We start from the raw sequence: 136,939 nt of genomic DNA on the forward strand, positions 1-136,939 counted from the left end.
ATTCTTAAATTCTCTCTCCTTGAGTTTTATGTCAGTTGTTTATATACCTACCTACACACACACTCACACATACACACACACGAGTATATATGTGTCTATCAGATAGCTTACATTTTCTTAAAATTTTTCAGTCTTTTGATTTCCTGATATTTCATGGAGTCATTGATATTTTTGTTTGGTCAATTCTAATTTTCAAAGAGTATATTACTTGGGTGAGGTTTAACAATTTCTGTTCTAAACTTTTTATTTTCCTTCCAATCCTTTCCTCCAGAACTTTTACTTCATTTTTTACCTCTTGTTTCATTTCTTCCAGGTAATCATGTAGTCCTTGCGGAAAATTCATTTGTCTTTCTTTAAGCATCTACTTGCAGTTGTTATGGAATTACTCAATTACTCTCTTCCTCTAGGTCAGATTTCTGAGTGTTTGGGGATCTATAAACATTCTTTACTGTGGTTATTGCCTTTTATTTTTTCAAATTTTCCAGCTTGGTTCCTGAATTGGGCCTTTATGCTAGGGCCAGACTCTTTCCCTTGATTTAATTTTGGGTGTGATGGTCAGCCTTGCTTGGTCTTGATCTGTGTCTCCTGAGCTATTATTCTGATCTCCACTTCCTGAGGTATACCTATGCTGAGTAATGACAGCTGTTAGTCCCCATAGATCTTTAAGGTACAGAATTTTGCATTCTCAGGGCCTCCTGCGATATCTTGGACAGAGTATTAGATATCTTGGAGCTCCTGGGCCTCCAGTGTCTCACTCTGAGTGTTGCTGTTCCCAGCTGCTTTCAAGAATTAATGCTGTGTGTTACAATTACTCTCCAGCTTTCTCCTGAGAGCCTTCCACTCTTGCTGCCTTTGGAGCCTTGAAGACTTCAAGTGTCATTGGTCCATTTCTAGTCTGGTCTTGCTAGGAAGCTTCCATCTTGTTTTCCTCTGCTAGCACCAACTTATCTGGCAGTCCCCCTTTCTTATGGGTTTCATAGTTTCTCGTTGGATTTCTTGATCATTATTCAGTCTAGGGCTAGGTTTTTGCTGGAGTAGGGATGTGGGAGCTGTTATTCCCGCCTCTGTTCAAACAGCCATCTTGTTCAGAAGTCTTCTATTCCATTTTTAAATTACAACCTGCTACCAACTTGCCTTTACATCTTCATTTTATATTACTCCACTTTCCATACTGCATAGCTAAGATAAACAGACCTTCTTTTTGAAAATGAGTTTTTATTGGTGTATTTTGGTTTTTTACATCACTGATTTCCCCCAATATCTCCCCTATCCGTGTGAGTTTGTGTGTGTGTGTGTTTGTGTGTGTACACTTATGTGTTTGCATGTTGTGCTTTCCCAAACAGCCAGGGTCTGTTTTTCATTTTGTATTTATATCTTCAGCTCCTTACACATAATAGGCACTTAATAAATGTTTGTTGTATTGGGTTGAATTAGGAATAATAATCTAGTATAATCTGCTCCCAGGATTGTTGTGGCTTAAGTCCTATTTTTGAGAAATAAAATACAGCAGGACTGGGAGGCTAAATAGAAATGCCAAAGAAAGGTATCCCTTTGCGAGAATTTTACTTTCAATTTAGGAAACTGAGTTGTAAAGCCAGAGAAGGGAAAGGTAAAGAGCAATTGCATATTCAAATGATATGCCGAAAGAAGAACAAAAAGATAGAGCACCAAGGGATGGCTCTGGACTTATAGGACCAGGGTTCAAATCCCAACTCGGCTACAACTCTGGCCTTGGACAGGTCAACTCACCTATTTTGGCTTCAGTTTCCTCACCTGTACAATGGAGTCTATGCCAGGTGGTTTATACTAAAAATATAAAATAAATTGTGCTGAGTCAGGAACCTGCCGTCAGGAAAACCTGAGTTCTTATCTAGCCTCAGACGCTTACGAGGACCTGTATGACCTGTATGCAAGTCGCTTGACAGACGAGGAAAGTAATAATCCCCTGTTCCCAGGGTTGTTGTGAGGATCAAAATTGATAAAAACTGTAAAGCGATTAGCACGGTGCCTAACACATGGCAGGAGCTATATAAATGTTGGCAAATATATTATTATTGTTGCTAGCTCTAATGCCTCGTTATTATTTCCAGCTCTAGCTTTTCACTATCATCGTCACCATCATTTTTTATTATCATCATTATTATTAATTTCCAGGTCTAAATGCCCAGGACCTACAATACTCACCCTGGCGGTGGGAGGAACCTCTGAGCAGGCTCGTCGGGCACCTTTCCAGAGGTCTCAGAATCCCCACCCCCAGGAAGGGTCCGCCGCTTCCCCATTGGTGCCTCAGGCATTTCCTGTTGCCAAAGACACGCGACTTCTCGAAGTTCCCGCCCCCCCCCCCCGTTCTGTTCCTTAGCAACTGGCGAAAGAGTCGCTTCCACCTTAGCAACGAGTGAGGCCCTACCATGGCGGAAGAGGAGGAGGAGAACATCGCCCCGCCGGAGAAAATCATCAGGAGTCAGCTGGTGTTTCTGAACCTGCTGGACACATACAGCAGCAGCAATATCGGGAAGGTGAGCGGCGGGGGGCAGCCTGGGCCCCTGCCCCCACCCGCGGCCCCCCAGAACCGCGTACCGCCCCCACCCAGCCCCCGGCCCCAAACCTGCTAGAAAACCCACGGCGACATACGCAATGTCGGGGGCGGGGGAGGGCGCGGGGAGTCACAGACAACGAATGAGAAACCCGCCCCCAAAATCTAATCGAATGATGTGGGGGGCGGGGTAGTGTTTCCAGGGCTTTGCCGGAGGGGTCATGGCAGCTCCTGCCAAGGTGGTTGTAAAGATTCCCCCTGCTGACCCATCACACACCACCGCCCCAAGGCCGGCCTCGGTGGACACTTATCGCCAGCGGCTTGGCCCTGCTGAAAATGAATTCTTTGACTACAGTAGCCCAATATATGAAAAGATTTTGGTTAATGGCGCTCAGTCCTGGGCAAATCCTCCCTCCTCCCTCTCCTTTGGCGGGAATGAAATTCCATAAAGGGGCAGAAGATACTAGCAATCACAGGAGATTATCCCGCAAGCGTTCGCTTCCTGGTTAGTCCTCTAAATGTGAAGTCATTGCCGGTCACCACAAACTGACCCTCGGTGAAGGCTTCCAGGGCTTTGAGCTGATCGTCTGTGGGGCATTTAGGGAAGGGCATGAAGAGGAGTCATACGGAATAAGAAGCCATGAGATCTGTCAAGCCTGGAAGTACTTAGTGTATGAGGCACCAGTTGAACCCACAAATCCCTGGCTTCGGGACCAACTGTCTGTTCACGATGCCGCATAGTACATTTAAAGAAATTTAAAGAAATTAATCAGTGCTTTTTTTTTTTTTTTTTTTTTTTTTTTAATCAGTGCTTTTTGAAATGAATTGTACTCTCCCGGGCTCTGTAGGACACACAAAGTTTAGATGAGCTATGACCCTGTGCCATGTGCCATGGAGCTTACAGCTTAGTACAGAGGGATAATATACAAAAAAGTAAATACATGAAAAGTGCAGGGAAAATGCAGTGACAATTCCAAGAGAGGAAAGGTCATTACTACCTAAGAGATCATACTCAGTAAACTCCAAAGGCCCCCTATCCCCTCCAGGACCAAATACAGGATCTTCTGTTTGGCATTCACACCTGTTCCAGAACTCCCTTACCCCAGCTCACCTCCACACACTTTTCCATACAACCTAGGTACTCTTTGATCAAGTGAAAATCGCCTTGCTGTTCTATGCACAAATTTTCTCAAGTTGTCTCTAAAGCCTGGAATGCTGTCCTTCCTCATCTCTACCTCCTGGCTTCCTTCAAGTTCCACCTTCTTCAGGAAGTTTTTTCCCACCTCCTTTTAATTCTCGTGACTTCCCTCTGTTAATTATTTCTTATTTATCCTATATGTAGCTTGTTGGTACATATTTGTTTCCTTGCTGTCTCTCCCATTAGATTGTGAGGTCCTTGAGGGTAGGGCCAGTGTTTTGCCTTTCTTTGTATCCCCAGCTTTTGGCACAGTGTCTGGAACACAGCAGGTTCTTAATAAATGTTTATTGATTGACTGACTGTGAATTAGCTCCTTGTCATCAAGTCTCATCTTTTTTTCCCTCTCTTTGACTTTTCTGTAGCATTTAGCATCATGGAACCACCTCCTCCTTCATACTCTCTCTTCCCTTACATTTTTGGCATATGTTTTTCTTCTTCTCTCCTGCTCCTTCTCTGTCTCCTTTGCCAGCTTAATGTCTTCCTTACACTTTTAAAAAATGTGTGTTCCGCACAGTTCTTGTTCTATGGCATTTTCTGTTCACTTTCCTTTAGTGACCTCATCTACTACTTTGGTTCCAATTATCACCTCTATGCAGATGATTCCTAAATCTGTATCTTCACTCCAAACCTTTCTTCATAGTTCTACTACTACTGGATAGCTTCTTGGATCACTCACCAAGAGACTTCAAACTCCGTAATTTATCGTATTCCCCCTCTGTACCTTCTGCCAACATCTTTGTCTTTCTTAATAGAGTAATCATTTTCCTGGTCATTCAAGCTTGAAATTTAATTTATTTGTGGTTCTTTCTTACTGTCAACTCAGTATCTTTCTCATTTGGCGCCTCTTCTCAACTCCCACAGAATACATCCTTAGTTCTCACCTAGCCTGTTAGTCTCCTATCTCCAGTCTATTCCCTCTCCAATGTCTCAATAATCTTTTTAATGAATCCATCTTTTCATATCACTTTTCTACTCAAAAACCTTCAGTGACTCCACATCATTTGCAAAATAAAGTTTCAAATCCTGACCTTGCAAGGCATTTAAGGCCCCCCTCAATTTCCCCATATCTTATCTAAGCATTATCCTTTATGTTCCCACACCCAAACTCTTCCCACAGCTCTAGACTCTTATTTCCAAATGCCTCTTTTAACCAAACTGTACTACTCTCTGTCTTTAGATCTTCTTCAGTCTTTTCTTATCTCCATGACTTTACTTGTATAGTCTTCTTGTTAGACTATGCCTGTCTGTTGAAGTCTCTTCCTTTCAAGTCCCAGCTAAGATACACCTTTTCCATGAAGCCTTTCCTCTTTAGCTGAAAGTGACATCTCCCTCTTCTAAATTTTTCACTTTGCCTGACTCTTCCTTTATTCTTGTCACATTCTACCTTATATTCATCCACATATGACTTACCCTCCTCTTGAGATTATAGAGTCCTTGAGGTAAGCTTTTGTATTCCTAACTCCTAGTGCATAATTTAATACTTAAGTGAACCCGTGATCTCGATGATGTGGATACTCCCTCCTTAACCAGGCAAATCCTTACCTCTCCACATCATCTCAGAAACAGCTGGTGTCCCACTTGATAGAGGGCTGGGCCTAGAATCTAGAAGAACTGAGTTCAAATCTAGCCTCAAATACTTGATAGCTGTGTGACCTAGGGCAGGTGACTTAACTCCTGTTTGCTTCAGTTTCTTATAAAATGCGGATAATAATAGCACTGATGTCTCCCAGAGTTGTCGTGAGGATCAGATGAGATAATATTTATAAACCAGCACTTAGCACAGTGCATACAGTAGGTGCTTTTAGCGCTGCTCCCTTCCCTCTTTTATTCCCGTCCCCGTTTCCCCTGTCATCTTACCTTGTGCAGCTTTCGTCCATATCACAGACAGTGTACTAGAGGGATTTCCCTAGGTCTGTTAATACTATATAGGTGCCAGATTTAGTACCCAGGTTGCCCATCTGTTGTTATTCCTTGCTGCTGATACATACATACATACAGATATCTTTCACACCACTTTCTTTTGGGGCATATAAGTCATCATTGGTAGTATGCTACAGTCTATTTATGTCTATCATATATCTTTCCATTGCCTTTTGGATTCATCACAATTTTCATTGAGGAAGCTCTTAATAGGCGTTTAGATAAATCTCCAAGATTTTTAGAGTTGAAAAGGTAATGGTAAGTAGTTATCAACATCCTCTCAACATCCTCGCCTTTTTAAAATAGAAATACTATCCATGATTTTTCTCAATACTCAGCATCTTCCTCTCTTTCAAATGTCTTTAGAATCTTTGTCTCAGTGCTCTCACAATTGTGCAAGCTCCTGAATGTGCTCCCTCTGTGTGTGCTTAGTCTGTTCCACCCTCTCTTATATTCATTTCCTCGTATGGTCAAGGATTAAGTTCAGACGTGGTGGTTCCATTGTCATCAATGAAGAAAACAGTTTGTAATGGAAATGCTATAAAGCCTATCCTATTTTTATCTGTTTGTTTTCCTGCCAGTTTCATCTTTAAATGCTGTGAAGATCATGGAATCACAGAATTTTAGAGGTGAAAGGGAGCTCAGCAGCCATCCAGTCCAACCCCTACCTGCCTAAAAAGGAACCTCCACATCTGCACACCTGACCATCTAGCCTCTCCTTAACGACCTCCAATGAGAAGGGACCAATTACCCCCACAGGCAGCCCGTTCTATTTGTGGATAGCCCTGATTGTCAGGAATTTTTCCTGATATCAAACCCAAATTTACCTTTTTGTTTTATTCTACCCATTGCTCCCAGTTTCCCTCTGGGATCAAGAAACCCAAGTTTAGTCACTTTTCCATGCCAGCCCTTCAGATGCTTGAACATAGTTATCATGTCTCCCCATCCTTTCTTCTCCAGGCTAACTTTCCCCTGTTCCTCCATCTCTTCCTCCTATGGTCTGGATTCAGAGTCTTTCTTCATTTTAGTTGCATTTGTCTTAGAAGCCTGCTAGCTTTTCAATGTCCTTCCCAACTGGTGGAGCTCACAGCTGAACAGATACAGGACGAGGAAGAGCAGAGTAGAACTATCACCTTATTCCAGGAAGCCGTGACTTTCTTAATGCAGCCCAAGATCACATTTACTCTTTTTGGCTGAGCTCTCTGGCCATTAAAAACCTCAGATCTTTTTCAGACAAATTGCTATCTGATCTTACCTCTTCCATCTAATACTTGTGAGGTTGATTTTTAAAATCTAAAATATAAGACTTTATATTTATTCCTGTTGAATTTCATCTTTTCTCAAAATTAGCCTAATGCTCTAGGCCAGTAGTATTCAAATTTTTTTTTTAATTGTGCACCTCTATCAGTAACAAATTCTTGAGTAAGAACGTCCAATATATGTATACCTACTTATTTTTAATTAATGCATGTACAGCTCTACTAATAATTATACATGTTATAAAATTTACACAGAAATAGATATTGAAGAAGGATGAGATAAAGATGAAATCACTATATGGAGGTTGAATTGGGGAGGGGTGATACTTGAAGCAAATGAAACAGTTACTGGAGTATTGCAATTATTTAGGAGACAGGTCATGAGGACCTGAGTTAAGGAAGTAGTTTTTTGAGTGGAAAGATGAAGCCCAATACAAGAGATGTTGAGAAGGGAGGGAGGTAGATAGAGTAAGCATTTTTTAGGTGCTTAATATGTACCTGCCGCTGTGCTAAGTTCTGGGGATACAAATACAAACAAATGATAGTTCCTGCTGGTGTTTTTATGGAGGAAGACAACACATAAAATAGAGCTGGAGAGCTGGATCGGGAAAAGGGGAGTCTGATGTGTGAGGAAGAGTAAGGAATCAAATGTAATGCCTGGAAGCTTATTGGTCTCTTTGACAGAAATGGGGAGTTTGGTAGAGGGGAGAGTTGGGGAGATGGAATAGATGAGTTCACTTTTAGATGTATTAGTTTGAGATGTGCCTGGGACATCCCATTTTAAATGTCTAGTAGACAACAAGCACTGCAAAGCAGATGAGCAAATATCTTATGAAATGCTGCTTTTGCAAAGAGAACCTGCTTGTCATCCTTCCATATAGCTGCAATGTCCTTGTGTCTTCTGGTTTTATTTATAGCATGAATATTAACGTTATTGTGGTTCAGTTCCTTCAATAGTATGGCAGTGTATTACTTGTGGGTGAGGGTCTCATGTTAAAAGAATATTAACAGTTAAATGAATGTTTATAGATGTATTCAAAACTAAGATTCTTAGCACTCTTCCTCTACTCCACCACTATGATCACAGTTGCTGAAGATGGCTGCACAGGACTGAGGGCTAATTTGTTTTATGGTTTGCATGGCCAAAGAATTCATCAGCTGGTAACAAGCCCACTGGTAGAGAGACTGCAGCCAGGCTCTTCCGTGGCAAGCAGGCAGTAGTCCCTTATTGGGCAGTACTCCAGCACTGTGTAGAGGCAAGGAGATTTGGTCTGGGGTTAGGATGCTTGGGCTGTAGGTCCAACTCAGCTGCTATCTAGCTGTGAAACCTATAGATCACACCACCTACCTCTCAGGTTTTCAGTTTCCTCTTCTACAAAAGGATGGGTTTGGACTGGATGACATCTAAAGTCCCTTCCACTTGTAAGATTTGAGAGAAGGGAGAAGTCAGGTGAAGCTAAAAATGTATTGTTAAATCCTGGTACAAGATAGACTCTGATAAGTGCAATAAAAAAGGTACAAATTAAGCTAATCATTTAACTTAGAATATCTAAAGTATCACAGTAACAGTACGTTCTATGTGAACCTGGGCAAATCACTTAACCTCTCAGCAAATCCAGTCAATCAACAGCTTTTATTAAATGCCTACCATGTGCCAAGACTGTAAATGGCAGATCAGCTGTTGACGTGCATCAAAGGTCCCACACTGATAAAATGCAAGTTCTCATCTCCATCACCCTCTTCCCTGTATGCCTCCCTCCAAAAAAAATCTATCTATCCATCTATCTATCTATCTGTCTGTCTGTCTATTTCTATCTATCCATCCATCTATCTATCTATCTGTCTATGTATCTATCTCTATCTATCCATCCATCTATCTATCTGTGTAGCTATGTCTCTCTATCTCTGTCTATCTCTATCTCTATGTATCTATCTATCTCTATTTCTGTCTGTCTATCTGTATATCTATCTCTTTGTCTCTATCTATCTCTACCTATCTATCTGTCTATCTATCTGTATCACAGGGGAGCAGGTCCTCTCTTTGAATTGCTGTTTGTACTTGGAATAGTTTCTGGTTTTCTTGTAGTACTTGTCTAACTGTATAGTTGGGGCATCACTTGAAGAAATAACAGAAGAAGAAGAAGAAGATGATGAAAGCAAATCAGCCGGCCTAGAAGCCTTAGCAACTAAACCAAAGGACGGCACTTATCAGATAGTAGGAACCCTTTCCAGTCCTGAATGCAAGCCTCCAGAATTTGCCTTGGAAACATACACAGTAAGTCTGGGCTATTTTGTCAAGGTTGGGGAAAAGGGAATATATTACTGTCCCTACGTACACCTTTACGATAGGCTGCTCTTCACTTTGCATGTTCTCTTGTTGCTAAAAGCAGGGGAAAGAAATCGGATCTATTTGGATTGTGGCTAATAAGCCATCTCCATTTTAAAGGTGAAGCAGTCACTATAAGTTTAATGATTAAACCATAGAAAAAAGGGCGTGTCATATCTGGGATTCAAACTCATAAATTCCTTGTCCTTTAGCCTGTGCTTTTAGTATAGTTTATTCTATGTTACTCAAGACTGGTATTTCCCAACTTATTAAAAACTTATTAAAACCTAAAAACTTATTTAAAAATTAAAAAATATAAAAATAAAGGATCTTGGAATTTCAAGAAATGAGACAGACCTATAGGAGGAATATTTGTAGGCAGGAAGTCTTTCCCAGCACACTTAAAATACACAACAGGCAATAACCCCCTCAGTCACTGCATAAGACTAGTATAAACTGCGACTGACAGTGTAGACAGTGTAGTGATACCCGCCTACATTAATGTAAAAGGCAAACAACTTTCAGAGTTTCGGAGCTCTGATCTACATAATAACCAGAAACCTGATGATGAAGCATGCCTCCTGCCTTGGGATAGAGGTGAGGGAATGAGGGGCAGAACAAGACACACAACTTCAGCACAGAAATCAGATTGCTTTGTTTGATTAGACTTACTTGTTACAAGGGAAGTCTTCAGTTGTATATAGATTTTAGTGGGAAGTGATGGAAAATAAAAGAAAGAAAAGAGCATCAATAAAGCATTTAAATACACAGAAGGAAAAATAGTTCAAAAGGGGGCACAAACTGGGAGATTTTGGGGTTACTGTGTTAAGCCTGATTTGCACATTTAAAAAGCTAACTACATAATAGAAGGTCATGGTTTTATACATAAGTCTCTTGATTATTATGTTCATATTTAAAATTTTTTTAAACAGGCAGTGTGTTATTATAAATAGCACTGAACTGTGAGTCAGGAGCCCATGGTTCTAGGCCCACCTCTGCTACTTTACTATTCAGGCTACAGTTTCCTCACCTGTAAAATGAGGGACTTAGATTAGACAATACCGCATAATAATGCTAGCCAGGACTGTGATGCCTCAGTTCTGATATTCAATTTGGCAACAATCCTTCCTCATTATTAGTAATTCTACTTAGTCCTTGCCTTCAAGAGTTTTCCACTGTCCAACTAAAACAATGGTTTTTGAACAGGTTTATTATTTTCCCTATATTCATATTTTCCATGAAAATAAGTAGCTGTTGTCTTCCATCCTTGGAAAAGATGTCATCCCCCTGAAGCAAGTGTTCTTTCCTCTGAGAGAGCTGCTTCTTTCCAAAGAGGATTTACCCGACGCACTAGCAGGCTTCTTCTGATTCTGTTAAACTTCTTTGCTTGCTGTTGTGTTGCTGGCCTCTTTACAGTCGTGTAAGCTCTCAGTAAAGCCTTCATCAAAAGACTTCATTAAAGACATAAAAAGATTTCATTAAAATTGACCAATAATTTAACAATTATATTGGGTTTTTATTACATTTCGTTAGGCGTATCATCTCTTCTGTTTCCATAATAAAGATTGTCTCTGTCTTCCATGTGCCCATTTTCAGAGGATTCTGGGAGTTCATGAAGGCTCTTAGTGATCTTACTTTCTTACATTTTACAGATGAGGAAACTGAGATTCAGCCAAATTAAGTAGTTAAGTGACTCGCTGAAGGGCATAAGGCTTGTGAGAGGGATAGCTAGGACTTAAACTCATATCCCCTTAATCCTCGCCTAGTACTCTTTCCACTTCTGTATGTTCTCTGCCTTTACTTAACCTTTTCATTCATGTTTCTTTGCCAAGTCACAAGTTCACTTAGGTATTTTTAATCTGGGGTCTGTAAGTTTATTTTAAAAAATATTTTGATTGCATTGCAATTTAATTGGTTTCCTTTGTAATCTTATATGTTTTTATGCATTTAAAAACATTATTAGGAGAAAGGGTCCACAGGTTTCACCATACTGCTAAAGAGGTCTGTTACGGGACACGTTAGAGCTGAGCCCTGTCCTCCTCAGACTTCCAGGCTCAGGGGCCTGCTGAGATAAACTCAGGGATTTGGGATGTGGGTGGAGCCAGGAGGAGGGGTCTCGCCTTTGTTGCCTCCCTGGCAATTCCAGGTCTTTGCCCGTGCCCGGACCTGCCTGACCTACCAGACCACGTGGAACTTCCGGCTCTCTGGCAGAGCATGTGGAACTTCCGGTTCTTTGCTGGACTGCCTGCCCGCAGGGAGCTTCCGGTAGCGAGGGAAGAGAAGGGGAGGAGAGTAGGCGGAGTCAGGGCGGTCCTAGGACCCAGGTGTATTAGCTTTACCTGTCTTTCACCCACGTAACCAAAGAGTGTACCTACGTCACTAAACGTATAAATGTGCTGCTTGCTGAAATAATAAACGGAGTCATTCACCATCTGTTCGGCTCCCTCCCCGTTCATTGTCAGCGAGATCAGGTCCTTTGCTTAGGCAGAGGCCTGGGGCTTGGGGGGAACCCCGAGCATAGTTACGAGGCTTCGGAAGCTCGCAACAGAGGTCCATGACACACAAAGAATTATGAACCCCTTACCTAGGTAATGCCTCTTATCCTCATGTTTTGACAGGCAAAATCCAACTGCGGGGACCATTTTAGGTACCTTTTTTTCCTGTTGGCTATTTCAGTATGGAAACAAAATTAAATAGCTAAAGACAAGAGTAAAATTGCAAGGGTAAAGCAGTGGAATTCATTGAGAATATTTTACATTTCCTTCATGTCCCCTGATAAAATTGCTTGATTATGTAGATTTTGAGCTGAAATGATCTGCCTTAATCTTCAGGGCAGTGGGGAAACATTTAGCTATCCCTCAGACTTATAGTGGGAGCAGGAAAAGAAAACCTGCTTTTAAAATTTGAATACAATAGCAACAAGTCCTTTAAAAATATTTTTAAATTCTGATGCCTTTTGCTTTTATATTGTATTTATTTCCAGATACACATATTTTCCTCTACACAGTAAGCTTTTCCTGTTACAATGGATTTCCCAGTTACAGAGATTTTTTTAAAAAATAGTCATCAAAGCCTACCAACATAACACACCAAACATATTTGATAGTATATGCAACATCCCATACCCCTTTTTCCCCACCCCAGTGAAAGGAGAGAGGTATCTTTCCTCATCTCTTCCCCTGGGCCAGGTTTGGACCTAATCACATAATATTCAGATTTTTTTTATTTGTTCTTTATACTTTGTTTTAGCCATCATATGTATTGTTTTCTTGATTCAATTTACTTCACTCTGTATCAATTCATATAAGTTTTCTTATGTTTCTCTGAATTCCTCATATTTCTCATTTCTTATAGCACTATCATAATCCATTATATTAATTTGTTCCAGTTGTTTAGGCATTGCACAACTGATGGGCATACACTTTGCTTCCCACAAAAAGTGCTACTGCGAATATGGTATATATGGTACTTTCTGTCTTTGGAATATATGCTCACCAAGAAGGCACCCTGGATGAAAAGTATATGTTCATTTTTAGTCCCTTTTTTCCTCTGCATAATTCCAAATTGTTTTCTAGACTCATTGGGCTATCCAACTCATTGGGCTTTACCAACAACGTATGAGAGGGACTAACTTCCTACAACCCCTCAACCACTGCGACTTTTCCATTTTTTTGGTTGTCTTTGTCAATTTGCTAATTGTGAGGTGAAATTTCAGAGTTTTTCAAAATTGTATTTCTTTCATTAGTTATTTGGATCAGTCTCATGGTTTCAGTTTGATTTTTTTTATTGTTCATATACTTTGACTACTTATCCATTGGGGAATGGCTCTTGTTGTTATATAGTCTCAGTGCAGTTTAAACTTAAAGCTTAATTGTATTAATTCCCTGAATATCTTAGATATCAGACCTTTATCAGAGATACTTAATACAAATAATTTCCACCTATTGGGAGTTTCCTTTGTCTTAACTACATTGAATTTTGTTCATGTAAAAGCTTTTAAATTTCACAAAATGAAATTATCTATTTTAATTTTTGTTGTCTTCTTTGTGTTATTCTCTATTTGGTTAAGAATTATATTCCTAGCTATAATTGTGAAAAGTATCTCCATCTATTTTCCTTCATTTAAAAAAACCAATTATATTTAGGTCACCTACCCATTTGGAACTTACTACTATGGTATATGTTGTATGATGTTGGACCAAACCTATTTTAGCCTCAAGTCCTTTTAAAGATATCTTAATACATTAATAGCAAAGAGAGTATTGTCTTATTATGGAAAGTATTTGGTATTATAGAAGAAGAATCCAAGCAATATAGACCACCCAATTAAAACAGAACAGCTTAATATACATTTTAGGCATTCTTGAATGAATTAGCAGAGGCTCCCAAAGTGGGCAGTACTGCCCCCTGGGAGGTCCTGGATTAATCTAGGGGGATGGTAGTATTCCCAGGTGCAATCGGGGAGCATTGAATAAAAATAAAGGGGTTGTGGAAGCATAAGGAAAGAAGAGAAGAAAAATTTGAAAAATTGTTCATACATTTTTCATCTATTGTATAACAAAGTTAAAGTTGTAGTGATTACATTATTTTCCAAATAAACACACAAAATGCAAGTTACAACCAATCAGTGGTCAAGTCTGCCAACAGGTCTTGAAAAGCAAGTGTCAGCAGGCGAGAACATCCTGCACTGTTGGGAAGTGCAGGATGCATTGGCAGGAATATGTACGTGTAATGACTTGTTTACAGTATGATGCTATATGGTTACATGACGCAATATTGCATCATCAAAATTTCAATGCAGGAAAAAAACCCACAAATTTATAATAACTTATTAAATTTAAGATGCATCATTAAAAAATTATATCTATTTTGTGAAATGAAAAGATTTTTAAAAAGTTAAAAGGTTAAAGAAAGTAGATTTCCAGTGGGGCGCTGAGTAATTTCTTTTTGAAAAGGAGGCAGTAGGCCAAATAAGTTTGGTAACCTCAACTTGAATCTGGCTAAAATAATGCTGAATAAATTTAGAAATAGTTTTAACTGACATGTATTTTCTTCCAGTATTTTCTAATGTCTTCCTTCTGAATCTGAATTTAAATACAACATAAAGAAGTCCACTTAAAATCAACTCCTATTTGTACTAAAAGCTATTTTGTTTTGTGTTAATTGCCTGAATTATTTTTGCTAAATTTTTGTCACATCAAAACAACATATGGTATTAATAGAAATATACTTTTAAGTAGAAATTTTTGTGGATATATTTCATATGGCCTTGTACTATAGTACTAATTTAGAAACCTTAATTTAACCTAAATATTTTATGGCTGCTCTGTTCACCGCTTGCTGCAAATGACTAACTGTCAGTTTGGGTCTCCTCCCTTCAGAACCTTTCCCGAGAAGAGCTGCTGTTGCACCTGCTTGAATGTGATGTTATCATTTATAACATCACAGAAAATATACCACAAGTTGATGAAGCTATGTGGGCTGTTTCTGGTCAGTGAAGTGTTTTATTTCATCAGTACTAACAAAAATCATGTATATTGTATTTGGTCTGGTAAGGGCTAAATCAGTATTGTGTAAATCAGGGTCATAAAAAGTAATCTGGATTATTCTAAAATTCTAAATTGAATACTCATTAAAGTATATCTTTGTATATGTACTTCACAAGGGCAGGAAGTTTTTGATCATCAAAACAAATATAAGATAAACCTTTAAAATTTGTTAGAAAATATAATTTTAGTAAATACTAAATTCAACAGGTTAATGTTTAGTACTTACCTGTGCTGCTCATTTAACCTTAAAAAACAGAATAGAATAAATGGTAAAAATTCACCGAAGAAAATAATTCCTTAAAAATTAGAGTTGTGCAGGTGGAAGCTAATGACTTCATGAGACATCATGAAACAAGAAAACAAAATCAAAAGAATGAAATGTAGAAGAAAATGTGAAATGTCTCATTGGAAAAACAACTGACCTGGAAAACAGATCCAGGAGAGATAATTTAAAAATTATTGGACTACCTGAAAGCCATGATCAAAAAAAAAGTCTAGACATCATCTTTCAAGAAATTCTTAAAGAAAACTTCCCAGGTTTCCCAGAACGAGAGGGTGAAATAGAAATTGAAAGGATCCACTGATCACTTCCTGAAAGAGATCCCAAAATGAAAACTCCCAGAATATTATTGCCAAATTCCAGAGCTCCCAAGTCAAGGAGGAAGTATTGCAAGCATCCAGAAAGAAACAATTCAAGTATTGTGGAGCCACAGTCAGAATAACACAAGATTTAGTAACTTCTACATTAAAGGATCACAGGGCTTGGAATATGATATTCTGGAGGACAAAGGAGCTAGGATTACAACCATGTACTCACCAAAACTGAGTATACTGTTTCAGGGGAAAAAAAATGAATATTTAATGAAATAGAGGATTTTCAAGCATTCCTGATGAAAAAATCCCAGCTGAATAGAAAATTTGACTTTCAAATTCAAGACTCAAGAGAAGCATAAAAACGTAAACAGGAAAGAGAAATCATAAGGGATTCAATAAGGTTAAACAGTTTACGTTCATATATGGAATGTTGCTAGTAAAATTTAACAAAAATGTAAACTGAGGCATATTTTTCCAAGGAAGATATAATTTTATTAAGAAGGGCATGCTACCTGCCAATAAAAGGGTCAGTGGCTGCCTCAGTTTCCAGCTAAAGACCCCAAGCAAAAAAAAGCTCTCCTTTTGTAGGTATTAGGTAGTACAGAACAAAGAACAGAGCAGGGTAGGCGACATTATGGAGTTGAGGGAAACATGATTGATTACATAGCTGAGGCATGAGGAACAATATTATTCATTGGAAGTGGCAGATGGGAGCTAGCAATTACCTCCCTTCTGTGACTAAGTGTTTCAACAATCCAGCTAGCAGCTTCTGTGGGGGTGTAAGATCCACCAACAACCAGCACCCAGAAAGCTGCCAACACAGGTCCTTTTGATCTTCTTTACTTAAGGAAAGCAACATTAAGGGGTTAACAATCTTACTTTAATCCAGCATACAAATAACATCCACTTAGTTCAGGGGAAAAAGCTAGCACCCTGAATTACAGACCAAATACAATTCGTAGTTGTCAACATCTGAGTCTCCAGCTGGGGAGCTCATTACAACAGCTGGCCCAGAGTCATGTGCCACTCTTGGTGTGGCTAAGAGCTCTGAGAGAGAATGCTAACCTCTGCGCTTATATATCCTGTTCAGGGCCCTCCTGGCCCTGACCTCACCCATGTTGGGTGTGGAGAAGTTCCCCACCCCCAATATCACATCAGATACAGATCAATGGCTCCCAATTGTCTCAGTGCTGAGAAATACAAAAACATCCCACTTTATCTGCCCTATTCAAACAAAGGCCAGAATCATTAAAGGTCAACAGCAAAAAGTCACACCTTAATTACTATTACACTAAGAAGTGTTTGTTGTTTGAGTCCACCTACAAGATAGTGGCCCAGAAATCCTTGAAAGATACCTGTAACAACAATGTGGCTAGCAGCTGCTGTAGGGATGTGAGACCCAATAAGAGCTGCCAGCACAAGTTCTTTGATCTGCTTTTCTAAGGAAAGCAACTTTAAGGGGTTAACAGTCAACATACATATATCATTCACTTAGTTCAAGGGGAAAAGCCAGCACCTGAACTACAGAACAAATATAAATAGAAATTACAAACAGAAAATATCAACAGATCAAGTGACACAAGTCAACAGACAGGCTTTGTCTGATCAAGACATTACATACGTAGTTACCAAAAAGAGAAGCACCAATATCTGGGTTTTCTTCAAAGCCAGGGGGCTCTTAATAATGGCTACCCAGAGTCTCAACGCCAATACTCTTTCAGTGAGTGAGAGCCCCAAACAAAATGCTAACCTTTGAGTTTATATGCCCTTCTTAGGACCAGAAGACTCCACACCTAATTGGCAAAAGGGTGTGGGCCTGGGGCTTTACATCTGGTTAGCCAAAGGGTGTGGCTTGGGACTTAGCAGCTAGCAAGACTTAATCAAAGGTACCCGATTACTTTAGCATTGTAAAAGAGAAAATGGTAAAAAAAAAAAAAAAAAAAGGCTCACCCTGCTTAACGTTACAATAACTTGGTGGAGTAAAGATATTAGGGCTAACTTCTTCATCCCCCAAAGTTAGCAGAATTCCTTGAGGCAAGAATAGAATAGTGATTAATTAGCAAGAGAACTAGATTTCTAAACTTAACTCATTATAGGCCAGCTGAATTATGAACTGAATTCACAGATGGAGAACCATGATTAAAGAAGTTAAGGATAAAATCAATTAGTTGGAAAAAAGTTACAGAATCATTTTTAATCTTCTCAGGAAGTTGATACTTGTAATTTCTAAGAACTTTATTATTAGGGCACTTAGAAGGAGTACACATAGACAGAGGGCCTGGATGTGAGTTGACTATGATAATATGTAAAAAAATAAAAGTAAGGGAGTGAGAAAGAGGGATGACTAATAATGGGATGATAACTAAAAAAAATAAAATTAAGAGGTAAGAAAAAGAGATGTACTGGGAGAAGAGGGAAGGGAAAGGTAGAATGGGGTAAATTATCTCACATAAAAGAGGTGTAAAAGAGCTTTTACAATGGAGGGGAAGATAGGGAGATGTGGGATAAAGCTTGAATCTTACTCTCATTGGAATTAGCTCAAAGGGGAAAAACATACACTCTTAGTTGGGTATAGAAATCTATATTAACAATTTGAGTATTGTGGAAACACAATCAGAATAACCCAAGATCTAGCAGCTTCTACATTAAGAGATCGAAGGGCTTTGAATACGATATTCCGGAGGTCAATGGAGCTAGGATTAAAACCTAGAATCACTTACCCAGCAAAACTGAGTATCATGCTCCAGGGCAAAATATGGATTTTCAATAAAATAGAGGACTTTCAAGCTTTCTCAGTGAAAAGACCAGAACTGAATAGAAAATTTGACTTTCAAACACAAGAATCAAGAGAAGCATGAAAAGGTAATCAAGAAACGGAAATTGCAAGGGACTTACTAAAGTTGAACTGTTTTGTTTACATTCCTACATGGAAAGATGATGTGTATGATTCATGAGACCTCAGTATTAGGGTAGTTGAAGGGAATATGCATATATATATATATATGTTTATGTATATATATAAGTGAATGTGTATGTATGTATGTATCTATGTGTATATGTATGCATGTGTATGTATGTGTATATATATATGTGTTTTGATATATATATATGTATATGTATATATATGTAAAAGAGAGAGAGCAGACACAGGGTGAGTTGAAGATGAAGGCAAGATATCTAAAAGAAATAAAATCAAATTAAGGGATGAGAGAGGAATATATTGAGAGAGGGAGATAGGGAGAGAGAGAATGGGGTAAATTATCTCGCATAAAAGTGGCAAGAAAAAGCAGTTCTGTAGGAAGAGAAGTCAGGTGAGGGGGAATGAATGAATCTCGCTCTCATCAGATTTGACCTGAGGAGGGAATACCATACATACTCAATTGGGTATCTTACCCCACAGGAAAAAAGGAGGAAGAAGATAAAAAAGGGGGGGATGATAGAAGGGAGGGCAGATGGGGGTGGAGGTAATCAAAAACAAACACTTTCAAAAGGGGACAGGGTCAAGGGAGAAAATTCAGTAAAGGGGGATAGGTTAGGAAGGAGCAAAATATAGTGAGTCTTTCACAGCATGAGTATTGTGGAAGGGTTGTACATAATGATACGCACGTGGCCTATGTTGAATTGCTTGACTTCTTAGGGAGGGTGGGTGGGAAGGGAAGAGGGGACAGAATTTGGAACTCAAAGTTTTAAAAACAGATGTTCAAAAACAAAAAAAAAATTTGCATGCAACTAGAAAATAAGATACACAGGCAATGGGGTGTAGAAATTTGTCTTGCCCTACAAGAAAGGCAGGGAAAAGGGGATGGGAGGGGAGTGGGGTGACAGAAGGGAGGGCTGATTGGGGAACAGGGCAACCAGAGTATACACCATCTTGGAGTGGGGGGGGAGGGTAGAAATGGGGAGAAAATTTGTAATTCAAACTCTTGTGAAAATCAATGCTGAAAACTAAATATATTAAATAAAAAAAAGACTAAAATAAAAAAAGAAATCTATCTTACCCTATAGAGCAGTAGTAGGAAGGGAAGGGGATGAGAGAATGGAGGAGAGGGGCTGATAGAAGGGAGGGTGGATTGAGGGAGGCAGTGGTTAAAAGCAAAGCACATTTGAGGAGGGACAGAGTGAAAGGAGAGAGAATGAGGAAATGAGGAAAATAGGATAGATGGAAATACACAGTAAATTGAAAATTGTTTTTTACAAGTTTCTCTGATAAAGGCTTCGTCTCTCAAATATATTAAGAACTGAGTCAAGTTATAAGAATACAAAGCAGTTCTCAACTGATAAATGGTAAAAGGATATGAACAGGCAGTTTTCAGACAAAGTAATCAAAGCTATCTATAGTTACATGAAAAACTTCTCTAAATCACTATTTATTAGAGAAATGCAAATTAAAAACTCTGAGGTACCACCTCACATCTGTCATTGGCTAATATGAAGACAAGGAAAATGATAAATGTTGGAGGGGGTGTGGGAAAACTGGGACACTAATGCAGTGTTGGTGGAGTTGTTAACTGATCCAACCACTCTGGAAAGCAATTTGAAACTATTTGCTCAAAGAGCTAAAAAACAGAACAAAACTATACATACTCTTTGACCCAGCAATGCCACTCCTAGGTCGGTATCCCAAAGAGGTACAAAAACATTGATAGCAGCTTTTGTGTGTGTGTGTGTGTGTGTGTGTGTGTGTGTGTGTGTGTGTGTGTGTGTGTGTGTTGGCAAAGAATTGGAAATTGAGGGGATAGCCATCAATTGGGGAATGGTTGAACCAGCTGTGGTATATGATTATGATGGAATACTATTGTGCTATAAGAAAATGACAAGCAGGATGCTTTCAGAAAAACCTGGGAAGAGTTACACGAAATGATGTAAAGTGAAATGAGCAAATGCAGAACAGTGTACACAGTAACAGCGATATTGTATGATGATCAACTGTGAATGAAAGCTATTCTCAGCAATTCAATGATCCAAGACAATTCTGAAGGACTAATGATGAAAAATGCTATCTACCTCCAGAGAAAGAACTGATGGAGTCCGAATGTGGATCAAAGCATACTTTTTTTAAACTTTATTTTTTTAAAAAATTTTGATCTGTTTTCTTTCACAACATGACTGATATGGAAATATATTTTGCGTGACTGTACATGTATAACCTATATCAGATTGCTTGCTTTCTCAATGAGGAGGGAGAAGAGGCAGAAAGGGAAAGAATTTGGAACTCAAAATGAATGTTAAAAATTGTTTTTACATGTAATTGAAAAAATATTTAAATAGAAATAGATCTGCAAATCATCTGCATAGAGATGGTAAATGATCCATAGGAGATTATAAGATCACAAAGTCATATAGTATAGAGGGAAAAGAGATGAGGGCCTAAGATACAGCCTTAGGGGATACCCATGGCTAATGGGTACAACTTGGTTGAAGATCTAGCAAAGATGACTTCGAAAAGGAGCATTAAGACAGGAGGAGAACCAGGAGGGAGGAGCATTGTAAAAACCTATAGAAGACACAGTAAGCAGGAGGAGAGGTTTATTGACAGTGTCTAAAGCTGCAAAGAGGTTAAAAAGGATGAGTCCTGAGAAAAGGCCATTAGACCAATGTTAACTTTGGAGGCAACAGTTTCAGTTGATTGATGAGGTTGGAAGCCAGACTGCAGAGTGTTAGAGAAAACAAAGTGGAGGCAGTGATTATAGATTGCCTTCTCAAGGACTTTAGCCATGAAAAAGAGGAGAAATATAGGATAATAGATAGTGGAAATGGATCGATCAAGTGAGGGTTTTTTAGGGATGAGCGAGACATTGGCATGTCTGAAAAGAGCAGGGAAGCAACCAGTAGACAGGAAGAGACTGAAGATTGGTAAGAGAGTAAGGATTATAATAGGGGCAATCTTCTAGAGAAGGCAGGATGGAATGAGATCATCGAATATGTAGGAGGGTTCTTCTTGCCTTGGCAAGAAGGGCTTCCTCTTCATGTAAAACAGATTGGACAACAGTTAACTACATAAAATGTGCTTATAGTAAAATGAACCATTTCTCCCCCCCCACCCCCATTTCTCTCGGCATTACAGCACTAAGTGAAGAAATAAGCCATTTTGAAAAACGAAAGATTTTTATCTTACTATCAACCATGATGACCTGGGCACGATCCAAACCCCTTGACCCTGTAAGTAACAAAGCTTCATTTTATCATCCATCTGTCCATTCCTCTTTTTATCTATGTATATGAGAGAAGCATAGAAAATGCTGTGAGATCTGAGCGTCAGAAATAACGTGCCAAATAGTTGTAACTACTTTGTGTGGAATTTTCTTGCACATATACTTATTTCACTGAAGTTCTTATTTATTTGGAACATTCTAAAGATAATTGTTGCCCAAATAGTCTCAGAGCCTAAATTACACTCGAGACATTAATGTACTTTTGAAAGCTTTCTTTAAAAATTTTCCAGGTTTTTAAAATAAACTTTGCTTCATTGAAGTATTAAATCACAGTAGGGATTTTCTTAAGCACTTGAAAGAATTTTCTTCAGTAATTTTTGAACCTGGATTGAATACAATGCATGAGATTGTAAGCTTTCTTATTGAATAAATAAAAGTACAGTGCTGCTTTTCCTATATTTCTTTGCTGGTATAGCTGTTTTATTCTCTTTTTGCACCCTAGTATATATTCAGTACATCACTTTGAACTTGTCTATGTATTTATTTTGTAAGTGTTTTCAATGCTCTTTTAAAGTGTATCTATCCTTTCCTCTCCATTTGACTAAAAATTCCTCAAGGATAGCCTCATGCTATCCTGTAACCTCCCATAGCCCATATTGAAATGTTTATCAAGCGCTCAAGAAATGGATTGGCTGGTTGCCTGGCTGAAGGAAACTAACCATCCTTGTTTTTAAAAGATTGATGTTTAGTATATCCTTTTCCATGCCATCCTTGGATCTATAGCATCTCCAAGGTTTTGTACTTTGAAGTTTCACTCTCCCCCAGAAATCTCCTATCACCTTCCCACACACTTTCGCACTAAACCTAAACTTTTCCTTCATCAAGATCTCTCATTCTTTGACCACACTATATCCTTCAAATTAATCTCCCTCATTCTAAATTACCTTGCCTCTGTACCTAATATTTACCCTATGGTCTTCCACATTAGTAGCTTGCTAGACACTACCCTAGAATTTCCTGTCCAAAAGGCCTCTAATTCCGAATAACCTTTCTATTACAATTCCTACTGAGCATCCCTGGAGAATATAACAAAATTAATCTTATTTCATCAACAAAATGATGATATAAAAACTCAACTGGGCCCAAACTACTGTGCAATATTCCTGACTTCCTCTTATTATCACAAGTAGTAAACATCAGAACTGAGATTTGAACTCGAGGCCCTTTTAATACAAATCTACTGCTCTCTCCACTATACCACAGACACACACACACACACACACACACACACACACACACACACACACACACACACACACACCCCTTTCAACAGAGCTTCCGTCAACTCCTTTCATTCCCCCAAATTTCTTTATGTCATCACACCTTCTCTATTATTTTCCTCATGTCTAAAATGAAAAGGTATCCCTATTCTCTACTAGTGTTAATCCCTCTGCCCAAGTCCTTGACCCCATCTGGCCTCCTACAGACTCATATTTCATCAATCATCTTCTCTCATATATTTTTCCTTCTCTACTATTTCCCTTCATTCTGTCTACAAATGTACTCAGGTCTTCTGAATTTGAAAAAAAAAAAAAGGTCTTCCTTTAACCTCATTCCAGTGCCATCTCATCTGTCACCCACCACGGACAATTTTTAGAAAAAGCATTTTATATCTAGTAATTCCACTTCCTAATTTTCCACCCTCACTTCAACCCTTTGTTATATGGCTTCCATCCTGACAGCGCTGTTGCCCTTTCAAATTCTATAGTGATCTCCCAATTGCAAAATCCAGTCCCCTTTTTAAAGTATTTGTCACAGTTGACCACATCTTCATACTGTTTACTGTGTCATCCTGTGGTTCCCGTTCCATCGAAGCTATTTTGGGGAGACAGAGATTGCCACTGAAGCACACCAGCCATGCCAAAAGCCTTTTGTTAAGGGAAAGCCCTTGGGGCTTTGTGCTGTCTCACTTTCATGTTTGTATCCTGGGGTCTAGCACACACTTAATAAATGCTTATTCATTCCTTCATTATTTTTTCCTCTTCCTTATCTATCGATTTCCTACCTATCTGTTAAAGCCGCACCTTTTGTACATCAGACCTCAACATTACTTTGTATGTCTCTAAATACTCTAAGAGTATTAGACTGTAAGCCCTATAAAAGCCAGGATTGTCTTCTATTTCACAAAAAACTTTTTCTCCCCCCAAACTATGCCACATTCTGTCCGTGCTTTTCCAAGCTGGCTACTCATCTAATTCCTCTTAATATAATAGACCAGGAAGGTTTGTCATAGTCATTGCTTTTCACTGCCACCACTCTCCTGTCTCTGCCACTGTCACTCTGCAGCCTCTACCCCTTTGAAATTTACTGTATCTGCCTAAATCAACCAGCCCAAATCCTTATTACTATCATCTGCCAGCTTCCAGGCCTCTCTCCTTCCTTTCTCAAGGAGTTCAGTATCCAACCTTCTTCAACACTTGTCCTCACATTTGGGACCTTAAATGTGCACGTCGATTTCCCCTCAATACCCCAGCCTCCCAATTCATCCGTCTCATTTGAATAATAATAGTGATAGCTAACATTTACGTAGCAATTTAAGGTTTGTAAGATGCTTTCCGTCTGTTCTCATTTTGTTCTCAGAAGAACTATGTAAGTTAAATGCTATTAATCTCCTCATTTTGTAGACAAGGAAATTGAGGCAGAGAGTTTAAGCAACTTCTGTAAGCTCTTGCTGTGTTGAGTGTCTGAGGCAGGATTGAAAATCAGGTTTTCCTGACTCAGTCCATTTCTTTACCAAGCGCTTTATTTATAACACCTAGCTACCTCTGGATACTTATGTGGTGCAGTGGATAAAGTGGATAGAGTTCCTGGAGTCAGGAAGATTCATCTTTCTGAATTCAAATCCAGCCTTAGACACTCATTAACTGTGTGACCCTGGGCAAGTCACTTAACCCTGTTTGCCTCAGTTTTTTTCATTTTTTGATGTTATTGCTAGTCCTTCATTTTTTAAGAGAACCAGTGACATCACGGGTGAGGTCTTGAGTTGCAAGTGAACTGGATTTAAGTGAGGTAGAGTTGCACAGAGCTGTCAACCTCATTCTGTCTTCCTGAGTCATCTAAGTCCAGTGGCAGGACAGAAGTCAAGAATGGCCCAGGATTCAGTGAATTATCTTGGTGTCTGTGATGTCTGGCACACTCTTGAGTGCTCCACAGCACCTGCTTCAGCCACCTTCATGGCCGTTGGAACAAATTGTTCTCATCTACCAATTCTTCTCGGGAAAGTTTTCACGTATTAGGGATAGACATCCCCCTAACTCACTGACAGGTGTGAGGCCTGTCAGTTACCCTCAACCTACTTTAACCCATCTGCCAGGGTGTGACCACTGCACATGGTACAGCTTCTTGGAGCCACAGGGGAGAGTTGGGTGAAAGGTGGACACCAAAGATGAGCAGCCCTGGAAAGGGCTCAGCAAGCCCTCGCACCAGAGGTGCTAGGCCTCCCTGAATACCCCATACACTCTTCTCATCTGTAAAACGAGCTGGAGAAGGAAATAGCAAACCACTCCAGTATCTTTGCCAAGAAAACCCCAAATGGGGTCACAAAGAGTCATACAGAACGGAAACAACTGAAAAACAACAAAAGCTACCACCTCTAGATACCTAATAATCTACATCTTCATTCCACTTAAGAGTACCTTAGATCTTACCTTAACCCTTAACTATGTGCCCTGCATGATAATGAGCTCCAAAATTCTCTTCATAATTCCCTGTCCTTCTATCTCTTCCTCTACCTCATATTTAAACATATTCTCCATTCTCCTTGTGACCTTCAACCTTTCCACCCCTCCTGCCTCTAGAAGAGAATGTAGGATAGTTTATATAACTCTAGCCTCACTTTCCACTTAATGCTATAATTAACTAGTTAAGCTATGTACTGTTCTCACCTCTTGCATACACTGCCCTCTCCTCTTCCTCCTACTCATGCTCTACCAGTCCTCAAACCTGGACGAGCCTTACCAGGCAGATGTCTTCTCCATTTCTAATCACAGGCTCCTGAGCACAAGCAGAAATTACACAATTGTGTCAACTACATCTACTCTAAAGTCATTTGTTCTAGTCACAGCTGGGCTCCCATTGTCATGTGGCCGTGCTAGGTGACACCGTGGGTAGAGTGCCAGGCCTGGAGTCAGGAAGACCTAAATGCAAATCTATCTCTGACACTTTGTAGCTGTGTGACTAGATGGACAAGTCACTTCACCTTGGCTCGCTGCAGTTTTTTCCCTCATCTGTAAAATGGGGATAATAATGGTGCCCCCCCCCCGGGTTGTTGTGAGGACTAAGCAGGGTGATCGTTGTACAGTGCTTGGCATGCGGTAAGGACTCTCCCTGTGGTAACTGCTGCCATCGTCATCGTCAGTATCTCGGTTGTGCTTCTTGAAGCAGCGTCGTGAACCTGCTCCCATCTCTCCAGTTCCCCGCTCTTTTAGAAGGTGACCTGATTTCCCGTTTAACTGAGAAAATTGAGACCATCAGCTGTGGTCTGTAATCTCCTTTGTCCTCTCTGCATCATCTCCCACACCCTTGCCTTTGCTACAGACTATGAGGAAAAGATGAGCCTTCTACTTGTTTGTTTTTCTTTGTATTGAATCCTCCTCCTCTAAGAGTTTTCCCTTCATTAGTTCTAGTGGGGTGTAGTAAATGGAGTACTAGACTTGGAGCCAAGAGGATTGGGTGAAAATTCCATAGCGTAGAAGGTTTTCCCTGGGAAAGTCACTCAGTCTCTCTCAATTTAAATTTCCTCATCTGAACTTGAGGACAATATCGGTAGTACCTACAACACAGGGTTGCTCTGTAATTTGCGGACCTTAATACAAATTTCATATAAATGTCATTTCTTACTGATATCCTCTCCCCCCTTTCTCTCTCTCTCTCTCTCTCTCTCTCTCTGTTTCTCTCTCTCTCTCTCTCTCTTTCTTTCTTTCTCTCTCATCTTAATTTTGGCCCTTTCTGCTAGCTTCTACTTTTCTATTGACTATAAATATGCCCAAGGAGCAGCTAGATGGCTCAGTAGATAGAGCACTGGGCCAGGCGTCAGGAAGATTCATCTTTCTGAGTTCAAATTTGGCCTCAGACACTTACTAGCTGTTTGATCCTGGTGTAATAGTAATTAAGGTGGGACTTTTTGCTCTTGACCTTTAATGATTCTGGCCTTTGTTTGAATGGGGCAGATAAAATGGGATGTTTTTGTATTTCTCAGCACTGAGGTAATTGGGAGCCATTGATTTGTATCTGATGTGGTATTAGGGGTGGGGAACTTCTCCACGCCCAGCCTGGGTGAGGTCTGGGCCCTCAGCGCCCTGAACAGGATATATAAGCGCAGAGGTTAGCCTTCTCCCTTGGAACTCTGAGCCACAGCAGGAGTGGCACGTGACTCTGGGCCAGGCATTGTGAGCTCCCCAGCTGAACACTCAGATGTTGATAATTACGAATTGTATTTGGTCTGTAATTCAGAGTGCTGGTTTTTTCCCCTGAACTAAGTGGATGTTATTTGTATGCTGGATTAAAGTAAGACTGTTAACCCCTTAATGTTGCTTTCCTTAGTAAAGCAGATGAAAAGGACCTGGGCTTGCAGCATTCTGTGAGCTGGTAGTTGTTGGCTTTACACCCCCACAGCAGCTGCTAGCTAGATTGTTGATACACCTGGGCAAGTCACTTCACCCTGTTTGCCTCAGTTTCTTTATCTCTAAAATGAGCTGGAGAAGGAAATGGCAAAACCTCTTCAATATCTTAGCCGACAAAACCCCGGATGGGGTCATGAAGTGTCAGACATTACTGAAATAACTGAACAACAAAAGGTTTACCCTTAAATTCTTAATCCTATGTCTCTGAAAATCTATATTTGAATATCTTGTTGGAATCTCAAACTGAACACATCCGAAAGGGAAATCGTTGTCTTCCCCTAACTCTCACTGCCTCCAAAATTATCTGTTTCCGTTGCGGACGTTACTGTCCTTTCATCACCCATTGTTGTAGAATTAATCATCTTGAAATTTTCCCTCCTTTACCCTTCCCCCAACCTCTGTAACTGCACTTTACCAATCTGGAAATTTGCTAAATCCTGTCAATTTTAGCTCCACAAAATCTCATTCTATTCCTTTCTCTCCCCTCACATGTTTATTATCCTAGTTCAGGCCCTTACATCACCTACCTGGCCTATTGTAATAATCTTCTAATTGGTTTTCCTATTTCCAGGCTCTCCCCCTCTCCAGTCTATTCACTACACAGGTACTTAAAATTAATTCTTTAATGCACAGATGAGTCCATGACACTCCCTTGCTCAGAAAGTATAAGTGACTCTCCATTGCCTTTGAAATAAAATACAACCTCTTCTACCGGCATCTAAGGTCTGCTACAATCTGACCCTAAGATAACTTTCCGACTTTATTTTCTATTATTCTCATTCTAGAATTCTATTACGAGCCAGAGTGGATGACTAGCCATGCCTCTAGTTGAACTCTATTCTCGTGCTCCCTGGAATTCTTTCCTGAAATGAGCTCCCTCCTCCTTTCTTCTTTTTAGAATCCTCCTCTTCCTTCCAGAATCAGCTTAGGTGCTACTTCTTCTATGAAGACTTTCCAGCCTCTCTCCCCATATATTTATTCATTTGAACTGACAAATAAAAGGGTAATTTAGGTATTATGAGGCTTTAATTCATTGTCCTATAGAGGTATTCTCTATTAATAAGCCCATCTTACTAAATTGAATACCAGAAGGAATTTTTTGTTAGAGTACTTTAACCTTGATTGCTTTTCGGCCAGTGGATGAAAACAGTGGCCCACCTAACCAAAATCGATAAGTAATCAATTATATCTTGTTTTGGAACATCATATAAGATTTTCCTTATTACAGATTTATATCCCCAATAATTTGACTAATATTCTAATTAGTTTGTATTTCCCTGAGAATGTATCAACTAACGTAATGGAAAGCTCCTCAAGAGCATGCTGCTTGCTGGCAAGGAGAAATCAGCAAGTAACTGACATTTTACCTCCAAGGACGGGGAACTCACTGCCTTTCTAGGCAGCCTAATTCCACTTTTGGATAGCTTTAGTTAAGAAGTTTCTTCTGAAAACTAAAACTAAATTACTAACTAAATATATATATATATATACATATATATATATATTTATATATATTTATTTAAAAAAGGAATTCTGACATCACACTGAGCCTAAATTGACCCCTATGCAACTTCTACCCATTGCTCCTGGCTTTCCCTATGGGGCAGAACAAAACAAGCCTAACCCGTTCTTCATATGACAGCCCTGGGGAGCAGAGAACTGACTGAATGTTTATCATTCCAGTAATATGAAGTAAGGAGATTTGGAAAAACCATTTACTGTGCAAGATGGTGTGCTAAGTACTGATTGATAAACACCATTCATCTAATGATAATATCTGTTGTAGTATATATGGTAACATAGTAGTATGCATAATAGTACAGTATAAAATAGTATATAGTAGTATAAAGTAGTGGTAATATCTATTAGAGTATATGTGGTAGTATAAAGGCAAAGCTCTGACTTGGCGTCGGAAGGCCTGAGGTCTAGTGCCGGGCCTGATCCTTAGCAGCTGTGTGACTTTGGCCATGTCACTACTTCTCTGAGACTTTAAGATGCTGATCATAACACTTGCATTTGCTCTCTTGTGGGTTAATCTGTTCTCTAATGCTGCCAGATCCTGACATCTGTTTTTAAAAACCATGACCAAATAAAGGCACACATTTGATTTCGAAGTGTTCCTATCGACATGTGATTTTTAGAAAATGGGAATAATGATTTTTATATGTACCAACATACAAAACATTATGAAACTCGTGACTTAATACCTCTATAGAATCGTGAATGTATTTATTAGAATTAGCTGAAGACTTATTAAGAATAGGATCTCAACTGTGAGTTGGAATGAAGCCTTTCCACTGTGCCTTCTAGAATGCCTTTTCCATAGGCAGCAAACTTCCCTTTATCCTAAATCTTTTCCTCTCCCACTCCTTCCATCTACTTAGTTATTCCTGAAATTTGGCTGCCCCAGATGCCGTCGCTCCCTACCCATCCTTTCCAGTACTAACCGCACTTCTCTCCTCTTCTGCTCACTGGTCAAGGAGGGGGGAGTTGTAATGCTCCTTGCTTCAGTAATGACTTCAGTATTTCATTGCCACTTTGAAGTTCTCTCCTGACCACCATCACTCAGTAACCTGTCTTCCTTTGCGGTTCATGCTATTCATCTCTACCACCCAATCAAAATGCTAGTATGTATTGTCTACACACCTCCCTGTCACTCCCCTCCTTTCCACAATGAGTTTGGTACCTGGCTCACAAAGTTTCTCTCCTCTTTAACTCCTGCCCACATACTAGGAGGCTTCAACATATATATTGACTTTCCCTCCAACTCCTCAACCACTCAGTTTCTCAGCCTACTCACTTCCCATGATGCATTCCTCCATGCCACCTCAGCTACCCACAAAGATGATCATACTGCCATAATCCAGAGTGTACTACCTCCATATTCAAGAATTCTGAAATCCCCTTATTTATCTGAAATTCCTTTATTCTCAGCCTCAGTCATTCCCACCACCCCCCACTTTTGCTCCTACTGCTCAAAAAGGTAGAGAAAATCATGCAGCCGTTCTAACCAGGTCCACTCCAGATTTAGTTTACATAACCTCAACTGGGCCTTCACTGCGGCTAGAAAATCCTACTAGACCTCCCTCTTCAACTCTCTGTCCCGCTCTCTACAGTAGCTCTTCCAAACCTTTTCATTCCTCAAACCTCCGATGGCTCTCCCTCCCTCTTCTTTCTTAGCTGCAATTCTTCCCTCATATTTTGCAGAAAAATGGAAGCCATTTGCTGTGAGTTCCCTCTTCTCCCCTTTTACTTATCTCCTGTCACTGAGGTGCCTTCTATCCCTTTCTCCTTCTTCACCCCTGCTCCACATGGTGAGGTGGCCTAACCCATCTACTTGCTCAAACAATCCTGTTGAATCCTGTCTCCTCCAGCAGATTGCCTCCTCTGTCATCCCCACTCTATCACTTTTTTTCTCTCTCTCTTTCTACTGGCTCCTTCCTTACTGCTTACAGACATTTCCATACCACCCTCATCCTCAAAATCTCTCACTTGATCCTTCCCTCCCCACTGTCGTCCCGTATCTCTTCTGTCTTTTGTGGCTGAACTCTTTGAAAAGGCCATCCACACTAGGTGACTCCACTTCCTCTCCTCTCACTCTCTTCTGAGCCCTTCACAGTCCAGCTTCTTACCATTTTACTGAGACTGCTCTCTCCCAAGTTGCTAATGAGCCGGGATTCATTGCCAAATACGATGGCCTTTTCTCAATCCTGCTTCTCCTTGACCTCTCTGTAGCCATTGACACTTGATCACCTTCTCCTCCTTGATACTCCCTTCTCTTTAGGTTTTCAGGACATCACTCTCCTGGTTCTCCTCCTACCTATCTGACCATTCCTTCTCAGTCTCCTTTGCTGGATCCTCCACCAGATCTCACCCTCTAAGCATAGGTGTCCCTCAGGGTTCTGTCGTGGTTCCTCTCCTCCCTCTGTACTTCTTCACTTGGAGATCTCATCAGCTCCCATGGATTTAAGTACCCTCTCTATGCTGGTGATTCTCAAATCTACCTATCCTGCCCCAACCTCTCTGCTGACCTAGTCTTATATTCCCAAATGCCTTTCAGACATCTCAAACTGGATGTCCAGTAGACATCTTAAACTAATCACATCCAAAACTGAACTCTTTATCTGTCCCTCTAAACCCTCCCCATTCCTGCCTTCCCTGTTACTGTAGAGGGCAGCACCATCCTCACGGTCCCTCAGGCTGACAGCCTAGCTGTCATCCTCAACTCCTTATTATCTCTCACCTCCTATATTCAGTCTGTTGTACATCTTTGTAACATCTCTCAAATATGCCTCCTTCTCTCCTCTAACACTGTTACCACTCTCGGTGCAGGACCTCACACCTAAACTATTACAGTAATTTGGGTTTGCCTGCCTCGGGTCTCCCCCCACTCCGGTCAGCCACAGAGTGGTTTTCCTAAAGCACAGGTCTAACCATGTCAACCACCCACCTATCCCTCAATAAACTCCAGGGGCTCCTGGATCAAATACAAAATCCTTTGTTGATATTCAAAGGCCTTCATAACCTAGTTTGCTCCTACCTTTTTCAGTCTTCTTCTCCACCACAGTGACACCTTTCTGTCAGCTGTATGCACTTTATCCAGTGACACTGGCCTCATTGCCATTCCATCTAACACTATGCTAACACTAAAATGCCTGTAGGCATTTTCTCTGGCTGTCCTCCATGCCTGGAACACTCTCCCTCTTCATCTCTGCCTACTGACTTCCCTGGCTTCCTTTAAGTCCCCACTAAAATCCCAGCTTTTACCAGAAGTCTTTTCCAACACTTCTTAATTCCAGTGCTTTCCCTCTCTTAATTACGTCCTGTTTGTCCTGGGTATAGTTTGCTTTGTGTGCACTTGTTTGCATCGGTTTTAATCTTCTTGAGGGCAGGAACTGTCTTTTGCCTCTTTTTTTTATCGCCAGTGCCACAGGGCCTGGCACTTAGTAGATGGGATAAGGTAATGAAGTGGTAGTCCTTGCTTGTTTGACAACTATCTGTTCACAGAAACTTAGACACAGGGTTATAGATTCAAGACCATCAGCCCTCCCATTTTATAGTTGAGGAGGAAACCGACTGAGACCTGGGGAAGTGAAGTGACTTTTCTCAAGATTTCAAGTCAGTGGCAGAGCCAGAATTCAAACCCAGCTCCTCTGACTCCAGATCCAGTGCTCTTTGCACTGCACTGTACTAATTTTAAGGACCAACCTTCCTGATTGTTTGAAAATTCCACATTTCCAAAAGAATTTGACTTTGAATTCACACTGGGGGGGACTAAGCCTGATCAAATAATAAGTGAAATATGACTAATATGCAGGGGAGATAATGAATGGTGGAGAAGGAATTTTACCTCCTAATTTAGAAATTTACATATGAGCCAGGGGCCAAGTCATAAATAAATAAAGGACTGAAGAAAGGAGAGGGGCTTGGAACATGCACTAACCCTCTCTTAATAGTTGATCCTTCCACTGAGTACCTGTATTAAATGCTTTTATCATAAAGCCTTTAAGTTCACTTCATTACCACATACCCTGACTAGAAGAGACACGATAAGGAAAGTTAGCATATCCATCTAACACTGACCCTACAAATTTGTGTGGCGAAGGAAAGAGCATAATTTTGCCATTTTAGAATTGTATTAAAATATAAATATGAAATACAAAATATTTATATAAAATACAAAATTTTATATAAACATTAAACAGTGTTTTATGTAAGCTTTAATATAAATGTGTTTTATTATACATGTAATAAAATGCATTTATAAAAATATATATTTTATTTAAAATACAAAAACATGACTAGATCTTTTTTAAGAAAATAAGATATTTTTAAGAATTTTAAAGTGAACAATAGATTTTAAAGCTTTGTGTGGGCTTAATAGGGCCCTATAGTGACCAATTAGGTCAGAAGAGTTGTATTTGAGAGAACAAACTTTGGACTAGAATCATTCAAAAAGTAGGTTTAAATCACAACTTTATTACTTTAATAGCTGTGTGACTTTAGGTAAGTCATTTAAAATGGGAATTATAATATTACCTTCCAGGGTTGTTTTAATAAAAGCAGTTTATAAACTATAAAGCATTAAATATAGCTATAAATATTTGGCATAGAAAATGTGTTTCTAATATACAAAATTTTTGTTTCACAGGACGATCTTGAAATTCCCTTTAGTGAAGAGGATTATCGTAGGAGAAAACCTCACCCTAATTTTTTAGACCATATAAATGCTGAAAAATTGGTTCTAAAAACTGGAAAAAGTGTAAGTCTTGAATCAAGAAGACTGTGGAGTGGAAGACAAGTTCTTTCTGGTTTAGGATTTAAGTCTTGTTAAATTTTTTCCCCTAACCTCCACTACTTTGTTTCAATCTTTTAAGTTTTTTGGTTTTGTTATTTCTTTATTCATTCACTCATTTATTTTATTTATTCATTTCTTTAATATGTTCCAAGTACTATGCTAATTGCTGGTGATCCAAATAGAAAAAGTGAGAGCACCTGCTTTCTGAGAGTTAATATTATTATTCAGGGAAACAACACTACACATATATACATGTACATATATGGATACACACAACACATATACATATGTACATGTGTACATACATGTACATACACATGCATATAGATATATGAGTTAAGCTACAGAGAGAAAAGAAAGGCCTGTTGGTCAGTGCAGCAACCAGGGTGATGACTTATGGGCATAAGTTGCCATGTGCACCTCTGTTCTGAGCCAGGCCTTACTTAAGACTCAGGACTAGAATGAGATAAGACACTTCTCGATCAGCTAACATTTAACAAAAGGAGGCTTACTTAGTAGGTAGGAGCTTGGAAAGGATACATTTCATAAGGATATGGCATTGATTCATTTGGACTCAGCTCCCCTACATCCTCATTTACCACAGTGACATGCCTAGTATAATTCTGGACAACCTCTCTGGACCTCAGTTTCCTCATCTTAAAAACAGCACCTACGTCACAGGAGTCATATAAGACTCAAATGAGATACTATATGTAAAATATTTTGTAAACCTTATAGCCCTATATATGTCAGCTATTTTAGTACTTTAACAAGGCAACATTCTGTCTGTGCAGAATACAGCATTGGGAAGGCAGTTGTTGCTTAGAAGGTCTCCCATTCATGCCTAGAAGGACATGTGACTAGGTTTGTTTTTTTTTTCCCCCCAAATAAAGTGAGAATGAAGCTGACAATTTTAGAATAGTAGTTAGAAGGTGACACCAAGTGGTATGAAGGGATACTACAAGTAATGAAATAAAACCTGTGGACTAGATTTAGGTAATTCAATAAAACTGATAAAACTTATTTTAAAAAATCACATCATGAACTCCTGTCTCAAGAAACAAACAAAAAAAACCCCAATCTTTTTTAACATCATTATTCTGCCAGTGGGGCTATATGACTACAAATCATGAAAGATCACAGTCTCTAAAGAAGCAGAATTTCAGGTGACCCAAAAGGCAATTGAGAAATGAAAGGATAAGTTGGCTACAGAATATTGTTCATGATGATTCACCCATAAGAAGTAATGTAGAAAATCATAAGATTATAAATCTACAACTGGAAGGGACCTCAGAAACCCTCTAATTCAACACCTTCCTTTTATCAATGAGGAAACTGAGATAGATCCAAGGAGGCCAAGTGACTTGCCCAAGGTCACACATATGTTAAGTGTCAGATGAGGGGTATGAACCCAAATTCCTCTCACCCCAGAGCCAGAGCTCTTTCCAAAATTCTATGCAGCCTCTAGGAAATGAACATTTAGGAAAGTAGGTAGATTTGTCATATGTTGAAAGTCTGAGTGTTGCACCAATATCCCTGTGATATCTAGAGGAAGCCCTCTGAGATATTTAGCCCTCTCCAGGAATTATAAGAAAATATTAATGAGTTGCAAAAGATGAAAAGGCATGAGTATATTGTGATCTTTGCCACATCCACGTCCATAAATCATGTATCTATTGAAATATTGAAGCATGTGACTCAATTGTCACTTAAAAAAGAACCCTTTTGTTACTCCTACTGAGTTGCCACTTAGAAGGGTTCACTGACTAAGGAGGTTTCCAGACTCTTGATTTCCTCACCAAGGCAACTGATTTATATTGAGTATACTTCTTTAAGAAATGGCAATAACCTTTGTACATGCCTGTTATTTTGTCCATTTCTTAGTCAGCAGCATAAATAGATTAGGTTGGAGTTTTCTCAGTTTTATGCCACGTCCCATTTTTTTTCCATCCCCTGACTTAGTATTAATTTTGGTCTCTGCTCTGATAAGTCAATAGCCTGGCTGTACATAGATAGCTAATTTTCAAATGATTCCAACAATGGTAGCTATTTGTTTCCAATCTTTCACAGATAAAATCAGTTTCATTTTGTTATTCAGAGCTCTTCTTATCTAGCACATTCCAACTTTCTTTTCTAAGTATATATTCATGATGTGTAATCACAGGGCTTCTGTGTAATCTGTAAGCCTTTGACATCTCTCATTCAAGTCGTGGATTCCAGTGTTGTTGGTTTTTCTTTTTCTTTTCTTTCTTTTTTTTTTTTTTTTGGTTATTCTTCCCATACCAGTCCTTATTTGGAAGTCACTGAGAATTTCACTTTTTTTGCTGATTTCATTTGAAGGATATTACTGAGTTTTTCATAGAATTTCTTTATATTCTCATTCTCTGCAACATTTGTTAATGCATAAGCTTCAGTAATTTGCATGGATCATTTTTGGTAAATTTTTATCATGAGCATAGCAGCAGGAAATTACCTTATGTACCATGTAAGATGTTTCTTTTTAGCTGTGAGTACATGATAAAACTAACTCCTCTCCGAGGACAGCCTTTGCACAGTCCTTCATTTAGTTGCAACTTCCTTTTGTTTTCTGGCTTTGTTTATCTTAGGAATGTCAAGATTGCTATAATCCAACTCCTCCAGCAGTATAGACCCACTATTGATCCCCGGAAAAGAATCTCGCATTTAGCATACCAAGAGCAAAGTTAATATTTACATGTGGTCTCTGCCACCGTCATTGAAGAATTGGAAAGTGGCCCATAGAGCGCCATGCTTCTCTTTGTTTCCTAAGTTGTCGCAGTCACAGAATTCACCATCAAGCGGGCAGTCTACCCACAGTAAGCCTCCCTGTACTTAGCTTGGCTGGCCCCTTTCGTTGAGGGGTGCCCAAAGGAAAATAGAGAGGTAATCAGGGGGTGCAGTAGATAGAGCACCGGACCTGGAGACAGGAAGGCCTGAGTTCAAATCCATCCTTCAACCCTCTGGACAAGCGACTTCACCTGCGTCTGCCTTAGTTTCTTCATCTGTAAAATGAAATAATAGTGGCCCCTAAGTCCCGGAGCTGCGAGATCTGTAAAACGCATCCGCAGCCTTGAAGCGCCGCAGAAATGATTGCTACTTATTATTATTATTATTGTTGTTGTTATCAAAGAGGGTCTCGGTGGGTGCGAGAGGGCTGCGGTGCATCATAAACAGAGGGCGACACGAGAAGCCGCACAAACATGTGATTGGAAGAGATCGTGGACCAGCTACTCAGTAGCAGCCGCCGTCCAGCCCGTGCGCTCCGCCGGCAGCCGTGCGGTGTCGGGATGTGTAGGAGGAGGCTGCTGTCACGCAGCCTGGCGCGCTCTAGGGAGGACTAACGGGGGAGCGCAGAGAAGACCTCACGATGTCGACGTGGCGGGAACCGCGCTAAAGTGTACGGATCGGGCTTCGGCCGGCGGTAGGTGACTGGCAAGGTGCTGCGGTAGTTGTGCTTGTAAACCCCTCCAACCTCAAAGCCTTAAAAATACTAGACAACTTCAATCCGAACTCCAGCTGACTTCATGCCTGCCACGGTGAACTCAAGCGTACAAACGTGTGATTCACTCTGGCTGTAAGGGTCTCCAATGTCAGCGACCCAGACTGAACTGCTCCCGGATCCACCCTGCAAAATATGCGAGTGTTGATTCTGTGTAGAAAGGGAAAGTAACTGAAAGTGATTGAAGACCGTAAAGATGCTCCCAGACTAGGGGAGAAAGAGCATCAGGACCGAGACAAAGTGGCCTGGTTGGGGCCAGTCCTTTCTATCTATAGATTAACCAAAATTGGGACCTCAACACCAATATAAAATAAAGAGGCTGAGGCTACGCACAACCCAAGCTTGGAGGTCTGTGCACAGCTGGAAGGAGCAGGGATTGAGATAAAAGTTACCCAAGGCCTCATGGATTAGGCACTGCTGTCAGCCACTAAATCTAGGCTGCAGAGATAGTCCTACGGTTTTTATTACACTTAGAGTGCAGACTTCTCAGTGTACGAAGGTCAGTGAGCCCAGATGTCTGTTTCAGCAATCTTACTTAGAATGTGAATGCCAGAGCAGTATGGAAACAATGGAGTTTTACAGAAGGCAGGAGGGGAAGTGTAATATCAATTAAGTTGGGTGTCTTTGATTGACTCTTACTAGGTGCTAAACCCCAGGCCCAAACCCCTGTCTACTAGGTGCGAAGCCTACGTGGGCATGAAGCCCTCAGGGTCCTAAGGGGAGTTGCTAAGACCAGAGCCAATAGTAGGAGCCTGAGTTCTGGTCACTCAGATGACATCTGATGACGGCTAAAGAGTGTATAAAAAGAGAGAACGCAGCTATTTGCTTGGGACTGTCACTCACTGGAAGAGTGGCGTGTGACTGGAAAAGACTCTGGGCAGCTGTGGTAACGAGCCCTCCAGCTCGTAAACCCTGGCAACTGTGCATTGAGATTTGAATCAGACAAGGTCTGGCTGTTGATGTTTGTAATTTGTATTAGCTCTGGAGTTCAGGGTGCTGGCTTTTTCCCCTAAACTAAGTGAATGATATTTGCATGCTGGATTAAAGTAAGATTGTTAACACCTTCACGTTACTTTCCTTAGTAAAGCAGATCAAAAGAACCTGTGCTTGCAGCTCTTGTTGGGCTTGTGTTGGTCTTTCACCCCCACAGCAGCTGCTAGCTGAATTGTTGAAACAGGAAGAAAAGGTTATAAACATGGGGAAGCAAGTAACTGAAGGGGAAGATAAGGATTTCTATGTCAGGAAAGTCAGAGAACTGGCTAGTCAAGACTAAAGCTGAAGTCTTATGTCCCAGCCTTGATGTTTGCAGACTTCAGTGGGTAGTATGACCTTCTAGTTTCCAGCAACAATATATGGAAATTTAGTATAGAGATTGGGGCAGTGTTTTCTTCATAAAGTGGCAGCAAGAAGCCTGAGCCAGAAATTCTTTTGTCAGAGGATCAAAAAGTAAAGGGAGAATGTAATGGAAAAAAAACTATGAAAGACCAAAAGATCCAAAGAAAGCCTTAATAAAAACCTCGTACAAGCAGATAAACTAGCAAACAGAAAGAAGAATGAGTAATGCCTCAGAGAGAAATTAAAGCATTTTACCATTTTAACAAGAAAGAAAATGAAATTAATTCCCAATGAAAGAATTCTGTGGATTCTCAAGAAATCATGGAATGATCTCTAGAGATTGCAGTAATCTCTTAATTACCAAATTTTATAGTCTTTTCTCAGTCCTCATCCTTCTTGATTTCTATTGCATTTGGCACTGTCCTTTCCTCTTGGATACTCTCTCCTTCTAGGTTTTCCATGATATTATTCTCTCCTGGTTTTCCTCCTACCTTTATGACTGCATCTTCTTAGTCTCCTCTGCTGGCTCATCATCCATATCATATCCTCTGTGGTAGGAGCAGTATCTGCTTCACTTACTTTTTAGGCAAGGCCAAGAACCCCAGCAATAGCAGCCCAACACCATCACTCCCAACTACCAGTCCTTATTCCAGCCTACCCCCACAGCCATCCTTCAAAAAAGCGACCCCTGTGGAGAAGGAGCCCACCATTTCCACCACCACCAATACCAATTATAGTCTGTGGGGCTGTCAGACTAACCTAGCAAAAGCAGCAAGGAACCTTGAAGGGGAGATGAAAAGTGGCATATAAGGGCAGGTTTTACTGCCACCACTTAAACCATCACCTTTCCTCAGATCCTGACAGAGAAAGTCCAGAACCCTGTACTCAAAGCCCCAGGAATAGGAGCATCCCAACTTTCCCCCAGGCCATCAGTCCTGCTTCTATAGCCATCACCCAGATGAACAACATGACATCAGAGCTCATAAGACCCCACCCTTACCTCTTTACCTTACTTCAACAAGTTTCATCCAGTTTCTGCCTATAGACTTCCAGTGATGGAGAACTACTTCCTGAGGTGGCTTATTTTACTTTTAGGAGCTCTAATTTTTTTTTTTTCATTTTAATGGTTTTTGCTTTTTGCATCGTTTTTATTTCCAAATATATCTTCTCTTCACTTCCCTACCCAGAGAGCCATTCCTTATAATATACCTCCATCTTGAAATTGCGTCTCCCAACCTACACTTGTACTTGCCAGGTTGGGTCCCCAAGGGATTACCTAAATTAAGACTGTAGGTAGCTACTTAAAACTACAGCTCATGATTCATGAAGCTCAGGCTTCCCATTTAGAATCATCTGGTCGATTCAGTTAGGGCTCATCAAAGGCATTTGCTCAACTAACAACAAAAACAGACATTAAAAAAAAATCCTCTCAATTTTCTTTGCCCACAATCAGGAGTGCCATCTATGGTAAATATCTACCATACCCCTGAGAGTGCACACACACTTAAAATTACATTGGTAGTGAGGCACAAATATAGAGTGCACAGTGTAGCCAAAGCAACTCACAACTCTTGGTATAGGCTCTCAAAGGCCTTTCACTATCTGAGTGAGCCACAAGGTCTTGTTGTCTGTTATTGTTGTTTGCCTTTAGTTCTAGAAGACCATGACATCAGGGAGGTGGTGCTGTGATATGCAAGTGAATTGGATTTAAGGGAGGGAGGGCTGTGCAAAGTCACCAGTCTCACTTTCTCCTCCAGAGCCATCTGGGTCCAGTGGCAAGATATAGTTCAGGATGACTGGAGATTGCCCTGGATGCAGTAGGAGACCTTGGCCTTTTTAAGATAAGGTCTTTAACAGGTCTCAGTTTGAGTGAGGTCACACCCATTCAGTGATTAAGGCTAAGTATGAAATGAGGCAGAGAATGGCCTCTTTTCACCTAGTCAAAAAAAATAAGTAAATCTGGGAGGGGAAGACCTTCAGGATTTCTGGCCAAAATAGAGACAGTTGCTATTTATATTCACTCTAAGCCCACCTGGACCCAAACAATGACCAAGTGGTCATCTCTACAGACTCTACAGCCATGATCCATAAATCTCATTGTCTCTATGTCGCACTTATACATAGTAGTTTATGTTTTCTACCCCTTTAGACTGTGAGCTCCTTGAGTGTCAGGAACTGGTTTTTTGCCTTTCTTTTATCCCCAGCAGTTAGTATAATTCCTGGCATATAGTAAGTGCTTAGTAAATGCTTCTTAACTTGCCATTTACATCCTGCAGATCTCCCAACGTCTGAAAGGGGCACACTCTTACAATGTCAAAAAAAGAAAAGCAGTTCAGCAAAACTAACCAACCCATGAGCTGAGTCTGGTAGTGGGTGCAGAGTTTCATACACGTAGCCCTACAACTTTTCAATCATGAGAGGTGCATTTTCTTATTCATTCTTTAGGGTTTGTTCGGGGTTAATTTAATTACAGTGATCAATTGTTGTAGTCGTGGTGGTTTTGCTCCATTTCTGTTATGGTAGTCATTGTTTATATTGTCTTCGTGCTTCTGCTTACTTCACTCTGCACTGGTTCATATGAGCATATGCATCTGAATTTTTCATGTCCATCATTTCTTACAATTCAGCAATATTGTGTTGCATTCATGTCCCACAGTCTGTGTAGATATCTCCCAAACTATTAACATCTACTTTGTTTCCATTTCCTTGACACCACATAAGTACTACAGATGGGATTGTTAAGACACTTTTTCTTTGCATCAAGCCTAAATCCATCTCTGCATCTTCTACCCAGAGTCCATCACTTAGCATTCAGCCCTTCAGTATTTGAAGACAGCTGTTAGGTTCTCTTGAAAACTCTTCTTTCTTCTCCCTAGACCTGTGACTTCATGGGAGTTTCAACAACTCACCTATAGCTTACTGTCTTAGAGAATTGCCTGGGATTATTGAGAGCTTGAGAGCCTTGCCCAGGGTTCTTATGGCCAGCATATATCAGAAGCAGGACTTGAACTCAAGTCTGCCTAACTAAGAGGCCAACTCTTATATTGCCAATGCGATGCCCACAGCAGCTACTATGAATATGCAGGTGAATTCTCAGGTTTGAATCGCAAGATTTAAGACTCTCTTCATTGAAGATGAAACCAAACACCAGGAAGCCACGTCCATCGTAGTAACAAAGAAATCTATACACATTATCAATGTAGGGGGCACCACCATCCCCAGGCCTTCCCTCTATCAGGCCTCCCCACCAACAAGCTCCTTTAAGCAAAATCACTCCCTCTCTCACCCACCCTAGCTGCTCGCTCTCTCTCTCTCTCCTCTCTCTCTCCAAGCTCCAACTCACTCCAAATTCCTGCTCCACCCTTCCAGCAAGTTCCTCCCACCACAGGCTCATGTGACTCAGGCTTCCATGTGACTCAAGCAAGTCACATAGGCCCATCAATGGGCAAGAAAGATCTTCCCATTCCATTAACAATACATTAACAATACTGTCGGCCCCAAGATCCTTTGTGTCTATTACATAGGTCAATAGGAGCTTAGGAACAACTAGTATCAACAGAACTGTACAGCAATATAACAAGGATAGTGCAAAATAAACACATAAAACTATATCTTAGGTTGGGACTTGAGCACAAGCGCCCCATTATTCCCCCTTCAGATGAATGGGGCCCAAAATCCCTTGGAGTAAGAGGCGAAGGTCTCTTTTTCCATAGCTACTTCCTGCTGAAACTGGATGTAGAGCTGTTCCTGCCCCAAGAGATCCCATTGGAGGGGTCAGTTCTTTAGCCGGCATCCAGAGCTTGGTCAATGCCAGGTCCAGGGTTGACATCCAGCTCAAGCAGTCAGGCATCTACAGGTAGAGGGCAAGTAATGGCAAGCAAAGTGAGACTTTTTGTTGTCTTTTGTTTTGGAGCGCTTCTCAGCACTAAAGCAATCAAGTGCCTTTGATTGAGTCTTGCCTTTGTTTGTAGGAAGGTCCGCAGCCTTTTGCTGATTAGGTCATGAGAGGTGTGAAACCCTCGGGCCCTGAAAAGGGGTATATATACTCTGAGGGTAGCCATTAAGCTAGAACTCTCAGAACTGCAGGAGGAGAGGTTTTGCTTGGGGGCACACTCATTGGAAGAGTTTTGGTGATTTGGCCAGACAAGACTCTGGGTAGCCGTTGGAGCCCCCGGCTTTGAAAACCCAGATGTTGGTGCTTCTCTCTCTGGTAACTGTGTATGTATTGCTATGGTCAGACGGAAGCCTGTCTGTTGATTTGTGTTATTTGTTCTGTTTATATAATTTCTGCTTGTGTTTTCTCTGAAGTTCAGGGTGCTGACTTTTCCACTTGAACTAAGGGAATGATATATGTATGTTTGATTAAAGTGAGATTGTAAACCCCTTGAAGTTGCTTTCCTTAGAAAAGCAGATCAAAGAATCTTTGCTAGCAGCCCTTCTGTGTGCTGGTGTTATTAGCCTTATACCTCCACAGCAGCTGCTAGTAACATTGTTGTTACAGGGCACCAAACCTGCAGAAAACAAATCTAGCGAACAAGTTGAACAGAAAAAAAGCCAAAAAGAATAAGGAGACAATAACCAAAAGCAGGGTAGATATAGGGTCAGCTGTGCTTCTGGAGTCCATGAACCCACTATCATAGCCTTATTCATGGTACCTTGTCTAAGTCAGTTTCACAGTAGTTGGTTTGCACATCATCTGCTTTGTTGCTGTTTTCTAATTTGCAGATTTGGAGTCATCATTCTGGCTGGAGATGTATTTTCTTTAATCTGAGCTTGGGCTTGGCCAATTTCCTATTTTCCCTGAAGATGTGAAAAACTTGGGCACAATAATTAAGGAGAATCTGTATGGGCAGTTCTTACCTCCCTATTCAGTCTAATATTAAGTCCCTTTTCTTGGTACTTTAGTTCATTAGTTAGAATAGCATCTATTCTTCCAAAATCTATTCCTGCTCTCAATAAAGCAATAAACAATTTTTTCCTTGTTAATCTATTATGACTTTGAATCCACTGGCTATTTGCTCTTCTCTCTTGAGGAAATTTATCTTTTTCCCCATTCTCCTAAGTCATTTAACTGTGAAATCTTATCCAGTACCTCCAAAAGAGGGTGTTCTGTTTCCCCAATTAATAGAGTCAGAATTAGGTGCTTATAAGCAGGAGGAGCCATCTTCACTATTATATTTCTATGAGAAACTGTTATGGGAGTACCTTGATATGCATCTGCATCTCCAATCATAATTGTTGTTTTCATTACCTCTTCCTTTGACTTTCTCAGGCTGTCTCTAAGCAAATACCAGGGTCTATCTCCACTAGGCCACATAGAGTCAGTGGGATATCGCTTGTTGCATCCCTCTGCAGCTAAAGGTAACAGATTAGTTCCATAGTTACCACCTTGCATATGGTAATCCCTAAAAGCTTGCTGAGTAAAAGGATTCTAACACCTATGAATTTCGAACAATCGACGAGTAGACACCTACTCTTCTGGCCACTTCATCACTGATTCTCACCATCCAAGATACTAACAATTCTCCTGTTTTGGGGGTGAATCGACTCACAATATCTGTGACCTCCTGCTGCGTAAAGTCCTCAATTACTTCCCTAAACACTGTGTGGCCCACCTGGTTCTCCTGCTTCCTTAGTATTGGACAAACATCTGCATTCCTAGAAGCTTCCTCATCTAACTTTGTTTATTTTCCTCCCACAAGTCTTCCTGCCAGGTGTTTGGGCCCCAGTCTTGATTGTGCCTGTGCAAGGGCTGCATACATCTTCCTCTTGTTAACTTTTCCCTTCTTTTTCTGAGCTAAATTCACAGCTGCTTTTTCTTCTACCACCTGAAACTTTCTAGCTTGACCTTCTAAAGGAAAGTTTGAATACTGTAGCATAGAAAGCTTCTCATTCAAATCAGCTAACTCCTTTTTCATCCGAACCTTTTCTTCTAGTAATTTGTCTCTGCTTTTACATAGGATACGATAACTTGTTAGCAAGGCCCAGCCTCTCCTCCACACTCTTGCCATTTCTTTCCCCGATTCTATTGGCATTCCTTGCAAACATCTTTCTGAATCCCTGGGTGCTCCCTTCTGTAGCCTCAGTTCCCGGTTTTCACAGAGTCCTGCGCTTTTAGCCCATCCATCCTGGGATATCCATCTCCTTCCCTAGAGCCGTCCTGTCTCCACGTAGAGGTTTTCTATCTTGCGATCCTGTTCATGACACCAAATATATGGCCAAGGCCATACCCACGCAGCTGCTGTGAATATGTAGGTGAATTCCCAGGTTTGAATCACAAGCTATGACAGACTCTCTTCATTGAAGACGAAACCAAAACATTTACTCGAACATCAGAAAGCCCAGAAATCTATACACATTATCAATGTAGGGGGCGCCACCATCCCCAGGCCTCCCCACCAACAAGCTCCCTTAGCCCCTAGCTGCTCTCTCTCTCTCTCTCCAAGCTCCAACTCACTCCAACTTCCTGCTCCACCCTTCCAGCAAGCTCCTCCCACCACAGGCTCATGTGACCCAGGCTTCCATGTGACTCAGGCAGGTCACATGGGCCTATCAAAGGGCAAGAAAGATCTTCCCATTCCATTAACAATACATTAACAATATACTCTCTATCCACTTCACCATTTCTAAGCCTTGTTTAGGCTAAACTTTTCTAGGTCTTTCAAACATTGCTTTTAAGTCATATTCTGCAGACTCTCCTTTTTCTGGATATCTCCCAGCTTATCTATGTCTTTCCTAAACTGATTCCCAGAACTGAACATAATACTTTAGGTCTGACCACATCAGACTGTAGCAAAGCTATTTCCTCCTTCATTTGAAAAATAAAGCTTCTCAATGCAAACTTTCCTATAAAAGCTATGGTAGAATTAACATTTGACACAAAGATTTCTTTCATTTTATTTAAGCAACCTGTGAGATATCTTTCATGGATTTCCCCCTTTTTTCCCTTGAGTTAATTAATGCCATTACTTACTAATTCTTTGGTTGTTGTATTTGTTTACTATTCTTGTGAGTGTTGTCTGTAGCATTTGCAAAGCAAATAATCTACCCACATTTGGTTGGGTTTTTTTTAATGTTTCAAATGTCTCTCTTTTATTGCACATTCTTTATTTTTTCATTTATGATTAGGCTCAGGTTTGCAGGGATGTCACTTTGGGTTGTATCTTGAGCCTCTTTGCTCTTCAGAACACATTCCATTCCCTTATGGCGAATGCAGAACACTCTTGTGTTATTCGAATTTCTTTTTCCTTTGTATTTGAAAGTCTTTCTCCTGGTCACTCAAAGAATTTGTTGTTTGTCATTGGAATTGTTCAGTTTAATCACTGTATATCTTGGAGTTTGTGGTATAGGTATGTTTGTTTTCTGCAGTCAATCTGTGGATACTTTCCATTAGCGCGCGCGTGCGTGTGTGTGTGTGTGTGTATGTGTGTGTGTGTTCAGAAATTCTGGGCAGTTTTCTCATTATTTTTTGCTTTATGGTATTCAAGGTTTTGGTTTGTTGTTGTTGGGTTTTTTTACTTTTTGTCTTCTGGGAGGCCTACGATCCTTAAGTTGTTTTGGCATATCCTGTCTTCAAGATCAATATGTTTTATTTACAGGTTTCATTTTTAATGCTATTTCTTTTGGCTTCTCTTATCCCAAATTATCCCTCCCTTCTGTATATTTGCATTCTCAATCAATTGTTCTCTTTTCCTTCTTTGGAAAGACATGCCACCATGAATTCATGGGTTTTTATTCTGCCGATCTCTGCTGTGCAAGGCATAAATTCTGTTTTTACAGTTCTTATTTCTTTTTTAAACCATTCAGGAACATCCTATTGTGATGCCATAATCTCTTGGATATCCACAGGGCCTTTGCCTTGTTGGATGCTAATCCATTTTCCTTTGTTTCACAGTATTAATTCAGAGATGTCTGGACTCATCTAGATGTCTTGGATGCCATCTTCCTTTCTGTTATTAATATCTCCCCTGTTGATTTATCTGTTTGTGCTGTTTTATTCCTTGTGAGATCTTTAGTAAGTTTCAGTCTTTTTTTCTTCATATTCCTCTATCACTCACTTTCTTTCTCCTTCTCCTTTGATAGTGGATCCTCTAAGGGCTAGACCTCATAGCTATCTCAGCCTCCTTCCACCCTGGAGAATTTACTTGTCACTGGCCTCAGTTCCTGCCCCAAGTGACTTCTGGAGAGACAGAACTGACCCCAACTGGAGGTAAAGTTTAATTTATTTAGCAGAAGAAAGCAGACAAGAAACACGCACATATGACACAAAGGTACAAGATTAATTCCTAGTATCTTATGGGATCTCCTTACTTGCTTTTACCTTAATGTTACTTTTTAGAACCTTCCTTCTATGTTCCTTCTAGACGTCTAAGCTGGATGAAGAATTTCCAGGGATGATGCTGAGGGCCTTGGACAAGATGACTTGCTAGGGCCCTTCTAACTTTAAGATTATCTTTTACCTATGAAAGATCCCCATATTTTGTCCATAGTCTCATCTCTGCTCCTCTTAATTCATCTCTGTAGCATCAAGCAACTCAATTCACTAAATATATCTTAAGTATACCTGCAATTTTCAAGGTACTGGGGATACAGCTGTGGTGCAAAAAAATGCAACATGTGGACAGATAGCGTAATTAGGAAAGAACCTTAATGGTACTGCGTAGAAGATGGCGGCTCAGCCGAGTCTTGAAGAAATATAAGGCTTCTGAGAGTCAAACTTAAGAACAGTGTGCCTTCCAGGAATGGGAAACAGCCTGGAAAAGATGGGATGTCTGGTTCAGAGAAGAGCTAGTAGTTTCTGTTTGGAATGTAGAGTGCTTGAAGGAGATTAATATGAGCTATGGTTGAAAAGATAATTTGAAACCATATTGTAGAAGGTCTTACATACCAGCCTGAGGAATCTGTGTTTTCTTCTTAAACAAGAAAGAATTACTGAAGTGTTCATTTTTGTTTTGGTTTTTAGCAGAGGAGTGCCAATGTCAGACTTGGACCTTAGAAATATTAATTTGGCATTTGTGTGAGGAATGGATAAAAGAGGAGGAGATAGTGGAAGCAGGATGACCAATTAGGAAGCCATTACAGTAACCTAGATGAGAGATGATAAAGGCCTGACCTAGACTTGGGGTCATACTTCTAGGAGAGAGGGAAATAGGTGAGAAAGATGGTGTAGAGGAGAAATGAACAAGAAGCAATAACTGATTGGGTATGGAGAATGAGCGGCAAAGAAGGGTCAAGGAAGTCAAAATTGCAGATATAGGTGACAGGGAAGATGATGGTGATCTAGGTAGACCTAAGAATATTAGGAAGATGGGTGGGTTTAGGGTAAGGGTAGTGAACCAAGGATTTTTCAGGGTAACAGGTTCCATTTTAGATATATTTAGTTTGAAGTGCCTATGACATTCAGGTGGAGAAGTCCAGCAGGCAGATGGCAATGCAGGCCTGGCATTCAGCAGGGAGATTAGTCCTTTTTTGAATTAAATTTTATTCTTTTAGTCAGCAAAAATCTGCTCTCCCCCCAATTAATGATGAAAAACAAAACCTTTACAACAAAAACAAACATGTATGATCAAGCACAACAAATTTATACATTGGTTACGTCTAAAAGAAGGATACACACATATATTTAGGTATATATGTGTCTTATGTACATACTTTTATACGTTTTATATATGTATGTATGTGAGGGCTTGTGGAAAATTATGGCAAAATTTGGTTGCCCAGAGAAGTTCATCAGCATAGTACGTCAGTTCCACGATGACATGCTTGCATGGGTTTTAGATAATGGACAATGCTCTAATACTTTCTAACTTTGGACTTTATTTTTCGGCTACGTTTTGTACTCTTCTGAAGGGAATGTCTGGGCTTATCATGTTGCTGTTTTCTTGGAGTATTAAGTATTACGTTATTAAAGACTCTCAGGCCAGTTAAAGCTGGGGACCTCCAAATTTTTAGTGCTCACAGTGTGGCCTGGTCTGAAGCAGAGTCTGATTTTTGCTTCCCTGTTCTGAGCTCTGCAGATTCCTGACCTGTGTTTAGGTCTGATTAATAGTAAACTGTCAGCCAGCTGAAAAGCTCTGCTGGTTCAGAGCGGCAGAAATGTAGGCTTCCCTTTGATCTGTGATTCCTGTCCTGGTTATTCGTCAGGCTTTAGATTGGGCTAGAAGCTGTAACTGAGACCCTATTTCTTTCCTGGGGTCTGAGCCATATAGTTGCTGTTTGCTTCTGAGCTTGTTCCTTGAATGGTACACAGGATAGGATCCATGACTGTTCCTCACCCTGGACTTTCATCACTAGACAGAGATCCCCTATTCTGTCCACTCTATATCTCTGACATGAAAGTAGATAGTGAGCTGCAGAACTGTCCGTTGGCACCTGTACCTGTAGCCTACATTAGTTTAGGCCTCTCTGTACTAGATTTAGGACCTCTTTTTGTCAGGGTACATAACATCTCCTTGACTGGGAGGCCTCACCAGTTTCTACAGACCTTCTTCCTATGAGACATGGGCCATAAAAATTACTCACTCTTTTTTTCTAGGATTTTCTGATAAGGATTCAGTCTGGGAGCATTTTCTAGATCTGTTTGGAGGAGTTTTTGGTGAGGACCTCACTGTACTTCTTGCCACCCCACCATCTTGGCTCTGCCTCTTGATATTAGGTCTTTATAGATAGATTTTGGAGATATCTGACTGGAGATGATCAGTGAACCTATGGTAAATTGATGAGAACATAGTGAAGAGAAGGAAAGACTAGGGGATTCCATTCTGCTGTACGTTGGTATCAAACTACCTGGAACTACAAAGGTAATCAATTTATCCTTGTCTTTCCCTGGAATCAAATGGTTAAGTTGTCATCATCTCATTATGCCACTAAAAGTGAAATCAGAACCCAAAGAACAACTCTTGTACCAACATGAGGTTTATTTAAAGTTATAGCACAGCTAGGCAGGTCCAGAAGTGATAGATCATATGACTTAGGGCTGGAAAGCCCTCTGAAAGACAACTTTCTCCCTTAATGGATGAGGAAATGGGAGCCCAAGATAGTTAAATGACCTGCCCAAGAGCACACAGGTAGCAAGTGGCAGTCTTAGGATTTAAACCTGGTGCTCTCACCTCAAATCCAGTGCTCTTTTCTGTGTGTCTTGCTGCTTCCTAATTGCAGCATCATCAAGAAAATCAGGATTAATGGTTATAGTTACTCCTGTAATATGTCTACTCACTGGTCACTAGACAAGGATCTCACATTTCGAGGCCCAACAGTTAATGTTTATAGATAGTTTCCACATTTTCGTTCTTTTTCTTCCATTCTTTCCTCATCACTGCAGAAGCCAAAGAAGGCCTTAGAAACTGAGGGTAATTTTGTATTTCCCTTTATTTCATGGCATGCAATGGCCAAAGAATTCTTCCCCTCCTTAATGGCCAGTGTACTACTGAAGTGCCTCCACTAGGTTGGCCCTTACTTAGCAAGCAGGTGTACCACACCAATGGAATTGTTATCCAGAGCCTTTCAAGCATAGTAAAATATGCCAGACCTTTTGCCTTTGAGAGTGCCAGGTAACCTCCGTGTCACAAGGAACCATAGGAGTCAAGTTTTGTGGAGGGCTAAGAGAATTGCCAGAAGATATCACCAGCCTACAATAACACTTGAGCAAAAACTCAGGGAAATTTTTCTGTAGAGGTTCCCAATGAAATAGGGTTTTATTGGGGAGGGGATTGTGCCCCACACATAACAGAAATTATTGGATGCTATGGTCTTCCATTAAGCCACTATGAGTGAAGAAAGATACTGGAACACTACTGTCTCCAGTGTGGCTCTAAAGCCTGTGATGAATGAGCGTAAAGATTTCCACAGCAATGGTAAACTCCCACGTCTGTCTGAGGTGGAAAGGTAGCATAACATAGGTTTTGTCCCTCTGTTCTTTATCCAAAAAATGCTCTGCTTCTGATGTGTGACCAGCAAGTTTCCCTTTTTTTCTTTACTTGTTGAATTTTTAATAGGTAAAGTTACAAGAAATTATGCTTCATAAAAAAACTATTAACTTAAAATGCAAATGGAAAAGGCTAAAAATTAACTATATTAATACAAATATTTCTTCTGCTAAGGAAAGGATTCTCCCAAAATGGGCATGATACTCCAAATTTTAGTATATAGTAAGTCATAAATGGATCCAATTCCAGGCAGGGACTTGGTCCCTTACTTAGCCTTATTTATATAGGTAGAAATTCAAGAAGTAATAACATCTTCAATCATGAACCAGATCACAGCAGTCACATAAATCACTGGCCAATAGGAAGGCTACCCAGGACATCGTCAGAGGGCCATCTACAAACAAGAGCATCTGTAGAAATTTTCCATTAATAGGGGATCGGTCTTCTATTTTAATCTCATACCAGGCTACCTCCTTGACGTTGGTGAATATGGAGTACTCTAAAATAGAGAGCCATATGGTAAGTGTATGCCTCATTTGAGTTTGACACTCAGTGGGTCATTGAACAGTTGCCTCTGTGGTGACATTTATAATGATCTTCACCTTGGCACCTTGTTTGGAAAAAGACATTCAAGTTTACAATTTCCTCTAATAAATAGAATGCACTTTTTTGTACTTAGACAATAGACAAGTAGAATCTTACATTCTCTACATTTCTTAATTAGTTGTGTGAAAGTGAATATGTGGTTTGTTGTAGAAAATTGTGTGTGAAAACTTAGGCATATTGGTTACTATTGCTAATGCCTTCTTGGTTGTCTCCTTTTGGAAATTATAGTCAGCTGTAATATTTTCCATATTTTTGGAATTTTATTTGAGAAATACCCCAGACTGCTTTTCAAATCTTGTCCCTTCCTGTATAGATTTCTTCTGTATGTGTTTGGTCAGGTGTGGATGCTCCTCCTGATATAATTTCCTGGGAAGGTTCCTCTTCCTCTCAACTTCTATAAGGTGCCTTTGAAAGATAGTAGACTCCAAATACAATCAACAGAGCTACAATTATCTAGCTTTTTAAAGTTTGCAAAGGAGGTGCTACTGTATTACTTTTTACGTAGCTTTAGAAATTTGGGGAGGGAACCAATTGGCCAAGAAGCACTGATCCATAGCTACATTAATAGCCCATTAGTGTGCCTGTCCTCTCTTATCTTATAAACAATTGTAATTTTCCTTTCCTTTCATGATCTTTGCCAGTTTGGTGAGTGTGAAGTAGAACCTTAAAGGCATTTTAATTTGCATTAATATTATTATTAATGATTTGGTGTATTTTTCACATGATATTAGTGGTATTCATTTCTTCTTTTAAGAACTGCTCATCAGTATCCTTTGACCATTTGTCTTTTGGGAAATGACTCTTGTTCTTATATATTTGTATCAATTCTCTATATATCTTAAATGTCAAATTTTTTATCACAGAAATTTGCTGCAAAGATTTTTCCCCACTTAACTGTTTCTCTTCTAATTCTTTTTTTTGTTTGTTTTTTTTTTTTTTTTGGCAAGGCAGTTGGGGTTAACTGACTTTCCCAAGGTCACACAGCTAATACATGTGTCCAGTGTCTGAGGCTGGATTTGAACTCAGGTCCTCCTGACTCCAGGACCAGTGCTCTACTCCCTGTGCCACCTAGCTGCCCCCTTCTCTTCTAATTCTAACAGCCTTGGTTTTGTTTGTATAAAACCTTTTCAATTTTATGTAATTAAAATTGTCTGTTTTATCACCTGTGATCTTCTCTGTCCCTTATTTGTTCAAAAACTCTTTTTCTGTCTATAATTGTGGGAGGTAAGTGGCTGTACTTTTAGCCTACCCATCCCTTGGCATACATTCAGCAACGTGGGGAGTCAGCTGTTATTTAAGAATGGGCAGCCTGCCCGGTACAGTTTCTCACTACTATCTTAGGGAATGGCCTTGGAGATGGCAACTGTTATTTTAGTGGCCTTGGAGATTGCTTCTCAGAGAATTCAGGAATTCAGACAGCAGGAAAAAAAAAACCAACTACTGAACTTTTAACAATCAAGCAGGAAGTTTACAAGAAGTTACAATGACCACACGCATACACACACGCACACACACACACGCGCGCGCGCACGCGCACACACACACACACACACACACACAACTATTAAATTTTTAACCATTTAGCAAGCAAACAGGTTATAGTATCCAATGTCAAAATCTCATCTTAAAATCTTCTCTATAGGGGTACGTTTCTATCTTGTAGTAACTGTATTTGTACATATATGATCAGAAATCATGGCTGACGTGAGTTACTGTCAGGGCTGTAATTTTCCCCACAATGAACATCTTTAGGGAGTGAAAGGTGGATAATGATCTAGCTAAATAGACAAAGAAACAATAAGGCAGGTAAGAGAAGAACCTGGAAGACAGTCCATTTACTCTGTTGGTGTTCTCGCAGTGTCAGGAGAAAGGGACAAAGACCCACAGCATGTTGAGTAGGCCACTTATGGTCACTTTATGAGAAGAAATGAATGAGAGTCACATGATGAATGAGCAGGCATAGTTGGGTTGAGATCTGTATCTCTATAGGCAATATCACCTCAGTGAGATCCCATGTCTTGTCATTTAACCTCCTGTTCAGGAGAGAATAGAGACCAGCTTTGAGAGCTGCATACACAACTGATTACCAGTCTAGATAAGAGACATCCCTTGTTTATTCCCATATGTATAATTAAGTTGAACTATTTTGTGTGATTAAGAATCTCATTTAGGAGATCTTCAATAATCTGGGACTTAATATAATTAAGAACATCATCTTTAAGTAGGAGTATCTATAAGGAATCCCTCTGAGCCTCAGATTTCAATTTGGCAAGTTTTACTAGATGACTTCTAAGATTCCTTCTAGCTCTCAAAAAAATGTTATGATCCCATAAGACTATTATAAATGATGCTTAAAAAAACCTTCAGGAATATTTTCATTTCCATAGGGAAATTTATTCATATCATTTATTGGTTTATTTAATCAAATTGACTTTTGCCTAAATTATTAATAAATTGTCCAGGTAGACTTATTACCTAATAGCTTTATATTGCCCCCTACACACTTACTTTCTTTTGAGTCGGTGCCCAAGCCTTCAAGTGGTTTACCCTTGTTGTTCCTTTAATTCAAATATAATGTCTTACTCACCTATGATCAATGTTTGGAATTTACTATAATTACTAAGTCAGTTTGAATAGATCAATATTGAAAGTAGATCATGTTAAATTTTTGAAATTTTCATCGAGTGCCTCTTTGTTAATAGTTGTGGGAGAATATACGTATCCTGAAAAATTAATGAAATTTTAAGAATTATCACCAAGTTGATACCTCAAAGAGATCAAAGAAAAATGAAAAAAGACCTAAATGTGCAAAAATATTTATAGCAGCTCTTTTCATAGTGACAAAGAATTGAAAACTGAGGGACAGTCCATTAATTGGGGACTGGTTGAATAAGCTATGGTATATGAAGTGATAGAATACTATTGTGCTACAGGAAATGATAGAAATGGTTTCAGAAAAACCTGGAAGGACTTATATGAACTGATTCAGAATGAAGTGAATGGACCTAAGAGAACAATTTATATAATAACAACTACATTGTAAAGACAAGCAACTTTGAAAGACTTAAGAACTCTGATCAACACAACAACCAACCACAATTCCAGAGGACTCATGATATGCTCCACCTCCAGATAAAGAAATGATGGATCTAAAATTACTACTGAAACATTTTTTTAACATGGCCAATGTAGGAATTTGTTTTGCTTTACTTAAACATATTTGTAAGAGTTTTGTTTTTCTTACTTTCTCAGTGTGGGAGAGGAGAAAGGATAGGTAGAAGGAAGAGAATGTGGACCTAAAAAAATTGAATTAAAAAAAGAATTATTCCCAAAGAACTTTGGAGGATTATATATTAATATATATATATTAATATATATGTTATATAGTTATGTAATAATCCATTTGGTTTCTGTTAGATGTATCACTCAGTAAATGAAAACTAAGTAATATTTTGCATTGTAAGTGAATCAATACTTCTTAAAATGTTTTTAAGTTTTGTTTTATTCAGTTCATGAGAAAAGATTCAATTCTATGTCGCATGTAGAAGGTTGGCTCCCAAGTGACTAAGTATTGAACTGGATTCCCATAATGCCTAAACTAGTACTTAGAAGTACTAAGTAAGTTAAGTACCACTAAAATTGCATGAATTATTTCCTTCACTGACTACAGCTATGCCAGTAATTACTGTTCATTAAATGTTCCTGATTTAATGATTGTGGAAACTAAGGTATGCAAAACATACATCATGAATTGATTGATATGCTGTGTGTACGCCTACACACTACTTTTCCTTCTTTTTATTTCTCCTCCTAGTACAAAAAATACTGCTCAAAGTCAGAAAACATGGATTCAAATTCCACTTCTGCCATTTACCAACTATGTAACTATACAAGTCATTTAACCATTCATCTCTTAAAAAGAGGATAATACTCATCTGTCTTAAAAGATTGCTGTCAGGATCAAATGAAATTGCGCGTGCAAAACACTTTGTAACCATATGCTTTGTTAATAAACATTATATACATGTCAGTTACTATTATTAACTTATTCCTTTTCTTCTTGTCTCTGTTCCCTTTCTGTAAGCATTATGTTAGTATACTTTATTCTTTCTTAATTCATAGGATTGTAGCCTAACAGAGTTGTGTAAGCCTCTGAAGTACTACTTTTTGCACTATGGAATCTGAGTATTAGATTATAATATTACATATAACTTTATTTTGTATTCTATTTAATAGAACAGAAAATTTGCAACCTATGTAGTTGCTTCTGGTCTAATTTATGGAGCAGAAGAAGGCATCTTACATTTATTTTTTAAGGTATGCTCTTTTATAATTTTGTTAACTTATAGTAATATATTTTCTAGCTTTAAGATATAAAACTTATGTGTGTTTGTTGCATGATAATTGGGACTGTAGAACTTTAAAATCTACAGGAAAATGTGTGGAGATAGAATTTGACTCCTAATTCTTTTTCCCCTACTTAGAACCAAGACGTGTCAGATTCAAAGAAGGGCTAATATTTAGTAGAAGCTGCAGAAACCTTTAAAAAAATAAGAAAATGATACATTTCATAGGTTGCATTTGACATAAGTACAGTGCTATATATCAACATTTTATCACTAAACTCCTTATTTCTAGTCTGAGCCATATATAACTTACCTGAAAGCAAGAATTGTGTCTGAATGACCTACCTCTGAGAAGTATTGTGGTATAGTGAATAGAGAGCTGGCCTTGGAGTCAGGATAGAGGTTCGTCTTGCCTCTAGCCCATAATACTGTGTGACCTTGGGCTTGGAATTCTAAGATGATTTTGCTGTGGTAACATCTCTCGAACACATCCACTTCTCTCCTCCTTCTTGGCCTCTCTTGCACAGGTCTCCCTCTACTGCAGTCCATCCCTGACTCAGTTCTCAGAGTAATCTTCCTAAAGCACAGGTTTGGTCACGTCCATACTTAGTAAACTCCACTGGCTCCCTCTCACCTCCAGGATCAAATATAAAATCCTCTGGCATTCAAAGCCTTTCATAACATGCCCCCATCACCATTTACCACCTTTCCAATCTTCTTACATCTTACAACATCCCTGTCCAGTGGCAATGGCTTTCATGTTGTTCCTAGAACAAAATACTCTTATTTCTCAGCTCCAGGCGTTTTCACTGGCTGTCTCCCATGCCTGGAATGCTCTCCCGGCTTCTTTTAGCTAACATCCCAGCCAAAATCCCACCTTCTACAGGAAGGCTTTCCTAATCTCCCTTAATTATAGTGCCTTCCCTCTGCTGATTGCCAACTTATCCTGTATAAAGCTTGTTTGTACATAATTGTGTCTGTGTTTTCTCCCCCATTAGACTCCGAGCATCATGAAAGCAGGGATTGTCTTTTGCCTTTCTTTCTTTTCCTCAGGGCTTAGCACAATGCCTGGCATATAGTAGGTGCTTTCTAAATGTTTATTGACTAAGACTATAAATTTCAGAACAGCTGTTCATATAAAGTTTCCCCTATCCTCAAAAAACCCTAACTTGATCCTTCCATCCCTGCCAACTATTATTCCATAGCTCTCCTAGTCCTTTGTGACTAAATTTGAGAAGGCTGTCTACTATAGGTACCTCCACTTCCTTTCCTCCCACTCTCTACAATTTAGCTTCTGACCTCATCATTCAACTGAAACTGTTCTCTCCAAAGTTAGTAATGATCTCTTAATTGCCAAATCCAATGGCCTTTTCTCAGTCCTCATCCTTTTTGCCCTCACTGTTGATCACTCTTTTCTCTTTGATAATCTCTTCTCTTCAGGTTTTCAGATCACTATCCTCTCCTGGTTCTCCTCTTGCTTGTTTGACCGTTCCTTCTCAGGCTCCTTTGCTGGATCTTCATCCAGGTCATGCTAGTTAACCATGGATGTCTGATAGGACTCTGTCCTTTGTCCTAGGCCCTTTTCTCTTTTCCCTCTGTACTATTTCTCCTCATGATCTCATCAGCTCCCATGGATTCAGTTATCTCTATGCTGAGGATTCTCACATCTGCTTATCCATCCCTAACCTCTTTGCCATCCTCCAGCCTTGCATCTCCAACTGCTAGTTAAACATCTTGAACTGGATGTCCTGTAGACATCTTCAATTCAACATGTTCAAAACTGAACTTGTTATCTTTTCCCCAAAATCTTCCCCTCTTCCAAACTTCCCTATTACTGTCGAGGATGGCAGCATGCATCCTCCCAAGCCCTGAGACTTGCGACCTAGGTGTTATCTTCAACTTCTCATTATCTCTCACCTCTTATATTAAATCTGTTGCCAAAAAGTGTCAGTTCTACCTTCTCTCTTCTGATACTGCCACCACCCTAGTGCAAGACTTTATCTCCTCATGCAAGATCTTACGTCCTCATGCACAGACAATTGTTGGTTGATCCTCCTGCCACAAGCCTCTCCCCATTCCAGTCCGTTCCTAAATCCCAGGACTGACCCTGTCACTCTCTTACTCCAGTATACAGTGTCTCCTTCTCATCTCCAGGAACAAATATAAAATCTTCTGTGTGGCATTCAAAGCCCTTCATAACCTAGACTCCAAACATTTCCAGTCATCTTTTTCCTTACACCCCCTCCCCGCTCCCCACACACTCTTCAATCTAGTGATTTCAGCCTTCTTGCTCTTCAGCAAATGAGACACTCTATCTCTTGGCTCCAGGCATTTTCATTGGCTATCTTCCATGCCTGGAATGCTCTCCCTCTTTATCTTTGCCTCCTGGCTTCCTTTGTCTTCCTTCAAAATCTAGCTAAAATCCCACCTTCTTCAGGAAGACTTTCCCAACCCCTCTTAATTCTAGTACCTCCCCCTGTTGATTATTTCCTATTTATCCTGTATATAGCTTGTAAGTTCCTTGAGAGCAGGTATTATATTTTGCCTTTCTTTGAATCCCCAGTGCTTAGTAGAATACATGACACACAGTAGATATTTAATAAGTGTTTATTGACTTATTGACTGACTGCAGAGATCCCTATACAAATAAAATCTCAGGTCCAGACCAAAAAATAATACTTGCCAAAAATGTCAAAGCATTTAAATTAAATAAAATTTAAATAACATGCTTCAATAAGTATTCATATTTTTGTTCTTTCTCCCTCCCTTCATCAACATTCCATGATTAGGTCATTACAGAGTTGTCAAATAAAGCACCACATGAGATCCAAGGGATGAGGTATTTACTGACCAAGGGGTCTCAGAGAAGGCAACATTTGACTTAATATATAAATATATATAATATGTATTTCAATGTCTGCATCTATAATCCTTGTGTCAAAAGGCCCCTTTTGTAACATAAAGAACCCAAGTACATTTTGAGCATCTCTCACGTAGCTCTATTACACCCCCCAGAAGGACATTGGGCATTCCCCTCAGGGTAGCTGCCAGCACCTCTTCTAAGTTCTGAGGCTCACAGGTCTTGAAAATATACAACAATTTTATTTACACAGTAAAAGAAGAGGCCAGGTTATGAGGAGCTTTAAATGTCAAATGAGATTCTATATTTTATTGCCCAGAGGGAAGGGGAAGCCACCGGAGTGCACTGAGTAGGGAAGGTGTCATGGTCAAAGCTATATTTTAAGAAAATCACTTTGGCACCCAAGCTGAGACTCTAAGCTAGCTCTGTTAGAGTGGTGAAAGACTTCAGCTGGAAGAGCCAGTGAGAGAGTGCTTGTAATAGTCCAGGAGAGAGGTGATGAAGGCCTGAACTAGTGTGGTGCCTGAGTGAAGAGAGAGGACACGTATGAGAGGCGTGGAGGTAAAAACAGCGAGAGCTGGCAGCTGGTCGGATGGGGTGAGCACGATTGAGGCCAACAGTGAGGTGTGAGCTGGGTGACTAGCTCTCTTCTTTGGTCCCCCACCACTACCCCTTTTCATTACCTTCTTCAGGATCAGGAAGTTGTTCTGCTTGTGAGTGTTCCCTCCCTGGTGTTGTCTTCCCTCTCAACCCAACCCTACCCATTTTGTTTCCCTGCTTGATGTATTTCTTCATCAAACTCGTGTGTGTGTGCGTGTGTGTATGGGTACGCGTGTGTGCGTGTGCGTGTGTGTGCGTGTGTGTGTGCGCGCGTGTGTGTGTGCGTGTGCGTGTGTGTGTGTGTGTGTGTGTGTGTGTGTGTGTGTGTACTCAGACCTCCTTTGACCATGTCAGATGAAAGTGAGGGTTCCTCTTACACGCCTTCCATTCCTTCTTCTATGTTAGTATTCTCAACCCAGTTATGAGAAATAGCAAATTTTGACCCCCTTCTCCTTTTCCTTTCCCTTCTTAAAATCCTCAAAACAGAGCTAAGCTACCCCCAGATGGCCTTCCATTTTTCTAATTAACTTCCTCAATACCCTTTGAAGACACTATTGTTCTGAAGACACACTCGTTTCTTCTCCCTCTACTGCTATTAGCATTATATCATCGTATATCTCCTTCTAGTTTCTTGAATAAATATATCTCTTTGGGTGTCTCTGGACTCTTGTGTTTGTTTCTCATAGTTCCTAGCAAGTCTGATCTTTTTATCAGAAATGCTTAAAAGTCCTCTGTTCTATAAAAGTCTATTTTTTCCTTGTAGGACTATACTCGGCTTTGCAGGATAAGCTATTTTTGGTAATAAGTCTTTTGCCTTTTGGAGCATTTGTTGCATTCCAGGATTCCCTCCTTGTCTTTTAGTGAAAGCTGCCTAGCCCACCTAGATTCTGACGTCCTTGCAGATTCCTTGTTCACCTTTTTATTTCTAGTACCCTGTGCTGTGTCTTGCCCATAGTAAACGCTTCATGTGTTTTTGTTTAATTGAATTTTTCTTTTAAATTTTTTTTAGCATTTTAATTGCCATTGCACAAAAGACACTTTTGTTCTTGCACCTTCTTAATGATTTCCTCTTTATATTAGCATTTCCACTTTCAGTCTTGTCAAGATCTGGATTTATGATTAAGAATCTTTTTGTGATCTCTGTTCAGATTTTAGTTAGTGATAACCATCTTGCTAGAATGGGTGCCCACGTGCATATTTATGTCATTAGCTTTTCATTCTGCATAAGCTTGACATAGATGACGTATTTTTTTCTGTAACCAGAGAATCCTAGACTACTTTCCCAATTTGCTGACCCCCAGACCACCTGGACATCATCATCCTGTCAGATAGGTATAGAATGAATGTTGCATTTCCATCTCAGCTCCTTGAAAACAGGGAAAACATGATCTTTAGATGCCTATTGGAATGTGGGTTCAGTCTTTGCTTAGAGATCTTAACCAGATCACTTATTCTGGCTAAATAAAATTGGGAGGGGGAGCAAAGAAGAGACCGTGAATAAGTAATAGTAACTTCATTCCTATGGTATTTTAGGATTTGCTATATGCCTTCCTCAAGCCTACCCTTTGAATCAGCGATGCAAGTATTACACTTTGTTTTATAAATGAGGGAAAGGTCTCAGAGAAGTTATGACTTACCCAGGGTCACATAGCAAGTGAGTGCCAGAGCCTCCTGGACTTTTTGTACCACAGCAAATGGTGGATGGGCCTGTACCTGATGTTATCCCCTTTAGGGTTCCAGATAAGACAGCTCTCAGCTCCTGTGTAGGAGGAACCATGCCGGGACTGGCTGGGGACCAAACCTAAGCAGTATCTCATGAGGGAGGCAGAGGGACAGCAACACTCACTGAGACTTCTTAACAGAATTTCTGGATCAGCTCTTTACGGACAAGTTGAAAAACATTATATGTACAAAAATGTTATTTGCTGCAATACATACACATATATATGCATATGTGTATGTGATCTTATTAGTATGGATATTCCTTCCAATGGTATATATCCCAAACTATTCACACCTTCTTACCCTAGGTAGCTTTTGCCAATGTATTTCTGTAAATCTTCCATAATCCAGCCAAGATGCTAGAGACCGTTGTCTGATTCTTCTACTACTTTGTGGATGTCACCACTACAGAACTGGGGTGGATATAACTGAAAGATTTCTGTTATTTTCACACGTCAAGCTCACCTCCTTTTCCAGGCTCATATCCTTGATGATATTTTCACTTCACCTGTTACATGCAAACCATCATTAACCTGTATGTAATACATTGTAGTCACATAACATGAGAGCAAATATTTGTTATAAACATGTTTTATTAAGGAACATATAAAACACAGTTATACCTCAAGAAAGAGGTGGACTCTATCAGAGGTGCCTTCAAAACTCCCCAGTCCAGCCAAAACCAGATTAAAATGTAATTGGGAAATGTTTAACAAAATAATTAAAAATAAAATAAAGCAGAGATAATGTTAATTTGTGATTTTCTGAGTCAATACGTGGCCCACAGGGGGATCCATTTCTGTTTGAGTTTGATACCAGTGGACTAGATGATCCCTAAGGTCCCCTTCCAACTCTGAAAAGTTAAAGATTGAACAGCTCTATGACACCAAAGCAATTGTTCTAGGTATCCGAGTAATGAAACTATCACCAAATAAATTACTGCTTCTACAGGACAACTAGACAAATAACTGCGTAAATGAAGCTCATTGCTTTGATTTTTTTTACAGATGGCGTGGTTAGGTGAAACCCCTACATTGCCAGTCTTTGGTGATGGTACAAATATAATTCCAGCAATTCATGTCCTTGATTTAGCAGGGTAAGCATTTCTGACAGATAACCTCACTGAAGGTTGCCTCATGCCTACTGTTTCCAAGCTTTGAGACTTTGTCTCTTCCACACTGCATCAGATGAGCAGTCTGTACTGCAGTTATTAAGGAAAAAAGTAAGTGCCACTCTGCTTTTTCACAGCCCTTGAGGTCCTACAAAGATAAAAAATGACTCTTAAATCGTCAACCTTCTTTACGAATTCTAAGTTAGGTTGGCCTTCTAGTTTTCTAGCCCTCAGAGAATGGAAGCCCCTTCTTGGAGCTACCGTCCTTGTCAGTTATGCTCCCAGAGAGGACGTTAGGCCTGGCTCAGGTAAGATTCTATGAAGGAATCTTGTGTATAGGCTTTAGAAATAGACATGGGAATACACAACAAAAATGTAAGTAACTTCAGGCTCACTCTTTCCCAAAGGCATTACCATGGAAACTGGAGGAGAAGAAATGTCTGCCCACAGACATTTACATAGTGTTCCCTAAGTTTCCTTGACTTTGAACCTGACAGACTTCTGAGAAGGAGCTGGAGGGTGGCCGGGGGCTGGGGGAGGGGAGGGGAAGGTGCTGGGCAGGGAGAGAAGGGTGATTTCCATCTTGCCTGAGAGAAGAAGTCAACAGGGTGACTTTAAGGGAGCCACATTGTAGATGCAGATTCAGAGGTAGGACCCGGAGAATTGGGAGCATGGACAAAACCATTCTCCCTAGAAAGATAAATGCAGGAGAACCAGGAGAAAACCTCTTAGACAAACTTAGGTATGCTAATATGTAGTATCTCCCCTAAAATTTAGGCATGAAGAGAGGTCTTTCTAGAGCATGCAGAGTGGCTATCAAGGATAAGATGACTTTTATTTCCTCTACCAAAAAGAACTGCTTAAGTCACAAAAGAGTCGTAAATGAACATTAACAAATAGTTAAAACATAAAAGAATAATCTGTCATCTGTTGTATTCTACCATGTGGCAAAGATAGCTTCAAATTTGATGTTTCATATTCACCTCCAGTCTGTACTGTCAGAGCAACGTGAGTCCAAATATGCTGGCAAGACAGAGCATGGCTTGCCCTTCAGCTTTAAGGTCTTACTGAGCTGCAGTCATCTCCTACAAGGAGTTGTTGTGGAAATCTTTTCCTTCTGGGGAACCAGAGCCCACACCTCTTAACCTCAAGAGGTTACTGATAGATCTGGAAATATCCATTTCTTAGGACAGCTATTTGGTGTCCTGGGCTCCTGAAAAGACACAAAACAGAAGAGGCAGTCAGAGACTTAAGGTCTAGCCTCTAAATACATATTCTTGCTGTTATGTGCATGTTATTGCTGAGAACACAGGAGCCACTGAGGGCTGGGGGCACATCCGAGGCAGAGGTGGCACTGTCTGTATCCTAATAAAGGGGCTACTTTAAAAGAGGCCAGAAGCCATTTCTCCTCATTCTCTATAGCCCGCAGAGTAGCTGGCTCTTCCTGGCTTGGTGACCAACCCTCTTTAGCATAGACCTCACTCATGGGGATACGTGGGGACCAGCTAAGAGTCTTTGGTTGTACATGCCCTTTAGCAAGGGCCCTGAACATGTGTCTTTCCCAGTGGAGCCAGAGCACGTATGCCCAGCTTCATCAAATAAGTAAAGGTGAGGGTCATGTCTCTATGGACTCTTCTAGCTGGGGCCTGGCATCCTCAAGTGGGACAGTCGTTGTTCACTTATTTCGGTCACATCTGACTCTTTGTGACCCCATTGAGGGTTATCTTTGCAAAGATACTGAAGTGATATGCCATTTCCTTCTCCAGCTTATCTTACATATAAGGCACTGAGGAAAACAGGGTTAAGTGACTTGCCCAGGGTCATATAACTAGCCAGTGTCTGAGGCTAGATTTGAACTCAGGAAGATGTGTTTTCCTGATTCCAAACATTGCACTCTGTTCACCTGACTCCCCAGACAGGATGGTGGTTGTTCGTCCTTGGTTCTCGATAGGACCAATGACATCAGTGTCTTGACTTCCAAGTAAGTTGGATTTAAGTGAGGCAGAGCTGTGCAAAGTCATCAGCCTTGCTCTCTCCTCCAGAGGCATCAGAGTCCAATGGTGAGATACGGGTCAGAACGACTGGCGTCGGCCCCAGATGCAGTGGGACACGTTGGTCTTCCTTAGCTAAGGTCTTTCCCAGGTCTCGGTTTGTCTGAGGAAACACGCATTCAGTAATTAAAGTCTAGGTAAGAACTAAGGCAAAAGATGGTCTGGTTTGCCTTCACAAAAGAGTCAGTCTGGGAGGGGAAGACCCTCAGAGTTCCTGGCCACAACAGAAATAATTGGCTATTTATAATCACTCTGAGCCAGTGAAGCTTGGCGCGCGAGAGCCAGAGTGCTTTGGGTTTGAAGGCATGGCCAAGTAACTCCACTTGAATCCCAGTGAGCTTTATTAAAAGCCTGTTTTCTCAGAGCTGTATCAGGAAATCATAAATGAAAGCTACATGAGACAAAAAAGAGTTAATTGTTCCAGTTTTTTTAAGGATGATAGAATAAATAAGTAGGGAAGGAAAAAAATCTAGCCCCCCAAACCCAAGATACCTTGAGAAATATAAGCAATCAAAATTGATACTTCTTTGGACAGAGTATCCACATATAAACGGGAAAGTACTCCCTCCTCAACACCTATGTGATTATAGCCTTGATCTGACTGCTCAGTGAATGGATACATTGAGCCCTCTCCAAAAATACTAACCCTATTTGTCCTTCATATATGCCATATGTCTCTCCTGAGGTGGGAAGTAACGTTTATACACTTCTTCCAGCAGAGGCAGGATATTCTGCTTTCCCTAGCACACGCCTCCCATTAAACTGGCCGTAAAGAATGGGCTGCTTAAAGAGAAGGTGTGGGCAGTGAGATGGCACCAAGCTCAGAATCAACCAGACTCATCTTCCTGAATTCAAATATGGCCTCTTAGACATTTTCTAACTATGTGACCCTGGGCAAGTCACTTAACCTTGTGTGCCTCAGTTTTCTCATCTGTAAAATGAGCCTGGGAAGGACATGGCACACCTCTCCAGTATCTCTGACAAGAAAACCCCAGATGGGGTCACAAAGAGTAGGACACAAATGGAAGGGAGAATGCATAGGCAACCATGGCTTTTTGTAGACTATGTCACTATAAGAACTTAAGAAGGCGTGTTCATCTTGAAGTCGGTGTATTTATTCACCCACCTGCTGAATTCCTTCTAAGGTGCTCTCACCATGCCCTGCACCATACCTCCTTAGGACATATAAAGTTATCCCCGTTGTACAATGGGTACATAGCAAGGATACTAATTCTTCCCTCTCTGCATCTAAATGTGTAAAGATAACCTAGAGCGATGGTAAACACTCACCTCCTGAACCCTCTCTGTAGTACTTCAATTATCCGGTTGTTCCCCACTAATTTTTCTGACAACAGAACAATTGCTAAACATTTTCTGGAACTTTAATCTCCCTCCTGGCATCAAAACAGATACTTGTTAGATTCATGTTAGAGGATGGGTGGAGGAAAGAAAGGGATAAATGGGACCAGCGTTTAGGGAGACGGAGGAAGGAAGGGGAGGAGGAACGATGAAAATACAGTGAGAAGATGAAGGGTTATTTCATTCGTATTTCCTACACCTCTGGGAATTGCCACAGCTCTAGAGACTCCATCAGTCTCTTCAAATTCCCGACATATCCCAACGCTCTTGACGGTTCGTTCGAACATATCCGAAAGATGCTAAACTTTGCTCCACTATTGCAGTAGTCACAAAGAACAGAACTGTATTCGCTCGTGTTCTTTGGAGTTCTTCAGCTTTAGGTTTCAGGGGAGTTCGCATCTGTTTTGTTCTCTATGGGTGAGCATTGTACTTACTGAATTGCAGAGTCTTACAAAATATAGCCGACCACGTGCCGAAGGTTCACTACCTGATCGCGATGGATGAAGCCTCTCATACGCAAGAAGATATATTAAAGGTAAAATGCTTCAGTGCCATATTTGGATACTTACTTTAATAATCTGTGTTTCTGTCAATGTGGGGACTCAGTCCACTAATGTCGATTGGAACCCCTCCATGCCTTAGGAAAAATAGGCATGCACTCAAAGCCTTTCTGGCTCTGCAGAACCTGCCAGCGCTTGAGTTTGTCTGGCACAGCCTTCAGGGACTCTGGACTGTGTACATGCTACAGGAACAGACTACGTAGTAGTGCCTTTTTTTTTTGTCCTCAAAAAATTAAATATTCAAAATAAAGAATTATCGTGGAATTATTGTATAATGGATTAGTCTTGAAACTTTGTCTGCCTTTTAGGTGAGAGAGAGAGAGAGAGAGAGAGAGAGAGAGAGAGAGAGAGAGAGAGAGAGAGAGAGGGAGGGCGAGGGAGAGAGTGAGGGAGAGGGAGGGAGAGGGAGAAAGGGAGGGAGAGGGAGAGAGGGAGAGATTCTGTGGTTACATGCATATAGTAGGGTTTTACAGCCTTGACTGAGAACATCTGAGTGGGGAAGTTGGAAGAATGAGTGGGTGGAAGGGAAGCTGAAATAGATGTGGGCAATAGGGTGTGGGATGGGGAGGGGATGCTTATACTAGGAAGCACAGAGTGGTCAGTGAAGAGGGGAGGATTCTCTGGAGGTCTTGGACAGGAGTTAGGAAGAGGGGTATAAGTGCCCTGAGGAATGTTAGGGGACCTCCAGCCTTTATACTAGACAGATGGGTGAGGTCAGCTGACCAAGATGAATACCCATGGCAAGAACAAAGGAAAACCCCTGATTTTTATTTTATGTATTTGTTTGTTTGTTTGTTTTGTATACTCATTGTCCTGGTTGTTTTGCTCAGCTGATTCTGAAAGGGAGGGCAGCTCCAGGGGGAAGGTGGATTGGAGGACAGTGGGACATACTGGGACTACTCTTTAGGGGTTTCTTCTTTCTTTGTCTTAAGGCAAACCTAAATTTAATCAATTTGTAAGTATCCATATGTGGATTTACTTTTTGAATCATCCTCTGCAGATGCTTAATCCTACCCAAGCAGAAGCAAAACCAGGAATGTAGGGCAGGGAGGGGCAAAAATAAAGCTGCCAGGTTAAGAAATAACTAGTTTCCTACTCCGAATATGCTTAAGTGATACTTTTGAAAAACTAGGCTGTATCTGGAGGCAGATGTTGAAATTGTGGATCATAACCCAGATTCACCAAAGCTAACATATACTGGTATAGTGGGAGCCAAACTGTCAGCACTCCCTACTTCGGCCATAGCTGCTTTGTCCAAGATACATGCTTTTTCATTTAGTATGCTCTTAGGCATCTCCCTCAATTTTGAAGGTGTACTTTTTAAGGTTTTCACTTACATCTCCATTTATGTGAGTATAATACAAAATTGTATCTACATATAAATATCACTATTTTTTTCAATAGTGCATCAGTAAAAATGTTGGCCCAGGAAAAATCCAAAAATTTGCTAAAGAAAATGCATTTTTAAGCAAAGAATTAACAGTAAGTACAAATTCACTACCGTCCTTATTCACTTTTAAAATAGGATTATTGAAAAAATGTTAAATATGGAGTATCATTTATATCTGTGTCAAAAATAAACTATCATTAGACAGGTTCCAGATTATCCAATCCAATCCATTAAATATTTATTAAGTGCCTACTATGTGTCAGGTACTGTGCTAAGTTTTGGGGATACAATTAATAAAAAAGAAAGACAGTCCCTGCCATCGAGGAGCTTACAATTAATGGAGGGAGATGATACATAAAAGGAGGCTGGAAAGAGGGAAGTGACACCAGGAGTACGGGTCTTGTTTCATGGAGTTGAAACCAAGTAGAACAGCAGATGCAGAATGAAGGCAAATTATACAGAATAAATACTGACTCAAATGCTTTGAGAAACCAAACTTCGAAAAACTAGTTGTAGTTCGAGGGATAGCATTTGGTATAAATACGCTACATTTTATATTCTACATTGTCACAGATTATAGTATAATTAAGATATGGACAAAGAGTCCTATGGTGGATTGTGTGGTAAATGCAAGGGATAAAACATGGAATGTTATCAGTGCTTCACTGATAACCTCTTGAGGCAAAAAAGTAAAGAAGGCTTCCAGCATGTGGTGGGAGGGACCCCCTGTGAAGAGCCTTAGGAGGACATGGACAAGACCAGGCATAGATGGGTGGCTATCTGCATCATTGGAGGGAACTCCTGTTATGAAATCATAAATCCATTGGAGTTCAAATAATACAAATAGAAATGTAGGAGCTGTTGAGGTAACATCACTCAATATGCCATTAATTTGCTGCCATCTCAATCTCGGAACATTCATTAAACATCATTTGTTAAACACTAAGTGCAAAGGCACTGTGCCAAAGATGATCATTGAAAGGCCTTGTCTTGATGCAGCTCATAGTCTGCAATGACTTCATTCATTCCTGGGTTTTAGTCATTACTGGCTAAGCTGCTGTATTATTCCATATGTTCTTGTCATTTCGTCTCTCTGCTCAGAAGATTTTAGGCCTTCACTTTTACATGCTAAGTAAAGTTCAAAGTCTCTTACCTAGCATCCAAGGCCCCTGACGACCCACCACCACTCAACTTTCTAAAATACTAGCTTCTTCTCATATTATTGCCCTCAATGCAATTCCTCCCTACTACCTTCAAGCAGGATTAATCTATCCCTCTCAAATCCCTCCCCACCCCTTTATCTCTCTCTGCTCACTCTGTCTCCATCCTCCCCTTTCCCCCTCTCCCTGCCCTCACTGCACTTTTTTGTCTTCGTGCCTTTTTGACAACGCTGTTCCCTTTGTCTTGAATGCCCTCTTTTCCCCTCTTTAACTGTTGATTTTTGTGCTTCCTCTTTAAATACCAAAATCAAAAGACATTTCCTTCAGGAATATGACTACTCTTATCTTCTGAAGTTGACAATAATCTTCCTCTTCAGACCTCATGTGACAGTTTGTTCTCTTAATTTTTAGACAACATTGCTCACTATGGTTGTCTAGGTTTGTATCTTATCCTTCTATTGAACTGCTTTTATAATTTAACTAGTTTTTAGGAATGAGCTGTATGACTGTTGCGTATTTAAGAATCCTGTATTTAATCTTTAAGTATGTTCCTATTTTTATGCTATTTTACTACCTATCTACTATAAGACAGCAAATGTAGATAGAACTTTTAGAAATATTGTAATATTATAACTGATATAATAGTAAATGCTAATTGATTCGCTGACTTTCATGTTTAATGATTTGGTTTCTTCTTGTATTAACTACCTCATAGTGTTGTAAGAAAAGTACGTATGTATGTGAGCTATTTTTATTAAGGAGCTGTAATAACTGAATTATTAGTATTTACCAACTTAGGTAGAAGCTTTTAATTATTTGTTTATTAATTAATCACTTATTCTTTATCTTTTAGCAAGGACAGCTTGACCATTTATTAGTCAACTTGAGAATGGAAGCTTTATTTGTGAAGGAAAATTTTAATATTAGGTGGGTTGCCCAGTCAGGATTTGTGGAAAATATAGCGAATATCCTCAAAGAATACAAGCAAAGTAGAGGATTATTGGTAATTATTTCCTGAATGTTATTTAAACTTCTGATTTGTAAAAAATAAATGTATTAAAATTTAAAGTACTAAGATGAAGATATTTTTGTTCTTTAATCCTAACAATACAGAGGAATCAATATATTTGAAAACTTAAACTATAACAAGAATTGGTATCAAAAATAGAAAATAAGAACCACTAGCAACCATCATGTCTGACATAAATTGAAAGTGATTTTTCATTAGATTAATCTGTTTGGCTAAGGTTCTGTCTGCATAAGAGAAGCTTGGTGTGGGTTGGAGAAAACTGGCATTTTTTGAACCTGTGTATACTGTCTGATTACTGGGGACTGGAAAAGGGCAGTTTGAAAAATTTCACCAGAATTTGAAGTTTGTAACAATGATACTTGGCTTTCAATCTAGCCCTCTGAAAAATTCTAAACATCATACCAATGTGTTGTTATTGTTTTGTGTAAGCTGGTCTAAACAAATATAAAATCATTACTATATCAAAGAACCATTTCCCCCTGAATATTCCTTTAGCTACAGATTAATAAATGCTTTTCATAAGGGAATTGTAATTCCCTTTGTGCAACATCAGAGAACTTAATATGCAAATTAGGAAATTCATCTCCCGAGTTGTAGCTGCTGTGTGTATACTATGGAGATGACAGTATAAAGCAGGGAAGCTGAGCTAGGTGATCTTTCTAGCTCCAGGGGTTATGATTTATTATTTTGCTATATTTTCTTAATGTTAAATAGACATACTTTACAATAAACCAAGGGTGAGTCCTATCTCTAGATTCATAGAATTTGCAACATAAAATGTAAAATTGTCTTTTTGTTAAAATAACTTTAATTTCTTAGAACACTTAAGATTTACATAGTGTATATACCAGCAACGTTTATTTAATATTAATGCAAAAACTGTTTATTAAAACATTTTAAAAGTTATATACTAATTACAGATATTTTGTCATAAGTTTGGATTTACTACTGTGTCCTAACATTTTTAAGAAAAAAATTTTTTTGGCAAAATAATTTAAATAAAGGGTTATCAGAGAGATTTCTGGGGAAATTGGTATTTTTAGCCACAGTGAACTACACAACTTTTTAAGACTTGCAAATAGTTGCTTCTGAAAAATATATTTTTTATTAATTTAATTTTATAATAAAAGTAACATAGTTATTTAGTTCCTGCTACTTACCATAAGAGATATAGACATTGCTTCTCTGATTTGATTTTTAAAATCTGTCTTCTCTTAAAAAATCTGATGGGTCCTTATAAAAATGGTAACATTCTGCATGCCAAATTACTATCTGATTGTATACTTAGCTATAGCTTCTGAAAACTTCTAAAATAGCAGAAAATAATTACTTTCCAAATATAGAGTGCATTTTTTAGTTCTAATAGCAACTAAATGTGTTAAATAAAAAGGTGTGATTAAAGGCCAAATTCTTTCCATAAACCATAATTATGAAGCAAGAAATTAGGCTTTATGTTTATTGAGTCAATAATTCTTAATTTTTTCAGTCTGTGGAACAAATGTAAATACTGTTGCCTATGTCACTAAACTCTGATTGATGTGTTCTTTCCTCCCCCCACCCCTCCAATCATTCACCAGCATTTGTAAATATATATACATATACACACATGTGTGTATATGTATGCATGTATATATACGTATTATATATGTATATATGTGTTTGTATATATATACGTGTGTACACACACACATATAAACACCAAAGAACTGAAGACCAGTATAAATCATTAAGGAGAGAATCAGGTGTTTAATTTTTTTCTAAGTGACTTGAAGTGAAAGTCATTATCTCACTTCTGTAGAAGCTCTTCTAATTTCTTGATGTCGTTATCAGGAATGTCAGATTTCAAATAAGAGCTGAGTTAGAGTAACAGCTCTGACATTTACCAGTTTGGGGGCCTGATTAAAGTAAAACAACCTTTTCACCTCCTGAAGCTTATTTTCCTCATCTGTTAAAAAAATCATACTTCTGCAACTTATCTTCCAGGGTTATTGTAAGGTATAAAGTGCTTTTGTGAACCAGTGTTAGGGTCATTATAGAAAGCTCACAATGATAAAAGAATATGGAATCTTCGTATATACTCCCAGGACTCAATTCTACTATTACAAATTAACTTTAGGGAACTTTATAATTTTTGTAAATTTAATATTGTATTTTTCCCAATTACATGTAAAAACAATTCTAACATTCTTTTTTTCAAATTTTGAGTTCCAAATTCTCTCCCTCCTTCTCTCCCTCCCTCTTCTGCCCCCTCATTGAGAAGGCAAGCAATTAGATGTAAGTTATACATGTGTAGTCATGCAAAACATGTTTCCACGTAAGTCATGCTGCGAAAGAAACAGACAAAAAAAAGACAATAAAGAAAAAGTATGCTTCGATCTGCATTCAGACTCCACCAGTTCTTTCTCTAGAGATGAACAGTGAGGTTTTATAGCTTTAAAAGAAATACTGACACATATAGCACTTATTCTTGGAGGTCCTTAGAAGATGAGCTGTCAATGGCCAATCCCTTCTTGCATTGTCACTAACAATATTGTGAAAAGAGTGTTTGATTTAGAAGTTAGGTTAGGACAGGAGCACAAATCACAATTTTTACACGTATCACCTTTGGACAGGAACAAATCACTGCTAAACCTCAGTTTTCTCCTCTCTGACTGAGCATTAAACTAGATGACTTATAAGGTCCCTTTCAAATCTAAATCTGTCATCCTAAACCCTGTATTTTTATATTCTCTTTTATTTTTTAGCCTGTTAAGATTTGTATTCTTGGTCCTCCTGCTGTGGGGAAATCATCTATTGCAGAAGAAGTGTGCAAGCACTACAAATTACACCATATTAAAATAAAGGATGTGATTACTGAAGCTATAGCAAGGCTGGTAAATTCATATTTGCTCCTTTGAACCCTGCTTTGAATTTTCATTTCTGACTTTTTTGAAATCAACAATTTTCTTTGTATAATAAATATGTAACTCACTAGAGAAAAATACATCATTCACTGAAAAACTGAATATAAAGAGATCTTTGTAAGTTAAAACTCTTGAGTTATAAATTTAAACTGTATTTCCATGGGAAGACCTTTGGACTTAGAATTGTACCATCTGGGTTCTAATCCCTCTGCCTTTGTGACCTTGGGCAAATCTCTTCATCTTCCTGGCGCCCAGTTTCCTTATCTGAAAATTAAAGGGTTAGATTAGATGAGTTCTAGAACCCTTCCAACCCTGATATTCTATCATTCTGTGATTCTAAGGTCTCTTTCAACTCCAATAATCTAAAAATTGGGACCAAGCATGTAATTAAAAATCACCTGTAAGAATTCTATGCAAATCTCTTTTTTTCCCCTAACTATGAACTTAAAGAAAAAGGAGGAGGAAGGAGAAGCTTATCATAAACGATCCACATTTGTGGTACAAGTGTTTGTTAAGTGCCTGCTATGTGCCTTAAACTGAAAGTGCAAGTATATACATTCTAAAAATTTGGGACCTAATGGTTTACAAAAATGAAAAGGAAAGAATGGCCCAGTTTTATTTTATTTTATCCTAAGAACTCACTTGATTATTAAAAGTGAACCTTTTAAAAATTTTATTTTTGCTCTTCTGAAGATATTTTCAAGGGGCTCAAGTTTTTAAAAGGCTTTTGAATAGGTAGCAGTACCCCCATTTTAAAACACTTATTGAAAATATAAATGATGTAGGTAGAATTGATCAGAATGATTCTCAGTATGACTAAGCATTGATCTGCGAGTCAGCCTGTGAGACTTTAGTCAAATCAGTCTATCAGTCAGCAAGCAGTTATTGAGCGTGTGTTACTTCCATGAACTGGGCTGGGTGCTGGGGATGTAAAAGGTGGTGGGAATAAAGATAAAACAGTCTTTGCCCTCAAGAAACTTACATTCTCTTAGAGGAGAAAGTATGTATGAAGTAAATACAGGGTAATTTGTACCAGCAAAAAGGGGGACACAGCTTGACGGGGCATGGAGATCAGGAAAGCCCTTATGTAGCTGACCTTTGGAGGAAATTAGGGTTCCTGAGAGGCAGGTAAGGAAGGCATGTATTCTGGTCTTGGGGACACCCTTTGCAAAGGCACACAGAGATAGGAGATAGCATGTTGTATGGGAGGAAAAACAAGAAAGCTAGATCGGCTGAATTGTAGAGTTCATGATGGGGAGTCATGTATAGAAAATCTACAAATGTTGATTGGGTCCAGGTTGTGAAGGGTTTGAAATACCAGCAGAGGAGTTTGCATTTGATCTTAGAAGTAAGAGGAAGCCACTGTAATCTACTGAGCAGAGGCATGGCTTGGTCAGACATACATGCTTTGGGAATATCACCGTGGCAGCCAGTTAGAGGATTGATTGGAGAGGGGCAAGACTTGAATCAAGGGAGGAAATAAGGAATTTCTTGCAAAAGGTAAAGAGAGTAGAAATTAGGGTGGTGGCTCTGTGAATGGGGAGAAGAGAATCAGAATGAGAGATGTTGCAGAGGCAGAAATAGCAGGATTTGACAACTGATTAGACGAGTAGAGTTAGAGAGCGAAGAGTTGAGGACTGACTCCGAGGTTGCTAACCAAGATGACTGGAAGGATGAACACCGATCGAAATGGAGAAATCAGAAGACAGGGTGGGTTTTGGTGGAAAGTTAATGAGTTCATCTGGGGACATATTAAGTTCAAGTTGCCTCAGGAACCCTTTCTTCATCTATAGGTACAGTGTTATGCAACTGGTCCTTAGAGCCACGGGTTACCTATAAACGAGAGTGTTGAACCAGATGGTCTCTGAAGTCCTTACCAGCTATAGATTTGTAGTCTGGCTTTCAGTCCTGACTGTGCTACTGACTTACCTTGAGCAAATCTTTTCACTTCTTTGGACCTAGCTCTTTGTGTATATAATGAAAGGGTTGGACAAGAAGACCTCTAAAGTCCTTTACAATTCTAACCGTACGACTTATTCCCTGAAAGTCATTGGGATAATATTAAACTGAGGAGAAGGCAACACTGTCTTAAATTAAGGGAGAGATTTCAGTAGGCAGATGGGATGGAGAGATTCTTTTCTGAGTATGGGAAAGAATGTGAGCAGAGGTATCAAAGTGCAACAAGACAGGACAAGAATGGGAAATGACAAGTAATCTATCATAGGCAAAATAAAAAATGTGTGAAGTGGAAATAGTATAAAATGAGACTTGAAAGGTTGTTGAAACCAGATTTTGGCGGTTCTTTAATTCCAGCTATAGAAATGAAGATTTTTGAGTAGCACAGTGGTGTGACCAGATCAGTGCCTCAGAAAGATTACCCTGGCAATCATATGAAGGATGAATGAAAAGGGGGAGAGATTGTAGACAGAAAAAACACTTAGAAGGCTGTTGTGGTAGTCCAGGTAAGAAATGATAAAGGGCATGAAGCAAGGTGGTCATAGTGGAATGAGACATTCAGGGCGAGATACCCAACAGGTTGTTGGAAACGAGAGGCTAAAGTTTTTGAAGGAGAGGCAGAGGCTAGAGGTACAAATTTGAAAGTCGTCAGAGCTAATAATTAAAAATCAGGAAATAAATGAAATTGCCAGTGAAAAAATAGAGTAGAAAAGGGCCAGAAGAGTACTTTGGCAGGCAGATACATTTAGTAACTGATGGAGGATTAAGATTATGTTCCAAATGACTTCTTCAGAGAAAACCGATTTTTTATCTCATCCTATTTGTACCCTCATCTGGTATCTAGGAGCTTCTTGTTACACCTAAAGAAGAATCAGAAGGGGAAGAACAAGAGGAAACTGATAATGATGAAGAAGAAGAAGAAAACTTAGAAGAGATTCAAGAACTCTTAGATGGAGTCAAAGAAAGCATGGAACAGAATGGAGGTAATGTGTAAGCATTTGAGGTTATGGCTTTTTTTCCATCAGGAAAATTGCACCTAGATCATAGGAAATGAATTTTCCAAAAACAATCCCCCTTTTTGACAATGTAAATCTGTGTACAAGTTGCACTATATTTTTAATTCTTAGCAAAATGTCAGCTAGATCACCCACTTTTCTCATAATTTGTAGTGTTTTGTCTTTTAACTATAGATTTTCCCTCCAGCATGTATGGGTACCAATATGTAACAACTTTAAGTGATAACAACAATAACGATAGCTGACCTTTGTGTGGCAGTTTAAGGTTTGCAAAGCTTTTTACATACTTTATTTCATCTAAGCCTCATAGAGTCCCTGAGGTATTTTTATCAAATGAGGAAACAGAGACTCAGAGGTTAAACATCTAACCTGTGTCACACAGCAAGCAAAGGATGATGGTGATAGTCAGACTCAGGTCTTCCTGACTCCTGCCTCTTTATGACAGGTTTTAGATCCGTAAACAAACTTTGGAAGAATATAATCAACTTTTTGAAAACATGAAAAATAACTAGTTTCCCTAAATTTTAACTAATTTCTTTCCTTCTTGTCCTGTCAAACTATGAAATCTGATACTTTGAGTGATTTCACTGGAGTAGGTATTTCCTCCACTAGCACAAACTGTAGCCGTTTTGTGCCTCCTCGTCATTTGTAAGTCTTGTTCGTGTTTAAGCATCACTTCCTCATAGTATATTTTGGCAGATCCATGTCCAGAGACTCTCCTCTTTGGTCTTTTTATAGTCCAAGGATAACTATATCTATCTTGTGTTGTACATCACTGCAGAGCTAGCTCAACTGTTTGTAGGCACAATTTTTCCTATTAATCTGCTCAAATGAGATAATCTTTGTAAAGCAGTTTGCAACCTTTAAAACATCATTAATATCCATTATTTTAATGATGATCATATATCTTCAATTATGTCTCCTTTTGTGCACAATAGGATACAGCTTGTTCGTAGGCACCATTCCAGTAGCAGTGATAATAATAATAGATACTTTTATGCTGCTTTAGTCTTACCCTGCAGCCTGCTTACATGTACCATGCTTCTTTCCATCATCTTTCTGCATACAAAACCTGTGTTAAGCACCGTATCTACCAGAAACGACGTGTACCATAAACTGTAATTGAGCCGAGGCATATGCATAATACTTGTCTGAAAATTTACTCTAATTGGAAAAGCAATTGCTGGAACCATTAATTAGGGAGTCAGAGGAAAGGCACAACTTCTTGAGTTAAAACGCATTTCTGCGCTGACAGAGGGATCCATTGTAACTCCCGCAGTTGCTTGTCTTTCCTGACCCTTTGGTTGTTAGTGCCTTCTTTTCAAGTTATCATGTTTACGTTTACCTACGTAAAGCATGTGTGGTGGGGGCAGGAGCACTCCCATGTATAAGAGCACTTCCTTTTTACTGACATTAGAAGGGGGAACTAGGGCTGGAGCAGCTGCTTAGGGTGCAAGTAGTCTGTGAAAATCAACAGATAGTGTTCCAGGCTCAAGCAGATCTAGCTCCTTTGCTCTACATGGCAGTGAGCAAGGTCTTACACATCTGGGTGCTAAGTCTGTTTGAATCCCTTTGTACATGTGAAGATGGGGCCCAGGACCTAACTTTTCATTTTAGTGCTTTGGTGGGGGTTTTCTCTAGTCTAAAGGTAGGGATACATTATACACATATAAAATAATTCATAATCTGTGTTCACTCTCACCCCATTGAGATTTTTTTTGAGGCAATTGGGGTTATGTGACTTGCCCAGGATCACACAGCTAGTAAGTGTCAGAGGCCAAATTTGAACTCTGATCTTCCTGACTCCAGGGCCAGTATTCTGTCCACTGCACCACCTAGCTGCCCCCATCCCACTGAGATTCTGATCTTCCTAACTATCCAGGTATTCACTCATTTATAGATTAGAATAAGTTGAAGGTATGGCATTAAAACTCTCCAGGAGCTGAACCCAACAGCTCCTATTAAAGTCTGTATCTTGGACTCCCCTTTCCAATCTTTTTGCATGGTCCCCACAAGCACAGCTTTATGAAGGGTAACACTCTCCAGCACCCTGCCTTCAACATCTGGTGGGAGGAGCCAAAATGTTACTGTCATACAACTCTTCACTGGAGAGCAAAGGAAAAGTTTTTCTCTTTACCCTCCCTTTTTGTAACTACCCCAAACAGTGAGCCACTAGTTGGGGAGTCTGCCACTCCTCTCTATCATCTCAGGGAGTGTAATCAGTCAGTATCTCCCCTATTCCCCAAGCCTGTAGCATGTGACCCAGATCACTGTGGCTGTCATTGCTTGGCCAATAATAGGTCCCAGCCCAAACCTCATTTGCTCATCCTTTAGGTTCTGATGGGCTAAGAGTGAGTGTAAATAACAGTTTTTATTTTCTGGCCAGAAACTCTGAGCGTCTTCCCCTCCCAAATAGATTCTTTTGCCTTAATTCTTACCTAGCCTTTAACCACTGAATGGGTGTTGCCTCAGACAAACTGACAGCAGGGAAAGACCTTCATTTAAAAAGATCAAGGTCTCCCGCTGCATCTGGGGCCATTGCTAGTGGTCCTCAGCTTTGTCTTGCCACTGGATTCCAATGACTCTGGAGGAATGAGGCTGATGACTCCGCCCAGCTCTGCCTCACTTAAATCCAATTCACTTGCAAGTCAAGACATCACCTACCTGATATCGTTGGACTTCTTTAGGAAGAAAGATGAACAACTCCAGCATTACTTCCTGCCAGGCCACTGTGCATATGTAGGCAGCTCATATGCAGCCTCCCTGTGAGTGTGAGACATGTATACACACACACACACACACACACACACACACACACACACACCCACTACTGCCTCCATGTCATCTTTTAAGAGCTCTCCCATCGTACCTAATACAACTCTGATTGTTGTCCCTTGCTGGGTCTCTCTTCTACTTCTCTTTGGAACTGAACAGAGAATCAAGGAGGAAACATTGGGCATATCCAGTATATGATTTATATTTACACTCTATATTTACCCAATAGAATGTTAGCTCCTTGAGGTCAGGATCTCAGCTCAGTGCTTTTTACAGAGTAGGCCCTTAGGAAATGCTTCTTGAATCGGCTGATCATATCTACAGAGAAGGGATCAAAATAGGTTAATAGATTTTTGAAATTACAAAAGGTTTTTTTTAACTTTTAGTCAAATATATAATGAATACTCATAGTTGAGTAGGCTTTTGTAATATTTACAGTAAAGAATATAAATGTATCTGAACTTCAAACAGCTTACATTGTCCTAGAGAAGAATTTATCTTTAGAACAAGGGGGGAAATGGCGTTTTCATTGGGCCCAAGAAAAAAGAGACTATTACTTAGAAAGACTGATTCCTGAGACCAATGTCCTCCCTAAAATTTGTTTACCATCACCAAATTATCTATCTCAAGTGCTTCCTGCCTTCTAGGTTACTCACGTAGCAGCCCTCTTCAGAGACAAACCCATTGGCCTCTGGTTCATCCCAGGCCATAAAAGCAGCATAGGTGATACATTGATCTTATTAATGACTTTCTGATTTGAGATTCAATTTATATAATAAATTGGTTATGGGAATTTTTATAAATCATCAAATTGGGCTTATGTTAATTGACTTTAAAGCAAGATTTTAAAAGTTCCTGTCACAAAGTTTGATATTGTCTAAAGTGTGTTAGGTGTACTTCCAGAGAGACAGGTCTTTTGGCAGCATAAAGTCACTTGAAGATAAGACCACTGGATTCATTCCTCCAAATATTACCAAGGAATGAAGTTATCATCTGTAGCTCAATACATAGTATGTTTTTTGTACCAATTAATGCTTGTTGAAGAAACATATGAAGCAAATCCAAAGAGTGACAGGTTTACTGCTAACATCCTGAGTATTTTCACTTCATTTAAACAAAAAACATTTAAAAATAGATTTATTTAATAAAAATAACCTTGAAATATTTAATGAACAAAGACTCAATCATTTTGCATCTTTCTTTCTTTGAACCTAATAAAAACGTATGGGGAGGCGATAGAAAACTATTTCCATAAATTTAAATAAAATCATAGCTTTAGTCATTTTGTCTTTGACATAAAATTTAAATTATTGAAAGATGTAATAATAATGCTCTCTAAAAGAGACAGTCATAATCCAGTATATATGTATGAAATTTAAGTATGGGAAAACTTGAATGTGCCATTTTTTATTGCTGGTAGAGTAAGACAAAGGGCATATGACTAAGAAACTGCTCATTTGAAACTTTAGAATTCCTGAAAAATAAGCTGTAGTCTTCAGAGATGTATTTCTTAAATATGCTAATCTTGATACTGTAATTTTGTCCATTAGACACCTGGGTACTTTATATGCAGCATATTTTATGTTTATTTTAGGTCGTTTGGAAGATCAATATGTAATTAGATTCATGAAGGATAAACTAAAGTCTATGCCATGCAAAAACCAAGGTTACATTTTGGATGGATACCCAAAGACCTATGATCAAGCAAAAGACTTGTTTAATTGTAAGTGTCAGTATTCGCTTTCTTAGGTAAATAGTTCACTCCAAAAAAAAAAAAATTTCAATCAAAACAAGTAAGAGAAAATATTTCTTAAATATGTGATCGGCTTTGAATATATTTTCATTAGTAATTGCTGTTTAGAAGTGTAAATTATGACTGACATTCTCATTTTTCAATACTCATTGCAAATTATGGGATTTTCTCTTATTAGTAGAAGAAGAGGAAGAAGAGGAAGAATCTAGGGGCAAAATTCCTCCATTTGATAAATTAACCATACCTGGTAAGTTTAAAATATTGCCACAGGATTATTTTATAAAGGAGTGCTATGGAATGTAATTTTCACACCAAAATAATAACTTTGGATTTTAAAAGTACACTATGAGTTCAGGGGAATAATTGAAAACTAGGGAATGTATAAGCATGAACGACAGAGGTTTTTAAAGTTCTCTCTCTATATAAACCAATTTAAGAAAATATGTCCGAGCCTTTGGTATTAATGGCAGGACTCAGTAAGGAGACAGGAAGTCTAGGACCATGTTGGTTTGTTAACATGGAGAAGAAGCAGGAAATACCATGAGGCTGAAGCCTTGTGAGAGCAAGCAAGCTCTGCACAGTTTCCAAATTGTTCAAATATTACTTTGTCCAGTTGCTGGGGATTTCATTGGGAAGGCTTTATAGTCTCAGTCCCATGATTGCAATGTCACCTGTGATTAGTATTTGAAAAACTTTACTACACTGTATTGTTGGGAACTTTTTTCTACCAGGAGAAATGGGGCCTCTTGGGGGAAGCATACTCATTAGTGGGAGTTTGATGACTTGGTTCAAAGACAGAATGGCACACTGAAAGCAAAGAAGCACGAACATGCTACGGAGACTGCTGACAGCAGTTCAGCTTCTTAGATACTGGTTTAGTTTTTGTACTTTTTAGAGCCACTTATTTTGCTCAGTCAGCAACATTTTGTGGCAACTCAGGCTAGGTAACACCTTTCACGGGAGAGGGAGGGGTAGAGAAAAGGGGAATCACTCAAGAAAAGGGGGACTTGTAGAGGAACATTTGCCACATAGCTGGCAGGGTTTGTTATCAGAATGAGAAGACATTCCTTGTTCAGGGGCAGCAGACAAGGGGACATAACCAAATACTTTTTCAATTATGAAAGAGGATCCTTTAGACAAAACTGCAGGGTTGGGATCACTGTTTAGACCAGACTGCAGGTGTCTCTTATCCAAAAACCAGGCAGCTTCTACTACAGTGGATCAGACTATCCATTTTCACTGCATCCTTGCATACATAATTATATTGTGTTTTTTCTTCAATACGGGTTGAGAATTTTTTATTATTAGGCCACCAGGTTTGGGAGGGAGGGGGAGTCCCTACATTATTAATCCATCAAAATGTTGCAAAATAATTGTAGTTCCTGTTTTTTCTCCATATTCTTCAATGGTCGTTGTGCAGGATATCATCCCATCATTCGTAGCCCTTCTGTCTCTTTGTTTTGTACCATAATTTTTGTCAGCACTATGTAGATAAATGTCACTATAATTACATCTATAATAAATCTTATGTAGTTCTAACATTTGTGTAGGAGAAACCTTGTTTAAGGAGAGTTTTCAAGACTGTGTTATTTTATGAAATCATAAAATAACTGAATAATACCCGTGGTGGGATTTTATGTTTTTCTCAGTCACTTGTAAGAGCTACTGGAGAAAATCATCTACAAGAGCCTGACTTGTTCCCTTTTCATATTTTCATCAAGGAGGAGAATGCGAAAATAGTCTTAGATGTCTCAGTAGCTGCTGACACAACTCTTCACCTTTGCAGATAAACAGGCCTGGGTAGTCTGTGCTGACATCCATGATTATTTTGTTTTTTAACAGCTACAAAGCTGTAGAACGGCTCTGCTCTGCATTCATGGAAGGAGCATCCATTCCTATGAAAATGTAGATCCTGGAAATACTGAAATTAGTAGCATTTCTCTAACACTTTCATTCGTTATGTACCCTACTATCAGCTTTGCTACTCTGTGAGGCAGGTAGATGACAGCATTTATGAGATACATCTTTCAGATATAGTGTCCAAAATACAGAGAGGAAATAATAACTCATGTTTACGTGGCACTTTAAGGCTTAAGTGATTTCCTCATAACAATTCTTTTCTTATTTTTATTTATCTTTCTCATGAGCCTAATAAGCATGCATCAGCTTAAGCAATGAAACATTCAAATCTGTTATTATGTGGTGCCTAGTAGCATTCTATATTATTGACAGATCATTTTAACGTGCTGATGTTGTCTACTGTTTTTGGTATGGTTCTTTTCACAGCTGCTACTTAAAATATATAACCTTAAGGCTATGTCAGTCAAAGAATAGACAAATTAAATTTAAAATATGAACAGCTTCGTAATTCCAAACATTCAAATATGCCTTCTCTAGATATGCTGAACTTCTGATTATCTGATTATTTATCAACTGGATTTCTGAATGAGTATCTGTGCTTTACTGGTACCATATAAATATAGATAGATATGAATATGCAGTGTACAACCTCAAAGAATCTTTTGAATTATAAAAGAAAGACTAGGTTCTCTTCAATATGATTTTAGTATTAAACATTAGTTAATACGTTATTATGTATGTTAAACAAACTTAGCCATGGCATTTTTAATAATATCTGCATGGACTTGAAAGTTTTTCAGTGAGTTGATACCTTGGTCCTGACTTCAGTTTCCTCACCTTCAAAATGAGATATTGGGACAAGTGACATATTAATATACTTTCCACCTGTAATACACGAGCCAGTGTGCCTGTTCATAACGTTGATGCGCCTCCATAGGTGAAAGAAGTGAAGCAACAAAGGAGATACAGGTTTTCTTAAACAGAACAATAATGATTTACATTGACTTATGGAATCTTGGAAGAAAGAGAAAAAATAGATAAGGGAGAGCAATCCGTTCATTCTTAGAGGGCAGGTGGGTGGTACAGTAGATAGAGGGCAAGGCCTAAAGTCAGGAAGACATGAATTCAGATCCAGCCTCAGATACTTACTAGCTGCGTAACCCTTGACAAGTCACTTAACTTCTGTTTGACTCAGTTTCCTCATCTATAAATTGGGGATAATAACACCTACCTCACAGAGTCGTTGTGAGGATCAAATGAGATAATGATATAATAAACAATAAATAATAAAAATAATAATAAATGACAGTAAAGCACTTAGCACAGTGCCTGGCACATAGTAGGTAGTATATAATTGCTAGCCGTTATCATTATTCTCAATTCATAGTTAATGAGAACATTTGATTAACCGGATCAATTCAAGTCAACCAATATTTTAAAAATACCAATTCTGTATCAGGTCTAGGGGAGCTCCAAAGGTAAATAAGGCACAGTCTCAGCCCTCAAGAAACTTCCTGTCTAGTTAGAGGAACACAACAAACAACACAAACCAAAATAAATCGTTCAAAGTAGAACATGGTAACTGTACAACAAAGATAGAAACAAAATGCCGCATAAGAACCAAGGAGGAAAATGGCATTTCTGATTGAAGGAGAAAGAAATGATCAGGGAACAGATGAATTGCAGAGAAGGCAGCATTTGAGTTTAGTGTTAAAGGATAGGTAGCATTTAAACAGAGAGATTCAATGGAAGTCATTCCAGTTATAGAAAATAGTATAAGCAAAGGCAGAGAGATAGAACAGCAAGAGCCATACAGGAAAAGGGGAAGAGTCCAGTTTGTTCTTGAGCATTACCTTCGTGTCCCCACTGCCCAACTCATAGTAAGCATTTAAGAAATGCTTTTTGATCTATTGATTCAGAGTCCATGGACACGACTATGAGAGATAATATAAGATATTATAAGATAATGGCTATTAAGGATAATGTAGAAGTACATTGTAGAGGGCATTAATCCCAGATGAAGGAACTTGTGTTTTATTTACTAGGTTAAAGAAAGTTATATGGTGATATTTGTATAAAAGTAAAGAATAGATCGCAGAGGGGTCTTCGTGTTGGGGCTGCAGGTGTGAAGACCATTTTAGAAGCTATTACAATAACCCATGCAAGAAATAATAAGGCCCAAAGAAGAGGTGTGAGAAGGCACTTTCTACCCTTTCCTCCCATTCTTTTGTAGGGTTGGGAGGTCCACAGATGTAGAACATTGCATTTCAGATTTTTTTATACACCAGTCGGTTTTGCTGGGGTTTTTGTCTCCTTTTCCTCTTTTTCTTTAAAAAAAATATTCTTTGTTCTATGGAATGACTCTCTGTGTGGAAAAGAGAAATACTGGAAAAAAAATTAGGCAATGTAAAAATAAAAGATATCAATTAAAATTTATTTTAAAAACTGAAACAACGAGAGGAGAGAGACATCACGGAATTGTGTATGTGGCTTGGTGCTTGGAGTCTGAAGAGCCTGACTTCAGATTTTGTTGCAGATGCTTCCTAGCTGTGTGACCCCAAGCAAACCATAACCTCTCTGTAAAATGGGAGTAACAGCAGCACCTCAGTGTTGTGATGAAATAAGATGAATGTATACCCGATGCTTTGCCAGACCTTGAAAGCCCATGTGCTATATGTATTGGACCATTAAAAATAAGTATGTAGGGGCAACAGAAAATGGAACAAAGGGCATATGCTTGAGAGAGACTGTAGATGTAGGACTGCAACTGATTACATATGGAGGTGAGAGAAAAGAAGCACCGGGCATTTGAATCTGGGTGACCAAGTAAATGGTGAAAAGATGTTAGAAACAGGAAAGCCAGGGGAAGCAATTTGGGAGACAGGTATTAAGTTTGGTTTTGGAAATGTTGAATTTGATAGGATAGCAGGATACCCCAGGGGAGGTGTCCAGGAGGTAACCAGGCTTGGAGTTGAAGGAAGAGATCAAAGGTAGAAAGACAAACTTGGGTATCATCTGCATAAAAGTGATGGTTGAAGCAGTGAGTAAATGAGATTGTCAAAGAATGCTGTAGGCAGAGGAGATAAGAAGGCAAGGACAGAGCCTTAGGAAATGTCACATTTAAGTGTTCAGAAGAAGAACGAGCCTGCTCTTCATACGTCTAAGCACATACATATAGTGTATATATGAATATATACGTATAGAGAGAGACAGAGAGAGAATTCTTAGAATGATAGGAGAATCAGGAAAGTTCATTGTCACAGAATCCAAAAAGAGAGACTGTCCAAAGGTAGGTGATGGTAAGTAGTATCAAATGCTACAGAAACATTAAGGTGGATGAGAAATGAGAACCAAATCTCTCTTATATCGCTTTCCCTCAACTCCTTCGACATATGTCTTGGATTTTTTGAGGACAGTCCTAGTAATTTCAGGAAAAGTAGGAAAGCTCTTGAATGCAATTTTATAGCAGGGAGTTTTTCTATGATAGTATGTCCCAAATTTTGTTATGGAAAATATGAGGTCACCATATGTACAACAGACTTTTTGGTATACTGAACATGGGAATTTTTTCTTCTTCCCAGAATTTGTTTTTGCTTTGGATGCATCTGACGAATTCTTAAAGGAGAGAGTCATGAATCTTCCTGAAGCCATTGTAGTTGGAACCCACTATGTCCAGGATAGATTCTTGAGATCACTCAGTAACTTTCGTGATATAAATACCGAAGATGAGACTGTTTACAACTATTTTGATGAACTTGAAGTCCATCCACACCACATTGGTAAGGAATGAAATTAAATGCAAATATACAGTTTTAGGAAAACTATTTGATTAATGCATTAAATGCAAATTCCTGTGCCAACTTCAGTTCCTGAATCACCTGGGGACCCACAATGATAGTGTTTGTGGAAGCTTACATTATACTATTCTTTCATGTATATGAAAAAATAAAAGTATATTATATACAAAGTAAATGTGAAGTAATTAACAGAGGTAAGGAAACTGACCTCCAGTGGTAGATGGGATGATCAAGATAGATTTCTTATAGGAAATAGCCCTTGAGCTGAATTTTGAAAGAAGTTCAGTATTCGAAGAGTCAGAAGTGAGGTTGGAATATGTTCCAGACAAGGGGATTGCCTATGCAAAGGCCTGGAGATAGGAGATAGATATGGCTGTATACCAGGAAAAGCAAGAAGGCCAGTTTGGCTGCACTTTAGAGTGATCGAGGGCAGTAATGCCCAAGTCTGCAATGGTAGATTGAGGCCAGGTTGAAAGGTCTTTACTTACCAAAGAGAGGAGTTTGCATTGTAGCTTCTTGAGTAGGGGAATGGCATGGTAAGATGCATGCTTTAGAAATATCATTTCGACAGCTTCATGGAAGGTGGATTAAAGAGGGTAAATACTTGTGGCAGGGAGACCATTTAGAAGGCTTTTGCTATCATCTGTGTGAGATGTGATGAGGGCTGAACTAGGCTGGTGTTTGAGGCACAATCCATGAGACTTGGCAACCTATTGGATGTGGAGGTAGTGAAGGGAGGTGAAAGAGAGTAAAGGGTTGTGAGTGATTCTTAAATCTGAGGGACCAGAAGGAACATGGTACCTTTCAAAGAAATAAGAAGGCTGGGAAGAGAGATGGGTTTTGGGGGAAAAGAATGGATTCTATTTTGGATATGTTGAATATGAACTGCCTATAGGACTTATCCAGTACCTATTTGGTGATAAGGCTCAGGATACAGTGGAGATGTATATATAGATCTGGTAGTCCACTGTAGAGAGATAATAATGGAACTCGTGGGAACTGATAACATCCCAAGTAAGAGTCCATAGGGAAAAGATTAGAGGACCTAGGATTGAATCACGTCATACCAGTGGGATGTGGATGAGGATTCTACAAAGGAGGTAAGAAGATTACAGACAGGCAGAAAGAAAACTAGGAGAAAACAGAACCGGTGTCTAGGAGAGAATGGGCAACAGTATGAAATGCTTCAGAGAAGTCCTGAAGAGAAGGGCTGAGAAAAGGTCATTGAGGCTGGCAGTTAGGAAGTCATTTGTAACAGTTGAATGATACAGTCTGACCCCAGATTACCAAGGGTTGGAGATCTCTACCAAAATTATTCTGTTTTTACTTTGTATATACTTATGTGTGTACAGTGTTTCCCCTAATGGAATGCAGCTTGGATATTAAGCAGGCCTCAAAAACCCAGGAAACTGATGTTCAAATTCTGCCTCTAACACAAACTGTGTCACCATGGGCAAGTCACTTAACATCTCGGTGCTCTCTGCAACTCCAAGACTGTGGGTTCCTGAGAACATGCTCAACTGCTTTGGAAGAGGGAGTTTCCTTATCTGAGAGTTCCATATATCACATCAAAGAAACCACAAGACTATTTCCTATAACAATCTCTACTGCCTGAAACGTAGTAGACACTTGATAAATGCTTCTAATGAGTTTCACTACCTCTATACTCCCTCCCACAAACTATTTTACACCCTGTTGTCAGATTAATCTTTATGTATAGATCCAGTCTAATCCTTGGCTCCTAACATAACTGACTAACTCTCCCTGGCTCTCATTTTATTGCTCTTAAATAAGGAGAATAGGACAGATTATTATTAAGGACCTTTCCAGCTTAAAAAAAAAAATCTTATTCTATGAAATGTTAAAATTAGTACGAGGCACCTTTTCTCCTGAACAACACTGAAGACACAAATCTAAGTTCTTAACTCTTTACTTCTTATTTATCTAGATTTCTTGCATATTGCAATTAATTAACTCACTTTATATTAGTATATCTTAGATTGGTGGGAGGAGCCTGGTGGCTTTATAATTTAGGAAGCACCCAGTTCTATTTGATTGAATTCGAGAAACACCCTAGTTTTATCAACCCAGTTACAAACTGCCTCTTAGAATGAATGATGTCTGCAGCTGAATAGTCTCATCTATTTTATGTAAACTTTTGTTAGATCAGTTTAAGAGAGTGACATTTTCTGACTTTGTCCACACAATCTTGTGGCCCGCCTTATTTGAAACAGCCTCCTCTACACTGATTTCACCCAGAAGATTTTAAAATAAGAAGCCCTGGTAAATGTTTTGCTTCAATAATAGCAGTGAACTGGTTCCTATTTATTCCTATTTTTAGTTAGTATTATCATTACCTAAATGCTGAGGAGTTGTCTCTTTACTCTCCGCAAACCAATTTGCTAAAGAGGTTATAGATTGTTAAAAATTATTATTGTCATCATAATCATCATTATTGAAATTATTCTCAATGGTGAGAAAAGCTCAAATAATGAGAAAACTTGCGTAGAAGTCAAACTGAGAGGAACAGGAGTTGATGTAGTGACAAAAGAGAGAAATTCCACTAAGAGTTATAGCAACTAGAACTGAAAATTAGCAGTTATTCATTTTCCTGAATATTGACTTAACAAATATGGACTAAACATATGCAATATTAACAAACTTCTATGACATTTTAGGATTTAAGAGGTCTTTTATTCACAACAGCCCTGTGAGGCAGGTCCTTCAGTTATTCCTCCTCTACAGAAAAGGAAACAGGGCAGAATGAAGTGACATACCTCAGGCCATGAAAGAGTAAATGTTTCAGGAACCAGGAGATGGGCGAAGAAGACCAGTCTTCCATACTATCTGACCAAAAGCAGAGCAACACTTGAGTACGCATATAATTCACAGAATTATTATTTCACTCGTGATCTTTCTTTTCTCTAAAATCGAAAGATGTAGGAAAATTTGACCATCCTCAGAATAAACTTGCCATTGGGCAGATTATCAAAGACATTGGAGCACCTCGAAACTATGGCTTAACAGATGAAGAAAAAGCAGAAGAAGAGCGGAAAGCTGCAGAGGAACGCATAGCAAAGGAGGCTGCAGAGGAGGCAGAGCGCGAGCATAGGGAGGCTATTGAAACAGCAGAAAAGATAGCACGTTGGGAGGAGTGGGTAAGTTGTTTTATTTTCTTTAATAGATACTTTTTTTTTTAAACATCACTGTCACTTCTCCATAGGTGTCCTTCTCTTTCTAGCTTTCCCTCCCTCCTTACCCCCACCCTTTTAATAATCTCTAAATACTAGATAGTTTATTTTGTTGCTTGTGCTTTCTTTGGCAACAGTATTTATTTACCTTTTTTGTGTTTCCCTTTCATAGAGTATTTGGAAACCAAATAATTTGCTCACTTTTTTTAATCTTTTTTAAAAATTTGTTTAGTATTTTATTTTTCCCCAGTTACAAGCAAAAACAATTTTCAACTTTCATTCTCAAAACTTTGAGTTCAAATTCTCTCCCTTCCTCCCTGCCCTGTGCCCCCAATTGAGAAAGCAAGCAATTCAATATATAGTCAGACAAAATATTCCCATAATAGTCAATCACACGTTTTAAAGAAATGCTTCAAATGCCTCTCTTTTACAGAATACCTATCTTTTTTTTTCCATTGATAGGTTCATATTTCCAGAGTATGGCATTTTGGATTACATCTTGAGTTCCTTTGCCTTTCAGAATTTATTTTCCATTATGTTCTGTAGTTTCTGGAGGGTACAGAATAGTCTTGTGTGATTCAAATTTCCTTTTCTTTACATTTGAAGATGTTTCTCCTGGTGGCTTTACAGAATTTGTTGTTTATTATTAGAATTGTTTCAATTTAACTGCTATGTGTCTTGGGTTTATCATTTTAGTGAAAGGTACTTCATTCCTATCCTTTTTAGTCATATTATCATAAATGAATACTATGCCGGTTGGAGATTTCTGCGTCTCTCAGTCTAATCAATTTTATTAATTGTAGTATTAATATGATATACTAAGCTTATAATTTTGCCAGAGTCAAATCACCTCCACATTTCTGGCATAAATCCAACCTGGACATAAAAAAAACATGTTGCTCTAACCTCCTTATTACTATTTTATTTTATATATTTACATCTGTAATTCTTAGGCATTATGTTAGGTCTGTAGTTTTCTCTTTTTTACTTTTTCTCTCCCGAGTTTGAGGGTATCAGGACCATCTTTGTCTCACAGAAAGAATCTGGTAAGGGATCTTCTTTCTTAATTTTATGAATACTTTATATAAAAGGGATTGTTTGTGGCTCACTCAATTTAACTCTCTGAGACCTTATTTTGAATCTCTATTTTATTTTCCATTTTGTTAATTGAGATATTTATATTTTGTAAATATTCATCTTACTATTGGCATATAGTAGTATCTGAAAATATCCTTTAATTCTTCTCCACCATTGTGAATTCTCTCTTTTCATTTTTATTTTGCTAGTGTGGTTTTCCTTTCCTTCTTGTATCAATTTGTTTAGAAATTTGTTTATTTTATTGGGCTTTAAAAATTTTCCCCTTGTATTTATCACTCTTTGTCTTCCGTTTTCCTTCTTCATTGATGTTCAGGATTTCTGATCATTGTGCTTATTTGGGGGCACTGATTTGTTGATCTTCTAGGGTTTTTTTCAGTTGCTTATACAATTTATTCATCTTCCCTTATTTTCTGCAAGTGTTTAGAAAAGTAAATTTGCCCCATTAGGACTGCTTTAACTGCACGTCACACATTCTGGTACTTGTCTCATTATTATAATTATATATTGTTTCTATGATTTGTTCTTTAACCCACTTATTCTACATAATACGAAGTGCCCATTTAATTCTGTGTCCTTTGTTCATAGTTTCCTTATTGACTGTAATTTTTACTGTTACGGTCTACAAAGGATGTGTATAGTATTTCCAACCCTCTGATTTGTTTATGCCCTAGCACATGGCTAGTTTCTTTATTTCAGTTTTTGTTATGAATTTAAAAATTAATAAACATGAACATTTTCATAAACAAAGAATAGAAAAAGAGGATGGATAAAAACTATGAATCTCTATTCTGTTGATGTTTTAAATGTTTCACTAGCGTTCTTTTTCTTTTGCGTCTTTGTCACTATCTTATCACCGCTCTCCCCTTGTCACAAATAAGTATAGTCAAGCAAAACAAATTCACACATTGATTATATCTGAAAGTATTTGTCTCATTACTGTATATGCCTAGAGATTCCCATTCTTTCTGCCAAGAGATGGGAAATATGCTTAAGTCATCATTATTTTTGAGAGGTGATATTACTTTGATCAGACTTCTTACGTCTTTCAAAATTGTTTTCCTTTAAAATATTGTAGTCATGATATATTCTCTTGGTTCTACTCACTTAACTCTATAACATATCATAAAAGTCTTCTCAGTTTTCTCTGAACCCTTTCATTATTTCTTATGGAGCAATAATATCCCCTTACAATCATATATCATACTTTGACCATTCCCTAGTTGATAGGTGTCCCCTTTATTTTTTTTTTGCTTCAAAAAATGCTGCTATAAATATTTTTGTATGGATAGATCCTTTCTTTCTTTGAGTGTTTAGTATACTTCTAGTTGTGGTGCCACTACGTCAAAGAGCATGTACAGTTCAGTAATGTTGAGAGTATGGTTCCAAAATATTTTCTGGAATGGTTCAACCAATTCACAATTCTACCAACAGTGCATTAATGCGCTTTTCCTCCTACATCTCCTGTAACAATTGTCATTTTCCATTTTTTGCCATCCTTATAACATGACACTTTGACTCCTAACCAGACTTCCAGACTCCTTAGGTCATACCTCCTCCTGCTCCTGCCTGATGTGAGACAGGTTTCCTGTGGTCTCAGATAATGCCAGAATGCTAGTTGCCACAAGGTCAGCCCTTGAGGAATACTCTTGAACCGTCAAATCGCCTGCCTCCTTCACCTGAATCTGTCCCTGTCCACTGATCCTCTGCCCAGAAGTTTTTAGCATATTCCTATTCCTTTGTACTCTTTGCAATTCAGTAATTCTGAACCTCTGGTTGCCAGTGAACAGACTTAATTCCCTATCCCAAGCGTCCCCTCTCTTATTCCTAAACACCTCAACCTTCTATCCCATTCAGTGACCTATTCTAGATCTAGTCACCTCTTCCACTGTGCCTTCTGGAACACCTGCTCCATAATAAGCAAACTTCTTTCATCCTAAACTTCTTCCTTTCTTCCTCCTTCCATCATTTGGCACTCAGAGACCTCCTGATGACGTTGCTTCCCTAGCCACCCTTTCTTTCATTGGCAGCACTTTCTCTCCTATCTTCCTGACTCCCTGGTCCTGATGGTAGAGTCAGGATACTTCTTGATTTCCATTACCAGATTCTCCTGCCCTCAACCTTTCCTCCTTTGAGGTTCATGCTATCCATATTTACCACCCAATATAGATCTTAATGGTTTTTAGCAAATGGTTTCCAGCAGATTCTTTTCCCCCTCCCTCAATGAGTTAAATACCTAGGTGACAGTCTTTTTCTCCATTCTAGCTCCTGCCCTCATACAAGGGAACTTAAACAAACAGTGATGTTCTCTCAAATAACCCGGCATCTAGTTGGCACAGTGGATAGAATGTGGGCCCTAGAGTCAGGAGGACCTGAGTTCAAATGTGGCCTCAGATACTTACTAGCTGTGACCCTGGGCAAGTCACTTAACCCTGTTTGCCTTAGTTCTTCATCTGTAAAAAGAGCTGGAGAAGGAAATGGCAAACAATTCCACTCCAGTTTCTTTGCCTAGAAAATCCCAAATGGGGTCACAGAGAATCTGACACAATTAAAACAATTCAACAACAAATACCCTCGCTTCTCAGTTCTCTAGTGTACTCAATTCTGCTTAAGTCATACAAAGAGATGGACTAGAGGTAAATATACCCTTCAACTCACCTTCACCAGAAAATATTCTGCATCCATGTTCATGAATTCTAAATTTTCTTTATGTGATTGTAATCTTATATTTATTATTCTACTTTTCCTGATCCTTTGTGACATCTAACCTTGTTCTTCCTGTTTACTATTACCTCCAATCTCTCTACCCTCCAGTATGTTCCCAGTCCATAATCTCTGTGTTGAGTAACAAAGAAGCACAGTAAAGCAAAACAGCTTTTGCCATATTTTCAAATGTATGTCTCATTCTTTTTTTACTTTCATTTTTAAATTTTTCAGTAACAAAGAAGCATAGTAAAGCAAAACAGCTTTTGCCATGTCTGCAAATGTATATTTCATTCTTTTTTTTACTTTCATCTTTTAAAATTTTCAATTCCAAATTCTCTTCCTCCTTCCAGCCCCTTCCCCATTCATTGAGAAAGCAAGCAATATAATATTCATTATACATGTGAAGGTATGAAAAATATTATTTTGGGGAGATTTTTTTCCCTATTTTTGCCAACAGTTTAATATTGGAATTAATTGTTTTTTGAAAGTTTGATAAAATTCATTTGTAAATGTATCTGGTCCTGGGTTCATTTTTTCTTTGAGAGTTCTTTTATGATTTATTTATCCTATTTCTTTTTCTGAGATTGGTTTATATAAATTCTCTATTTCTGGTTCTAATAATCTGAGAAGTTTGTATTTTGTACATATTCATTTTAGATGAATTTATTTAATTTTTCAGCTTTGTTATGTAACCTGAAAAAAAATCCCTTTATTTCCTCTTCATTTGTTGTAAATTCTCCTTTTTCATTTTATATTTTGGCAATTTGATTTTCTTTTTAAAAATCAGATTTGCCAGCCTTCCATTCTGTTAGTTGTAAAATTTTTCTTTATTTTTTTTTCTTTTATTTGTCTTTATCAATTTTACATATCAGTTCAATGGGAGGTGGGCAGTTTGAGTGAGAGGCAAGAGAGATTGAAGGATCTGTAGCTCTGCTATGAGGAGTGGAATAAACCGTGTAGATCCTACCCGAGTGAGAGAGAAACCATGATTGTTCAAGTATATTAAGAGGGATGATTTAAAAGAAAAAAGGATGATTTTACTATTTCCTTCCCAAGCTACTTCTTATCTTCTTTCTCTCCCCAGTCCGTAGATAGAGAGTTCCTGTTCCAAAACTTCAGTTAGAAGTGTTAAAATTTCATTTGTAATACATTTAATTAGATTGAAAGCCACCTAGATAAAACTTAATTATCATTGTTCTGATCTATGTGTTTCATCTTTTGTGAATATAAGGTACTATGAAAAGAAACAGAGCTACTTAGGACAAGCTATACAGATTAATGTAAAAAAAGACAGAGGCTTAGAGCTTCTGTTTAAATCATAGATTTTATCTCAATTGGGATCTTAGAAGAGCAAACATTAGTAATTGTTATATGTGATAAACTTCTCCAAAGTAGAGGAAGATCAAGTAGTGTATCTATATAGCGGGGCTTGGCTACAGAATTGATTTCCTGTTATCCTCTTCCATGCCTGCTCATAGAGCTCTTACTGCTGGGATGGAGCTGAGGCAGAAGGGAGTGAAAAAAACACCATGCCAACATTCCAAGGATGTGGGATACCCAAGAAGTAGCCAGCCACGTGGATACCTAAGCCCTTCACTGGCATTTAACCCCATTTCAAATTGCTCAAATGCATTTCTCTTGAATCTTGTGTTTGCACGTCAGAGTTTCTACTCAGTTCTTGTCTTTTCATCAGGTATGCTTTAATTTCTCTGTTCCACTCAAGTTTCCTGTTTTCCTTTGTCTTGTATGTTGTTATTCTTGATTGTAAGCCTGTATTTTTGGCCTTTTGGAATATTGTTTTCCAGGGTTTCATGTCATTTTAAGTAGAAGCTACCAGTTCTTGTGAGATCCTGACTGTGGTTCCTTGAAATCCTTGAAATCTTTCTTTCTGGATGCTTGATGCATTTTTGCCATGACATTCCTAGTGTTTCCAGTGAGGGGTTTCTTTTAGGAGGTAATCAGTGGATTTTTTTTCTATTTTCATTTTGCTATCTGGTCTTTCTAGATCTGGCCACTTTTATTTTATAACATCTTGAAATTTGCATCTAGCTGGGTTTTTTTTTAACTTCACAGTGATTTTTAAAATTCTCTCTTTGACCTGTTTTGCAGGTCAGTTGTTTTTATTAGAAGATCTCTTGCATGTTCTGCTAATTTTTCAATCTTTTGACTTTGTTCTAACATTTCTTATTGTCTCATGGAATCATTGAGTTATTTTCTTCATTCTGTTTTTCAGCAAGTTCACTACTTTGCATAAAGTTTTCCACCGTCTACCCTAGCTATTCTTCTCATTTTCCCCATAAGAGCCCTATTTTCAATTCTAATTTCACTTGTTAATTCTTGGTCCATTTCTTCCAGACATTCTTGTAATCCTTGAGCCCTTGTACTACTTGTCACTTTTCTGGGTTAACCTCTTAGTCTTCTCTCAACTCGGATTTTCTTTATTATTCTATTTGATATTTTCTTCTATTTGCTTATATCTCCAACTTTAGTTTAGGGAATAGGACTTTGTACTATGGCCAGGTTCTGTACCCACCTGTATTCTTGGATTCTTGGATTTTTGGACCCCCTGTTTGGTCCTTTTTTTCTCTCTAGTCTTGGTACTACTGCTGCTAAAGTTGTGAATGGTTCTAGGCCCTCCCTTCTTCCCCAAACTCTGGCTTTTGTTTTAATTTCATGATGACCCAATGTGGGTACTGGCCTCAGCCTGTCTCTCTCTCCTACTTGAGCAATTAGCAGTAGATGGTAGTTCTGTCTCCTACTGTGGCCTTGGCTGGGCTCAATCAAATATTAGAGATTGCTTTGGCTTTAGGCCTCCTACAGTGCCCCCGGTCACAGGTACCTTTTATTTAAATGGGTTCTTTCTCTTGCTATGACTCTGAGTTGCTCCAAGACATGCGTTGTCTGACCCTGTATTCCTATGTAGTGAGCTCTGGGGATTGGTCTATCCTTTCCTCCTGCTTTGGTTGGCCAGCGTAAAGATCCCATTGGCATTGGACCCTACTCATCACACCATATGCTGGCATCTCCTGGAATATCTCTACTTAGTGCCCTTTGGCTTCAAGCTTAAGTTAACCAGCGCTCCTGGCTAGCTTCAAAGTTTGATAAAATATCCTCGATCTAAAGGGTGAAATGGTCCCTCTTTATTAGTTTATGCTGGCTTTCACCCTTTCCTGACATGACCCTTCTTTGTGTAGCCTCAGGCTTATGGCCATCAATAAGATGGCCATACAATAAGTATAGTTCTAGACCAGAAGTGGGGAACCTGCAACCTCAAGGCGGCAGATGGCCCTCTAGGTTCTCAAGTGTGGCCCTTTGACTGAATTCAAACTTCAGTCAAAGGGCTGCACCTCAAGTTAAGTTTGGATTCAGTTAAAGGGCTGCACTTGAGGACCTAGAGGGCCACACTTGGCCTTGAGGCTGCAGGTTCCCCATCCCTGGTCTAGACTCAGTGGAGTCCTGCTGATATTTCTCTTTGGTCTTCTTGATCATGTTTTTAATCTTCTGTCCTTTTAGATCTTTGCTGGAGTCTACGTGGGAGGGCTGAGCATCTCAACAGCCTCTCGTGTTACTATCTTAACTATAAATCTCCTATATGGTCAGTTTTTATAAAGGTATGATGTAGTGCTAAAATATTGCCATTCAATAATTACCAAAAGACTATTATATTTAATTTTTATAATACATAGTGCTAATCCTTAATTTCTTTCTTGATTTTCTTTCTGTTATATTTGTCTAAACCTGAAGAGGATAGTTTTAGAAAAACTGGGAAGACTTGTATGAACTGAGGTAAATGGCTGAATCAAGAGAACAACTTAATACAGTAACGATGAAAATATGCGGAATTTTAACATTGGAAAGATTCTTGGCAGCCATCTATGCCAACCCATACTCAACAAAGATCTTCATTGATCCTTACTATGACATGCCCTATAAGTGTTGGTTATTCAGCAGCTTCTGTTTAAAGGCCTCCAGTGAGGAGGACACTGCTACTTCCCAAGTTCATAGGAGCATAGAAACTCGTTCCACTTTTGGATACTTCTAATTATAAGGAAGATTCTCTTTACATCAAGCCTAAATTTGCCTCTTTGCAATCTCCACTCTTTATTTCTGGTTCTTCCTTTGGGGGGCCAACTAGGATAAGTGTAATCTTTCTTCTACATAACAGCTCTTCAAAAACTTGAGGACAGCTTTCATTTTTTTACCTCTGAGTCTGGCCTTCCTCATTTTAGAGATGAAGAAATGTGCCTAATGTCACATAACTACTCTGGGATTTGAGAACCTATTACAAAGAATTAATGTCTTTTTAATCAATTTTAAATGAAATTTCTATTTTTTAAATCAATAAAAATCATTTTTTTCCTTGTACCTCTCCTCTCCACCTGCTGAGAAAAAAAATGAAACCCATTATAAACATGTGTAGTCAAGCAAAACAAATTCCCCCATTAGCCATGCTAAAAATATGTTCTTGCACTCTTGAGACCATCACTCCACTGTCAGGAATGTGGTAGTTTGCTTCATTGTGAGTCCTCTGGAATTGTGATTGCTCATTGCTTTTATTAGAGTTCTAAAGTCTTTTAGAAGTGTCCTTATAATAATAATATTATTATGTAATTTGTTCTCCTAGTTCAGCTCATTTCACTCTATCAGTTTTTTTTAAACTATGCCCTTTATCATTTGTTGTAGCACAATAGTATTCCACCACATTTATATACTCGAACTTGTTTAGCTGTTCTCTAATTGATGGGGAGCCCCTCAGTTTTAAATTCTTTGCCACCTCAAAAAGAGTAACTATAAATATTTTTGTACATAGGGATCTTTTTCTTCTTTTATCTCTTTGAAGTACGGACCTAATGTTGGTATCACTGTGTTGAAGGGTATGCATGGTTTAATACTTTTGGGGCATAGTTTCAAATTGCTTTCCAGACTGGCTGGAACAGTTCACACTTCCCCCAAACTGCGTGAATGTACTTGTTTTCCCACAGCCCCTCTAGCACTTGAACCCATTTTTCCAGCATTTTCCTTTTTTGTCAACTTTGCCAGTCTTATGGGTGTGATGTAGAACCTTTCTGTTGTTTTAATTTGTATTTTCTAAGTGTTAGTGATTTAAATCATTTTTCCTATGACTATTATTGATAATTTGGATTTCTTTCCTGAAAAGCACCTGTTCATATCTTTTGTCCATATCAATTGGGTAATGACTTTTGTTCTTGTACATTTAAATCTGTTCCCTATATTAATCAGGTATTTATTGTGTCTGTTCAATACTATTAAATGTTGTGAAGGAAATGTTATATAGGAGATAATTAAAATAGATTAGTCAGCAAATACTTACTGCGTGCTGCCTGCTAGGGCCAGGAGGGTGTGCTGTAGTAGAAAGAGTGCTACATGCTGAGTCAGAAGACTAATGTTTGAATCACTGCTTGTACAAATACTGTCACATCCTACTCTTGGGAATGTTCTTAGCTTGAGGTTCAGAACTCTTCACAATGTTGCTTGTGAGCCCACACAACTGTGTTTCTCTTACTAACCAACTAGAGGTCACGTTAGCTCAAAGCAAAAGACATTTAATTAAATAGGATAGCAAAATAAGTGATAAGAAAGACTCCCTGTCCACATAAGGGTACACTCTCCCACTATTGGGAGAAGGGACAAATTCAGAGAACATTGTGGGCAAGGAATATGCATAAAAGGGAAATGTGCATAAAAGCGAGGGATGTGCATAAAGGGACACACATAATAAAGAACAAAAGTGGCCCTGGATTACCAGTGATCAGAAGTTATAGCTCTTCTGGAGTGTTTCTCTTCTTCAAGTGTTGCTACTTGCTTTTTCAACAGAGTTGAAAATGTCTACTGGTGATATCATCGGGCTGTGAGCCACTCCCCTGAGGTTAAGGTCGTCTGATGACTTCTCTGTTTGGTGTCTCTGCTACTGCTCCTTTTTGTCATTTGTGGGCCTTCAGCTTTTAACTGTCTTTTCCCCTTTGTGGTATTATGAATAGATTGGGAGTGCTCTATCCACTCATGACATCAGAACACTTAAGCCTCTCTTTTGAACTTTCTGTCTTACACTGCTACATGAAGGGTTCAATCAGATTCTTTGACTTAGAGAAAAAAATTCCTTTCAATATCTTTTTTTTTACTCCCATGCATCATTTACTATCTCTTACCAGGAATGAGACTGAAAGGGGTTAGATGGAGCTATTAACCTTTGCCCTGTAGGTAATAATAACTCTTCTCCATATGCTTAATCCCTAGGGCTTATGAGTATGGTGTAGCACTCTATCCTGAGTCCTGTCCTGTCCACATGATCTTATCAGCTCAGCTCAGTGGGTTCACTTTCCACTTTTATGTAGCTGACTCCCAGGCAGATACATGGGTACGAGTGTATGTGTATGTGTGTGCGTGTATCCATGTAGGTAGAGATATATAGATATACATGCGGATATAGATAACCCTATTCACTCTCCTGAATGCTGTCCCTGTATTGCTAGCTGCCTTATACATCTCCAACTGATGTCTGGTAAGCATATCAAAGTTTCCATGCCCAAAACAGAGCTTATGATCTAGCCTGCCAAACCTGTCCCTTTTCCTGAATTCCTTATTTCTATTGAAGGCACCTCCATCCTGCCAGCCATTCAGGTTTACAACTTTAGACCCTTCCCTTTTCCTCAGCCAATCAGTTGCCACGTATTATTATTTCTACCTACACAAAATCTCTCACATGTAACAACCTCTCTTCATTCACACAGCCATTACTCTGGTTCAGGCCCTGATTATCTCATTTCATCTAGATATTACTGGAGCCACCTAATTCGTCATCCAGCCCAAAGTGATATTCCTGTAGCATAGGTCTCACTATGTCCCTCTCCTTTTCAAGAAGTTCCCATAATTCCCTCTTGCCTCCAGGATCGAATGGTCCACTCTGTTTGGCATTTAAAGCCTTTCCCAACCAGGCTCCAGTCGGCCTTTTCAAGTGTGTTATTCCTCTTCGGGCAGACGGCATTTGTCCAGAGTGGCCTGCTCGGTGTCCACCAGTGCACAGTGTTCCATGTTATATCTCCATGCCTTTGCAGAGGCTGTCACCCAGGCCCAGAATGCACTGCCTCCCATCCTTCTGTTTGGGTTTTGTCTTTGTCCAGTCCCTAGCATAGTGTCTGTCGCACAGTAGGTATTTAATAAATGCTTTTTGAATGAATGGACTGTTGTGACCCTCAGCATAACACCTTGACTCTCAGATTCAGTTTCCTTTTCTATGAAGTAAAGATAATAATACTTAAAATACCTACTGCATGAAGCTGTTTTGAAGGAAATGCTTCATAAGTCTTCAAAGATGTTGAGTAGCGAGGCCTGTGCCAGTCATTAGAGTCAAATATATAAATAATAATACCTAACACTTACATGACACTTTACGTGTTATAAAAATCCCCTGCCCTATACAGTCTATTTTTGGAGACAGGTCATACACATATGAAACATAAATACATTGCTTCTAGAGTCAAAAGACCTAGGTTCAAATTCTGTCTCTGCTACTTATGACCTTTAGGACCTTTAACAAGTCACTTGACATCATCAGACCTTAGTTTTCTTAACTATAAAATAAGTAGGGCTTGGACTAGGTGGCATCTGAGGTATGTTTCAGCTCTGAATCATGATCTTATGACTTAAATACCAAGTGTAATTGCAGCAGGAGTTTGCAGAAAAAAAAAAACCACAAGATCACTATCAGCTGGAGCTATCGTATTCATACCTAGTGTAAACCTTAAACGTGGATGGTTATTCGGATAGGCAGAGGGGCATAATAATAAATATAATAGCTGACACTTCCATAGTGCTTACATTTTAAAAGTATCCTTTACCAATGAGGCTTTTTAAAATTCTTATCACATTTTGTCCCACCTCAATCTGGTAATAACCTCCCACACCAAATTACCTATATTTATTTTGCATAAATTTACTTATAGATGTACGATGTACATCTGTACAATGTACATATGTCTTCTCTGATGGAACATACTCTCCCTAAAGGCGGGGGGGTTTCATTTTTGTCTTTACATCCCCACAGGTCTGCCACAGTGCTTAACACATAATAGGAACTCCATAAATGCTTGCCGATTGATAGGTTATGGCTGGTTATGGCTTAATAGCATATTATGAAGTATACTGTAGATACCCTGACCACAGTCTTTGAACCAAAAATTGGCACATGTAGTCTGACAAAAGATGTGGTGGTGTTATAAAATCAGATATAATTCAGTCAACTTTGAAGGGTGTGTTGTCCCAGAAAATCTGGGGGACATGATCACTGGAACTGTGACCTGGCACAACATTGGGGTGAAGTAGCTGCTTTGCATGATGACAGTGGCAAACAGAGGGAAAGCAGTGAAGGATCAGCCGTGACAATGGGCATTAGTCTTAAAGGAGTCTAAGCCGGATGGAGCCATCTACACCAGGTAGGTAATTTACATGGCTCAAGGCAGAAGATACAAGCAGACATTTACTGTAATGCATCAAGGGTTACTCAGTCACCCCCGTGAGGTATGTACTGAGATTATCCTCTTTTTATAGATAAGGAAACTGAGGCCAGGAGACGATAAGTGGTTTGTACAAGGTCACACAGATAAAAAGTAACCAAGACAGGTTTTGAAACTAGGTCATCTGATTCCAGATACAATGTTTTGTTTTTCTTCTCTACCACATGGCTAGCAAGTGTTTTATGGCCAGATTTGACTTCAAGTCTGGTATTCTGTTCATTATGTCATCCTGCGTTGGGGAGAATCTCAAGTAGGAACAGGAAGGGAAGAAGATAATGCTGCTCCCAAGAAGAGATATGAACCATCTTCTCTCTCTGCTCCCCTCCACCCGTGTGTGTGTGTGTGTGTGTGTGTGTGTGTGTGTGTGTGTATGTGTGCGGCGCGTGTTGGTGTACAATCTGCCTCCAAGGTCTAAAACATTCATTTTTATTCATTGATATTTGATACTTCATTGAGTTTTTTCTCAAATATTCTATTTGCAGAATAAACGACTAGAGGAAGTAAAAAGAGAAGAAAGAGAATTACTCGAGGCACAGTCTATTCCACTTAGAAACTATTTAATGACAAATGTGATGCCAACGCTCATGCGAGGCCTGAATGAATGTTGTAAGGTCAGACCAGATGATCCTGTCGATTTTCTGGTAAGGAAACAGTTAACTTTTACAAAAAAAATATGCCATCTTGAAAATAGATTTTAGAAAATGGATCCCTGAGTTCATTTCCATTATAGACAGAGGTCTCTAACCCATTCACTTTGTCAGTTTTTGTGGTGGACGTGTCCTTCATGTCTGTCCATATCCAGGCCTTTCCCTAAATCCTCCATTGAGCATGCAGCTCACACGCTGGAGGTGTCTCGATTGAAAACAAAGAACCTAAGTTAAATAATGTGGAGAAACATTTGTCATCATTTGGTTTAGAGCCTCAAATATATTTACAGCTTATATAGAATCTTAATTTTGTCATAATATTTTTAGTAATGTTGTCATAAAATCCCTAACTATTAATTGTATAAAAACATGTCTAATAAGAAATGCTTTGAAAATGGCTAATGTTTTCTTTTTATTTCAATTACAGGCAGAGTATCTCTTCAAGAACAACCTTGAAATGGAATGAAATCAAAAATGTTTCATGTTTTTAAAAAAACTAGAAAGAAATTTCATATAGTAATCTGAAAAATAGCTTTTAAAATATTTTTTGGTATTTGGGCAAACATTAGTTTTATTTCCCTGCAAACAAATGTTCTATTTATTTAGTAAAACCATTATTCTAAGCCACATGGTAATGAGTGACTTTTTCTTTGGCCTGGATCTGTAACTTCATCAGTACATGGAACTCCTCATGAGGAAATTTCCTCCACCAATGCAGATCAACAGCAGTTCTGCATTGTATAGTATTAGAGAGTTGCCTGGGGAACTGAAATATTAAGTGAGATATTAACTCATATAACCAGTTTGTATCAGAAGTAACACACAAACCCAGGTCTCCCCAACCCCAAGGCCAGCTCTCTTCTCAGCTTTTGTCTCCATAAATGACCAATACATGCAAAGCAGAATTTGAAAGGGATGTAGATGACGGGCTAGCTATAGGGAGCCCACATAGCAAAATATAGATCTCACAGCTTGTCACTTTTGTTCTTAGATTGTCACGAAATATTTTACACACCACTGATTACAGATACTATTTATTTACAGTATGAGGAAAAACCGAACTAGTTTTAACTCGGGTAGGTGAACTGATGGGTTTCTCTATTTGGTTTTTTTAATGAATAAAGCACCAGTGGCATTAAATGTACATTTTAAAATAATGACTAATACTTTTAACTCATAATAAATCAAACATAATTAACCTTCACTAGGAAATTTTTTTATACTGCAGTAAATACAGGGCAAGAATTCTAACATATATACATGAAATAATTGTAAACTTCTCAAGGGAAATATTCATGTAATGGTATATATGATTTGAATAAAACACTTATAATAAATGGAAATTTGTTTCATGTGTAATGGGGGTTGTACCTCATAGAGCATGTGTGGACATGGGCTTGCCAGAAGTTTGCTTTGTTGCTCTGGTCATTTCTGGGGAAGCGTATGCTTCTGAAGGATTTATTCCTTAGGGGTAACACAACAAACCTTGGGAAGACCCTTGGTTCCCCCCCCATAATGGCTAAAGAGGGAGGAGGCCGCATGAAAGCTGCACCAGAACTTTAAAGAGGGAGACTAGAACACAAATCAAACTAAAATTTTAAGTGATAAAAAGGTCCTGATCCTGTTCTTCATAGGTCAGGCTTCCCAAGAACTGAACCTGGTCCATATAAATACGTACAAAGCTGAGAGGATCCCTTTACAGAGTGGGGGAGGGCCTAGCTCCCTACCCCCTTTGAACCCAATAGTCGTTCCTATTGTCATACCTGGGGCACTTATCTGGAATCTGAAGGTCCAACTCCTATAAACTCCATTGCTTAATTCTTTTGGGGAGCCCCCTATGTGTTCTAGGCTCATCTGAATTTGCCTTCCTTTTCAGTTAGCTCCTTTTGTCCTACTGTGGTATGAGAATTGGAACTCAATTCAGATTGTCCGTTACATTGGCTGAAGCATGTGGGAGAAATGTCAGGTATTCTATTTGTTGCAGAAACCCAGAATTTTTTTTTTTGCAGGGGGGAAAGGCAGGGTAATTGGGGTTAAGTGACTTGCCCAAGTTCACGCAGCTAGTAAATGTGTCAAGTATCTGAGGTCACATTTGAACTCGGGTCCTCCTGACTCCAGGGCTGGTGCTCTACTCCCTGTGACACCTAGCTGCCCCAGAAAAAATTTTTAAAGGGGTAACTTCCAGTTGACTCCAAGTTTCTAATCCCTGTACAAAGATGCCGAATATGCTACAGGGTGTTCCTAAAGTCTGGACACATAAGCAAAAATGCATATTTTGAAATATTCGGAATATTAACAGACCTTAGCCCCCTTGACTTCTTTTTTTTTTGAGATATGCTCAAGGAGAAGGTGTACTCAGTGAAAATCACAGATGCAACACACTTGATTGAATGCATAAAGAGTGAGAGCTCACGTGAATCTTGCAAAACACATCAACCTTTGCATTGCAAATGATGGAAATCGTATTGAAGATGTTATTTGTTAACATTCCAATTAAATAAAATGTTGAAAAGTTCATTCATTTCATTTCTTGAAAATATGTGTTTTTGCCTGTGTGTCCAGACTTTAGGAACACCCTGTATTCTGGTAATGTTCCCCCCGAGAGGGCAAGGGGAGTATTTCCTTTTCTTTTTTTAAAAAACGTTTTCACTTGTTAATTATTTTAGTTTAAATTTTCTTTTCTTCCTCCCCGCCCCATTTTCGTGGGTTGGGGCAGGCCCTTCTTAAATATAAAAACTCAGGGATGAGGAAGGACTTGCCATCCCCAGCCTGGTAGCATGGTGGCTACTTTATTGTGGCAGCTAGTACAGGGGTTCAACTAGGTGAATTGAGCCCAGCACCTAAGGTCCCTGGCTTCCTTTTCTACTTTGTTTTCTTTACTGAACATTGAACAGGAGTCATAAGATGGACGTGACTAGCCTTTGAGACAAGCTTGTAAGTTCTAGTGGTCTGGTCTGTTGCACCACAGGAGGCATATCCTAAAGGCACTACAGCCCTTTATGATGACATTATAACATTTAAAAAACCTTTGTAAAGTGTTGTTTGCTTGTTAAATTTGCCTGTTGTATTTGGGGGTAAATGTGATCTTCGTCCCCATTAGCTCTATGCCTCAGCTGTCCATCTATAAAATGAGGGGATTGGACTTGACCCTTCTAGCTCTAATCTGTGACTCTGTTGTAACTCAATGAAAGCTGAGGAAGGCTTGGGCCCTCCATAAAGCCTGTAAATTTTGTATCATCTAAGGACTGAATTGTACCTTTTGGGATTCTTTAGTGTAAGACAAGGTGGGGGAAAGGGTGAGAGCACTTGAAAGGACAATGCTTGGGCCTCCCTGGGGCCCCAGAGAATCTTCCAGACGTGGGAATAGGAACAGTTGCACTACAGTCTGTTTACGGGGGATAGTAAATCGTTTATGGAGGGAAAACTATAGTAAAGGTTATATCCCATAATATAGAAAGAGAATGGGCCTAGAGGAGTCATCCCATGAAGTGTATGCTAGGATTCCCCTGGAAACTTTCAGGGACTACAGAAATATACAACTAAAAACTCCAAGAGATGTGGAGCTTTGAGGTGATGAAGTAATCTCCTTATTGGCTACTAAGCGTAAGAGCCAATTATAGGACTGCTAATATGCCTGATAAACGATAGATTGGGGGGGAAAATAGGTTCAAAAAATGCTAGATTAAATTAACATATACATTCATTTCAGATGATAGAATTTAGTATATATTTGCATATTGCGTATATAGGAGAGAGAGAATTTATAAAATCTACTTGGTACAGTAATCCAAAGCCTTCCACTATAGAAATGAATTCGCCAGTTGTTAAACCAAAATATAACATTAACATTACAAACATTGAAATAAGTACAAAACAGTATTAAGAACAAGTTGCTCATTTTTCTTTCATGAGCTCGAATTTATTCTTAATACATATTTTAAAAATTTTGAACTAAACATGAAAAAATGACATTTCCACATGCACATCAGAACACAAAAAGAATATTGCATATGAAAACTGTGAATCTCCATTTCACATCGCTTTTTCAAAGTACTGTATATAATAAGTGTCACATATTACTTTCAAAGCCTTCCTGATTTCCTGTACTTCCTTCTGAACTTTCCTTTGGTTTCTTCTGTTCATTTTTAAAAACGTTTCTGTGGTCCTCTTTTTTGGCATCAGTATTGCCAATGCTGCCTCTCTAACAAATTTAAGCATTGTTAAACAAAATGAAACCACACAGTGGCTATATTCAAAAAGCATATTTCTTTGTGCACCTGGACTGTGTACATGAGCTCCCATTTAGAATGTCATAATAAGTAACACTGGTGCTTTCTGAACAAAAACAAGGTTTATTGATTGTGGGTAATTTGCTTTAATGGTTGAAAAAATGTTTTCAGATTTAGGTTCAATGTCTAACTCCAAACTGAAATCTTAGAGAATCCTACGTGATGAGCACATGATTCTATCTCCAAATATTTGTGCCAGGGAAGAAGGATTAGATTTGCTTGGCTCCATAAGACAGAACCAAGACCAGTGGATGGAAGTTAGAGAAAGACAGATTCCTGCCCAATGAAAAGAGTTTCCCAACAGTCAGAGTAATCTATAAACTCAGTGGAATACTACATAGAGCTGCTGAGTTCTCTGTCACACGCACAAAAAACCGTTGAAATAGAAGACCTTTGACAGGGTTTTTTTTTTCTTTTGAGAGAGAAAACTTACTCTAGGGGGCCGCTGATTTGGTTGGTTCCCATTCTGAAGATTTCTCTACTAAGGGATCCTGAGGGTTTTTTTTCTCCCCAGCAGGGGTAATTTTTGTTAGGGGAGCATGTGAAGAAGTCTCTGTTCACAGATCATACTGTTTGAAAACTATCACTTCATCAAAACCATTCCTCATACCAAACTAACCTCATTTCCTCTTTTGATAGGATTAATGAACTAGTATTCTGGGCATATAATTTACTTAGATTTTAGCAAAGTACTTGAGAAAATACCTCATGCTATTCTTGTGGAAGATGGAAAGATATATGTTAGAGGATAACTCAGACAAATTCAGAACTGGTTGGACGGCCAGACTCTAGTCTTTGTTAATGGTTCAGTGTCACCATGGCTGGAGGTCTCCAGGGATCTGTGCTCAATTCTGCATTATTTATATTTTTGTCAATGACTTGGATAAAAGGCATAGATCAGGGGCAAGGGCCACATGTGGCCTCGAGGTTCCCCACCCCGGCATAGATAATATATGTATTTTCAGACACAAAGTTGAGAGGGATTGCTAACACACTGCGTGAGTCACGATCTAAAAGTTTCTTGGCAAGCTAAAGTATAAAATTAAATAGGGATATAATTTCTTGCATTGGGGTACAAAAATGCAACTTCACAAGTATAAGATGGGATAAGTATGGTTCACCAGTAGTTCTGAAAAAAGGTCTGGGGGTTTTGGTGGACTGTAAGATCAGTATGAGTCAGCAGTGTGATGTAGCAGCCAAAAAAGTTAATTTGAACTTGGGCTGCATGAAGAGGACGTAGCTTCGAGGAATAGGGAGGTGATAACCCCCACCATACACTTGTCACACTTCATCTGGAGTACTTTGTTCAGTTCTGGACACTCTAGTTTAAGAAAGATGTTGATAGAAGGTGTCCAGAGGAAGGCAATAAGAATGGTGAGGGAAATCCAACTAAATATGTGGAATAATTGTCTTCCTCCCAAGTGGAGTCTATGACAAAGGAGGATTGGTTGATGGAGCTGGGTGGAGAAGAATCGATGGAGTTAATAATGATAGCTATCTTCAAGTATTTGAAAGTTTCTGAGCTTCTAGGCAGCTAGATGTTGTAGTGGACAACACACTGGACCTGGAGATAGGAAGTTCAAATTTGGCCTCAGACATTTACTTGATGTGTGACCCTGGGCAAGTCACGTAACTGGTTTACCTCAATTGCCTTAGCTGCAAAGTGGGGATAATAGTATATACCCCTCAGAGTTGTTGTGAGGACCAAATGAAATATTTGTAAAGCTTGTAGCATATTAATAAATGCTTATTTCCTACTTTCCCATGCAGTAGAGGGATAATACCCATTTTGTTTGACCCCAGAGGGCAAAAACAATGAACGAAAGATGCAAAGCAACCAACTTGAGCTTGGCGTCAAGTACAAGTTCCTAATGATTAGAGCTGTCCAAAAGTGGATCGGCTTGCCTCAAGAGGTGGTGGGTTCTCTCTTCTTGGAGATCTTCAATCAGTGGCATCCCAAAACCTACTGGGGATACTAGGCAGCAGGAAAACTTAATACCTTCCTCCCTTTGCCTAAGCTGCTTGACTGCCCACAGGGCTGGGATGAGTTGGGAGTCAACAACTCCATTTGTTCTCATAAGATAGAGAAGCAACAGGTCTTACTGTCTGCCCTGCCTCTCCATCCTATACATCTACAGGTGCTGTCATACTATCTATTTATGTAACCTAAGAACTTCAGGCTTTGCCATCTGTGTTGGTAACCAAAAATGGGCTCCTTAGCATTTAGTTCAACAAGTGCCCTTGAAGAGTTTGGTCTTTGTTCCCTTTGAGTAATTCATTGAGCCTTACTAGGTTCTAAGCCCCAGGCCCAAACCCCTATTAGGTGTAAAACCTATGTGGGTGTGGATTGGCAACTAAGGTGGGGCCCAAGGTGGGGCTAACTCCAGGGAAGGCCTAGTTTACAGGTCTGGGACAGCAGAGGCTCTTAGACCACGTGGGTTTAAGTTGCCTCTTTGTGACGATTCTAGGTCACGTGGGTGAGTCACATGTGTGACTCACCCCTGATGCTGAAAAAGATATAAAACCAGGGGTTGGCCTCCTCTTCCTTGGAGCTCTTTGCCGCAGCAGTGGTGACGCGAGTGACTCTGGGCCAGCTCTTGTTCTGAGCTCCCGGGCTGAACCTAGATGTTGGTAACTATGAATTGTATTGTCTCTGTCTGTTGATGTTTGTAATTTGTATTTTGTTCTGAAGTTCAGGGTGCTGGTTTTTTCCCCTGAACTAAGTGAATGCTGTCTGCATGCTGAATTAAAGTAAGCTTGTTAACCCCTTCACCTTGCTTTCCTTATTAAAGCAGATCAAAAGAACCTGTGCTTTCCCAGCATGCCGGCAGCTTTCTGGGTGCTGGTTGTGGGTGGATCTTACACCCCCACAGAAGCTGCTCGCCGGATTGTGGAAACACCATCTGCCCTATCACTGAACCCTTAGGACTTCTGGGCCTTTCCATGTTCCAACTTTCTTCTACAAGTTGTTTCCTCTAATTAGGGTGTGAGCTTCTTGAGAGCATGGACCATTTTTCTTTTTTAATAAGTTTTTGTTGATGTCTTTTGGTTTTTATATTACTATAATTTCCCCCAAGTATCCCTCACCCATCCCTTCCCCAAGAGCCATCCTATAGAGCAAATATTTTTTTTCTAAATACAAATAAAAGAAAAAGAAAAATCAGCCTAATTAATACACCAAAAAATTCCAAAATATGTACAATGTGCAACACTTCTGGATTTCCCATCTCTGCAAAGGGGCAGTCTGGTGTGTCTTGGCTTGGCTTGGCTTGCTTTTTCTATTTGCATTCAGAACACATAAATGCTTAATCATTTTTTTCATTAATTTATGTCACTGCACTATTCAAGAAGCTTCAGTGGCTCCCTACTGCCTCTTAAAAAATATAAATTCTTCTGTTAGTTATTTCAAGTTTCTTACCATCTGGTTTCAATTATATGTCTAGACTGACACTATTCTCTATCATGCTTTCCATAATCCAGCCCAAATGACTTATTTCCCATTCTAGACATGGTATTACATCTCCTGAGTCTGCACCAGCTGTCCCATACCCAGAATGCTCTATCATCTTAGCCTCTTAGAATCTCTAGCTCCCTTTAAGATTTATCTCAAATGCCACCAGGAACCTCTTCTTAATCAACAAGCTTATTTTATTATTATTTTAATTATTAATTATTTCTTAAGCTCTTACTATTTGCATGGTACTGTGCAAGTCACTGGGGATACAAATACAAAGAATGAAACTGTCCTTACTCTTAAGGAGTTCACATTCTTATGAGACAAATACATTCTTAATTATATACAGAATAAATTTAGAGTAAATAAAAATCAATAGAAAGTGGTTGAAGAGTAGGTAGTTTGGGAAGGAGGACAAGTAGGGGATCAAGGAAGTCTCCCCACAGGTGACTGAGCTGCATCTTAAAAGAAGGGAGAGAGTTTTTGAATCACAAGTGAGGAGGGTGTATATTCAAGGTATGGGGAATGGCCAATGAAAAGGCATGGAGACAGGAGACAGAGTGTCACGTGGGAAGAAAAAGTCAGTTTGTCTATTTCACAGAGTGCAAAACTCCTCTCCCCACCTTCTCTCCCCAGTTATGCTCCTTCCCTTCCAGGTTATTTTGTGTTTACCCAGTAGTTTCTGGGGCAGCTGGGAGGTACAGAGGATAGAGCCCTGGGCTTTTCTTCCTTTGTTCAGATCTGGCCTCAGGGACTGGGCAGGTCACTTAACCCTGTTTGCATCAGTTTCCTCATCTGTAAAATGAGCTGGAGAAGGAAATGGCAAACCTCTCCACTCCAGTATCTTTGCCAAAAAAAACCCCAAATGGAGTCATGAAGAGTTGGACACGATTGAAAAAAGACTGAACAAGTAGTTTGTATTTATTTATATATAATGGAAATAATCAGTCCTGTCCCCGTTCCCCCCCCCCCCCCCGCCCCCTGCATTTACTGTAGCTAGAGCAAATCTTATTAGAGCATGCATAAAGCCCATCTGACCATCCCTGGCCGTCTTCTGGCATTTGTGGCTCAGGACCAAAGGATCTACACTTCAAGATAATATAGCAATCCCTTTATTGTTCAAGAGCTCCCCACTAAGTGGGAGAGATGACTTCTACTCTTAATCTCTCCTTCCCCTCTATAGAAATGGGGTATAAAAGTCTCTCTGGGACTTCCCGTGAAGGGAGAGTGAAATTCCTCTCCCCACACTCATTGGCATCTATGGAGTTTTTTTCTGCATAGCAGCTTGAGCATGTGCTTATCTAGGTAAGCCTGAATTAGAATTTTAAAGATCTGGCTACCTCATCTGCTTTGTCATTTTTTGCATGAGCATTTATGATTGAACAATGATTCACATACGGATGTTTTCAGTCTTAGAGGCATCATGAGTTCAAGATATTAGAAGCTGCCATGTTCCTCAGTAGGTGCTGGTTATGTGGTGGGAGGTCCTTCCTATAGCTACTACAATATTTATAGGGGATAACCACTAACAGAAGAACGTTCCCAAGCCCAAATCTGGCTCAGTTTAGACACCTTAGAGTCAAGGTAAAGGTGACATGCATATTGGGTGGTCAAATATGCCATATTTTAATGATCAACTTTCTGGGAGAGTATAATAGTAGGTACACTGAATCATGTTTTAAGACATTACGAATGTATGCTCAAGAGTCTTCTGTACTTTAAGCATTTCTTTGGTGTGGAAGACAATGAGTTATTCAACATAACATAATGAGTACCTTTCTAATCTTTTTTCAGAGAAGACTTAGACATGAGCCAACCATACATGTTTTTTAATGTGGTGTTCCCATCAGCTGCACATTTCCTAAATTTTTAAAATATATTTTTATTTTGTTAAATACTTCCCAATTACATATAAAAATATTTTAACATTTAAAAAAAATTTTTGAGTTCCAAATTCTCTCCCTTCTATCCCTCCCCCACTCCTTGAGAAGGCAAGGCATGTGAAGTTATGCAAATCATATTTCCATATTAGCCATGTTACAAAAGAAAACACACAAAGAAAAATAAAGAAATGTATGCTCCAATCTTCACTCAGAGTTCATCATTTTTCTCTCTGGAGATAGGCAGCATTTTTCATCATGGGTCCTTTGGAATTGTCTTGGATCGTTATCTTGATGACAGCAGCTAAGTCTTCCACAGTTGATTATCCTTACAATATTGCTGTTACCACGTACAACGTTCTCCTGCTTCTGTTCACCCCATTTTGCATCAGTTCACATAAGTCTTCCCAGGTTTTCTGAAACCACCTAGCTTGTCATTTCTTATAATGCAATAGTATTCCATCACAATCATGTGCCCCAATTTGCTCAGTCATTTCTCAACTAATGAGCATCCTTTTAATTTCTAATTCTTTGCCACCACAGAAAAAAAGCTGTTATAAATATATTTGTGCAAATAGGTCTTTTTCCCTTTTCTTTGATCTCTTTGGGATACAGACCTAATAGTGGTATTGCTGGGCCAAATGGTATGCAGTTTTATAGCCCTTTGCATGTCTCCTAATTTTTTTTATCTGATTTTCCCTACAGATTCACAGTGGAGCCGAAAAGATATAACAAAGAACCTGACTCCTCTCTTTAGAGGCCTGGCTGAACTCAGTCTAGATAGAAAGACAGAGTGATGTAGTGATAAAGACACCTAAATTTTGGAGGAACTCTTGCATTTGAGTCCTGGTTTTCTTGCTTCTGGCCCTATGACCTTGAACAAGTCAATTCATATCTTTGATCCTCAATTTCCTTATCTGCAAAGTTGACCTAGTGTGTTCCTTACCTACACTGCAGGGTTGTTTAGAAGATCAAATGGAATAGTGACTTTGAAATATTATATGGACGTAAGCTACTATTGTTTAGGATACCAACAAAAATCATTATTATAACTATAAATTAGTTTTATATACTATGGCTAAATTAATACAAATAGGATCTTTTTGTCTTTTTTCTTAATTTCCTCCTATTATTTATTTTCATTGGACTTATCAAATTTCAGAGGTTTTAAAAACTGTGGGGTTTTTGTTGTTGCCTCATTCATTATATTTAAGCTAGTACAATCCTCAGGCTCAGAAATGGAACAAAATGATATACACAGAAACCACGTAACCTTTAGCCAAAGGATCTTTATTTAACAATAGCATGGAAAGGATATTCAAGGAAAACACAGTGTGGATGCAGCTCCTGTTGTCTTCCATGTTTGTCACAATGGCATACCTGGTCAGCAAAGTGCTGACAGTGAGAAATCAAGCCTTAGGAGCCCTGACTATTCATGTACTGGGCTTAGGTGACTGGGAAATTTTATCAACAGCTGGTACCTTAGTCGCACTGACTTTTTGGAGAAAAACTAGCCTTTGTGGCAGAGACTTTCGCCTTCTTTGGCCAAGCATAGTGAACTTCTACGTGTTTTTTGCCATTGATTTGTAACAACAATACTACTTCTAGCTACTATGGGAGTGTAAGACCAATAACACCAGCACACAGGAGGGTTGCTAGCACAGGTTTTTTGATCTGCTTTTCTAAAGGAAAGCAACAAAGAGGTCAACAATCTTACTTTAATCAAACACATATATGTCATTCACTTTGTTCAGGGGAAAAGTCAGCACTGAACTTCAGAGAAAATACAAACAGAAATTACAAGCAGAAATCATATAGACAAAGCAACACATACATAGTTACTAGAGAGAGAAGCACCAACACCTGGGTTTTTCAAAGGGGAGGGGGGCTCCTAAATGGCTACCCAGAGTCTCATCTGGCTAAATCACATGAACACTCTTCCAATAAGTGAGCCCCAAACCAAATGCTAACTTCATAGTATATATACCCTTCTTCAGGGCCAGAGGGTATCAGAACCCTAGCAACCCAGGCTCATGTGACTCAGGCTTCCATGTGACTCAGGTTCAAAGCGGGTCACAAAGGCCTATTAAGGAGCAGGGAAAATCTTCAAATTGTATTAACATTACACGGTCCTAATCAGATTAGTAGCTGTTTTTCCTAGTAGAGCTGTAAGCATTCATTCAACAAACATCTATCATGTGCAAAGCTGTATCCTAGGTAAAACTGGAAAGATGTTGAGAGAAATAAGACTGGTTTACTGATGTCAAGGAATATCTAGTAATGGTAATCAGATTCCCTTTATAAACAATCATCAGTTTTATCTATGTAACAGGGATATATAGATGTGATAATCCTTGAAGAGTCCCCATATGTAATAGATGTAATAGATACGATATTGAGATCTGGAATGCCCCAAACGAAGTTCCCAAGGGATCCTCAGTTTAGATCTTTGTGGACAGTTAGTAAAGTGGAAAGACTTTGGTTGAGCAATCATTCCTTCCCTCTCATCTTCAAGAAAGGTACTGGCATGAATTATATCTTTTACACATCAGATATTTGAAGTCTAGGGGGTATCATTTTTTGAGGTTCAGGATAAAAGGTATTTTCCCTGGTCACTGGGAGTGGGGGAATAGTTCCAGCCCAAACCTGGAGGGAAACAGTTTTTTCCTGGCCAAGTTAGCTTCCTCTCTACAACATAAGCTTATAATACAAAAAGGCAATCACAGAGAGTAAACAAATATTTGTCAAAGCAAGCAAGAAAGTAACTGGGGAAGCCAAACAGATTAGTTTAGGCAATAGCATACACCAGTTGGTGGCTCTATGACCCAGGTATAAATGAAATCTCAACTTAGCCAAGGAAAGAACTTTCTTACCCAAGCAATCCACTCTTTGCGTTCCCTTGGGGTGCAGGTGTTGGAAACCTAGGGACATTGGAATGCTGGCTTTTCTCAATATTCCTGCAGCTCCAGGGGTCTGCACCTTACTATTCAAAGTCCACTCCTAGACACTTAGTCTTCCTCTCCTGCCACACTTCTCTCCCAGAAGAGGTCATCAAATTAGAAGCCATATCTCCCTGCCTATCTCAGGGCTGTTCTACCAGGGACTATGGCTGCCTAAGAGTGGGATTATATTCTGGAAACAGAACTAATTATTATCAATTTCTTCTGGATAGGGCACATACTTTTGATAAAGCATAAGATAAGCATTTTGTTTTCTGACAAAGCATTAGATAACCATTTTAAGAAGTCTATTTTTTTTTCTGATACCTGTCCTTTATGGAGGGTGGTAAGCAAAAACAAAATTAAAGAGTCAAATATGTTAAAATAGGAGGACCTGAGTTCAAATCCAGCCTCAGACACTTGACACCCTAGCTGTGTGACCTTGGGCAAGTCACTTAACCCCAATTGCCCTGCCTTCCCTCCTCCAAAAAAATGTTAAAATCATGTGTATAAGAAATAGAAAACACCAATTCAGTTCTCAGTCCCTCATCAACAGCCTGGTCGCAACTTGGGAGGGTGATGCCAGAGGTCAGGGTCAAATTCCTACTCCCTTCCCTCCCTCTCCCCCCCACTTCCTCCACCCCCTGCAAAACATTTCTAAATGATATTTATGTCCATTTCCTTGTCATCCTACACCTTTCTCCCAGCCCTTGGTGGTATCATGTTAGGTGTTGCTATTGTTCAGTCGTGTCCAATTCTTGGTGACCCCAACTTGGGGTTTTTTCGGAACTGAGGCAAATAAGGTTAAGTGACTTGCCCAGGGTCACACAGCTAGTAAGTGTCTAAGGCCATATTTGAACTCAGGTCTTCATGACTCCAGGGCCAGCACTCTATCTACTGTGCCATCTAGCAGCCTGTATCCCTCCATCCTTCAGGTATTCAGCCTGGGCCAAATGACACAAAGGCTTCTTGGGAACTCTCATTGTGTGAGTTGGGTCTCCACCCCTATCCATAAGCACCTCTGTCCTCCAGTGGTTCTTCTTCACCCAGGTAAATTAGATTGTTGTTCAAGCAAGAAAGGGAAGAGGAGGCATGTACAAAGGAGAAAGGATTTCCAGAAACTGTATGGAAACCCCAGACTGTACCACCAAACTGCAGCTTTGCATCATCTTTACCTTGATAGGAGAAAGTGCATTGTAGACATAAGCAGCTATTCCTGCTGCAGGCCTGTCCAGAGGGCAGGGGGCCGGCAAGCACTTGATGAGGCTGACTGGTGTTAGAAACATGCTTGACATTGAAATTCAGGTCTCAAGGACAATTTGTTTTAGAAGAATCCAAAGGAGTTGGAAACGTTCCTGGCCAGGAGCAGACTTTGCTCTTCTTTAGGAAGAGGAAGTACTGCTTACAAAAATGACATCAGCTTTATAGTGTTAGACCGGCCGACTGATGCACCCTCAACTCAGTATTTCCCCTCAGAGAGCGGATTGGTCTGCTCCACTCTTCTTGATACACCTCTTCGTGTGTTGTCTCCTTGATATGTGTAAGTATGCCCCCCTCCCCTCATCGTATGTCCCACGTTCGAAAATGTCTGAAAACTCCTTCCTGTGGGTGTGTAAGGTGACATTCAATTAGCCAATTAAGCATGTGTGGTAGCTATTTGACCCAGTTCTCTCTTCAACCCTGACCTTTATCTGGCTGGTTTAGGCCAGTTTTCCTAACATCTTGAGTTTGTGATTTTTGCAAAACCACAAACTTTATTCAGATTGGCTGGGGACCTTTATTCTGGTTAACTTTTACTCCTTCTTTGTTCAAGCTGACAATTAACTATTCTGTGGAAACCTAACTTTCCCTAACCTTTACTAATCTCTCACACTGGTGATGGCAGTGAATAATAACAGCTGATATTTATAGAGGGCCTATTATGTGCCAGACACTTCACAAATGTTATCTTCTCACAACAATCATTGGAGATAGGTGCTATTAGTATCCCCTTTTACAGAGGAGTAAACTAAGGCAAACAAATAATTTGCCCAAGGTCACATAGCTAGTGTTTCTCACCAAACTCAAACTCAGGCCCCACCATGGCTTCCAAACCATCTCAGGGTGGCAGCTGCTCAAGGGTGGGGGGGGCCCTCAGTTCCAGTCCTCGGGCTGTTTGATGCTGGGAACTCCAGCCTCTGCCCACATCAACGGGGCTGCAGCCTCTCTGGATGAGGCTAGAGGCACAGGCAACCAGGCTCCCTGAGCTGGCCAGTGGCCATGGGAGGGCAGGAGGCTAGCCTCTGCTTCTTTGTGGGCCTTCCTTGGGCAGGGGGGAAGGGAAGTAGTTTCTGCTCCTCTCAAACCTGCTCAGAGGTCTGTGTAAAAGAGGATGTGTAAAGGGGGCCAAAATCGAGTCAAGAGACTTTTGGCCATCACGTAACCACCGACAGCTGGATAAGGAGTCTCTTGGGTCAAAGCTCAACTTTATGGCAATTTCTGGTGTAGAAACCCAGCCTTCCCCATGTGAATTCACTCCATCTTTACTTCCAAGCCAACCATTTTATAATAACGAAGGAACTTGGACTACAAACATACTTACTGCTTTCATTCTGTCATCTTTACATTTTCATGCCCTCACATTATTTTCTTCATTCTTTCTATGAAAGTATGGTTATTTCTTGACTACAGGAGATCTAAATATTCTTTTCACAAGGTGCTAGATCAGTTGAACAAAATCAACAACCATTTATTGTTGTAAGACGCAATGTTAAGGATTGTAGATAAAAAAAAACAAATCAGTATCCACCCTCTATATATATGGGCCTTGCAATTTATTTTCATTTTAATACATTTTATGGATCTCTTTTTATTTCCCACCCTCCACGCTGAAGTCTCCCTTGTGACAAAAATGAATTAAGCAAAAAACATAGCATATAAGGACCTTTTCAGACAATGCATATGATCTTCTAGGCTAGGAGTGCTCCACTTTTGTCATGAGGGAGGAAACCTACGTTGCTTTTTCCATGACCAGTCTATTCATTTACATTGCCATAAGCAGAATTATGGATTTAGAGTTGGAAGGGAACTTTGAGAAATCCAGTCCCCTCCTTTTGCACATGGAGAAGATGAGGCCAAAAGAAGTTAATTGATTTGTGTAGTATTAAAGTGATTGAAGATCTTCCCTACCCATTCAATAGGCCTTGGGTGGGCCTAGGTGGGAAAGCTTGAGTCTATCTTTGTTTGTAAGTAGGTGTAAAGCCCCTACTTACTAGGTGCTAAGCCTATGTGGGTGTGAAGCCCTCAGGACCCTAAGGGGAGTGGCTAAGGCCAGAGCCAATGGTATGTGCACTGAGTTCTAGGCAATCATGAATTCAGAGACCTGAGTTCTAGCCAATCAGATGCCAGCTAGGACTGTATAAAAGGAGAGCCCAGCATTGGAGAGGAGCAGAATTGAAGAGGAAATGAACTGGAAGCAGCAGGACTGAGAAGAAGACATTGAGGCAGCAGACATCAAGAAGGCACTGAAGAGCAGACATTGAGAGAACTAGCATCAGCAGAGCTGCAGGAGAGAGTGCTGAGCAGAGAGTTAGGATTCGTGAGTGATTGTTTACAGGAAGGCCCTAGCAGGGGGAAAGGTTACAGGATGACTTGGTTCCTTGCTATAATACTGTGTTATAGTTTCCTTGTTACTACATTGAGGTGGGCTTACTGGTTTTGGAATATAATTGCTACTATAGTGAATTGGGGATACTGGTTCTTGGATTTGATCCTCTGGTGTCTAAATAAATGTTATGCTTCCTCTGCCTTCTACATAGAGAGTTTTTCATACCTTGCAATTTTGAACCATTCAAGCATGTTTGTGGTCATCCTCGAGGTTATGAATCTTGCCTTAATGATATAATTTGCCAAAGGCTACACTGGTAATAAGTGACAGAGGTAGTATTTGAACCTAAATTCTCTGACTCCAAAACCAGTACTATTTTCACCGCATCACATTGCCTGTAGTCATTATGCTTATTGTTCTCTTGGTTCTATTTATTTCACTCTCAGTTCGTACAAAGCTATGCACGTTTCTCTGAATTCCTCAAATTTGCCATTTCTTCACAATACCTTGTTACGTTCTTCTTCCTGGTGTTTTTTTGTTTGTTTCTTTTTTTCAGTCATTTCTCCATTGAGGGGACATATTTTGTTTTTGGTACTTGGTTATCACAAAGAGTTCTGCTGTGAATACTTATGTCTGTGTTGACCTTTGTTTCTGTGTTTGACATCCTTGGGGTATCTAGCCAAGATTGGGATTGCTAAATCAAAATGTATGTACAGTTTAATACATAACTGAAATACTGCGTGGTTGGAATACTTCACAGTTCCTGCCCTCAGCCTCTTTAAAACTAACTGCTTTTACTTTTGTCACCTTTGCCCATTTGCAAGATGTGAATTGAAACCTCAGGATTTCTTTTATTTGCATTTCTTTTATTATTGGTTACATTGAATATGTTTTTATGTAATTTATACTTTGTACTTCATCTTTTGAAAACTTTTTGTTCCTATCCCTTGACTACTTGCCTATTGGGAAAAGGCTTCTTACTGTCATTAATTTGTGTCAATCTCCTGTATATTTTGGATATCATACTTTTATTTTCTGATAGTATTTTATTTTTTCCCCAGTAACATGTAAAGACAATTTTTAACATTCATTAAAAATTTTTTTTGAGTTCCAAATTTTCTCTCTCCCTTCCTAACCTCTCCCTTCCCTGAGACAATAAGCAATTTGATATGCATTATACATGCTCAATCATGCAAAAAAAATCACCATATTAGTTACGGTGCCATTATCTTCTCCCCAAAACCTTCCCCTCTTCTAAACTTCTCTATGTCTGCCCAAGGCATTACCACCCTCCCAGTCACTCTGGCTTGCAACCTAGGTGTCACCTTTGACTTTTCCCTAACCCTCCATATCCAATCTGTTTCCAAATCCTCTTGATTCTTTATTATTATTATAACTACCATTAGTCATATTGTGAAAGAAGACACACACCCAAAGGAAAAAAAGTGAAAAAATACAAAAAGTGAAAAAGAACATGCTTAGATCTGCACTCAGACTCCAGCAGTTCTTTCTCTGGAGGGGGATTGCATTTTTCATCAGGAGTCCTTTGGAATTGTCTTAGATTGGGGTGGAGCCAAGATGGCCACATGAAAACAGCATCTTACCGGAGCTCTCTCACAAGTTCAGTCAGATTCCAATAAAAAAGTGAATTTGAGCAGATTTGAGAGAGTTAGAAACCATGAGCAGTCTGAATGGAGCAAATTTCCCAGCCAGGAGAGTCTGAAAGGCCAAAGGAACAAATCTGTAGGCTTGGAGAGCGCTCAGCATGGGGAGCTGCTCCAGACAGCACCAAAGCGGAAGCAGGGCCGGGAAACCCACATGGGAGACAGGCTGGGAGAAAGCTGGGCACCCAAAACCAGGGGAGATCCCCAGGCCTCCCAACACAGGACGGCAGTCTGTGGAAGCAACGAGAGGCAGCGAAACGCCACTGGCCATGAAAAATCAACTCCTGAGGCTTACAGCCCAAAGGTATGAAACGTGGCTTCTTGAACTTCCAGGAGACATAATGGCCAGGTAAACGGCTCTAATCCCTCCCCTTTACACCCAGAGAATTCCTCGGAAAAAAAAAAAAGCGCTGGAATAGAGGAGACAGAACTGTGGCTTCAGTGGTCTAGTAGTGGGAGTACCTGAGTCCCAGAGGGGCAGAGCCAGCAGGGGTCAACACCAGGAGCCCAGACGTACTCTTGCTCTCCCAGGGGAAGTGCCAGACATCAGCTCAAACAACAAACAGCTGAGACCATTGCTGAAGAGCAACAGTGCTGGATAGCGACCGCAGGAGAAGAGGAGATTTTGGGCAGCCAGATGCCCTTCCCCACACCTCAGGAAACTGAAGGCTATAATTCACGAAGCCAACAACTGGACTCACAATCCCCAGAATAAGAAAGCTGGGATGGAGAGCCCTGAGCCCCACAAGCAGAAATTTATTGTAAAGCCAAGAGAAGGCTAACCAACATGAAGAACACAAAAAAAACCAAGACAGGCAGGATCAAAATACCAATTTGGAAGAGAATAGCAATGACACTATACCCACATCTGATACCTCAAAAGGCAGTGTGAACTGGTCTCAAGCCCAAAAAAGCATTACTGGAAGAGCTAAAGGAGGATTTTAAAAACCAAATTAGGGAGGTAAAAGAAAAAATGGAAAAAAAAATGGAAAAATGGAAAAAAAAATCCACTGACGAAATCAAGTCCCTAAAGAATAAGATTGGTGAAATGGCTATGGAGATTCAGAATCTAAATAGAGAAAAGGAATTGTCTTAGATCACCGTATTGCTGAGAATGGCTTAATCATTCACAGTAGATCATTGTACAGTATTATTGTTACTGTGTACAATGTTCTCCTGGTTCTGATCACTTCACTTGGCCTCAGTTCATATAAGTCTTTCCAGGTTTTTTTGAAATTAGCCTTCTTATCATTTCTTAGAGCACAGTAATATTCTATTACAATAATATACCACAACTTGTTCAGCCATTCCCCAATTGATGAGCATCCTCTCAGTTTCTAGTTCTTTGTCACTACAAAAAGAGTTGCTATAAATATTTTTATACAAATAGGTCCTCTCTTCACCTTTTTAAAATATTTCTTTGGGGAGGTGACAGCTTGAAAGCAGGGACTTGCTTGAGCTCTCCCCCAAATCCCTCGAAACACCTGTTAAAAAATTACTTTAAACAAATTCTAGAGGTACAGAACCCACAAAATGACAGAGTGAAATAAATCTCCAGCCCAAGATGGCCCAGATGGTCACTGGGAAGGGTCTATTGCACTGTACTGGGACAAGAGCACAGCCCAGCTCAGGCCATGCTGGAAAAGACCAGGCCAGGAGTAGACAGGGCAGAGCAGCCTCAGGGCCCTGAATCACTGAGCTGTAGCAGTTTCCAGACTTCTCAACCCACAAATGCCAAAGACAATGGAGTGGATCCATGGGAAAACTGTCAGACCTGGGTAAGAGAAGGACATGGTCCAGCCCCAGCCCTGGGGTGGCAGAGGTAGCTGCAGCTGTGGCTGCAGCAACTGCTTCCAGAGCTCCAGGTCCACAGACAGTGGGAGGAATCAGGTGGCTGATCAGAGCAGGAGTGCAGGGATCTCTTTGTCAGCACTAGTGGAGCGTTCTGTCACTTTGCCCTGCTTGTATCTGGGTCGCAGTTCTGGTTGGAGGTCCTTGGGGGAGGAGGAGTGCTGGTGTGGCAGAGTTTGGGGTGATTGTGGAGAGGGAGCACTCTTGGTAGTTACACTGCAAAAAGGAGTGCTTGCATTTACAGACCAGAGCACAGGCCAGGAGAGGAGTATCACACCACCTCAGAATAGAAGCAGCTCTGAAAACAGCAGGGCAAAACCCCTGAAGCTTGGGAGAGAGCACTATCCACTCTGGAAGCAGGCATACCCTGACAAAGAGCTCAAAAGTCAAGTAGTTGGCTAGGAACATGACCAGGCAGTGAAAGACTCAGACTATTGCATCTTTTTTTGGTGACAAAGAAGATCAAAACGTACAACCAGAAGAAGTCAACAAAGTCAGAGAGCCTACATCAAAAGCCTGCAAGAAAAATATGAATTGGTCCCAGGCCATGGAAGAGCTCAAAAAGGAGTTGGAAAATCAAGTTAGAGAAGTAGAGGAAAAATTGGGAAGAGAAATGAGAGTGGTGCAAGAAAATCATGAAAAACAAGTCAACGAGTTGATAAAAGAGACCTCAAAAATACTGAAGAAAATAACACCTTTAAAAATAGACTAAACCAAATGATAAAAGAGCTCCAAAAAGCCAATGAGGAGAAGAATGCCTTGAAAGGCAGAATTAGCCAAATGGAAAGAAGGTCCAAAAGATCCCTGAAGAAAATACTATCTTAAAAATTAGAATGGAGTAAGTGGAAGCTTTTGACTTTATGAGAAATCAAGAAATTGTAAAACAGAACTAAAAGAATGAAAAAATCATAGACAATGTGAAATACCTCATTGGAAAAACCACTGACCTGGAGAATAGATCCAGGAGAGATCATTTAAAAATTATTGAACTACCTGAGAGCCATGATAAGAAAAAAGAGCCTAGACATGATCTTTCAAGAAATTATCAAGGAAAACTGCCCTAATATTCTAAAACCAGAGGGTAAAATATAAATTGAAAGAATCCACTGATTGCCTCTTGGAAATGATCCCAAAAAGAAAACGATTAGGGATGTTGTAGCCAAATTCCAGAGTCCCTATATCAAGGAGAAAATATTTCAAGCAGCCAGAAAGAAACAATTTTAGTATTGTGGAAACACAATCAGGATAACACAAGATCTAGAAGATGATATGTGTAACTCATCGGACCTTTCTCAGTATTATGGTAGTTGAAGGGAATATACATATATATAGACAGAGGGCACAAGGTGAGTTGAATATGAAGGGGCAATATCTAAAAGGATAACATTAAGGGGTGAGAGAGGAATATGTTGGGAGAAGTAGAAAGGGAGAGATAGAATGGGGTAAATTATCTCACATAAAAGTGGCAAGAAAAAGCAGTTATAATGGAAGGGAAGAGGAGGTAGGTGAAGGGGAACAAGTGAATCTTGCTCTCATCAGATTTGGCTTAAGGCGGGAATAACATACGCACTCAATTGGGTATCTTACCCTATAGGGAAGGAGATAAGCAGGGGGGATGACAGAAAGGAGTGCAGATTGGGGGAGGAGATAGTCAAAAGTAAAGACTTTTGAAAAGGGACAGGGTCAAGGGACAAAAATGAATAAAAGGGGACAGGATAGGATGGAGGGAAATATAGTTAGTCTTTCACAACATGACTATTATGGAAGTGTTTTGCATAATGGTACATGTATAACCTACATTGAATTGCTTGCCTTCTCAAGGAGGGTGGGTGGGGAGGGAAGAAGGGAGAGAATTTGGAACTCGCAGTTCTAAAAACAAATGTTAAAAAAAAAACCTGTTTTTACATGCAACTGGGAAATAAGATATACAGGCAATGGGGTGTAGAAATCTATCTTGCCCCTATATCAGTAAGGCAATAATACCAATGTAGATGGTGATTGTCAAAATGCCTACGTAGTTCTGTACCACAAATTATACCAGACTCTCCACATAGAAAGTAGAGGAAGTAAACCATTTATTCAGACACCAGAGAACCAGATCCACAAGCCATTTACCCAGTCTATCAGAACAGTAACGCATTCCATACATAATATCACAACATGGAGCCTCTCCATCCCAAAACCTCTCTGACTCCTGCTGGAGTCTTCCCAAAAACAAACTCACAGTACAGCTAAGTCAGTCTGCTCAGCTCTATCAGGGAGGCCCTTAGCAGCCATTAGCAGCCTCTCTCTCTCTCTCTCTCTCTCTCTCTCTGCATTTCCTGTGACACAACTTCCTTTCCCTGTCATGAAGCTCCTCCTACCACATGTGACTTAGCCTTCCTGTGATGTAAGCAGGTCACATGGCCTATTAATGGGTGGGAACGATCTTCAAATCTAAATTGCTACTACAATCCCACAAGAAAGTAAGGGGAAAAGGGATGGGAGGGTGGAATGGGGTGATAGAAGGGAGGGCAGAGTGGGGAAAGGGACAATCAGAATACATGACATCTTGGGGTGAGGGGGAGGGTGGAGATAGGGAGAAAATTTGTAACTCAAAATCCTATAGAAATGAATGTTGAAAACTAAAAATAAAAAATAAAATAAAATAAAAAAATAAAACAAAATAAAAAATTTCTTTGGGATACAGAGCTAGTAGTGGTATTGCTGGATCAAAGGGTATGCACAGTTTTATAGCCCTTGGGCATAGTTCTAAATCGCTCTCCAGAATAGTTAGATCAGTTCACAGCTCCACTAACAATATATTAGTGTCACAATTTTTCCATATTCCCTCCAATATTTATTATTTTCCTTTTCTGTCATGTTAGCCAAAACCCATGATATCTTGTGATTTCTTTCTTTAGGATCATACTTTAAACCAAAATCACTGGCTCTCACTGATTGGCCAACAATAGGTCCCAGGTTAAGCCCTAATTGGCCATTGTTTGGGTCCTGATTGGCTCACAGTGAATGTAAATAGCACTTGTGTCTGTTTTGGCCAGAAATCCTGAGGGTCCTCCCTTTTTTGACTAGGTAAAAGAGGCCATTCTTGGTCTTATTTCTTACCTAACCTTAATCATTGAATGGGTGTGACCTCAGTCAAACTGAAAGCTGTTAAAGACCTTAGCTTAAAAAGGCCAAGGTCTCCTACTGCATCCAGAGCCATCTCCAGTCATCCTGATCTATATCTTTCCACTGGACCCAGACGACTGGAAGAGAAAGTGAGACTGATGACTTTGCACACTGTAATCCAATTCACTTGCAAGTCATGGCATCACTTTCCAGATGTCATGGTTCTTTTCGAGAATGGAGGACAAACAAAACATATTAGCCAATCAATATTAGACTTTTATCACTGATATTTGCTGCACATATTTCCTCACTTTACTGTTTCTCTTCATAAAAAAGCTTTTTACTTTTATCAAGATTAGCTATTTTATTTTTTATGATTTTCTTTCTGCCTCGTGTGATTAAGACATCCCCTTCTACCTGGAGCTGTGAAAGGTACTAGACTGCTTTTAACTTTTTATGGTATGACCTTTTATGCTCAAGTGACATATCCATTTTCAATTTATTGTATTTGAAGTAGAGTACTGACCTAAATCTCATTTCTGCCAAACTTCTTGTGTTTGTCCTTCGTTCTTGAAGAGGACCATGACATCAGGGAGATGATGATATGTTGACTTGGATTTGAGTGAGGGAGGGCTGTGCAAGGTCACCAGCCTCACTTTCTCCTCCAGAGCCATCTGGGTCCACTGGCCTGATATTCACCAAAACCCTCCTCAAAACCTCAAACTCAGTTCACTCTGAAGCTCATGGGTTAGACCACAGTAGGTCCCTGCCCAAGCTCCACTTAATGGTTTGCATTTTGGGCCCTCCTGACTTAGAGGGAATGTCCATGGTAACTTTCTTTTTGGAACAGCAACCCTGAGGATCTTCCCCTCCCAGCTTGATTACTTTTATTTTTCTAATTAAAGAGGCCATCCCTTGACTCACTTCTTAAAGAGGCCTATTCATTGAATGGGTGTTATCTCACCTAAGTGAGTACTTGAAAAGGCTTGAACCTACAATGCCCAAAGTCTCCCATTGCATCCTGGGTCATCTCCAGTCATCCTGATGAAAAGGAAGGTCCTCTTCAAAAAGCAAGTACAAACACACCATACTGTCTGAAAGGGGACCCAGCTAGATGGGTAACTCAGCTTGTCCTCTCCCTCTCCCTCTCCCTCTCCTTCTCCTTCTCCCTTTCCTTTCCCTCTCCAAAGGAAGGTAAATTTTGATGGCCAGAAGCATCCACTTAACTTGAGGTTTACTGGCTGGATTCCTTCCTCCCTTTCTTCCTTCTTTCCTCCCTCCCTTCCTTCCTTCCTTCCTTCCTTCCTTCCTTCCTTCCTTCCTTCCTTCCTTCCTTTCTCCTTCCCTCCCTTCCTTTTCATTCTGAAGTTCTGCAGGTCCCTGCCCAAGCTCCACTCGATGATAACTGTTTCACTTTGGAACAGCAACCCTGAGGGTCTTCCCTTCCCAGATTGATTTTTTTTTCTTTTTTTCTAGTTAAAGGGGTCATCCCTTGACTTGCTTCTTAAAGAGGCCTATTCACTGAATGGGCTTTACCTTACCTAAGTGAGTACATGAAAAGGCCTGAGCCTACAAGGGCCTGGGTCTCCCGTTGCAATGCTATCTGTAGCTTTTAGAGGATACTGTTAGTAGGTAATCTAACTTTTTCTAATTCTCCCACATATTGTCTATAAGCATGATGTTCAGAACGAGGGAGCTGATAGTCCTGTTGCACTGTGCCCTGGTCAAACCACATCTGATATGTTGTGTTTAGATCTAGACACTATATTTTGGGAGTACAGTGACAAACTAGAACAAGTCCAGAATAGAATAGTCAGGATATTGAAAGGACTGGAGATCAAAACTTCATGATGATATCTAGTCAGACTAAGCCCCTTCCCCAATAGCAAGGGTTCTTAACCTTTTTTTGTGTCATGGAACCCTTGGCAGTCTAGCGAAATCTATGGACACTTCAGAATAAAGTTTTTAAATGCATAAAACATATAGGAATACAAAGGAAACAAATGACATTGAAGCATAATGATCAAAATATTAAAAAATCAAGTTCACACACTCCCGAGAGGGAAAAAGGGAGAGTCAGAAACAGAAAGAACGACTGATGAGTTCATAAGCACAGTTGAACACCAAAGGGAATTTAACAAATACTATATCCTGCCATATCTAATAACTCATGATTCACATATTCAAACGTATGATGTCTGGGGTCTGTTTTCCTTAGGTTGGTGCATGTGTAAGGACACTAGGTCCTTTTGTCCTCCAAGTACAAAACAAGGTTAGCACTGACCTTGTCTGGCCTGGGAGATATAACTTGCTCTCCTCTTTCTTAGAAATAGGACTAAGCTGAAACCTAGTGTGGTGATGAAGCAGATTAGCATATGCCTTCCTTATATCCTCTCTATGTATGTATGTGTAGCATTAGTATTTTCCTTGAAAATCTAAATTGTACTAGTGTACCATACACGAAGCAATTGATGAACTCAGACTGTTTAGCCTGGAAGAGAAAAGAAGTTTGGATACTATCAATAAATCACTGCAGACAGATCAAAAGAATGGAGAGTTGGGTTTCTATTCCTTGAAATCCTGGATTGGACAGTTGGATCTAGCATTTTGAACAGAATTTTGGGGGACAGACTCAGCAGCCTTAGCATTTGGATCTCCCAGAGTAAAAAATATATGTATTGCTAACAATACAAATTTCAGATGGGAAGAGCTCTAATCCTTTGTTTCCTGTGTAATCATAGTTCAGATTGGCATTATGGGATTTGTAGTTTTTTGTGGCCTAATAGGAGTGAGCCTGAGACTGTTTTGTCTCTTTACTGATTATAGAAGATTTAGCTGCCTGTCCTGTTTTGTTTCTTTCCTAATTACAGATGACCGACCAGTGATCCCGAGATGAATGTTTCAGCCTTGGAGGCAACCTTGTGAGAGTCAGGAATCTGAGATCTTTGGGTCCTCCCCTGGAGCAAAAGAAGTGTTCTACAATTTCAGTGTGTCTTGGACTATGTGACCTTTTATGGCCTTCAGGTTCCTGGAGTTCTACTCCGGATTGCTGTCATGGAACTACTTAATGTACTGTTTTGTCCCTTAGGTATAAAACTAAGCTGATACCAAGGGTGATAGTGAAATAGCTTGACATGTTTCCCTGTTGTTCCTGTTGGTGGAGTTTGTGTATATCACTGGTGGTTTGTATACTACGAATAAGCCACCGTAGTTAAATCAATGGAGTGTAGGACTATATTTCTTTTCCTTGAAAAATGTAAGTTGTACTGGTATACCATACACGAAGCAATTAAATGAACTGAGACTGTTTAGCCTGGAATAGGAACGATTTGGAGAGAAGAGGAACCTAATAGTTGTCTTCAAGTATTTGAAGAATGCAGAAGAGGGTTTAAATTCCTTTTGGCCAGCTCCAGAGGGTACACTAGGGACAATGAACAGAAATTGCAAAAAGATAAATGTTGGCTTAGATTTAGGAGAGCAGCAATTTGGATGCAGCTGCAAGAATGTAGGACAAAGGTCGCTGTCTCTACCCCACCTTCTCTAGTCTTGCTAAGGGAAGGTCCAAGATAATGGGCAAGGTGCTGCTGTTAAAGAACAAATTGTCTTATTTGACTCTTTTGTTTGTATCTCCTTTTCATGACTGTTGTTCAGACCCATGTCTTTTTGGGGAAGGGTGAAAAGGGGATTTGAAATAAAAATGTTTAGACATTGGAAGAAAAAAAAGAATGAATTGTCTTGGCCATGTGCGTCCTAGATATACATATGAGTGCCGGATGCATTTGAGAGAGGGATGTGGATATGGTATTAGAAGGTGGATTCCAAGGACAGGCATCAGGAAAAAAAAAGTTTCCCCAGGGGTTTCCCCAGGTCCCAGAAAATTTCATCCTTGCTCCCACCAACCTTTCTTGGGTCCTTTCCACCTGGATGTACAGGAGTCCTGTGCACCAGGGACAGAACTGAAAATTTATGGCATCCCGTTTTTTAAGATATTCTCATCGTTTTACGAAGAACATTAGCAACATATTCGTCAACAGCCTATATGCGGAGGCTCTAGAGACCGACTGAGAAGGGTTACATGGGTTATGGCAGAATGAAGTTGGAATTCCCTAGAGGAGTTCGTGTTGGCAAGAAGGCAGACACCACAGTCCTGTATGTTCAGATCAGAGTCAGAGTTGATTGGGGCCAACAGCCTCCTTAAACCAGCAGACTACCCTGAGGGGTAGATGGGAAGCAGCATGCTCGAGGCAAATTGAACCACTACCATTACCTTGACCATTATCTTCTCTTAGATTCAGATGGAAACAGTCCAGGACCCTGGACCTGATTGCTTCAGGTCTCCCAAACCACCGGACCTGCTTTGAGCCTAGCCCCTACAGTCATTACAGAGGGAAGGAGTTATTGTGGAAAAGGAATGCACCTTCCTCATCACCCCAGCAACGAATGCTGACCACCTGCTACCAACAGGCAGATAGGCACGAGAGCCTGGCGTTGGCAGCCCTTTGCAGACTGCCAGTCCTGCTTCTAGCACAGCCGTCATCTAGGAGGCAGTTCCTGGCGTCAGCTCGTCTACCAGTTACCAACCAACTTCTATTCACAGGGCAAGCAAGCCAGCCTAAAGGAATCTCTCAGGGAGAGATAGGAGTCATGCACCAGGCAGCTCCAACTACCATCCAACACCATCTCCCCTCTGACCTTAATGGAGACAGCCCAGGATTCCTGACATCATCGTTTAAAGTCCAATATCAGATTGTTCAACATCAAAAACTGATATGATTTTTATCAGTGAAAATGACATTAAAGAATAGGTTTCACTATGTGCTTTGACACTAAACCTTCAGAACCTTGGGATCTTTCCATCTGACTTGCAACTGAAACCTTCCATATGTGTTGTTGCCCCCTTTATTAGAATGTGACTTCTTTGAGAGCAGGGATGCTCTTACTTTTCTGTTTTAAACGCTTCATTTATTCATTCAATCTATTCTAAGTACTGGCAAAGTATTATTTAGAGTACTGGCAGATAGCGGTCTGGGATTCCACACCCAGACAGCCTGACAATCCCTACTATTCTATGTTAAAGTTGAAAAGAAGATTGAGAATACTGGTGGTAACAGAGCTTCAAAGAAAGCCCTCCAACTTCAGGATAGCTTCTCATAAATTTAAAAGTCATGACTCTCTAGTTCCTGAGGAACTGAAAGATTGTCTCAGGAGAAACTCAGCATGAGAGTTGGCATGTTCTCAGTAACCAAGTAGGATGTGGGATGTGTTTGAGGAACAGTGTACACTATCTGCCATAACTCCTTCCTCTTAAGCATAGTCTCAGAAAATTTCTCTGTCAGAGATAAAGGACCTCAGGAATCACTTCAGAAAGTGCTAGTTAATAAAATCATCACTGATATGTCCCATCATTGATGTAGCCTTAGGAGCATGAATTGTCCAGGATGTCTATACTAGAGGTGGAGGATGTTATCTGATGATGTGAAATGAGGAGGAGGGAAGAAGGGGGACCTTTCAGTGAATGGCCTCAACTTTTTTAGTGAAGTATGAGGCAAGGGTCTCAGCTTAGAGGGTGGGTGAATGGGTCATGTGGAAGATTTGAAAGGGACTGAAAAGATTTACACAAGCTGCTATGGTGAGTGGAATAATAAATCTATTAGGGAGGTGTAAAAGGATTGGTTTGCTGCAGCAAAGGCCCAGCTGAAATTTGTGGGGGACCTAGTCAGCAAATTTTCGTGATTTTTCTTTTTCTTTTTCCCCCACTTAATAGTATTTTATTTTTTCCAATTAAATGTAAAAATAGTTATCAACATTCACTTTTATAAGATTTTGAGTTCCAAATTTTTTCTCCCTCCCCACCCTTCCCCAAGATGGCAAGCAATCTGATATAGGCTATACATGTACAATTATATTAAACATATTTCCACATTAATCATGTTGTGAAAGAAGAATCAGAACAAAAGGGGAAAACCGTGAGAAAGGAAAAAAAAGAGAAAATAGAATGCTTCGATCTGCATTCAGACTCCATAGTTCTTTCTCTGGACGTGGATTGCATTTTCCATCATGAGTCTTTTGGAATTGTCTTGGATCATTGTATTGCTGAGAAGAGCTAAGTCTAGCAAATCAAAGTCGGTTATCAAGCAATGCTGCTGTTACTGTGCATAATATTCTCCTGGTTCTGCTCACTTCATTCAGCATCAGTTCATGTAAGTCTTCCCAGGTTTTTCTGAAATCCACCTGCTCATCATTTCCTATAGCATAATAGTATTCTGTTACATTCACATACCAAAATTTGTTCCGCCATTTCCCAATTGATGGGCATCCCCTCAGTTTCCAATTCTTTGCCACCACAAAAAAGACCTGCTATAAATATTTTTGTACATGTGGGTCCTTTTTCCCATTTTTATGATCTCTTTGGGATACAGACCTAGTAGTGGTGTTACTGGATCAGAAGGTATGCACAGTTTTATAGCCCTTTGGGCATAGTTCCAAATTACCCTCCAGAATGGTTGGATTAGTTCATAATTCCACCAGCAATGCATTAGTGTTCCAATTTGCCCACATTTTCTCCAACATATATCATTTTCCTTTTCTGTCATATCAGCTAATCTGAGAGGTGTGGTAGTCATGATTTTTCTCTTGCTTTGTTAAGCAACATGTGAATAGAATTGAAGGCAGAAGATGTTAGGAATTTCACAGGGCAAGACTGGCAATAGTATAAGGGAGCAGAAGATCTGAGAGAAGAGGAGAGGGTAGAATTGAACTGGTTCATCATCAAGGGGTCAAGATAGGAATGATGGCTTCAGAAAGTGAGGGGTAAAGAGATTGGAGGTCACAGTGGACATGAAGAATACGGTTAGGGGTTGTAATTTAGTGGAAAGGTCAGCTAAGGAAGTTTCAGAGTTCACAAATATGGAAGTGGAAACTTTTGTGGGTGCTAGCAAGATCAAGGGTATGACTGTCTCTGTGTATAACTGAGGATTAGGTCATGGCCAATGAGTAAGTTGGGCAATTGTAAGGTGGGATTGGAGAGAATATCAATACATATGTCAAAGTCCCCCAAATATTAGGGCAGGAATTGAGGAAGTGAGAGACTGTGAGCCAGGCAACTGAATTAATTGAAGAATGAAGGAAAGTGTCTGGGAAGTCTATTCAGGGCTTCTTAAACTTTTTCCACTCACAACACCTTTTCTTGTGTTTCAGCTTTGTGTTGCCTGAGGGCATGCTCAGTGCAAAGTGCTATGCTTTGAGTTCAGAAGCAAGGCTGCAGTGAAGTTGCTCTATGAAACACAGGCACCTCTGTGTTTGATTTTGAATTAATTTTTGCTTGTTGCATGTTCAGAAACCTTTTACTGTTACCAAATTTTTTGAGACCCCATATGGGGTCATGGCCCACAATTTAAGAAGAGCTAGTCTGTACAATAGCTACCAAAATCTCAATTGGGTAATAGATATGAACTGAGTGAATCTCAAAGGAGGAGAGGTTATTAAGAAATAGTGATAGAAAGCCTGGAAGTGGCAATGGGAAACAATGAATCTTCCAACTACTCTATCACTGGGGAAGTATTAGTGGAAGTGTAACCAGTGTGGGAAAGGATGGCCAAAGTAGTTGTGTCATCAGGAAGAAGCTAGTTCTCAGTGAGTATAAGAAGACAGAGAAGTGGGGAAGGAAAAATTCAAGGTAAAAATCCACTTTATTACCTATAGAGTGGGCCTTCTAAAGAGCACAGTGGAGGGGGTGGGTAGATGTTGAGTGGGATGTTGGTAGGACAGTGTTGAGGGGGATGGGAGTAAAGAAGTGGTCCATGGGGGATGAATAGAGTTTATTCAGGGATAGCCAAGGGTTCATTCTGAACTCTTTGAGTATGATGGTAAACTTACATGCTGATCATCGAGGAATGAGTTTAGGAAGATTATCATTGTCTCTGGAGGTTGAGGCAACCAGTGTAGAGTTGTAGCAGGTGGGAAAGGGTGCTGGGTTAAATATATGTATATATGTATGTATGTGTGTATGTATGTATGTATGTACGAGAGGGGGGCTTGTGAGTTATGGTTCTAAGCAAATGCTGTTTCACATTTTTTGAACCTAGGTGCAACTTTCAGAGACCCATGTCTGATTGGGATCTTGGCTACACTAACATAAGGCTAAAACTTCCTGATAATTTGAGTTACTCCAAAGTAAGATGGGGTACAGGGGAAGTTAGCAGATTCCCCATCAATGGAAGCCTTTAAACAGACCCTGGATGACTACTCAGTTCAAGCACCACCTACTGCAAGTCTTTCCTGGTTCTTCCAGCTGCTGGCATCTTTCACTTGGAAGTTACCTTGCATTTGACTTGTATGTGTCTTATATATGTCTGTATGCCTTTTTTTTTTTTTTTTTTGCTTAGCGGGCCATAGGACTGAGCTCAAAACATAACTCCCTCTATTCCACAAAACAGAAGGAAAGAGCAAAAGACTTCTCAGGAGGGGATGAGATCAGGAAGGTAAGTGTGCCTACTGCTGAGGTACTGAGGGGTCCAGGGAGCTCATGGCTATAACTATGGCAATGCAGAGAGATTGCAGCTCCAATAGGAATGGAGGCAAAAGATGCTGTCACTTAGCCAAACCCAAAGCTTCCTCTAGCAAACTATTCAACTGTTACGTACCATAGGCTAGGGCAGAGCTCCATAGTAAGACTAGCTACTACTATTGTCATTACGGATAGGATATGCGGGTGAGGGGAAGGGCTAAACCATGGGCCAGCTACCCAGAATGACATAGGAGAGACTACAGCTGCCTGTTTGCTAAGAATGATAATTGTCCCCTCTCCCCTTCTTATCCCTGCTGTCCCTCTCAGGAAGAGAAGGTGGGGCCAGCACTACTCCTGCCTGATGCCATTAGGGCCTCTACCACTGCCCACTCCACTGGGCCTCCTTGCTGTCCACGTTACTCACACTGATGGAGCTTAGCACTACCCTCCTTGTGCAGGGGCCAGAGTACAGAACAGACCCACTGTGCTAGCCAAGTTGGAAGGAACATTTTTCATATAAGATGGTTCTCCTTACATACACATATTCATACATACTTTGGTAAATATATCAGAGCCAATAGTTAGGATCCTTCTTATTCTCTGCCTCAAAACCTCTTTAAGTCTTCCTTCACCCTGTTCATTTTTTCCCATTCCCTCACATCTTTTTTGGGAGCTTGCCTCATTTATTACTATCTTTCTATCTTTCTCTATATGGGTTTCTTATAGCAACTTACAAGCATGCTTAAGTCTCCCCATCATTAAAAAACTCCACTTGAGTATGCCATATCCTCAAACTATCAAATTGTACCTCTCCTCTTTCACAAATAAAGTCCTAAAAAAGAATAGTCTATACTCACTGCCTTACAACCCACTTGCTCCTCTTGCAAGCTAGCTTCCATTCTTCCTGCCACTCTGCTGAAACTATTTTCTTAAAGATTACCAGAAATTTCTTATTTGGTAAATCTGATGGACTTTTCTTAGTCTACATCCTCCTTGATCTGACTTCAAATTTTTACACTGCTGACTGCCCCATCCTTCTGGATATTCCCTCCTCCTTTTGGCGTTGGTGGTTTTGTTCTTTCCTGGTTCTCTTCATACCTGTCTGACCACTCATCAGTCTTTTTCTGGTTCATCCTCTCCTTCCTTTTCACGGAGTATGGGCATCCTCTAACATTTCCTTTAGGCTCTCTTCCAAGTCTAGGAGATTTCATCTACTCCCATTCAATGATTACTTTTCTGTAGATGACTCCCTGTTTTCTCTCTCTCTCTCTCTCTCTCTCTGTCTCTCTCTCTCTCTCTCTATATATATATATATACACATATATATATATATACATATATACACACACACATATATTATATATATATACATATAGTGACATATGTCTACAGAATATCTACATATACATACATACAGTTATCACTTCCACATCGTGGAGGTTAGGAGCATGGTGGCCCGTGATCTGGAAAATCTCTGGGAAAATCTGCATAAAATTTTTTGGCCCTCTGTACCACAAAAGTCTGGATATTTTTCTTTTTCTTTTATGGGGTACTTACAGTATCTTACTGTAAAATTTGGATTAAACATTTGGTCATAGGCTCTTTGTCCTCTGGTGGCCTTTGCATGTTGTCTGCAGCTTCTGCAAAACTTTCCAAAAATTCTTATTTAATTTCTTATGTAGACCTGTGACATATTGAAACCATGATGGGGAAAGTTGCGATGTGGAAGGGATAAGTGCACATATATCTGTTGTTATTCAGTCATGTCCAACTCTTCATGACCACATGGACTCTTGGCAAAGATACTGGAGTGGTTTGCCATTTCCTTCTTCAGTGGATTAAGTCAAGAAGAAATTAAATGACTTGCCCAGGGTCACACAGCTAGTAAGTTTGTAGAGCTGGTTCAGGTGTGAAAGAATTCATTTAGATCTTCTAGCCATTGGGAGCTTTATTGACGCAAAAGCAGTACAGGTCTACTAGCAAGAAAGTGAAGTGAGACCCCGATATTTGGGGCAGTTATGCTTATATAGAGGTTTCAGAATGGTGAAGTAGTTTTAGAGATTTTATGGGGGTTGAAGATTAGGGACAGGATGAGGAACATGGATGACAGGATAGGAGACACAAGATAAAGGAAATGGGAAATTTTATGGCCCAGGATGGGGGGGGGGGAGACGAGGAATTTTATTGTCCAGGATAAGGGGGAAGCTTTATGGTATTTCAAGATAAGAGGAAGAGACTTTAGGATGCCTTCAGGTTAGAGAATAAACTAGGGAAAAGCAACTCTTAACTCTTAGGGCACCATTTGTATCATCATCAGTAAGTGTCTGTTGTCAAATTTGAACTCTGGTCTTCCTAACTCCAGGACCAACACTTTACCCATTGAGCCACTTAGCTGCCTCCTATAACTACATTTACAGAAAACAATATCTATCTATCTATCTATCTATCTATCTATCTATCTATCTATCTATCTCCACTCTATCACTTTAACTTGAATTTTGCACCTACAATTATGTGCTGGATATAGGTATCTGAAAATCATGTCAGAATCTTAAATTCATCATGTTGTCTTCTCCCCTGCCTATATTCATCCCTTCTCTAAACCCTTCTACTTCTGTTAAGGGCACCATCATCTTCATAGCTATCCAAGTTTGCTATTTGGGATTCATCTGTTGATTACTCCCTGTCCCTCAGTTCCGTATCCAAATAGTTGCAAAGTTTGGGTAATTCTACTCCACTAACATTTTTTCCCATTTTCTCTCCATTTACATGATCACCACCTTGTTCAGACATTCCCCTACTTGCACCTATACTGATGTACTTATTCACCTAAATTAACTCTCTGAATCCCACATATCTCCTTTCTAATTCATTCTTCACTCAGCTACTAAAATAATCTTCCTAAGGCCGATGTCTCTCTCCTGTTTATCTTTCTTTTAATAGTTGAGTTGCATTCTTATCCTAGCACTTAGGCCCTTACCCAATCTGGCTCTAGCCTACCTTTCTAAATTTGCCTTATTTACCATTATTTCCTTTTACCCAATGTACATTCCAGCCATACTAGATTCTCAGCCAATCTCCAAATTCAGCACATCCATCTCCCATCTGCATGAGTTTGGGTAGTGAGTGCATTCCCTCCTCCATCCAAACTTTCAGAGTTCTCATCTTCCCTCAAGGCTCACCTCAGAAATTAAATGCCTTAGGCACTGCCCCCGTTCCTCTACTTAGCATGCTTGGACAATCTTTCTTTTGCTTCTATCTCTCTTTTATTATGTTAATCAGTATGTGTATACTATCCATCCCCAGGCCCAGTAGAATATAAGCTCAATGAAGGAACTTGTCTTTTTTATATCCAGGGTCTAATACAGAACCTTAGAATCACTAGTTGCTTAATAAATACTTGTTAAATTGAATTGCCACAGGGAAAATGGATAACATTCCTCTCCTCCCCACCCCCCAACCCCCAAAGAAGACAAGAACTAGTAGCAATGAATGGTAGTTGCAGAGAGGCAGATTTTGGATTGCTGTAAGAGAAAAATTCCCAACAGAATTGTCCAAAAAGGGAACAGCTAATTCAGGAGTTAAGCTCTTGTAAGATGAAGCCTTCTAGCAGCAGGCTGGATAACCACTGAATCAGGAATGATGTACCAGGGATGACTTCTATGTGAGGAGGTCAGGGAACTATATGCTTTTAGGGGTGCTCAAGACTCCAAAATACCAATACGCCGGTGGAATGAGTTTACCTCAAGCCTTCTTACAGCCAAAAAAGAACAATGTTTATCACAGATTCGCTGTATTGGGTTGTCTTTAGAAATCTCACCATCATGATGTTTGTTTTCACCTGTGAGCCAGAATCTATCTGAGGTAGATGGAGGCAATATGAGAGGGATCTAGGGAGGTCCTGGGGTGATGGGAGGAGGGGTTTAGGGAGGGTCTTGAGGAGGAATCTAAGGAGGAGCTGGATGGGACTGGGACGAGGTCCGATTCCAGGAACCAAGAGAATGGGATTAAGGGTGGGAAGTAGCTGAAGGCTATCTGGAGATAACAGAGGGTGTAGGGCTGGGCTAGCTTAAGGATAACAGATTTGGGCACAGACACTTGGACAAGATCAAGGGTGGAAACTAGCCAGACAATGGAGGGCCAGGCTAGGTTAAGAGTAACCTTATGGCCTCAGGCAAATGCCACATCTAGTGGGAAGATTCACGGGGCGTTCAAGGGGGCTCCCACGTCTAAACTCCATCATACGGTCCCTTCCAATACCGAGATTCCACAACTGATCTTCACAGTAACTCATGGAGTCAAATTTTTAGAGTTGAATGTCACTTTAGAGTTCATTCAGCTCAACAGC

At 39.6% G+C, this 136,939-nt stretch overlaps 1 protein-coding gene across 1 annotated transcript; it reads left to right on the plus strand.

Annotated features, from left to right (window-relative positions):
- The first annotated feature begins 2,350 nt into the window (after positions 1-2,350).
- On the plus strand, positions 2,351-101,777 carry AK7 (adenylate kinase 7). The gene is made up of 18 exons (XM_036748830.1): positions 2,351-2,516; positions 8,997-9,185; positions 14,618-14,726; positions 21,444-21,538; positions 33,364-33,474; positions 55,129-55,209; positions 61,428-61,516; positions 65,386-65,476; positions 66,906-66,983; positions 68,905-69,054; positions 71,826-71,954; positions 74,785-74,923; positions 79,326-79,454; positions 79,663-79,731; positions 84,926-85,123; positions 88,079-88,299; positions 101,147-101,305; positions 101,739-101,777. Exons 1-18 carry the CDS (start codon positions 2,409-2,411, stop codon positions 101,775-101,777), a joined length of 2,184 nt encoding a protein of 727 aa, XP_036604725.1. The 5' UTR covers positions 2,351-2,408.
- Positions 101,778-136,939: the final 35,162 nt, after the last annotated feature.

Source organism: Trichosurus vulpecula, chromosome 3, assembly GCF_011100635.1.
Source record: "Trichosurus vulpecula isolate mTriVul1 chromosome 3, mTriVul1.pri, whole genome shotgun sequence".
NCBI classification, from domain to species: Eukaryota; Metazoa; Chordata; class Mammalia; order Diprotodontia; family Phalangeridae; genus Trichosurus; species Trichosurus vulpecula.

What these genes read in the sequence shown, in the direction of transcription:
- AK7 (XM_036748830.1), top strand. Translation starts at nt 2,409, where the DNA reads ATGGCGGAAGAGGAGGAGGAGAACATCGCCCCGCCGGAGAAAATCATC. An exon ending in TTTTAAGCAAAGAATTAACA is followed by an intron (nt 66,984 to 68,904) that starts GTAAGTACAAAT and finishes TTTATCTTTTAG; the next exon opens with CAAGGACAGCTTGACCATTT. An exon ending in AGCAAAGTAGAGGATTATTG is followed by an intron (nt 69,055 to 71,825) that starts GTAATTATTTCC and finishes TTTATTTTTTAG; the next exon opens with CCTGTTAAGATTTGTATTCT.